Raw genomic sequence first — 135,984 nt, forward strand, 5'->3', positions numbered from 1 at the left:
AGCTGTAAGGTATTCCTGTTTGATTTTTCTCTTTGGGATAAATGTCTCTGACGTTCTCATTTAATTTCCAGGTTCTGCCCTGACAAGGGAGATTTAAAAATAGTGTGAAGTTTCTCAGAGTTAGTCATTACACTTGAGACTAATCCAGTGTACTAAATCATTTGTGCTGAATCTGGATTCTTGATCAGAGAGTCAGTGTGTCTGAACCCATTGCGTATACTAGGCAAGTTTGAAACTGTTAAATGCTCTTGATGCAATTTGGGTTTAACTATCATCACAAGCTCTGGCTCGTTAAAAGTGCACTGAGGGCTGAAAAACTAAACAAATTCACTTATGCCTCCAGCCTTGTGGAACCAGTAAATGATGCTGTCTTGGGTTTGTGACTGCAATCAGACTGTAATCCTCTTTTGTCTTCCATTGCTATATATTTTCCCCTCCTGGTTGATTTTCCCAGGTGTTATGCAGTTGGTGAGAAATACAAGGAAAGAGATCCTTGTTTAGCATTTCCTACAAGTTTTCTTCTCTGGAGGTATCTCTTTGGGAATGTCTGTTTTCCTTGAGTAATTAATTCCTCAGGCTCTTCTCTACTAGTTTATTCTAGGAACACATTCAAACCCCTCAGCAACAGATGCTTTCCAAGTTGCTCTGTTTTTCTGCAAAAGCAACTGGCTGTGCTTAGCCTTGCTCCCAGCACTTCAACAAGGACCAACTCCTGACCAAAGGCTGCAGCTCTGCTAGGCTGCCTGGCTTGTGCAGCCCTAAATGGATTTTGTAGATACTTTTTCCATATAGAACTCTGAGTATCTGGGCTGATCTGGACTAGGAGCCATGCTTTGATGAGTGGCACTGGATGCAGAGGACTGTTGGGTGCCTGTTAGGAGTCAAGGCTGAGCTGTGCTCAGGATGTTGGCACTTCCAGGCTGCAGCTGTGGTAGCACTCTGCCTTGTAGTGCCTGTTGTGTTTGTGTGCTGTGGCAGTCCATGCCTTCAGAAACACAAGCATCTCACCAGCTCCAAGGATTGAGAGATTTGCCATCATATTTTTTTCCCTGGTAAACAATAACAGGGGATGTAAAAGGTGGGAAGGGGAAGCCCATTCAGGAGTCGAGTGTTCCTTCTTGGCAAAGACAGCCATGCTCTGAGCCTTATCAAGGGCTTGGGAAGTGTAACCTGGAATTGGTGCAGAGTCATTAAGCATTTGGCAGCCAAATGCTTTGATACTGGAGGAACTGAAGCTCTAATATCATTGGCAGGTCTCTTGCTGTTTGAGCTCTATGCCATTCTGTTCCTCCACCAGAGTAGCCTCAGTCCATGGAATCCAAACTGGGAAATGTCTGGCATGACAGAAGTCTCCTATCTCAGCTCTTCCTGAACCTTAAAAGAGATCTTTTGCTGGACTCCCTCTCCCTCTGCTCCCGCAGTTTCCGCTGCCCAGTGAAGGACAGTGCCAGAGGAGGGAGTTGGAACCATCCCTAGAAGCATCCCAAGTTCACTGTAACTGGAGATGGCCTGGGTGACCTAATAAATCTGTTTCCTGGCTCGATGGACAATGTGGGATTGTTCAGTGGGGCTCTTTGACCAGTTTAGTTTTCAATAGCTTAAGTGTTTTATTTTGCTACTTGGAAGGTTACTTGGGATCCCATTAGTCTGTGCTGATAAATTTAGCCTGGTATATGGATTGGCCTTTGCCCCCTCTCCTTCTGCATGGTCTTACCCTCTCCAGATTAAATCCCTTCTTTCAAGCTATTGTGATTGCTTTTACTCCATGAGACCTTTGCATTCCATCTGTTGGCTGCTAAAGGAAAGGATTTGGAAAGGAGGATACTGTGCATTGCTGTGTGCACCCTGTGCAAGGCTCTGCAGTTCCCTGCACAGCACTTCAGTGGCTTGTCTCCACTACACAGAGCTATTCTAGGAATGTAAACTCTAGCAGTGAAAATAGGGAGCACTGGCTAGAGGCCTGTGCTGAGTGTTCCGTGTTGTCCTGGTCTCTGCAGGGAGAGCTGCTGGTACCTCCATTGCAGGGCTGCAGGGCTCAGCAGATGTACAGGGTGGATCTGCCTGTGGAGCAGGCAGCCCCTTTGATATGTGAGATGCTTGTTTGTGATTCGGGTGCTTGCCAAGAGAGGGGCCACAGCAGCCAATTGTCAGAGTTGCCTCACCTGAACTAATTACCCACCCTGGAAAGTACAGTTGATACTCATCATGGGTGCTGAGCCAAGCCTGTCCTGGGGAAGCAGGGAGCTGCAGGGAGGCTTTCACAGAAATGAGAGGGTTGGAGCTATGCCACTCTTTGGTGCCAGAGAACTTTTGGGAGGAGAGCCCACAGCCCTCTGGGCCTGCTTCTCTATCTGCTGTCCTGCCAAGGCTGGTGAAAAATGGCAGTGGGAACCATAGGTGAGTGGGGTTTAAAAGACAGGGCAGCAGTGCAGCTCTGTGGTGTCTTCTGTTGCTGGAGCCTTGCTCTGCTCAGACCCCTGGAGCAGGGATTGACTGAGGTGTTGGCATGGCTGTGACCAGGGACTTTTTTCCCCAGCCAGCCCCTATATAATGTGATTTGCTCAGGAAAGGGATGGGTCTCCCTGTGATGAAGTGTCACTCACTGGGGCTGCAGGATTGCCAGGCTGAGGGAGGTACCTGGTGCTTGGTAGTCCTGCCCAGGACTCCTGCACTTCTCTTTGCCCTTCTGTGCACTGCTGAGACTTTGTACCCCAGGAGAGACGAACACTGAGCAGCGGTATCTGGACACATACCCAGCAATCCTGTTTCCTCTTTGGAAAAGGAAATGCCTCGTGTAAAGCTTTAGTGTATTCATTGCGTGGAAAAGCAGTGGACAAAAGGCCCATCCAGGCCTGACTGCCAGCGACAGCCATCCCGGGCTGTGAGGCACGAGGCACGGCAGCAGGAGCTGTCTTTGTCTGCGGTGCTGTGCCTGGAAGGGGTGAGTTGCAGCCCTGAACACCCTCATTAAAAGCTGCTTTACCCCACACGCCATCAAAAGATGTTGGATGGTTCTCACTTTTCTATGCAAGTCTCTGCTTTTTCCTCCTTTCCCCTCCTTGGGGCTGTGAGGTTTTTAGTGGGGCTGCCAGCCTGAGGTTTGGCTTCGTTGCCCATTCAGACTATCACTGGGGATGCCCAGAAAAGCTATTTGTGTGGGGCGTGGAGAAGGATCTGCCCAGGAATGGAAAATGGAGCTGCTGGGATGGCAGCCTGGGGAGGTCCCAGCCCTGATCTGTGACAGCAAGAGGTATTTTTTTCTGTACAAAGAGGTGTCAATAGTACCTGTGCTGGATCACCTGCCAGGTGCCCTGGGGACACTGCTCCTGCTCAGTGTCCCACCATCCATTGCTGAGCCTCTGCCACGATCCGTGGTTATTTAAGGCTCCGTATCCTGCTTTAGTGCAAGAGCTGCCCAGCAGAGACAGCATGAGGACAGTGAAGGAAGCTGGATTAAATGCCTGGAGCAAGGCTTGAGCAAGGTTTAAGATACTGAAACAGGAGCCTGAATATGTGGGTGCTGTTCCTGGTTCCACCAAGAGCCTGCAGTGTGACATCAAGCATTCAGCTTTCCAGGGCACTCTGTCAAGGTGAGTGCTGACACCAGGTGCAATGCACAGAAATAAAGCTGCTCCCTGTGCACTGGCCTCAGCACACAGTGACTTAGGTGTGCAAAGCAGCCCCAGTACTGTGCACTGCTTTCTGCTTTGCATATGACTTTTATTCAGCGTAGGCACTTGGATAATGCTATAAAGGGAACGTGCTGCTTATCTTTGATTTGTTATATTTAGGGAAGAATGAGTTGACTCTTCTGAAGGGGATTTTTTTCTTCCTCATTTAAATGTTTAATCTAGGGAGCTACAGTGATGTTGCTTCAGGATTTAGCAGTGGATGTATTTCAGCTTCAGGAAAGGGCACTCTGAGTTTCTCGGGTGCACTGTAGAGCTCAGCATTGTACAGATTCCTGTATACCAAACCCATGGCCCCGATTCAGGTCATGTCACTCTTGAGCAAAGCTTGTAGTGATCGAGAAACAGGCTCAGTGCTACCCATGGAATGTGGAGGGTGGGATTTGTAGGTAGGGATAACTGCCCATGCCCAGGGATCTCTCACAGGAAACTTGGTGAAGAGTGGCTCTAGGAACCGGAGCAGCGTGTGCCTGTGGCAAGTTCCTGCCTCTGCTCCCCTGGCACGAAGGATGCCCTGGCGTACCACGAGGCTGTCAGGAGGAGAAGATGGCAGGTGAGTGTGCTTGAGTCTTGGGCATCCCAGCTCCACGTGGCAGTTCTGCTTTTTCCATCCCTTCCCCCCACTGGCTGCTGTGAGGCTGGAGGTCCCCGCTGCCCCCGGCTGCTGTCCGCTTTGGTTCTCCGCTTCCCCTGCTTTGTTTACTGCTGTTCCAGATGTGCAGCACTTGGCAGGAGCCCCTGTGGCGTGGGAGCACCAGTATCTCCTGTTCCTGCCTCGCACGCGCAGCAGTGACTCACGGGTGACCTTGTCCCAGCTCTGCTCAGGGGGATAGAGGATGAGGTCCTCATGGTTCAAGGTGAGTCCTGAAGGTGGTGAGGGGCCAGAGACACGATACTGTGCTCTTCCCTTCTTGGTGGCAACACAGAGGGGTGCAGAGGTGCTGGTTTCTGCACGGACCTGGAGCTCTTGAGAGCCCCTAGTCATCACTGCTCTGGGGATGCACTGTGTGGGTGCAGATCGTACCACCATCCCCACTGGGACCCCCACCTGTGCTGCTCAGCCTTCTTCCTGGAGCTCCACAGCATCCTGCCCCACAGCTGTGGGGTTCTTGTGTGGGATGTACGTGTCCACCCACCCCATGCCATCCTGGTGACGCACCCTGCTGCTCCACAGAGATGTGAAATCATCCTGGGGAGGTCTGGGGAGGGAGGAGTTCCCATGGTGACAGACAGCGATTCACCCGACAGGGCAGGGCGGGTACTTCGTCCTTTTTATTCCTTTCTTCTGGAGTCGGGCACACAGCCAAAGAGCTGAAGGAGCAATGGCACAGCCTCGCAGGGGAGAGACACAGGACAAGTCTGGTCTCGTGAACTGCATGAATCCCTCTGGAGCAGTTTCCCCTGCAGCCTGGCTGCTGTCCTGTAGGGCTGAGCCTGACCCTTCCTGCAGCGTTGATTCTCTGGGTGCTGGCTCCCTGCAGTTTCCTCACCATCCAAGCAGACTGATAATCAGACCTTAATCCTCCTTCCCTGGATCATTGGCCATGTGTGAAACATTCAGAGCAGTATTCTGCAGCTGCTGGGGATCCAACACTGTTAGCCAACATACCCTTGGCATGGGCAAGTGTGGGTAAAACAGCTTTGTGCTATCCACATGCCTTTATCAGTGCCCAAGGCCTGCAAAAGCCCCTTGTTCAGAGGCTGCAGCATGGCCCAAACTCTCTAGTGGTAAGAACCCCTTCCTGAGCCCCTGCCACGCCCGGGTGTGAGCTGTGCCTCCCCTCCCTGGCGGAGCACGTGCCTGCAGGTCCTTGCTGGGCTGCACGTCTCCCACCAGCCCTCCAGCTGCAGGGGATGCTCCACTCGGCTCTGCCGGCTCCCCTTGCGCAAGGACCGACCAAGCCCCAGGAAGAGTGGGGTGGGGGCTCTTTCATGAGTCCTGCCAGAAATTTATTTAGAGCTGCAGGTAGTTTCTAGGGGGGGTTGGTGCAGGTTGTGAAACACTTGAAGAGAGGCAGAGAGGAAGCATTGAGCAACCACCCTATCCTCCCAACCATCAGGCCTGCATCCCAGATGCAGAAGTAGGGAAGTGAGAGCAGGATCGTGCAAAAGAGGAGTGAGAGAGGGACAGCTTTTCCCTGGCACAGGGGCTGTGAGAAATCTGGATTTGGAGAGTGTGGATGCTAAATTCAAAAAGAAGGGAACAGAGCCTGTGTGAAACTAAGTAACAGGCTTCTCATTCTGGCCTGAGAAAGCATGAGAAAGAATCCAAACAGTCCTTGGTAAAGGACAACAATCTTTGCAGGTGGTGTTTAGGAAAACAGTCAAGGGGTAATGTTACACTTAACCAGTGATGGTGGATGTGTTGCTTTAATGACCAACCAGAGTTTTACCTCTCGGACTTTCTCGAACATGTCTATAAAAGAAGATCAAGAATAATAAACTTTTCTCTCCTGTTCAACACGCAAGAGAGTCTGTGTCGTTCTTCTCGCCGTTCCCAATAGAGCGACAGGAGAGATGAGGTGGGGAAACTCCTTCTTGTGCAGTTCCAGGGTGTGAGTCTCTTGCTGTCACTTGTGAGCACAAGCTGGTGTGCTGCTCTGCCAGGGCCAGTGGTATCAAAGCCTGTGGGCTGTCAGTGGGAGGGACTGAGCACAAGGCCTTAGTGACTCCTTATTTCCATGTCTTGGGAAGGCAGCATCAGCCCACTGTGAGCTGTGGTCCAGCAGCAGGGTCCTAGAACAGTCATCCAGCGTATCCATCCTTGGGGGCTGGGATAGAGGCCCCTGAGGACTACCTCCTCGACTCACAAGGAACAACCAAGGTATTCCTCTTGGCAACTCTCCTCCCCTGGGAATGCAGCTATCCTGAGCCCCTGCAGCCAGGGAGGCATCTGTCGTTGCCATTGAAAGGAGGAACACATATACCCAGCCCCATCAAGCTGTGCAAAGCCCCTGCAAGGAGTAGCTTCTTGCAGTACAGCTGGCAGCATCCCTGGAACAACTCCAGCTTCCTAGGCCTGCATGCTGCCTCTCTGCCTTTCCTCCCCCCTGCTCGGTAGTTGCTGTGAGTCCCTGTCACAACCCTGATCCCCCCCAGCACCCCATACCACACTGCTGCCTTCTCCTGCCGGTTCTGCAGGGTCCATGTGGGCTCCCATGGCTGGGTTAGCCTGCAGCTGGCCTTGTGTCCTTGGGTGCTGTGCTGGGAGCTGGGCAACTGCCATTTCCCAGAAAAGCTCAACATCAGGCAGCAGAACAGATTCCATGTGCAGGGAAGGTGGTGCTGCCTTGTCTACCTACCCCTGTACCATCTTCTCGCAGCATGGGTTGGGAAGGAGGGATGGGGGCAGCCATGGCTTCATGGTGCTTGTCCCACTCTTATGGGGAGTAGAGGTGGCGCAGGGTTTGGGATCTGCTGGGCAGCTTGTCCCCACGTGTGACAGGGGCTGCTGTGTTGCTTCTGCAAGTGCCCTGGCTCTGCAGGTCTGGGCTCTGTCCTGCAGACACCCCTGCCTGGCTGTTCCTGTGTGCCTCTCCAGTCCCTGAAGCCATGGTTCCCCTGGAAACCAAATTTGGGGCAGAGGACCTTGCAAGGCCAGGAGCAGCCCCTGCTGTGACAGCCCCCCAGCACCCATCAGGGCCGGAGCTGCCACATCTGGCACACACCTTCTTGGAGGGATGCTGGTGAGGGCTAGAGGCAGTCAGTGGCACCTTGGTGTTTGCAGATAAGGTGATTTCCTCACTTTCCCCGGCACTGAGGGGAAGCACCAGTGACCTGGCCGTGCCCCGAGCTGCTCTCCCAGGGGCCGGCTGCAGGAATGCCACCTTTCACCTCTGCATCTCTCAGCTGGCCCGAGGCGCTGCGCTGCCGACAGCCCTGGTCCCTGGGGAGCCCGGCAGAGGCTCGGGGCTGGGCAGGCAGGCTGGGCAGCCCCGGTGGGTGCAGGATGGCACGGGCTGGCTCAGCCTCCCGGCGTGTCGAGTCACGCTCTGCGCACCTCGACCCAGCCCGCACATGCCCCGAGTGTGTGCGACGTGGGCTGGCAGCTCTCCCTCGGCTTTCCTTCATCTTTCCTTCCTGCAGGCATCCGAGAGGAAACCACTCCCTCTGCTCTGCCAGTCCCCGCTCTTGCGTTGCAATGGGTCCCTGGGTCTCCCTTCGTGCACCCCAAACCCCGCTGTGCCCCAGGCACTGCCAGCCACTGCCTGCTGCTGCCTGCAAACCCTGCAGCCACGGCTGGGCTGGGAGAACCTCAATCCTCGTAACCCCAAGGCAGGGAATTTTTATCTGCCCCTAAAAAGAAGCAGGAGTTTCCTTTCCATAGCTGTGTGTGCTGGGCTGGCTGGGGCATCTCTGGGGTGCAAGCAGCCACCATGGGACTGTCAGCTTAAGGAAAAGCAGGACTGGCCCCATGCAGAGGTGCTGGGGGAGCTTTGCTGCACCTGGTCCCTGCATTTCTACCATCTCCTCCTACGTGCCCATTCTCAAGGGCAAGGCAGGTGGATTTTACTGAGCCTGAACCCAGCTGCAAGTGGGGATTGCAGAGCCAGGAGCAAAGGGAAGAAGTTTGTGCCTCTGTCAGTCAAGAAGCTGGATTCCTGCAGAAGAGCCAGGCTCTGTGTGTGGCCACCTGCAGCATGGGGCACTTCAGCCCCTGCCTGCATTCTGCTTATACCTTCCCCCTCCCTCCCCCTGGGTCCCTGACACTCAGGCCCAACCACTCTGCAGCCTGTCTGGGTATCCTCAGCATCACCCAAAGCCCAGCCACAGGATGCAGCTGAGGGCAGATTTTAAACTAGGAACTCTAGAGCCCCATTCAGTGCTGCTGGCTCCTTATCCTGCTTCCATCATCCCATTGTCACCTTCCCTTTCTGCCATGCTGGCCCCATGCCATTGCAAAGCACTGCCAGCCCTTGGCAGAGCCCTGGTGGTGCCTGGCTCTCCTCTCACTTGCTGTGCCTGAGAAGCAGCCTGGCCTCTGCAGTCATGCTGGCCAGGGCTGCCTTCTCCTGCACTACTTGGCCAAGGGGAGGGTCACATCCCAGTGTGTCACCGTACCCTCCTGAGCCCATTTTGCAGGGCCAGTGGGGCCTGGCCATATTCCAGCACAGGTTCGTGTGATGCTGATGTGCAGATGTGCTGGCAGCAGCCTCCAGACACAACAGTTTACAAGCAGGAAAAACTTTCCATCCCTTCACAGCAGTTGTGGGAGAGCCGGGACATGCACCTACCCCATGGGGAGCCCTGGTGTGGGGCACAGCAGGCTCAGCCTGACCCTGAGCTTGGCTGCCTTGGCTACAAGTGGGACCACTTGCCTCCATCATCCATCAGTCACGAGACTGCTGCTGCCTCCACAGCAGCTAAGACCCCCACAACTGGGAGCATCCCCTTCATTTTGGACATCCCTAGAGCTGCTGGGTAGAGAGGGCAGCTCGTTGGTCATTACTTCATCCTGATGTCATGCTTTGATTCCTTTTGCCACAGGGATGTAGCCTTGGGCAGCAGCAGGATGGATGGAGGGTGCTCTAAGCTGTCCCCTCTGGCACAGCTGGGGGGCTGTGCCTATTTCCCTTGTGAAGTGCAGCCTGGAGGGCTGGCATGGCTTTTTCCCACCCCAGACCCATGAGGGTAGGTCAGCAGGTGCTAAGGGCTGACCATTTCCCACCCTGGTCTATTTTGTGGTCTCGGGTAGCTGGGTTGTCCCATGGGGTGACACAAGCATTCCCCCAGGCTGCACAGGGTGTCACCCTGTCCCTCTGGGCTCACCCCGAGCTGACTGGTGATAGCAGCCAGGCGTCATGGGCCCTTTTCCTGGGATGCTGGGCTGGGTGGCTGAGTGCCACATCACGGAGCTGGCGGTGGCTGATGCTGGAAGACATTCCTGGAGCATGTCCCAACTGGCTTCTGTGGCAGATGAGGTTTCCCCCTCCAGGCTCTGGCCAGCTCCTCTGTTCTTCACCCGCCTCAGCACCAGCCCCCTGCTGCTCCCCTCCCCAGTGTAAAAGTGCAGGGAGAGGTGGCTTCTCTCTCCCAGCAGCCCCAGAGCTGTCCCATTCATCCCCACTGGCAGGGGATGCTTATGTTGTGCTGGAGTGAGGAGCACTGCAGGACCACAGTAGGGCCAGAAAACTAAAATCCTGTAAGGGTTGTGCTGAATCCCAGACCATGTCAGATCAGCACCAGAGGCAGTGGCTGCAGTGGGTGGAGAGGGTGGGCAGAGGCTGGGGGTAACAAGCCCCACACCACCACAAGTGCAGCAGGCTCTGTATCTCACCGTGAAGAGTGACTCATCCCATCCCAGAGAGCTGAAACCTCACCTGGGGCTGAAGATTTTCTACTTGTTTCCCACTAAAGCAGCAGTGAGGCCTCATGTCTGGCAAGCATGGGCAGGGAGAAGCTCAGTTCCTGTGCTTCCCCTGTGCACACTCTCAAACCAGAGGCTCCCTTCCGTGGGGCTGGCGTGACCCCTGTGAGGCTCAGGGTTGGTGCTTGCCTCGGCGGTACCCTGCAAAGACCAGGGTTGTTGGGACCCCGTGGAGGTCTCCTGGAATGTCTCCCGATCTGACAGCTGCTGATTGTCATTTGGGAACCAGGTTGGCATGCACGGGCAAGGAGCTGGGGTCAGGGTCAGCCCTACAAATTTTGATCAGTGTCAGTGTAGAGGAATCAGTTTGCTTTGGGGCCGAGCCAGGTGGGAGATGGGGAAGCCCAAGTCTGGGCTGTGGGAATGACTAGTGGCTGGACTGCCAGCCTTCCAGACTTTGAGAAGGGTTTACAGCCTTTCGGGATGTTCCCGGAGGGACTGGCGTGCAGCAGCGCGGGGGTGCCCGTGAGTCACTCACACCTGGTGCTCTCCATCTGCAGAGGCAGGACCGTCCCGCGCCGGGGGCCCCGGATTCTTTCCCTGGTCCTGGTATGCGGAGGGAAGCTGCGAGACACCGCGGAGGCGGAGACACTCCGGTTTTGGGGACCCAGCACCCCTGCGTGCCCCACTCCGGTGCACATGTAAGGGAAAGGCTGCTGGCGAGATGGTCAAGATGCTGCCTGGCTCTCCATGGGGGATTGGCTTTGGGGACCACCCCAAGCCAGTGCCTGCCCCAGTCCTGGGGGCCGGGGTGGTGGGCAGAGCCCCCGGCATGGCTGTGGAATGTCGCTGTCCCGGTGCCGCTGCCTGCGGTGCCCGCTGGGCGATGCTCGCCCCGGCGCTGCCCCCGGTCGCAGGGGTGACCCCCAGCCGCCCGTGCCCTGTCGCCGGCACCGTGCCGTGGGGCTGCTCCTCCAGCTCTGGGCCCGGGGCCAGCCACAGAGCCCTTGGCAGGCCCCTCCGCTCCCTGTTTAACGAAGCCCCTTGTCTAATTGGGACAGGCCGCCCTGTCTTCATTAAACGGGCTCTGGCGGGAGGAGGGTTTAGGGACGGTCCTGACCTGAGGATGCTGGATTCACGGCCGGACCCACAAGGCTGGGGCAGGCAGGGGGAAACCTGTGGCCACGGTGAACTTCGGAACCCGCCCGCCAGGTTTGGGGGCCAGGGCTGGGGTCTAAGGAGAGGAAGGCTAATGAAGAGGAGGGGATGCACTGCTTGCTGTGCCTTTAAGAAGAGAGAGGACATCGCCGCTCCTCCCCTGCCTGGGAACAGCTTGTGCCTGGGAAAGTTGCCTGCAGCCGACCCTGGAGCATCTTTGCTCCGTGGCTGGTGGCCCTGCCCCGGGCCTCCAGCTGTGAGGTGGCTCTGGGCCCCAGAGATCCCCACTCCCCTTGCTGCCCACAAGATGCCCCTGGACCTGTCCATTGCCCTGCCACGAGCCAGAGGGAAGCCCCTGGGCCAGTGGCCAGGGGAGCACAGGTATGTGGGGTGCTGGGGGCAGGGGAATGCGGGCTGACCAAGGGGACAGAGGATAGGTGGCAGGGAGTGCATTGCAGGTTTCTTTAGCCAGGGTCAGCCCCAGGTGAGCACAGGCACCAGTGGGGAGGACGAGGTGCTGTGTGATGTGCCCCAAAGAGCAGCGTGGTCCCACAGGTGCCCTGGGGGTGAGGAGCACCCTGAGAGTCAAGTGTGCACCCTGGGCTGAAGAGGAGCCTCTGGGGACCATTCCACCAGCCACAGGATGGACAGGAAGTGAGTCCAGGGCAGCACAAGGTCCTTGCCTGCCTTGCTGGGCTCGTTCTCTCTTTCTCCTCCTCCCAGCAACTGCAGTCACATCACAGTGGCTTTCCAGCAAGTTTCTCCAGCTCTGGGGTAGGTCTCAGCCACAAGTCTGCTGTGAGATGGTGTTTTGAGAGGGCAGGATGGTGTTCTCACAGCTGACTCCAGTGCAGTCCCCGTACTAGAACCATGGGTGCTAGGGCCCCACATAATGGGTACCCCCAAGCCATGTGTGCAGGAAACATCCTGGGTGAGGCCTGGCTGTCCTGCAGCCTCATGGGATCTGTGCTGGCATGGGGAGCAGCCCTTCACCACCAGTGTCCTTCCCAGGACTACTGCTCAGAGCCAGGCTTAAACCCAGATGGTGCCAGGGGCTCAAGTCCCTGTGGCAGCTCCATCCAGCTTTGCCTGAGGCCAGGCCCCAGGTCTCCAGGACACATTCCCCTGAGATGGATGGATGGATGGATGGATGGATGGATGGATGGATGGATGTGGGTAGAAGTGGGTGGCCAGCTCCTGACTGGAAGGTGCCAGAGCTGCTCACCTTCCTGGAAGATGCAGATGCTGAAGAGAAAACTGCCTTGAGCTTTATTGGAGCCCACCCAGCCCCTCAAGGAGTGCCAAATCCAGCAGCAACCGTTCCCGGGTGTCCTCTCCTGCTTCATCCCCATCCCGGAGCCCCTGCGCGTCGTGCAGCCGCGGGGCAGCCCGGGGTGGCACTCGAGCGGGAAGAGCCCGAGGAGCTGCTTTCTTTCCTTCCTTCCCTGTCAGGGGAGCGGGCTGGAAAAGCCCTTTGGGAGGCCGGGCTGGGCGGGGGCCGTGCCGCTCCGCTCCCCCCGGACGGTGCTCCGGGCCGCCCTCCATAAAGGGGCGGGAGCGCCGGGGGCCGGTGCGCGCCGGCACCGCCTGCGCCCGGCCCGGCTCGGCACGGATCGGCTCGGAGCGCTGCGGGACGGCGCGGCCCCGCGGGGGCGGAGGGTGAGCGCGGAGCTGTGGCGGGGGTCCCGCCGCGGGTGGGGGCACTGCGGGCCAGGAGCGAGCCCCTGCTCGGGCACCCGTGGGCGCTCGCCCACCCTCCCGCGGCGGGGCTCGCACCGCCTGGGCCGGGCTGTGCTTGGGCCGGGACCCGGCGTAGCCAGCGCGGGGGTATCGGGCCAGGTGCCCTCCGCCGCCAGTGCGTGGAAGCGGCGGGACAGGGGGCTGGCAGGCAGGGGGCTGGCAGGCAGGGCTGCCCACGCTGATCCCCGCTGCCCTTGAGCACCTTCCTGGGGCGGGAGGAGCCCCTGCGGGCGGGGGAGCCGGGTACAGCCAGGTACAGCGGCCGGGGTGCGCCGTGGCGTGGGGCAGGCGTGGGGCAGGGGAAGGGGTGGCGGAGGCAGAAGCTGGGCTGTAGCCAGGCCAGGAGCTCCCTGTACCCCCCGCACCGTGGACAGCCCCACCGGCTCTTCACGGGCCAGCTGCTGCCCGCCTGCCCCGGCCCGAAGTGGGGCTCTCCCTGCGCCGTGGAGTGCCTGGGACGGTACTGGCACCCTGCCCTCCCAGCGCTTAGGGCTGGTGTGAGACTGTGGTGGCAGCATCCTATCCTGCAGGCTCCCACGATGAGCAGCCAGCTCCTGCTCCTGGCTGTGCTCCCGGCGCTCCTGGGTCCTCCAGCTGCCATGGCACAGAAGGGGAGCCAAGGTGGGTGCTGAGCACTGGGTGCACACCGTGGGTGGGACAATACGAAGGCTTCAGCACCGATGTGCCACAGTGCCAGTCTGTGTCCTGAGTGCTGTCACTGCTCTGCAGCTGTGTGCGAGGATGTGCTGGAGGCTGACATCGCCTTCCTGGTGGATGGCTCATCCAGCATCGGAAGGAACAACTTCCGTGCTGTCCGCACCTTCATGGACGAGCTGGTGGGGCCCTTTGTGCAGGTGGTGGGTGAGAAGGCAGTGCGCTTTGCCGTGGCACAGTACAGTGATGACCCACGGTGAGCCCAAGGGAGGGGGCACGTGGGGTGTAAGGTGGCAGGGCTGGGAAGTGACAGTGTCCCCCTGCACTCCCCAGAGTGGAGTTCTCATTCTCCCAGCACACTGATGGCACAAGTGTCCGGAGGGCCATCCAGCAGCTGAGCTACAAGGGTGGCAACACGCGGACAGGCGCTGGCTTCCGCTACATTGCTGACAACTTCTTTGGGCCCACGCAGCGCCGGCCTGGGGTCCCCCAGGTATGTTCAGAGCAATGGCCCTGGCAACGTGGGGAGAAGAGTCAGGTCCATGGGCCCCATGCTGGATCTCACAATTCGTTCCTGGCCTTGCAGATCTGCATTCTCATCACGGATGGCAAGTCCCAGGATGATGCTGAGGGGCCGGCAGCGAAGCTGAAGAGCCAGGGCATCAAGGTCTTTGCCGTGGGTGAGTGAGGCTTCAGCAGCACATGAAAGAGTCTTCTGCTTGGTTCAGGTTCCTCCCTCACCTATCATCTCCCTCTGTCCCAGGTATTAAGAATGCTGACCACAAGGAGCTGATCCGTGTGGCCTCAATGCCTACTGATGCCTTCTTCTTCTACGTTGGTGATTTCAAGCTGCTGGACACGCTGGTGCCACTGATGACGCGCAGGGTGTGCACAACTGTTGGGGGCACCCTGCGCCTGCTGGGTATGGGTCCCCAGGCTATCCCATCGCTTTGGGCACACATCTGTGCTGCCCCAGCAAGATCTCCCCTCTGCTTCATGCACTGTGGAGCCAACAGCCCCTGTGCTACCCCACAGATGGGCCAAGCCACACTGGCCCTTCCAACCTGGAGATCCCGGAGCGGGGCCTCAACCATGTGCAGATCCGCTGGAGAGCAGCCAGCGGTCCCATCACCGGCTACCGGGTGCAGTACGTGCCACTGACAGGGCTAGGGCAGCCCATCATGGCAGAGAGGCAGGAGGTGAGTGCCCCCACCTGACTGCTCAGAGTTCCTGGGGCTTCCTGATGCCTCCGTGTGTGACCCGGGGAGGATGAGGGGTGACATTGTTCCTGCCCAGGTGAGCGTGGGGCCACGGGAGACGAGCACTGTGCTACGGGGACTGCGTGTTGGGACAGAGTACCTGGTCACTGTCACTGCCCAGTATGCCAACAGCATCGGCGAGTCGGTGTCTGGCCGAGCACGAACCCGTGAGTGTCCATGTCCATAGGGACAGGGGTGAGTGCAGGCATTGGGTGCCTGCAGCACATGGGGCTGGGGACTCATCCCTGCTTCTGTGTGCCTCCAGAAAGCCGTGCTGGCTCCACGGTGGATTTTCGCGTGGTGGAGACTGGACCAACCTTTCTGCGGCTGGCCTGGCGGGCTGGCCCTGACCCCCCCCAGGGCTACAGCCTCAGCTATGCCGTGCAAGGTGAGGGGATGCTCCCTGCGAGGGTCGGTGCTGCCTGAGCAGCGTGTTTTTGTGCAGCCCCCTGGGCAGAGGGATGTGTGGATGGGAGTTAATGCAGGGATACGTGCCCAGGGTGTGTGGGTGTGTACCCGCCCACCTTCTCCACGGCAGCAGGCAGGCGTGTGCTGGGTGTGGGGCGCGTGTGTGAGCAGAGGCTGGAGGCAGCCTGTGTATTCCTGCACCCCGAGGCTTCGTGCGCAAGGCTCAGGGTGTGTGCTTGGGCGTGTGCAATGGCTGGGGGCCTGGTGTGGGCCCCCATGGCTGCTGCACATGGGAGGCAGGGAGCAGACCCCTGTCCCAGCCAGGGACCAGGCTGGAGCCACACACCTGGCAGCCCCACCCTGGCCTCAGGCGCTCCAAGGGGTGCCCCTGCCCTGGCCCACGTCCCAGCCTCTTCCCGGTGCTCCCCACCCCTGGCACTGACTGGCATCCTCAGGGCAGGGTGCAGGCCCACAGCCACCCCTTCCCTGCTGGGCCTGGTGTGTGCCATGTCCCTGTGCCCCCCCACACCCCTCCAGGACAACCTCAAAGGGAGGAGAAGAGCCTGACAGCCAGCGCACAGTCAGCCACGCTCAGCAACCTGCAGCCCGACACTGAGTACGTGGTGGTGCTCCGGCCCCGCTACGCACAGCAGCCCGCTGTCCCTGTCACCCTCACCGCCCGGACACGTAAGTGCTGTGCCCTGCCCTGGGCCCAGCCGGGGTTAGGAATGGATTCCCAGCACAGGGATGCCCCCCTCCAATCCTTGGGATGCCCCATTGGGATGGGGCTGCCTGGCCCGTTGCTGCCTGTGGGGGTGGGGATGCAGGTGAGCATGTCTACAAAGTGGTGCTCTCAGCCCCAAAAGTTGCTCCCAGGGCAGGATGCAACACTGTGCATTCCTAATTTCCTTTTCAGCCTTCTGGGAGCGTTTCCACCAGAGCTTTCCTCCCGTGACATAAAAAATGTTGACTGAAAATATGCAGGGCTTGAGTACAGTGCTCTGTGGGAGGAAAATGTGGTTTCCACCAGGGCAGAGGCTATTGGAAAGCATCTTCGGGTAGGAGTGGGGGTGAGGCCCCAGGGCAACACCTTTGCAAGCATCAGATTTTGGCAAACCAATTCCTTCAGATGCCTCAGGCAGTCTTAACCCACAGAAAGTATTTAAGGCATTAAGAGGAAGACATTTGAGCTCCATTTTGCATGAGTTTGGTGCTTTGAAGGAGCCGCCTGAGCGTGGGCTGCACTCAGTGACCTCAATGTGGTTAGCATCCATGAGCAGGGGCAGGGGGGCTTCCTGGAGACAGCAGTTTGCAGGTGAAGGTGCTTCCTGCTGGCCCCTGCCCCATGCTCAGGTGGGAGATGGACAGTCACCTCACTTCCACAGGGCACCTGGTGGGCGTGCAGCACTTGAGTGTCCACAACGTCTCAGCACAGAGCATGCTGCTGGCCTGGCAGCCTGTCAGTGGGGCTACTGGCTACCGGCTCTCCTGGGCCACCCACACAGGTAGGTGCCTCTCCCAGAGCTTGTGCCCCTTCTGCTGATGTCCCCTGTGAGGAAGGACAGGAGGGAGCTGGTGGCACCTGCTGCCTGGGCTCTCCAAGGGACTGCTGCACTGGCTCCCACAGGGCAGGACAGGCACAGGGTGGACCTGGATGCTGGGCAGATGTCACATGCATTGGTGGGGCTGCAGCCCAACACTGACTACGTGGTGACGGTGGCCCCACTCTTCAGGCAGCTGGAGGGGCCCACAGCCACTGTGCGGCAGAGGACAGGTAGGTGTTGGGTACAGGTGATGCCATCCTGCTGCTGTGCATGGGAGGAAGCAGGGACCAGCCCTGACAGCCCCTATCCTTGCCATGTGCGGGGACCAGAAACATGGGCTGGGTGGCTGGCTGGCACAAGGTGTGCCAGAGTGGCACAAGGTACCCTGGCCCATGGGATCCTTCTTACAGAGGCAGGTACAGACCAGACGCTGCAGACCAACATCCTGGGCCCCACATCCATCCAGGTGCTCTGGACCAGTGCCCGTGATGCTCGTGGCTACCGTCTAGAGTGGAAGAGAGCCACAGGTAGGCTTGGGGTGCCTGTTGCCCCTGTGGGTCCTCCATGCCAGCAGCTGGCTGTGATCCTTCCCTTCCTGCAGGACCAGAGCCCCCCAGAACGGTGTCTCTCCCCAGCAGCACCAATACTTACCAGCTGACAGGGCTGAAGCCAGGCACCGAGTACCGTATCACCCTCTACACGCTCTACGATGGTGGGGAGGTGGCCACCCCTGTCACCACCTTTCAGACAGGTGAGTGCTTCTAGGGGTCCCCTAAGTTGTCCCCCACCGTCCCAAGCCTTTGGCATGGAGAGATGTCCCGCTGGGCATTGCTCAGCCTGAGGACTGCCTTGGCCATGCGACCCCTCAGCTGTCTGGTCACAGCCCAGGATGCGTATGGGGGTCGCTCTGTCCAGGCTGTGCCAGTCCAGCTGTGCCTTACATGTCCCCTCACAGGCGTAGAGACACCCGTGGGTGCTGTGTCAGACCTGCGGCTCGTTGAGGAATCAGGCAGATGGGTACGGCTGAGCTGGACTGGTGTCCCCAGTGCCACCGAGTACAAAGTGGTGGTGCGCAACAACCAGGGTGAGTCTGTGGGCAGGGGCACAGGTGGCACCTGGGGCATCCTGCCCAGCTGACACCAAGTGACCACACTGCCCTGCTCTTGGCAGATGGCACAGAGAGGACGAGGCGCATCCCGGGCAGCCAGACGGGGCTGGAGCTTGGTGACCTTCGGGAGGGCATTACCTACCTGGTGCGTGTCTCGGCACTAGCAGGTGGTCAGGAGGGCAGTGCTGCCACGCTCACCATCCGCCTCAGTAAGTCCACATCAGGGTTTGGTGCCAGGAGTTCTGGTGCTGCATGTTCCCACTCTGGCATGCATCTGTCCTCTATCTCCCTGCAAACCCCCTTGGGGTGGCAGCTTGGCTGTGGGGTCCCTTTGGACTCCCCAAGGTGACTCTGTGGTGTTGTGGGGTGGTGCAGAGTATCCAGAGGTGGGCAGCATTTCGGACCTGCGGGTGATGGAGGCCGGTCCCAGCCAGCTGCGGGTCACCTGGCGAGGGCTACCAGGTGCTGGGGGCTACCTGCTGACGTGGCAAGGCAGTGACGGTGAGTGTATGGACCATGGGATGCTGTGGCAGCAGTGCTGGAGCCCTTCCTATCCCAGCCATCTCTTAGGTGTGAAGAAATCCCGCTTCCTCCCTGCTGACCCCACCACCTTCACCATCGAGGGGCTGCAAACTAACGTTGTCTACACCATCGGTGTCTCAGCCATTGTGGATGGCCGTGAGGGCAGCCCTGTCACTGCCACGGGACGGATAGGTGAGGTAACCCCTGCCTGACAGTGCTGTCTGATGCCATTTGCTATGAACCTGGGTGACAGTGGTCCTCTTGGTGTGACAGTGCCAGAGCAGGTGGGGAAGGTGACCCAGCTGGAGGTGCAGGCATCCAGGAGCAATGTTGCCCGTGTCACCTGGGTCGGTGTGCCAGGAGCCACTGCCTACCATGTGGTGTGGAGCCGCAGGGACGGTACTGTGGGATGGGGATGGGGGCGGGCTGTGATTGCGGTAGGGTGGGGGGCCTGATGCCACAGTCCTTGGCAGGGAGTTTGGAGAATAGCCGGCGAGTTCCTGGCCATATCAACTCTTTTGACATCCCCAACCTGGAGGGAGGCGTCTCCTACATTGTGAAGGTGACGGCACTCATTGGCAACCGGGAAGGCAACCCCGTCTCCGTTGTCGTCACCACCCGTAAGTGCTGGGGCAGGGGGCATCACCCCAGGGTGGCACTGGGCACTCCTGCCCCTAATGTCTGCCCCTCTGCTCCACAGCGGAAGCAGCGCCCCTACGCCCTGTCAGTGGCTTCCAGGTGACCGAGGCCTCGGAGCACCGCCTGCGCCTGGCCTGGCTGCCAGTGGCTGGCAGCACTGGCTACCGTCTGTTCTGGCGCCTGGCTGAAGGCAAGTGTAGCTGGTTGGCAGCCCTGCATCCCTGCCAGCCCCCACTGCACCCCCTCACCCCTCTCTGCCCCCGCCAGGGGGGCCCCAGCATAGCCAGCAGCTCCCAGCCACCTCCAGCTCTTATGATCTGTCGGGACTGGAACCGGGCCGGCGCTACCATATCAGCATCACCAGCCTGGCTGGCAGCCGAGAGAGCGAGCCAGCCACCATCACTGCCATCACCAGTAAGGGACTGCCTGGGGCCAAGGCAGCATAAGCCCCCATGGCTTGAGCCCAGAGGGACACCCAGGGACTGGACTGTCCCAGCACTGGGCTGGAGAGAGCAAGTTGGGGGCTGCCCCTTGAAGCTGGGACACCCTTTCCTCTCCTTTGGTAGCTGCCGCAAGCCGCATTACCAGCCTGAGGGTGACGGAGGTGCAGAGAGATTCGGTGACTCTCACCTGGACCCCAGTCCCTGGTGCCTCTGGCTATGTCCTCTCCTGGAGCCCTCCTGCAGGTGAGATGAGTGGGTGGCCCCAGGATGGTGGGCAGCATCCCCACAGGGGCTTGCTGATCCCTCTGACTGTCCCCTGGGTGGCAGCTGGTGGGGAGAAGAGGCGGACGCTGCCCAGCACTGCCAGCTCCCAGCAGGTCTCCGGGCTGCGCCTGGGCCAGCGCTACACCTTCACCCTCCGCCCGCTCCTGGGGAGCACGCCAGGTGCCGAGGTGTCTGTCAGCGAGCGCACAGGTACTGGGGTCACAGCAGGGGTGGGCTGGGTTTTTCTCCGCTCTGGTGTTGGCTTCACCCCTTCCCGGCCTGCAGTCTGCAGGGATGCCCTCGGTGACGTGGTCTTCCTGGTACACGGCACCCGCAACAGCTCCTCTGGTGCCGACGCTGTCCGCACGCTCCTCTCCAACACCGTGTCTGCCCTGGGGCGCCTGGGCCCTGAGGGCACACAGGTAGGCTGCTGCCACAGCGCTGGGGGCTCGGGGGCCGTGGGTGGGCCGTGGTGCCCACTGCTCCCCTGCACCCTCGCAGGTGGCCCTGGCCACATACAGCTACCGCAGCCTACCCTGGCTGCTCCTCAACCGCTCCAGTGACCTGCCCGCTGTGCTGGAACAGATCCGCACCATGCGCTATGAGGAGCCCAGCGGCAACGCCATCGGTGAGGGGGGCACTAGGAGCTGGGCAGTGGTTTCTGGGATCCTGCTGACTATCCCTTCTTCCTTCTCCCTCTCTAGGGGCAGCCATCACCTTTGCCAGGACCTACCTGCTGAGTCCTGGCGCAGGGCGCCGTCCCGGGGTGCCAGCAGTGCTGGTGGTTCTGGCTGACAGCCCTTCTGGGGATGATGCCATCACTGTGGCCAGGGATGTCAAGGCTGCGGGTGAGGACAGTGGGGTCTCATCAGGTTGTGCAGGGACTTCTGTGGGGTGCTGAGGGTGCTCTTGGCTCAGGGGTCCAGGTGCTGGCAGTGGGCATGGAGGGGGCAGACCAGGAGCAGCTCCGGCGCATGGTCACCAGTGAGGACCCGCGGTACATCTACCATGGCAGAGACCTGGCAGAGCTGGAGGGAGAGCTCACTGATGACCTCTGCACCATCATCTCCACCAAGGTACAGGCCAGAGAACCTCGGGGGTGTGCAGGGGAAGCAGCCCCATGTAAGCCGGTGGGTCTCCTATCCCTGTGTTCACACAGGCTTGTCTTTTCTTGCCAGCCAGTGCCAAAGCCAAAGCCCTGCACTGTGCAGTGCCCCAAGGTGAGCTTCTCGAGGCTGTGCCATGCTGTGCCGTCCCACAGGAGCTCAGCATGGGTCAGGGACCCCTAGCTGCTGATGCAGGGAGTTAAGTACAAGAGTGTTAACCCCTTCCCTCTGTCCTCTGCAGGGCGAGAAGGGAGACCGCGGTGAGGCAGTGAGTGCTTTGGTGACACCCTGCCACCAGCTGGTGGCTCTGGGGGGTTTGCATCTCCCAAACCATGGCAGCACCAGCTCACAGGGTACGCTCACTACTGGCTTTGTCTCTGCAGGGACTGCAAGGACGTATGGGACCACCAGGTCTCCCTGGACAGCCGGTAATAACCTGATGGAAGGGGGCATAAGAGGGGCAGCTCCCTGGAGAGGGCAGTGTCATTGTCCCCATGTCCTCATGTTCCCTTGTCCCTTTGTCCTGCCAGTGGGTGGGTGTGGGACAAGAACATGCCCAGCTCTTGCTACAGACAGGCAACACCTCTTAACCACCACCTGCCACCCACCCTGTCCTCTCCACTGTGTCTCCAGGGTCGCCACGGGCTTCCTGGCCCCCCAGGACCACCAGGGCCACGGGGTCCACCAGGAGAGAGTGCTGAGAGTCCGGGCAAGAAGGGGGACAGGGTGAGTACCTCTGGCCCCTCACCTAGACATCCCAGGATCCCAGTGACCTGGCTCCATGTGGCCTCTCACTGCCCCTTGTCCCTTGGGTCTCCACACCTACGCTGGAGGGAAAATCCCACTGAAGAATCCAGCCTGCACCCTCACAGCCCTGCTCAGCACATGGGGGAAAGGCACCCTGGAACCCAGCTCTGCATTGGGGCTGCCCTGAGCTCCCAGTGCTGGGACCAGCACTGCCTGGGGCACTGGAGGAGTCTGGCAGTGCTGGGGTACACCAGATGCTGGCATGATGCTCCTCTGTCCTGCAGGGATTTCCTGGAGCTGATGGGACTCCAGGAAGCCCTGGACGCCCTGGGAATCCTGGTTCACCTGGGCAGCCAGTGAGTAAGGGTGTCCCTTGGCTTTACTGCTGCACAATGGACTCTTCCCATTGCCTTGCCTGCTCCCTGAGCCAGCCTGTGCTTCCCTGCTCCCTGTGCTGTCTCTGGCAGGGTCACTGCTGCCTCCTGTGTGGGTATCCCAGGCAAAGTTTATCCTTGCTTTGGCTGGAGATGCCATGCCATCCCACCCCATTCCATCTCATCCTATCCTCACTTCATGTGAACACGTGTTCACCTCCTGAACTATTGCTTTCTAGGGCATCCAGGGCATCCCTGGTCCTCGAGGGGATCCTGTGAGTATGGCTCCAGCTCTCCCTGACCCTTCTCACACCCAACACCCCTTCTCATTCTCATCTTTCCTTCCCAGGGGACACGGGGGCCCGTGGGACTTACTGGCCCAAAGGGGGAGAAAGGTGAACCGGTAGGTGATGAGCAGGGGGCTGCCCCACAGGGGCCCCTGGGGAGCACTGGGGACCCTGGTGGGCACATCTTGGCACCTGGCATTCCCTGGCTCCAGGGTCTCCCCATCTCCCTGCCAGACTCCTGGCACTGTGGCCACAACAGGGCACATGCGGTCACTGATTTTTCCTCCCCCTCCTCGTGCAGGGAGAGCCCAGGGTGATCATGGATGGAGAACAGGGGCTACCAGGCCGGAAAGGGGAGCCAGGTGTGCCGGTAGGTGTGGGAATACAGATGTGAAGGGGTCTCTGCCAGCACCCCCAGCCCACGCCACAGCCTCAGCTGATGGAACACCTCTGTCCTCTAGGGCAGCCCCGGCTCACCTGGGATCCCTGGCCCACGGGGGCCCCTTGGTGATCCAGGCCCCCCTGGTGCACTCGGACCTACGGGGCTACCGGGACCTCCTGGGGAGTTTGTGAAGGTACATCCCTCTGATGCTGCATGAGGATGGCGGGGGGATGTGTGGGCAGATGGATGGGGGAACAGCCAGCTGCTTGGAGCTGCTCCCCCGTGGACTCCTCCTGGCCCTGCTCATGGGCTGTGCCCTCCACCAGCTGTGCCTGCACACATGTGCACGTGCCTGAGCTGCTGCTGGGCAGCGTGGGGAGAGGCACACGGGCATGCACATACCCTAATGCCACTGATGATGGGCTCTGCCCTATTCAAGAGGGGCATGGGAGCAGCCCAAACTGCCCTTATTTGCTTTTTTTACCCTTGCAGGGAGAAAAGGGTGACCGAGGGGAAAGGGTGAGTGGCTGTGCATTTCCCTGACTCCTCTGCCCTACTGGATGGAGGTCCCTTGAATGTCCAAGGGCACTGTAGCTCAGTCCTCAGGGTGCTGAGGAGGACTGAGCCCTCAGGGCAATGACACAGCAGCTGAGCCTTCTCTCTGCAGGGCCCCCCTGGATTCATAGATGGGGCAGTACCTCGAGGGGATCCCGGACCCCCAGTGAGTCGAGCTCCTAGGCCAACAGGGTTGGCAGAGGGGATCAGGGCTGCGGTGCCTATGTGTGCCCAGGGCTGAGCTGCATCCCCAGGAGCTGAGATTTTCTCTCTTGCAGGGCCTGCCTGGGGAACCTGGGCCTCGAGGCCCTGCTGGGCCCCCTGGCCTGAAGGGAGAGAAGGTAGGAAGGTGTCAGGGATGCTCCCCACTGGGGCTGGACCTCACACCACTCTCCAGTGGGGATTCCCATCTAATGGGCATCTCCATGCCATGAGCATGGCTATTGCCTTTCCAAATCCCTAGGGTGATGGCATAGAAGGTTTCCCAGGGTCACCTGGCCGCCCCGGGGACCCAGGAGACAGGGTGAGTTTCCTGAGAGAAGGTAAGGCAGGCAGGAGCTGGCCATGCCAAGAGCCAAGCCCCAAGGGCACACCTGAAGGCTCCTGCTTTGGACAGCCTGGGCATTTGCCTTGTCACACCTTGTCACATCTCCATTCTCCTTCACAGGGTCCTCGGGGACCACCGGGGGAGCAGGGCAGGAAGGTGAGTGCTGCAGGGACTGGAGAGACACTCTTGCCATGCCTTTGGCAGGGAGAAAAGGGTTCTGGGTTCTGTGCCAGGGCCCAGGATGTCCCCCAAATGTACTGCTGCCCCTGACCCTGTGTTTCTCCTATACCAGGGAGACCGTGGGGCACCAGGCGAGCTGGGAGAGACGGGTCAGAAGGTGAGATGATGCCAAAGCAGATCAGCATTGACTGGTCCTGGTGTCCCTGAGACCTGGTGGTGGCTGTGCCTGGGGATTGCCGTCACAGCCCATCGTTCTTGGATGGATTCAGGGCTGAATCGTGAACAGCTGTGGGACAGTGTGTGGGGTGGGGGCAGTGTGATGTAGAGGGAGGAAAGATCCCTGAAACCCTCCTCTGCTTTGCTCTGCAGGGAGACCGTGGTGTGCCGGGCCCACAGGGTGAGAAGGTAGGTGTGCTGGGGCAACTGTGGCATGGTGGAGTGATGCCTGGAGCAGCCACCCTGGCAGGGGATGGCAGGATGTCCACACGCCTTCCTCTTCCTCCTCTCCTGCAGGGTGAGATGGGAGCCCCAGGGCACCCAGGGCCATCAGGCAGAGAGGTGAGTCAGGGTAGCAGGTGTGGTGCTGTGGAGCCAGGAGCTGCCATGCCCTGCCTGCATGTTCCCAGGCACTGCCAGCCCCCTGAGGTCTCTGATCTTGCCATAGGGAGCTCCAGGACCGGCTGGCCCCCGCGGGGAGAAGGTGAGGGCAAAGTGGGGTCCCAGTGGTGTGGCAGGAGTCTGTTGGGGAAGGGGCTGGCAGTGACACCTGTCTCTCTGCAGGGTGATCCAGGACCACCTGGCAAGCCAGTAAGTGATGCTGCCCAGCGGGTCCACCTCTGCCTGCCCTAGCCCCAGGACAGGGAGCCATGGGCAGTGTCCAGCATGGTCCCCTCTGCTTCCCCTCCAGGCTCCCAGTGTGGCTGGTGTTGGAGAGAAGGTAACCCTGGCCCAGCTGTGCCCTCCATCCTCTGGGCATGGCTGTGGGCTGGGGAGGGGCTCATCATTGCAAAGTTGGGCTCATCCTAGTCCCAGGCCTGGTTGTCCACAGCTGTGGTGGGGAAAAAAATGGGTGGTTTGGGGTGCTGATTTTGTCTGCTCCAGGGTGACAGAGGTCTCCCAGGACCGGAAGGACCTCCTGGCCCCAAGGGTGACACAGGAGATAAAGGTGCCCGTGTGAGTACTGCCTTGAGGATAGGAAGCACAGGGCACATGGCACAGCCCTCCCCAGACTCATGGTGCCTGTGCTGTTGCTCCATGCTATGTCCTTCCATGTCTAGGGTCCCCCTGGCCTGAGCATCCCTGGACCAGCAGGCCCCAAAGGCGAGCAGGGCGATCGGGTGAGTCTGGGTGCACCTTGAGGGCACCAGCTCATGGGCCTGGTCCCTCCCCCGTCAAGGGGTCATCAAAGTTCCCAGTGACACGTGCTCTTCCTCTCCAACAAACCAGGGTATCGTTGGCCTCACAGGCAGGAGTGGCCCAAAGGTAATGTCACTGCCCTTCCATTCATCTGTCCATCTGTCTGTCTGTCTGTCTGGCTCTAGAGGGGCTGTTCCTGCAAGCTGTGCCCCTTCTCTCCCCAGCTGCCCAGACTCTGCCCTGACTGTCACCCCTTCCCTTGCCTAGGGTGACCCAGGAGAGCCAGGGGAGAAGGGGGAGCCAGGCCGAGCAGGCACCCCTGGGCAGACTGGGATGCGAGGCAAGGAGGTAGTGTGGGAAAAGGGGCTATGGGGCACTGTGGCCCTGAGGAGAGTGGGGGCTGGCAGGGAGCAGGGGGATGCTGGTGACTTGTACTTTTCTCTCCTGGCCGGTGCCCACTGATTTGTGCCGCAGGGAGAGAGAGGAGAGAAAGGTGACGAAGGCACCCCGGTAAGTGAGGGCCCCCAGGAGCACTGCCCCTCTCTCCACTGCCCCTGTTCCTACTCCCCCCACTCACCCCCTCTTTCCCCACAGGGTGAAACGGGTCTGCCTGGCAAACCTGGAGACAGGGGTCCCCGGGTAAGTGCAGAGCTGCTGGGCACCCTGGGGCAGGAGAAAGACACATGGCCTCGAGGTGGCTCCTGCTAATGCACATCTTCCCTTTGCTCTCCACCCAGGGCCTTCCTGGCTACCGTGGCCCCCCTGGGGAGAAGGGTGACTTGGGGGACCCAGGACCTGAGGGCAGGAATGTGAGTACCCCCTTGTATGTACCCACTGCTCCATGGACCCCCCTACCCCTCACAACTCATTGCCCCACACCCACCCTTACCCCAGGGTACCCCCATCCCACAGGACCCACACCCCACGGGTCCCCAGTTCCCTCCCCCTCTGACTCCTTCCCTCTTTCCTGCAGGGCAGCCCTGGAGCACCAGGGAGCAAGGGTGACCGTGGGGACCCGGTGAGTGATGATGGCAGGGCCACGTGTGGCCCCCCACCCCAGAGCCAGCTGTGCCCTCTCCTGGGCTGCGTCAGCTCCCCTTAATCTGCTTCCCTTGCCCTTCTTTCAGGGGCCTCCTGGACCCCCAGGACGAGCTGTAAGTTCTGCCTCTCTCTTCTCCCTGCCCATGGGCTGGTGTCCAGCCCTGTGTGCTCCAACAATTCCTCTCTGCCCCACAGGTCGATGCTGGACTTGGAGGAGTGGGAGAAAAGGGTGAGAAGGTAATGAATGAGTCCTTGGGATGCTGGTGGTGGGATACTCTCTGCTGTCCCCTGGGCTCTGCCTGGCCACTGGGATCACCGTTCATCAAGCCCTCCCTGCCCAAAACAGCCTCTGCCACGTGCAGCTGATGATGTGCACCATGACTGAGAGGCACATGGAACTTGGGGGACATGGGCTGACACGTGCCCCATGATGGGAGGAGGCCCTGTAGGGCTGAGGTTTCCAAAGGAACTGGTGTGCTCCTGGCTCCCCAGCCCCACAGGGGTCCCATGGCAGCACTCAACACTGCGGGTGTTCTGCTTTTACAACCCAGCTTAGGCTCAGGACAGTTTTGGCCACAGGTTGTGCTCTGTGCTGGGTGGCATTGTGGTCCCCAACTGTGGTCGTGCTGGCTCCTGGCTCAGCAGTGCTGCTCGGTGCCTTTCTTCTGCAATTACACTCTGGCCCCCATTCCCCCAAGTGGGAGCTGCACTGAGCCCAGCCACCTCTTTATCAGCCTGTGCCTCTTACTTTGAGACTTTCCTCTCATCCCACCCCTAAACCACATGGCACCAGCACTGTGTACTCTGGTGCAGGCTTGGTACAGCACAGTACCCTCTGACCACTGTGCTCTTCCCTGGCAGGGGGACCCTGGGGACCCAGGCAAGAATGGCGTGAAGGGTGCCCAGGGTGATGCTGGCTCCCCTGGAGTGCCTGGAGAGAGGGTAAGTGCTGGCTCCCTGGTGTGGGGGGCACTGGAACAGCATGATGGGTGATGTTCTGCAGGGGGACCAGGGTCCTGGTGTGCAGGGACTGCCTGCTGAGCACCCAGGATCCTCTCCTTTCCCCCCATGCCCCACTCCTGAGGATGTCTCTCTCTTGCAGGGTGTGGAGGGCCCCCGTGGCCCCCCTGGCACACGGGTAAGTGTCCCCTTTCCCATGGGGGTCTGAATGGGGGACCTGTGCCCTGTGCAGCTCCTGTTAATGGGACATGATGCTTACTTCTCCTCTGGCCCCATAGGGTGACCCTGGGGACCGAGGCCTGCCAGGAGAGAAGGTAAGGGGATTGGGGGCTGAGGGTTGCCCCACAGAACTCCCATCCCACCCCAAAGCTCCAACTGTCCTGCCCTGCTCTCTTACAGGGGGACCGTGGGCCCCCAGGGCTGGATGGCCGAAACGGGCTGGAAGGCAAACCTGGGCCTCCAGGGCCTGCTGGACTGCGGGTGAGTGTGGTCCAGGGTGGGGGGAATGTCTGTGCTGAGTGCCACGGGTGGGATCTGGGGGATAGAGGGATGATGGGGCAGGAGGAGCTGTCCCCCTGGACACCCTCTGCTCCAGGCTGGGGATGCTCTGGAGTGGGGGCCTTTGGCAGGATGGGAATGTCCCTATCCTCACCTCCTCCTTGCCTGCAGGGGGACCCGGGAAAGCAGGGAGATCCTGGACGGGATGTAAGTATCTCTGGAGAGGGCATGTTTAGGTTGTGTTCCTGCTGGGGCCATCAGACTTGCAAAGGACCAGTGTCCTGTCCCATGCTTCTTGGCCCAGGGCAGTGCAGAAAGACCCTCCCCTGTCCCCAGCAGAGTGCCACTGCCAGTCACACTGCCTGCTCCCAGGGCTGGCTGTGGCAGATGGGTGTCCTGCTGCCTTGTGCTCCCACCATCTCCTTTCCCTACAGGGGCTGCCTGGGCTGCGTGGGGAGCAGGGACCACCTGGCCCCGTGGGTCCCCTTGGACCACCTGGCGTGCCTGTAAGTACCAGCCACCCTGCACCCTAGGGACACATCCTGTCCCCTGCCCTCTGTGGATACCAGCTGGATCACCCCTGTGCCCAGCTCCCCCTTCCATGCAGCTTGAGGCTCCAGTGGGGCCCAGGCACCCCTGGCTGCTGGTGCCCTGGCTGGTGTAGAGCCTGGCGTGCTCCCTCACTGCCTTTTTTTTCCTCCCAGGGCAAACCCGGTGAGGATGGCAAACCTGGCCTGAATGGCAAGAATGTGAGTAAGGGAAACAGGGCTTGACTTTGGGGCTCTCCCAGGATGCTGAGGGATAGTGATCCCAATACAACATAAGGCAAGGGGAGGATGTGGCAAAGAACCCCCATGGCTCTGAGCCATCCTCTGGTTTGTACCCATGTTAAGATGGTTGAGTGGGGTGCTGACAGGCAGCCTTTGTTCCCAGGGAGAAGATGGTACACCAGGAGAGGATGGGAGAAAGGTAAGGAGATGATCCATGGGTGGTTCCTGTGTGTCCCTGCACGGTCCCCATGTGATCCCCCCAAGCCTGGTGGCTCCACCCTGCCCAGACCAGGAGCACCATTTCATTTCACGGTGTGCGGATGGGGCAGCATGCCTCCAACTCCTTTCTCTCCTGGTTAGGGAGACAAAGGCGATACAGGACTACCTGGGAGGGAGGTGAGTACTCCCCAAAGAGGAGTGTGTGATGGGGAATGCTGGGTACATGCCCCCATCAGGGACAGACCTGGGTCCCACATTCTGGGGGTCATACTGCTCTCTCGGCAGGGCCGCAGCGGTGCCAAGGGCGAGCAGGGGGACAGAGGTGTGCCAGGCCCCCTCGGCCCCCCTGGCCTTCCTGGTGTCCCAGGGCAGGTTGGCCCCCCAGGCCAGGTGTGTAGTTCTCGACCCCATGGTGCCACTCAGCACCAGACCCTGGAGTCTGGAGTGCTCTGAGGCAGGCAGGACCCCCATCCATGGCTCCCTCAGGACACTGCTCTGTGTCCATGGGGACAGGGTGCTATTGTGTCACCTCCATGTTTTCTAGGGCTCCCCAGGCCTCCGTGGGGTGGCTGGACCAAAGGTAAGTGTGCTCCTGACCCCCAATCCCCCCCAAGGCAAAGGTCTGGGGGGAACCACATACCAGAGGTAGTTAGTCCCTGGCAGGAGTCCCCACCCCCAAGATGACAAGGCTGGACCCTAGTGCTGCAGTTGGTGCTGAGCAGCCTGACTGCTCCCCTTGATCAGCCTGACTGCTCCCCTTGATCCCTTTGCTGTGTTTCAGGGGGACCCAGGGGAGCCTGGACTGCGTGGGGAGCCGGTGAGTACCCAGCACTGAGCCTGACAAGCTTCAAGCACCTCAGTCACAACCACAGCCCCTGCCCAGGCAGCAGCAAAGTGTTAACTCTGAAGCCTACTAAGATTGCTGCACTCTGTACATCTTCATTCCCTCTTTTCCTGTAAACCCAGGGGCGACCTGGCAACCCTGGAGCACGTGGAGACCCTGGGAGTACCGTGGTGAGTCCCTACCCTGAACTGTCCCTGCTGTGCTGGGACAGCAGCATCAGCCCTGGGCAACAGAGAACTGTCCACAGCCTCTGTGGTGGGAGCTTAGTTGGTTTTTAATGTCTTTTTATTGCAGAACATTGAACGTAGCCTGGAAGCGCTTGGCATCAAGGTATGTATTTCCTGACGGTCAGGCTGAGGCTTCTTCTTGCCACATGGCAGCAGGAAGAGGGCATGGGAGGTGGTGGGAGATCCGAGCAATTTAGGATGTCTTAGCAGGACTGTGGGGTGCTGCTGCAGCTGGGTTCCAGTTACGCCCTGACCGGTGGCTCTCTCCTCCCTCCCAGGTTTCATCCCTGAAGGAGCTCACGGGTGCCTATGATGGGAGCTCAGACTCATTTCTACCGGTGTCCGAGCGGCTGCGGGGCCAGAAGGGCAGTCGGGGGGATCCAGGAGAAAGGGGGCCCCCAGGCCGAGAGGTGAGTGGAGTCAGGCTCGATGCCAAGTCCCAGCACCCTGCCCCACTCCTGCTTTCTGCGCTGGCTGGGGGTTCATGCAGCCGGCTCAGCCCTGGGGTGCTCGGGGGGGGCTCACAGCCCCACCTCAGAGCTGGATCTGGCAGCACAGCTTATGTTTTGCAGGGCTCCTTAGGCTTCCCTGGCGAGCGAGGACCCAAAGGTGACAAGGGGGACCCAGGTACCCCCGGCCCCCAGGGCCCCATGGGCCGGGCCGTGGGTGAGCGGGGTCCCGAGGGCCCGCCTGGGCAGCCAGGGGAGCCTGGCAAGCCAGGCATTCCTGGGGTGCCGGGCCGGGCTGGGGAGCTGGGGGAATCCGGGAGGTCCGGCGAGAAGGTGAGTGTGTGTGGAGGTGCGAGGTGAAGTCTGGGAGACCTGGTCTAGGGGCTTGGGGACAGCCCTGTGACAGCCACCGTGGTGTTTTCACAGGGTGACCGAGGTGAGAAGGGTGACCGAGGTGAGCAGGTGAGCTGGGATAGGGACATGGTGCCCTCCATCCTCTCTTGTGTTGTGCCCCTCTTGAGGGGATGCAGGGTTCTCTGTGGGGCAGGCAGATGCCCTGTGGAGGCCAGGAGTGGCCATACCAGGAAGGCTCTGCTCTCCCATGCCCTTTGACACTCAACCTATTTCTCTACCCTCCTCAGGGAAGGGATGGCTTGCCTGGACCCCCAGGGCCCCCAGGGCCCAAGGTAGGTGATGGCTGCTGCTGTAGACCATCGTCAAGATGCCAGCCTGCCCCTCTGGGGATGGATGGCCACAGCCAGTCCCTTGGCACAGGGGCTTGGAGAGAGCTTTGCCCCTGATGGGGCCTTCCTGAGGTCCCCTGGGTGCTGGCCCTGACTGTGCCCTGCCCACAGGTGGACGTGGTGGAGGGCAGCCTGATGGGCCTCCCAGGCGAACGTGGCCCCACTGGACCCAAAGGAGCCAAGGTGCGTGTCTGCTCTGAGAGGAGAAGGGCAGCTGAGACAACCGAGCTGGGGCGACATCATGAGCTGGGGCTGAGGATGGTGGTGGGGCAGAGGGGCAGCAAGGGCTGATGGCATCTGTCTTCTTCCCAACACAGGGTGAGCCAGGAGCTGAGGGCGAGCGGGGACCCAAAGGAGATAAGGTCTGAGGTTCTAAGTCTCCAGAGTCAAAAGGGAGCAAAGCCCTGGGTGAGGGCACTGCTGGGCACACCCCTCTTTGGGTGTCAGCAGGCCCTGGGAGGTCATGGGAAGGTCCCTGCCTGTCCTGTGACCCTGTGCCTGTCCCCAATCCAGGGTGAAGGTGGCTTGAGGGGTGACCGAGGGGAGCCTGGCGAGAAGGGCAGGGACGGCGCCCCGGTGAGTGCCACTGTTCCCCTGAGTGACACTGACCTGGACCCTGCCTGGCACTGATCCCATCCCTTCTCCATCCTTTGCTCCAGGGTCTCCCGGGTGAGAGAGGTCTGGCAGGCCCTGAGGGGAAGCCGGTGAGTGGGGACAAGATGGAAAGATGCAGGCTGGGATTGGGGGATGTCCTGTGGTCTCACACCAGCCACCACTGGCACCAGCAGGAGCGTTTGTGCCTCATTCACCTCCTTCTCCCCAAATCTCATGCAGGGCCTGCAGAGCTTTAGGGGCCCTCTCCCTATTCCTACCACTTAGGCTAAGTGCCGTGGCTGGCTACCACACACTGGGAATGGGGAACATCCCTGGGGGCAGGCAGGGCTGTGTGGAGCTGCTGGGTTTCTGTTTGTCCACTGACTCTGATGTGGTTCTTTGCAGGGCTTGCCAGGCTTTCCTGGCGTGCTGGGACGCCCGGTAGGTGTCTGTGTGTCACCCATGTCCCTGTGCCCCACCACCTCAGCACACAGCTGGAGGCTCCTGGCTGTGAATGCTTGGTGAAACCATGGGGGTCACCCTGCTGCCAGGCCGGGTCCTTGGCCCCCTGCATCTTAGCAGGACCTGTCCTGGCTTGTCTTACTTGGTGCTTACAAGAGCCGCTGGCACTGTCTGGGTCTGCTCTCCCTGGGGACACCCCCTGTTCCCACTGGGGAAAACCCACTTCTGCAGTGATCCTGTTTCTTCCTCCCTTCAGGGCAATCAGGGAGACCCAGGACCCCCAGGACCTCCGGTAAGGAGCCACCTTGCACCACGTGCAGGGGACTGTCATGCAAGGGCAATGTCAGCCAGGGTGGGCATTCCCCCAGGGAGTGGAGGTGGGGTGGCCGTGCTGGGACTGAGTGGTCTTGCTGCCCCTTCCCTGTCCTGTGCCACCAGTAAGTACCACCACAATAATGTCTCCTTGTCCCCTGCAGGGCAACATTGGCCCACCAGGGACCCAGGGCCCAGCTGGTGCCAAGGTAAGGCAGTGGCATTGGCATCTGCATCAGCATTGCCAAGTCCAGCCTGGCAGAGGGAAAATGGTGCCTTGCCATTGGGGACTGGAGGGAGGACCACATTTCAGGAAGTTTTGGGCTGGAGGGAGGGACATTTGAGCTGGATCCAGGTATGAAGATATACCTGTGACCAAAGTAGCTGGTTGGTTGGGGTGGTTGGGCTGATGCAGCATGTTCTTCCCAGGGTGATCCGGGAGAACCTGGCTCCAGCATCCGTGTGAGTACTCATACCCTCCCTGCCAGTATCCACCTGGCTGCCCAAAACCATCCAGCCTCCCCAAAATCAGCCAGTCCCACCCCAACACACCTTCCCACAGGGGCAGCCAAGGTCCTGGCTGTGCCATCCCCTCTGATGTGGCTGTTTCCATTGCAGGGCTTGCCTGGACCCCAGGGCAACATGGGCCTGCCAGGACCACTTGGCCCCCCTGGCCCAGGGGTAGGTATTTGAACACCCCAGACCTGTCCCTTGGCTGTTCCTGGTGCCTGGCATGCTGCTTGATTTCTGTTCATGTCTCCATTGCAGGGCCCACCAGGTGTCCCTGGGCTGCCGGGACAAGTGGTGAGTGTGTTGTCCCCCACATCTGCCTGCCATCCTCTGGCTGTGTGGGTGCTTGGGGCTGCCTGGGGGGCTGTAGGACCCCCACACCCCACCCCAACTCTTGCTGCCTGCAGGGGGAGAGCGGGAAGCCAGGCGTGCCGGGCAGGGATGGTGTGCCAGGGAAGGATGGTGAGGCAGGAGTGCCTGGGAAGATGGTATGTTGATGCTTACCCTGCCCCATCCCAGGGACACCCCCACTCAGCTCAGCCTGGGTTGTCTGCAGCTGAGGCTGAGGGCTGTGCCGCTTCTGCCAGGGCTTACCAGGACCTGTGGGGCCTGCTGGTCCCAAGGGAGAGCCAGGGGATGCTGGAGCCCCAGGGCAGGTGAGTGCAGAGCTGCCTTGTCCAGTGTTCCTGGCCAGGAGGAGGGGGAGCATCCCCGTGCAGCCCTGCTCACCTGCCCACTGTGTCCTCTGCCCCAGGCCATCGCTGGCCCCCCTGGAGCCAAGGGAGAGAAGGTAAAGAGCTAGGGTGTGAGGGCTGGGTGTCTGCTGGGCACTGGCATCCACAGTGGGCACATCTGAGCACCCCTGTGTCCCCTGCAGGGTGAGCCGGCGCTGCTGGAGGGTGTGCTGCTGGGAGAGCCCGTGAGTCACCCCCATAAACCCAAACTCCCCTTACCCTCATCTCCCCTCATTAGCATTTCCCTACCATTAACCTCATCCTCTCCCACCACTCTTGACTTCTGAGGGGCAAGCCAGCCCTGTGGCTGCCCTCTCCCCTAACACTGCTGTCCCTGGCAGGGCTCCAAGGGTGACCGAGGCTTGCCAGGCCCCAAGGGTGAGAAGGTGAGTGCTGCCCTAGGAGTCGGTGGGGAGGGGATTGTGTGGTCCCCTTGCTGCTTGGCCACAGTGTGGGGATCCAGCTGCAGCTGCTCCCCCAGTTCATAATCCCACACATCTGCTTTTTTCTTGTTTTTCCCTGCCAGGGTGAGCCAGGAAAGCTTGGAGAACCAGGAGATCCTGGGGAAGATGTGAGTAGGAGGCACATGGGGGTGGTGGGTGGTTACTGGGGACAGTGGATGCTGCAGGGGCTGGTATCTGTGCCCCTGCCACCTACTGCCCACATCTTTCTGGGGGCTTGGTGTCTTCACAGGGAGCCAAGGGATCCTCTGGAGCCAAAGGGGAGAAGGTACATGTCCCCTGCCCCCAGGGGGTTCCCCCCACCCTGGGGGATGCTCTGGGTGGCATGGTGGCCCTGGCACCCCTGGCCCCCAGCCAGGTGATGTGACACACTCTTTCTGCCACCTTGCAGGGATCACTGGGTGTCGGTGCACAGGGTCCACCAGGACAGGATGGGCCTCCAGGTTTGAAGGTAACCCCTGTCCCCATGTCACCCTGGCTCTGATCATGTCCCTAATGCCCCAGTGATACTCTAGCTTGGCTGGCTGAGGGAAAAGCACACTCCTGAGGGGCTGTTTTTATGAGCCTCATCTTTTACTTCCCTACTTCAGGGTGACACCGGTTTGCCAGGATTACCAGGACCCCCAGGCCCAGCAGGCATTGCTGGGATGCCAGGACAGCCAGGCCTGAGAGGGGACAATGGGCAGCCTGGCCCTCCAGGTCCCCCAGGAGAGAGGGTAAAGACTGCAACCAGAACGTTGTCCACCACCACTGGTCCTGGTGACCCTGGACCCTTGTGCAGTGTCAGTGAGGTCCCTGCAGGCCCCATTGCTTCCAGCCACAGCCCCTGCCCTTTCCCTGCTTTTTCCCTGCCAGGGTTTGATCGGCTTTCCAGGCAGGGATGGCATCGCTGGACCTCCGGGACCTGTGGGGCCCCCAGGGCCGGCTGTGAGTATGGTGCCACAGCATTCCTGGGGCTGTAGGCTCTGCCCTGGCTTCCCTGCTGCCTCAGACAGGCTGACAGGGACCCAGCCAGCACCCCCCTGGGCCCTGGGGCAGGGTGTTGCTGGACTGTCCAGTACCACAGTGGGACTCTCAGCCATGCTTTGCAGGGTGTCTGGCATTGCTTTCGTCCTGTGGCTTGCTCACCCTTCTCCTTTCTTTTAGGGCATACAAGGCCCCCCTGGCCTGAAAGGTGACAAGGTAGGACCAGGGGCAGCCCTATAGCATGAGAGGTGGGAGGCTGCTTCTCTTGTGGAGTGTCCCTGCAGCCACCTCACCCCCTAAGGGTGCTGAACCCACTCTGGGTGGTGGCACATGGGAGCCTCCTGTGTGCCAGGCACCCAGAGAGGTGGTGGGGACTGTGGGGTGTCCCCTGGAATGGGGGTACCAGGTAGGACTGGGAAGAGCTGTGGGCAGCTCCTGGGCAGGATGGGGATGAGTTCTTGCCTTCCTCTGGCAGGGCGCTCTGGGGGCTGGGCTGCCAGGAGCTAGAGGTGAACGTGGTGACCCGGGACCACGGGTAGGTACTGCCACAGTCCCCACAATGTCCCCACAGCCAGGGACAGGAGGGCTCACGGTGCCAGCTTCCCTGACAGGTCTCTGAGCCAGAGCTGCAGCTGTCCCTGGGGTGGGGTGATGCTGGGTGCCTGCAAACTAAACCCCCCTTCTCACATCCCTTCCTTCTTGCAGGGTGAAGATGGACGCCCAGGGCCAGAAGGGGATCGTGGGCCAGCAGTAAGTACCCCCCTTCCTCAGCTGCACCCTGATCTGGGCCCCTTTCTGACCACACCTCTCTTCTCCCCTGCAGGGCTTGCCTGGGAACCGCGGGGAGCCAGGGGACAAGGTAAGGGGCTCTGCGGGCTGAGGAGCTGGGGGGAGAATGATGCACCTCCAGGTGCTGGGGAACCCAGGGAGGTGCTGCCTGCTCCCTGCTTTGCATCTTTGTAGCATCTCATCTTCTTCACAGGGAGCCCTTGGAGCCCCAGGACCCAAAGGAGACAAGGTGAGTCCTTGGGACAGGGGGCAATGAGAAGGGAGGCAGCAGCCCTAGCTCCCCTCCTCACCCCCATCTCTGCTTTGGATGTACAGGGAGATACTGTGGTGGTGGAGGGGCCACCTGGAGCACGGGGCAGCAAGGGGGAGCCGGTAAGAGCTGTCCTTATCCTCCCTCTCCCCATCCTTCCTGTCCCTCTGGGAAGAGCTGGACCTTGCACAGCATATTGTCCCCTCTCCTTCAGCCACCCTACAGACCCCCATGTTCCTGCCCCCACTGGAGTCTGTCCTCCCACCCTGATGTGTATCTGAGCATACATTCCCTGACCCCTCCCTGTGTTTCCTTTGCAGGGAGAGCATGGCCTGAAGGGCATAGAAGGGGACAAGGGGGACAAGGGGGAGCAAGGCATGCTCGGAGAGAAGGTACAGGGCTGGGGGGAATTCGTGCAGGGCTGGGAGCTGCTGGGTTGGGATCGTGGAGGGGGGCTGACAGGGAAATGGACAGAGGAAGCAGGGCATGACAGCATCCCTGTGCCCTATGTGCTGGTGCTAGTTGGCACCAGGGACCATGGTGCAAGGGGAGCTGCCAGACCTGGCCTCAGAGGTGACCGTGGCTGTGCTGTGGCCATGCAGTGGCTGGAGCTCTCCCTCCAGCTGCAGCTGTGCTGATCTGGGCTTCTGCTTGCAGGGCACAAGGGGTGAACAAGGAGAGAAGGGCTCCATGGGCTTCCCTGGGGCACGTGGCCCTAGTGGGCAGAAGGTATGAAGCTGGGCAGCTCCTCTGCTGGGGGATGCTGGTGGCACCATCCCCCTCACCTGCCCTGACTGATGCCTTTGCCTTTCCCAGGGAGAGGTTGGAGCGCCAGGAGAGCCTGGTGAGCCGGTGAGGAGCTGTGTCTTTGTGCCTCTGCCACCCCACTGCAGGACAGGAGTGGCCCCTCGTCACGCTGTGTGCTCTCTCACAGGGTCAGCCTGGCCGCGATGGGATCCCTGGGGCCCGGGGAGAGAAAGGGGACATGGGACCCCTGGGCATGCGTGGCCTCAAGGTGGGTTGGCTTCTCTGGCTGCCAGTGCTCTCCTGGCCAGGACTAGTGCTGGCTCGGCATGGCTCTGACTTCCCATCCTTGCAGGGTGACCGGGGCATGAAAGGTGCCTGTGGCCTCAATGGGGACAAGGGTGAGAAGGTGAGTGGGTGCCTGTAGGGTGCTGCAGGAGCCTGGATGTTGCCTGGAGGTTGTAGCCCTTTGGATCCCCTCCATCAGCAGGAGCAGGGAGATGGCCCTGAGTCTGAGGCCAGACCTTGGCCCTGTGACAGGGTCACGGGGTCCCCTCCTCTGCTTGTGGCTCTGGGGTGAGCATTGAGGGGTGAAGGACTGACTGCCCTGCCTCTCTCCTGCCTGCTGTAGGGAGAGCCAGGGATCCCGGGGCGCTCGGGACTGACAGGGAGGAAAGGCGAGCCGGTAAGCACCACACTGACACCAGGGTGGGACAGGAACGCATGGCTGGTGGCTGATGGACATCTGCTCTGTCCCCCAGGGAGAACTGGGTCTGTCAGGACCACCAGGCATTCCTGGAAAGGAAGGGCTTATGGGACCCAAGGTAGGTTAAAGCAGTGCAGAGAAAAGCTGTGCTGGCACTTCATCCCTTTGTTGCCTGCCTCCCACTGTCTGTCCCCTGCTGCCTGTCCCTTCCTCTTTGCAGGGTGACCGGGGATTTGACGGGCAGCAGGGAGCCAAAGGAGACCAGGGGGAGAAAGGAGACCGGGTAAGCAGGCTGGAAAAGGATGGGATGCATTGCATTATATTGCTTGTACCAGGATACAGCCTTGGTTGGAAGCATATCAGAGCCTGATGCTCCCAGAAGACTCATTCAGTGCTACTCTAAATGATGTCACTAAACAATGAATGACAACAATTCCCTGCTCTTTATAAGAAGGCACCAGGGCTGGTTCTTCGGGGATGCCCAGCTGTGGGGTCAGAGGATGTCCATGGCATCTGTTCTGAAGTCGGGGGCTCTGACACCCCTGGCCTCAGCCTCTGTTCTCCTCCAGGGTGCGCCAGGTGTTATGGGTGGCCCTGGTCCCCGGGGCAGTGACGGTGCTCCTGGCCCCCCTGGGCCCTCAGGGAACGTTGGCCCACGAGGTCCTGAGGGCATGCAGGGCCAGAAGGTAAGTCCTCACCACAGCTACCTGGCCCTCCTCCGGGGCTGTGAGGATGGGAGGGCCCAGTCCCCTTAGTGGGTGAGGGGTGGGTGGCATCTGGAGTCATGTCCCAGCTCTGTCCTGACCTGCCAGCTCACTTTGGGTTCCTCCCTTGTGTCCCCCTGCCCCGGGGATGGAGTCTGAGGGGAGGCACTGGAACCCTGCTTGTCCTTGAGTTGAGCTGGTCCCGTCCCCATCCCCACCTGCACTGACATCCCTGGGGTGCAGGCATGGGGAAAGCGGCACATCCATGGTGCTAGAGAGAGCAGAGACTCCAGCACCCACCAGCCAGATCCTGAGCACGTGCCCTTTGCAGGGGGAGAGAGGCCCCCCTGGACAGTCAGTGCCGGGTGCACGTGGCATGCCTGGCATCCCTGGCGAGAGAGGAGAGCAGGTAAGTGTGCAGGTGCCTGGCCCTGCCTGGATGAGCTCCAGCCAGGGCCAGCTTCCCACCTCCTTTCTGCTGTCCCCAGGGCAGTCCTGGCGCCCATGGGCTCCGTGGGGAGAAGGGGGAGCCAGGCATGACGGTAAGGAGCCAGAAGGGAGCCAGCTTAGGCTTGTGGCACTCAGGTCACTGGGGTGGGAAGGGGTGCTGGGTCCATCCCATTTCCACTGATGTACAGGCTGCCCTCACCTCTGGGCTCTGCTAGACCCTGGGAAAGGGTTTTTCCTCTTTAATTGCACAATGCCCCATTACTGCCTTTGCCCCTTCATGTGTCCGGCAGGAGGAGGAGATCCGTGGCTTTGTCAGGCAGGAGATGAGCCAGCACTGTGGTGAGCATCCCTGCTGCTGCCCTGGAGCTGGGGGTCTGGACCCGCTGGCCCTGACCCCCACCCTGTCTCTCCCACAGCCTGTGGTGGCCACTTTCCACGGCACCAGGATTCACGTGAGCACTCAGGTTGCAGCTCTTCCTTCCTATCCCCCTGCCCCACAAGAATGCCACCAAAGGGGCCCTGGCACCCAGGTGTGCCACTGGTTTTGGGGAGCTAGAAGTGGCTGACGCCCTCCATGACCCCTTCAGTCAGGGTCAGCGTCAGTGTAGAACCCTGCACAGGGAGAAGGGATGGTGTGTGGCAGAAGTGATGGTACAGAAGGGATCCTCAGGGGCAGCTGGCTTGGGATGGTGCCAGTGGGGTCTGGGTGCTGCCAGGGTCTGCCCAACTGAAGGGGTCACAGGAACTGCACCCCATCTATTCTTGGGTGTCAGAACGGGGGCAGGGGTCTTGCAGGGGTCAACAGTGCTGGAGGGAAGGGTAGGCTGGAGGAGTGGGATTGGAGGGACGGAGACAAGAGGTGGGCTGGGATGAGGTGGGTGCTTTCTTTCCAAGGAGGCTGGGGGGCTCAGGCCAGGAGCAGCCTCCACTCTGCCCAGGGAGTAGGAAGAATCGTCCGCCAGGAGAAAGAGCATGACCAAACAGGTGATGGAGAGTCTGGAAGACCCAAGAGATCTGGCAACGTGGGCATGTGTGCCTCCCTGTGCCCTCCCCTGTCCCTACCCTGTTGGGCTCCAAGTGGGTGCTGTCTCTCTGGGCCTCCCCTGCCTGTCCCTCCTCTACAAGCCCCCATGGCAGCCCTGGTCTGTGGTGAAGAGAAAGGAGGGGGTATCTCCAGGCCACCATCCCTGTCCACGTACCCTGTCAAGCTGCAACAGGGTTGGAGAAATGCTGGACTGCTCCGCACCTGAAAGGAGTGGTTTTCCCTTGGGAAATAAGGGAAAAGCACCCCAGACTCCTTTGCCTCTTCCCTGATGCCTGTGTACCCTTGACAGGGTCCTTCTCCAGTCAGCCGTTCCCTGCTGGCAGCGCTCACATAGTCCCTGTGCTCAAGTTGTCACACACTGAGGAGGATGAGGGTGTGTCATCCCTGTGCTTTTAGTCCTCATCCCCCTTTTTCTGTGCTCCATGTGTGTAGTGAGGACTGCTCATGTGTGGTGCTGTCTCCCAGGGCAGGACAGGCAGATCATGCTCGACAATGACGACCTCGGGTATGACAGCATGGATGCAGAGGAGGAGGAGGAGGAGGACTATGATGAGGTCCCAGAGATGGACAGCTTGGAGCAGCCTGCAGTGGATGGTGAGCTTCCCTGCACTCACCTGGCACTGACAGCTAAGCTACTGGGGGAAGCTATGGAGCTGCCCCAGGTTTTGCTGTGATGGCGTCCTTGCATCCAGCTGGGCAGTGCATTCCTGTGCCATCTGTCTGTGGGGATTTGGGATTTCCTGCCCTCTCGCTAGTACCTGGGAGGGTTGCACCTTCTCTATCACTGTGCTGCCCACACCATACAGACCTTGTGCTCTATCCCCCTCACCAAAGCTGTCACCAGCAGTGATGTGTGGTGTGCTGGGCTGGTGGGACCTGCTGCCCTGGCATGTTTCCTGCGCTCTGGTCATGAGCCACAGGATGGATCCCAAAGGCCCCAGGAGATCAGGGAAGCTGCAGTGGCAGCAGCCTTTGGAGACTCACCCTATAACCCTTCCAAGGGGTGCTGTGGCCATCATGTCCCCATGCCACCTACCTCCCAGCTCTTTCCTAGGAGCTGTCCTGAGAGACAGCTTGCCCAGAGCGCTGTCTCCTGCCCTTAATTCCAGCACTTGGGAAGAGCACAGGGACATCTCCTCCAGCCAAACCCTTCCCATACTCAGCCTTTCCCTTCTGGATTTTCCCCTCCTCTGCCAAGTGGGTCTGGCAGCCTCCAGGTGTGCTGCCAGCCCCTGCCTGCCCTCACCAGCAGCGTTTGCCCCACAGCTGAGCCCTGCAGGCTGCCGCTGGACGAGGGGGACTGCCAGCGCTATACCCTGCGGTGGTACTACAACCAAAGAGTCACCGAGTGCCGGCCCTTTGTCTACAGCGGCTGCCAGGGCAACCTCAACCGCTTCGACAGCAAGGAGGAGTGTGAGCTGCACTGTGGGCAGCGCCCAGGGACAGGTAAGCAGAGCTTGGCACAGCTACCGGCACCAGCAGCATCTCCACCTTGTGCCGTGGGCTCAGTGATGTGGAGCTGGGGGGACAGCGCTGCTCCCCCACCTCAGCTCTGACAGCACCTTGCTTCTCTCCACAGATTCCCACGGCAGTGCCGGTGGCAAGGTGGCAGGGCAGCCAAAGGTGTAGGTGCAGACAGTGTCTCGGCAGGCAGGGCTGCCTGGAAGTGGGGCCCTGCTGCCGCCCCGGCCGGGGCTGGGCTGCCCACAGTGGCAGCAGCCATGTACCCACCAGCCCCAGCAGGAACCTGGTGCTATTTCTAACCTGTCTTTATGCTGCTCATGGGTTTTCCATTTCATATCAGTTTATTGTCATTAAGGTGAAAGTTATATCAAATGGGAAACTGCCTCCCACCAAGGCTCTGAACCCCCTGTTCTACTGGGCTGTTCTCAGTTTGATTTTTAAATTATTTGTTGCCAACAGAATGTTTCTTAGTTCTGTTCCCTCCCTCTGGAAGAAGAGCTGAGACTTGGCACAGTTGGGCTCCCTCCGCTCCCCTCCCATAATGCCCTTGTACACTTTCCTGGCCTCACAGACCCCCAAACTCCCTCTCTGCTCCCCGCTGTCTGCTGGGAGAGCTGCCCACATCCTTGTGCCAGGCAGTGCCTCCCTGCACATCCCTCACCCCCACCCTGCAATGAGCTCCATCTGAATAAATTTCACCTTAACCTCAACTAGGGCCCAGTTCCCCTTTTGTGGCTGCAATGGTTTGGCAATGACCTGTGGTGAGACTGGAGGCTCTTCCCGTGTGCTACCCTGCAGCTCACACGCCTGCCAGCAGCACATCTGCCTTTAATCTGGGGGAATCTCACCTGCACCCCCAGGCCTGTCAGGGAAACCCTGAGGATGGTGCTATGTTAGAAGAGGTTCCTGCTCGCCCACGCTTACTCTCAAAGGCTTTGTGAAAGTGATGTCGGCTGCCAGGGTTGCAGCTCCCCCATCCCCAGGGCTGAGCAGGGACAAGCCCTTCACTGCCCCAGAGCCCCAGGGGCTGTGGGAGGGCTTTGTGGCCCCCACACGTACTGCTGTTCTCTGTATTTCTATATACAGCAAATGTATATGTGTACCAATGCAGGGGGGATTTCTATTAAAGCTGTGCTCACAGGGAGATGTTACACTTCTTGGCACGTTGCTGGAGATGCTTGGGAAGTTTGGGGACAGCTCTTGGCTCAAGCATGCCCCCTGCCCACCCCAGCTGGGCTGCCCTTTTCCAGCTTCCCGCTGCTGTCAGTGCTGGCTGAGTTCCTCACCCCTTCCAGGGAGCCCAGTGCTCCATCCCTGTGCCCAACACGTGCCCAGCTGATGCAAGCCAGGCCATGACCCCCTGTCCAGGCCCTGACGTGTCAGCACGTGAGTCTGTGGTGCTGCATGATGTACTGTGTGAATCAGTGCTGCCAGCTAATTTTGGCTACTGGGTGTGAGTTCCTGGCTGTCCCTGGGAGGAGGAACAGAGCTGGCATTATTTCTGTTCCCTGCTCTCCTGGGGAAAGTGGCATAGGATGGGTCACCCATTGGTTCAGACCACGGGGGTAGGCAGATCCCCAGTGGTCTGAACCCTGGGCACCCTGACTCCTGGCCCTGGCCAGCCCATGGGGCTGAGCACCCACAACTGAGTGACCACCCAGCCTAAGAGACTTGGGATACTCCCACAGTCCCTTTCTATATGCAAAACCCTTGTATATGGGGCTCACCCCACAGCAATGCCTACAGGCTGCTAACCACCTTGGGCAGCTGGCAGAGGGGCTGAGCCAGACTGGACAAAGGTCCCTGCAAACCAGTGGTGTCCCAGTTGAAATGCATTAAGGTGAGCTTCAAGCCACTGGTGTCCTCCAGACCAGTGGCCAAAGCAGTGCTTGGGTTTGGCACAGCAGGGAGGTGACATGCCTCTAGATGTGTCCTCCATGTGGCCAGGGAGTCTGTCAGGGCACAATGCCAGACTGGTACCAGGAGCTGTCCGGGGCCTTGTGAGACACAATGCCCAGAGGGCTGCCCATGATCCCTGGCTGGCAGCAGTATGCATGTTCTCTCCCTTCCTTGAGTGATTACCAAGCCTGACAGGAGCAGGGAGGCCTAATTAGATTGAGAAAAAACACCTTGCCAATCAAACATGAAACAATTACAACTGAGCTGTCCTAGGTTCCCTCTAAGTGCAGCTGGTGGAGCTGCAAGGGGGCACACACCCACCCACATCCTGGAATGACTTCATCTGCTATTAGACAAAATGTATTAAAAACATTTCCACACTTGCCCCCCTCCCCTTCCCCCCATCACCGTCACCCCCTCTGCGGGTCAGAGGTGGAGCTGGGACAGGATAAGAGCCAGGGCTTGGCAGGGAGCAGAGCAAATCCCCAGCTTGTGGTCTCTGCACCCTGGGAGCACTGCCTGAACATCACGGAGACGAGGACCTGCTGCAAATGGTGAGGCTGTGCCCTCAGTGGTGCTTTTCAGGGGCTTTTAGCTGAGAAATAGATTGCAGGGGGTTAGATGCTTTTAATTCTTCACTTTGCAGCAAGTTAACCACTTCTGGCTGCCTGCTTTGGTACTTTCCAAAGGGTTTCACCCAGATACCCTGCTGGGTGACTGATTTGGGGAAGCTATACAGCAGGATTTGTGCAGCATCCCTGCACCTGCTCTGACCCCCACCCTGTAGCACAGATCCTGCAATCCCTGGGGCCCTCCCTGTGACCAGGGTGAGGGATGGGATGGAGAAAGTTGCTGTGGCTTGATACAACTCAGGACGTGGTCAGTCTCCTGCCCTTGTCACCCCACACAATATGCTGTGTATTTTAGTCTGAGTGGCTTGTGTCCCTCCTTGATGGGTGGATTTTGCCCCAAAGAGCCCAGCAACACAGTGGGGAATGGCATCTTCCAGGGAAGGTGTGGGAGGAAGAAAGCCCCACAGCTTGCCCAGCCATGAAACCCCAGGGATTTCCCTGGCCAAAGGGCAGGAATAGGTTGGGGAGCAGGCACAGTACTTTGGCAGTCACCCACCTGTGCAGGATTGTCACCTTCCCTGGGTGACAAAGGGCTGAAGGGTGTGAAGTTGAGGGCACAGCTAGCATCTGGCTGGGGGCTGTGTGAAAGGACAAGGACACCCAGGTGATTTGCTTCCCATGTCCCCTATAGCCTCCCCAAAACTCCCCACCCTGTTCAAGAGGGTTAAAATCAGGTTGTAATAATGAAGGGTTCCTGAAAGGAGGGTGAAGCCCCACCAGCTGCTGCAGGGAGTGGAGGGCGTCTGTGGGTGACACCCAGGTGGGGACGTGTCCTGCCCGGGGGGCTGTGGGGCCAGGACAGGGTGATGGGGGTGATGCTCAGCACCAGCCACGTGCTCCCCACAGGCACTCCCAGCCACGCTGCGAGGCAGGATGCTGCTCACCTTCCTGGTGGTCCTTGGGGCACCAACGAGAGCCCAGAAGAGACCAAGCCGTGAGTGGCTCCCGCCAGCCCCCCGAGCTGTGGATGGAGAGAAGCTGATGAGACAGGAAACCGCCAGCGATAACAAGATGCTGCCAGGTCTCTCCAAAATGAGGAGGGGTGACGATGGCTCTGGGGCAGGGTCTCATCTGGACAAAGCTGCCCTGCCACTGCTAGCGGGATCAGAAAGACAAGCACTGCCCTGGCTGATCAGCCCAGCCACCAAAAGAGCTGCTCCCAGGAAAAAGGGGAGGAAGGTGTCCCTGTCACTCGATGTCCACACTCACTTACTGAAAATCCTGCTCGACCTGGCCAGAGAGAAGGAACTGCAGGCCAAGGCAGCTGCCAATGCCGAGCTGATGGCCCGCCTCGGGCGCAGGAGATAAACTCCTGGCTGGGCTATAGCAGGGCTGGAGAGGGCAGCGGGGCTGCCTGGGGCACAGGCAGAGGGAAGCGTGGAGTGGTATTAGTGTGTCTGCAGGGGACTGTGGCCAGGGCACCTCATCCGCCCAGTCCCAGTGCCCATGACACAAGCAGCAGCCATAGGAGGATTTGGTTTAATAACTATCACCTCTGCACCACTGGAGAAGATACAGCTGGGCTTACCTAGGCCAGTGCTTGAGCACAGCTGGTCCCAGCCCCAGGCACTACAGGGATTTCTGTGCTTGGCTTTGCTCCCTGCTCATCCACCACTGAGATGTCTCCAAAGGGGCTGCATCCATCCAGGCAGCTTTTCCTGGGTGCTTCTTCTCTCTGGCTGACTGAAGCACACAAAATCCTCCACAAAGCTTGGACAAGCCTCAAACCCAGAGTTTTGAGTGAGCATGCACAATAAAATGTGGCGTCAAATACAACCTGTTGTGCTTTATACCTGTTTTGCACCCCTTTACACTCCCATTTTGTGTTCCCTTTTCCCGGAGATGCTGTGAAGGCATGTGCTTGGCCAGGGCCAGCATGGGAGGTCATTAAATTCCAAATGAGGGGTCAGACCTTGTACCAACAGTGGAGCCAACCCCTGGACCAGGGAGCCCACAGCAGTTCTGAGCGTACAGGGAAATCATGTTGTGCCACTGGAGCTGCTGCTTTCAGCACAGCTGGGAGATAAGAGCAGTGAGGAGCAGAGTGCAGCCTCCCTGTGCAAAGTACAGGGTGGTGCAAGCGAGGCAGAGGCCGGGGGACACCTGCAGGAGGGCCACTGGAGCTGGTGGGGGACACAGCCATGCTCTTTGAAGAGTACCTGCTGCAGGGTGAGTGAGCTCTTCCACTGTGGAGTGAGCACTGGCTACGGGAAAGGGGCAGAAGCAACTGGGGTGACCCCACATTCCATGGGAGGGCCAGATTTCAGGAAGGGATCTGCCAGCAGATGGTGGGTTGGGGTGAGGTGGCAAGGTTGGGTAAAAGGTACTTTGCCATCCCTGAGGCTCAGGTGATGCCTGGGAAGTGCCTGGCCCCTTGAAATACCCCCTTGCAGCCACTGGGTGTGTGCTGTGAGGCTGAGCCCGGAGTCTGTGGTCCAGGGTAGAGACAGGGTGCCAGTAGCAGTGGGGGACAGGGGTCAAAGGAAGACCTTCCAGTCTCTGTGCATCCAAGTGGAACACCCCAGGGCTGGCAGCCTAAGGGACAACTGTCCATCCCCCAGAAGAGGGTTCTCCCCTGCCACCCACAATTGTTCCTGGAACCCTGAGCCTGCCAGGATGTCCCTTCCATGCACTGTACCAATGTCTCACCTGTCTTCCCCGAATCCCAGCATGCGCCCACTCTTCAGCCCCTTCTGCCCCTAGTGTCCCCTTATCTCCCCAGTGCCCTTCCTCTGCCCAGTTTAGGGATCCCAGTGCCACACCCACCACCAGTGTTTCCCCCGGTACCAGTGCCTCCTGCCCCATGCCCAGTGCTCTCCGCAGCCCCAGATGTACCGAGCGGCGTCCCGGGGTCCCCGCCAGCCCCAGATGTACCGAGCGGCGTTCCGGGTCCCCGCCAGCCCCAGATGTACCGAGCGGCGTTCCGGGGTCCCCGCCAGCCCCAGATGTACCGAGCGGCGTTCCGGGTCCCCGCCAGCCCCAGATGTACCGAGCGGCGTTCCGGGGTCCCCGCCAGCCCCAGATGTACCGAGCGGCGTTCCGGGGTCCTCTCCAACCCCAGCGGCCCCAGCGCTGACCCCGACCCCAGACCCCCGCCAGCGCCGCCTCCGCCAATCAGAGCGCGCCATTGCCGATTGGCCCCGCCCCCTCCTGTCAGTCACGGCTCCGCGCCACGCCCCGGACACGTCTGGGGGGCGGTTCCGCGCCTGCGCAGTGCGGCGGCCGCAGTAACAGTGACAGGCTGGCAGGAAAGGGCGGGGGCAGGAAGAGGCGGTGCCGGTGCCGGGACCAGGATTGGGATTGAGACCGGGGTCTAGTTCTAGGCTGGAACTGCCACTGCCACGGGACGGGAGGGTTCCAGCGACGGGCCGCTCGGTAGCACCATGCTGAAGAAGTTCGACAAGAAGGACGAGGAGTCGGGTGAGGGGAGGCCGGGGGCGCTGTGAGGGAAGAGACCCCTCTGTGGGTACGGAGGGGATTGGTGAGGGGGGACCCCTTCGTGGCTACGGGGAGGGCTGTGAGGGAAGAGAGCCCTGCTGTGGAAATGAGGGGATCTGTGAAGGGGGCACCCCCAAGGAAGCTGGGAGGGGAGGCTCGGTGCTGGTTTGACAGCGGGGGCTTGTTGGTGTGCATAGAACGCAGTGGGAAGCACTATGAAAGCACCATAGGAACACCAGGGCAGTCTGCTGCCTCCTTCTCACAGCTGCAGCCAGAGGCTAAACTGGTTGCATCGGCACTGCACACCGAGGTTACCTGCCACATCACCAGCTGCAGAACCTGAGACTAAACTGAGCATATTAGCCCTGTTCACGGCTGCCCAGCTCGCGAACCAGGTGCTATAGCCAGGTGGAATCCAATTCATTGTTTCTGACCCCACAATCACTGCTGCTTTCAATGGATCAGAAAATCTGAGAGCACCAAGGAAACATGAAGTGACTGCCTGACTTTTCAAAACTTTAGGCTGGTTAGTAAGGAAGAGGTTGATATCTTACGGGGTGTGTAATTCAGGTGGAAGCAATGCATCATAAGACAGCGTTTCCTTTCATAGTTTAGTTTTGTGGTATCTTACCATCTTGCTATGAAGCTTTCCACACAGCTTGCTCTACATAACAAATCAGTGTGTCCTAAAGCAAATTGATTCAGTTTAGATCTTGATGATTGCTCTGTGTGACAGTGCTTGCTTTTTAGCTTAATGTGCATTAAATGCTTTGCCCTTGTTTCCCTTTACCAGGACCTCCAGTGATGTCTTGGTAAGCAGAGAATTTAGTGAAGCAGCTGTTGGAGGGGAATTGCTCTTGGCTTTAATTTTGGGGGCTGTTCTTCATTTGTACCTGCCACACCCATCAAGCTATTGACATTACCTATGGCTAGGGCTGGCAGGAGATGCAAGTATCCAGTTAATTGGCTTCTATGTCTTTGCTTTCCATGAATGATTTAGCTAGCCCTGGATGACCTGCTCCCACTCCCTTTGATGTGTTATTTTGACCACAAAATTATGTTTCTCTAAAAGTTAAAATAAATTGTTGTTAGCTATGCAACATTAGGAAGTTTATGAACACTCTGCCCTCCCTGCATCTTTCTCCCTCTCTATGGAAGAAAACTGACACGGGGTGCTGTGAGGATTGAGACCCCATGTACAGTGTATTTCAAGATCCTTTGCACTATGAAGGGTAAAGAGGTGGATGCTGTGTTGTTCATGGCTGACTTAAGGATTGTAGACATGCTAGACCATGGAAATACTGGGCTGCTGGGCAGGTTTTTTGGAACGCATTCGCCTACTTATGGTAGAACTGGTTCATACTCATACTAGAGACTTTGTCCTTGTTTTGTTCTACCTCTTCAACCTCACATAAATGTTGTTTTGTTCAGCCACCTGCTGCCTTTGCATACTTCTCTTGCGCTAGAGGAGGGCATTTTATGAACCAGGAAGGAGCCAGAGTGCAGATGTCTTTGCTTTTGTATATAAGCCTTCCTCTAGGAAGCCTAGGATGCTTCAAGCTTGGGTCAGGTCAGGTTTTGGCCCAGGAGGTGTTCTCTCTAATGTACCAGGCTTTGGAGCAAACAGTGGAACAGCCCTGAAAAAGGCTGCATTTTGTCCCAGGGCCAGGCTGAACATAGGTTCTAATTAAAACCTGCATATCAGTAACTAGCAGCTTGTGAAAAGCTGTAGCTCACAAATGCTTGGGAGGCAATCTAATAGAGACCATGCAGAATGATAGTGTTTTTCCCTCTGATTATTTCATCCTTAATTGCTGGGGGTTTTAATTATTAGTATAATTTACTTTGTTAAGCGGAACAATGAACGTTACTTTGTGTCCAGCCTATCTAGTCTGCTGTCTTGTTCTCTTAATTAGTGATAGAGCCAAAAATACTTCGCTGGTGGATTGTTGATTGGTTTATATGGGAGGGATAAAACACTCCTGACTCACCAATCTGGCAAGCGATTTCTCTTTCTGTCTAAGCTTTTGTTTTTAGGCCTGTCCTATTGATGCTCTAACTGCCAGCAAGCTCCCAGCCCAGGAGTGGAAATAGGTCTTTGGGGATACAGTGGAGCATAGTTACTTTACAGCTAATCACTCCACCTCAGCTCACAGTCAGTTGCTTCTGGAGGGCAGGGCAAATTGAAGAATGTCCTGTCTGCTCTGCCTTCCCTGACTGCCATAAAGACATCCAATTAATATTGCTTCAAAGAGGGTGCTCTGATTGCTTGGTGTTCATGAAAAAAATCACCCCAAAATACTCAGACTCTTTTTAAAGTATGGGCATGGTTAAAAAGTTGATTTCCCATGGCACTATCCTTGGGGAGACTTTTACTCTCTTTGTTTTGCAGGTGGGAGTTCCAACCCATTCCAGCACCTGGAGAAGAGTGCAGTCTTGCAAGAGGTAAATCTTCAGACCATCTCCAGTGTGTACTCCACTGGATAGTGTCTCTCCCTCTGTTGAGTAGGTCACTGGAGAACTTCAGCAAGGAAATGAGGGTTTGTTACAGTCCTGCTTCCTCTGAAAGAAATGGGAAACAGTTCTTATTTTATTATTGGACAGGTGAAGGGAGAAGGTTTAAATGGTCTCTGTAACAAATTAAAGACTGTGAACTATAAATACTAATAAAAGGAATAAAATTATCTGGGAAAGCTCACTCCTAACCAATGAGATTGGGTAATTGGCCTTGGACACCCCAAATCTCTTGTGGATGACAAAATTAATGAGGGGTGTGAGTGGTTGCTAAATAGTTTTATGAATTTTCTCTGAAGAAATGCTATTCTTTTCAAGGGCAGGTGAACATCTCAATCCCCAGCCCCTGTTGTTTCAGCATTCTCTGTTTGCTAGTGAGGTTGGGAGTGGTGTTGGCTCCTGTAGCCTCAGTGAGCTTAAGTTTGTTGTCAGAAGAATGGTGTTTTAGATAGCATACAATGCAGACCTGTGTGGGTGAAAGTGCGATGAGAATTTAAACCTTTATTACTCTTAGATTTGTAATCCCAGACTGCAAAGCCAGCTGTTTAAAGGGGTCTGTGTTTAACAGGAATTAAAGGGAAATCGGATCCAGAGTCATTAAATATCTTGCCATACCTCACTCACAGTGTGTTGTTGGGACAGGCAGGACAATGTCTGCAAGGAGGTGTCAGGGTCAGTCCTTGTCTGTGTTTTGTTTCCAGGCTCGAGTGTTTAATGAGACTCCCATAAACCCACGAAAATGTGCTCATATCCTCACCAAGATCCTGTATCTCATAAACCAGGTACGAGAGAGAAAATATACATCTATATAGACTTGTGCATCAGGCCCAAAGCTGGTTGTGATAACTGGGGCTTCCTTTCTTCTTTCCAAATGAGTAGGGGGAGCACCTTGGTGTCATGGAAGCTACCGAAGCCTTCTTTGCTATGACCAAGCTGTTTCAGTCCAATGATGTAAGTCTACCTTTTGTTTTCTGTATTTACCTGGTGGGATAAGTTGTCCCTTGAGATACACATTTTTATACAATCGGCTTTTTTGCCCTGTCTGAAGCTACCTCATCTGAGTGGGAAGAGTAGGGTGAAAGTTTAGAAATGGTGATCAGCTTCCTAGCCCTTCCCAGATCTTGTAGCAGCTTAACTGAAGTATGCACTGCTCTTGAGGCAGAGAATCCTCTCTCTGAATTGCCATTTAACTCTTGAGATTGTGGTAGGCAGGTGGATTTTACTGTGCTTTGTGCCCAGCATTAAAATATTCTGCTGAGAGTCAACAATTGTGTGTTTGGAGGAGGCTGGGAGTTAGTGCCTACCCACTGCAGTTATCATTAGTTGTCCTCCTAACTGCAAGGTATTAAAATCATGAGACCAGTGTAGAAATCCCCAGATTCAGGAATATAAATTGTTTGTTTTCTTGCTTTTGAAGCAACAGAAGTCTTTCAACCAGCAGATAGTTTCAAGGCTTTCTTCTTGTTGATGTGAATAACAAGTGGAAGATGAAACTGTAGATCCAGCTAAATCTAGTATCTCTACGGTCTCACCCTAAGACTGAGGGATTTAGAAGAGGAAGAGGTGTTTTGTTAATCAGTATGGTTTTTGTACGTCTTTCACACTCTGTGAGTGAGGCATTCTGAAGGTATCTTGTGATCTTCACCATAAAATTACGTAAGCAGGGAGAACTGAGATCCCTTCCTATCTGGGATCATCTCAGCTGATGTTGTTCTTGCTTATTTCCTTGCCAGCCAATTCTTCGCAGGATGTGTTACCTCACTATCAAAGAGATGTCTTCTATTGCAGAAGATGTGATCATTGTTACTAGCAGGTCAGCCACTTCACTTTTCTTGCTGTAATATTGACATGCCCTTCAGTAATGTGTGTCCAGCTTCTTGAAGATAGCTGTAGTCCCTAAGCAGGGTGATGATAGGGAATGCCCTTGGTGAGGAAGAAGTTTTCCTTTATAAAGGACCATTAAAATACAGACATTGAACTCACTGTGATATATACACAATGTGCTGTGTCCCCATATCCCATGCCCATGGATGTTTGGAGTGTCTCTTGGTTACGTGATATGGTAGCACTGCTGTTTTTTCAAAGGCTTTTTCATTAACTCCTGTCTAAATGCCTTGAAGTGTTTTGAAGAATTCTGGCATAAATCTCAAGGCCTTCAACAGGTAGACAAGGATTTACTTCTGTAGCAGCACAGAATATGACTTCACCAGAGAACAAAACTCCCACTGTGAGTCATTCCTGAATTGCTGATCATCCCAGTGAAATGCTCTGTTGGGGAGTCAGAAGCCTGACAGTACAAGGCCTGTAAAGGGCTGAGGTGGAAGCCATTCTCAAGTGCTGCAATGTGATGACCTCCTGGCCCTTCACAGATGGTCTCGCACTGACCAGGACCCTGGAAAAAGGGCAGGAATGAGTGTTCAGTAGTGACAAATGCCTCAGGCGTATATATGTATGTGTTCCAGCCTCACTTGGTGAACAGGAGCCCATGCAACTTATTGATGGGCTTGGAACCTGAATACTGATCTTTTCCTCCTGCCTTCCCACCCCAGTGGGATTTGCCTGAGACCTGCAGCTGCCTGCTTGGCATTCAGCCATGATGCTGGCTGCCTGCTGCTCTGTGTGCACTGTGTGTGCACTTGAGAGCTGCTGGCTCAGGAGTGCCATATTGAGAGCTTCCTGTTTCCCCAGCTTAACCAAAGACATGACTGGGAAGGATGACAATTACCGAGGCCCTGCTGTGAGAGCACTCTGTCAGATCACTGATGTAAGTACTGCTTTTCCTGTGGGGCAGCTCTGTGCCCTTCACTTCTTCCTATTTTATCCCATCCCACTTTCCACTCTGCTTTTCTTGCCTTTGCATCCCCTTTCACACTCCAAACAGCTTTCCTGTATCAGCTGTTGTTTCCCTCTCCCTGCAGAGTACCATGTTGCAGGCCATCGAGCGCTATATGAAGCAGGCAATTGTTGACAAAGTGCCAAGTGTGTCCAGCTCTGCTCTCGTGTCTTCCTTGGTATGTACTTTGTGCAGTACAGGCCTGAGGGACAGTCAAACGGGGAAGCAGTCATCTGTGGTGGGACTGGACATCTTGGGAGTTTCAGGATTTTGTTGCTATTTCTGTCTGTGAACTGAGGGACTGGCACTGACTTTGCTAGAGATCATCAACCTCTTGAGGCTGCAGCATATCTATATGGCCAGGTCTCTGCATGCTGATCACTTGTTCTTCTATAAGTTGCTGCTGCCAGCACACTCATGGTGAAGGCTCATTGCTTCTGATTATAAGCTGAAATTCCCAAAGCTTTCTCTATCCTTATCTCATGGGTTGTTTTGGCTTCATCTCCTTGCAGCACTTGCTGAAGACCAGTTATGATGTGGTAAAGCGCTGGGTGAATGAGGCTCAGGAGGCAGCTTCCAGTGACAATATCATGGTGCAGGTAGGATACCCACCTCAACCAGGGGAATAGCCAGCAGCAGCTGGGCATGGAGCAAATTGCTGGAGCTCAGCCAGGCACCTCTGGGTGACAGAGGGGACAAAAGGGGAAAGAACCCACCATGGGTTTGTTACGTTCTCTTTCCCTGCACAGTATCATGCTCTGGGCCTGCTGTACCATGTGCGGAAGAACGACCGCCTCGCAGTCAACAAGATGCTCAGCAAGTTCACACGCCATGGCCTCAAGTCCCCATTTGCCTACTGCATGATGATCCGAATAGCCAGCAAGCTGCTGGAGGAGGAGGCTGGCAGGTGAGCAGGCTCCTTTACCCTGCTGAAAGAATTTCCTGGTCCTGCTTCCATCTCCTCTTGCAGGCTCACTTGCCATCTCATTAATTCTGTCTTTGAAGAGCAGCATGCAGCTTCTACCCTCTTATTGTTGGATAAAAGCAGAGAAAATGTAGGATGTCTTCATGGTTGTTTTGAGATGACTTCTGGGAGTCTTGCTTGCACATCAAATTCTGTCTTGTTTCTCTGGACTGTTTTGCATAGCTGTTCTTTCTCTGTCTTCTGTAATTGTTTTTCCAGCATGTTTGCAGTGTGGCTTCCTGGTGGATAAGAGTGGTGGTGTGTACAATCATTTCTTCCTGTGTGAGAGTTGAGGTGGATTCCCTTTAGCCTGTAAGGCAGAGGGTGTCTTCTCAGAAGGCAGCCTGACTTTCAAGCATGCTGGAAGAACAGTATAATGACCACTGCAAATCTGGGGGTCAGAGTGGGTTTATGGCTGCTTTTACCCTTCCATGGGCTATGGCACCTGCCCATTTCTGCTGCTGAATTCTTAATTTCTGTTAGTACCTTTGCTTTAATTAAATCTTGTGGGGGTTTTTTTTGTCCTTTAGCCGTGATAGCCCTTTGTTTGATTTCATTGAGAGCTGCCTAAGAAACAAGCATGAGATGGTGGTGTATGAAGCTGCATCTGCCATCGTTAACCTGCCCAACTGCACTGCCAAGGAGTTGGCTCCAGCTGTCTCAGGTAAGTGTGGTGCTCATAGCCATGGTGAGGGAATTACGAGCCTCCAGGGGTGACACCTGCTGATTGCCCCAAAAAACAAGGGCCTTGTATAGTTTCAGGCTTGTTATGCTGCTCTGTCCTTTGTTGCTTTATGCTGCTGCTGAGAGCCTGTGGTGTGCGTGAATAGCGTTCTTTTTGTAAAGGTATTTCCTGGTGTGTTCAAATGTGGGTTACTTCATGGGTCAGTTCTGGGAAAGGAGCAGGATTTGCATGAAAAAAACAGCAGTTCAAATTAACTTAATAGGAAAGATGACAAGGTGATGAATTTGGCTTTCACATGGAGCAGAGGATAGAAGCACTGTGGAAGAAGAGGGAGATAGGTAAGATTTAGTTGTCAGGAGGGATGTGACAAAGGCAAAGCAGACAAGAAGAAAGGAGGATCTGTTAAAAGTGCAATTGCTTCTTAAGCATTTTTCTAGTTACCTTATGTTCACAACTGTCTCTTCACTGAAGCTCTTGCTTTAGGTATGAAATGCTTCTCAATAATAGTGCCTAAACCTCTGCCTTTGTTGGTTTTCCCACCTTGCAGTTCTGCAGCTTTTCTGCAGCTCCCCGAAAGCAGCACTAAGATACGCAGCCGTCCGTACCCTCAACAAGGTAGGAGCCAGTCTCTTGGGAGCTCCAATAGTGTCTCATTTGCAGGGAGGTGCAGACTTCAGAAGAAGAAGGTGGTCAGATTATGTGATGATTTTGTGTGAATAACCTCTGTCTTGTGCTACAGCCTTATGTTTCATTGCTTTCTGTCTGAAATAAAACCTCAAAGAACACTCTACAGAAGGAAGAAAAAACCTGATAATTTTCACTGGTCTTTTAGAATGTTACTGGTCTTAGTGTTACTGCTTACCCTTCTGAGCTTCCCATGGGTGAAGAAGCTCCTTATAAAATAGGGATCAAACCTTGATGATGCTTCTTGTCTGCTTTTGTGGCAGTCTTTGCTCCAGCTTTTCCCTTCTCCTTATAAAATCTATAAAAGAAAAAGAGAGAACGGCAGCGTCTGGTAACTGCTGTGCTTCCGCCCACGGAGCTGTTTTGCACAGCTAGTATTCTGGCTGGCTTTTTGTTGGGAGTTCATAGCTTTCTTTTCTTACTATATAGAGGAAAATCAGAGAGTTAAAAATAATAAAAGATTGTTTATTACTGCTGCTTCTCTTCCAGCAAGGGGTGCAATTCTGCAGGAAACAAGAGCTTGTTACCTTAATTCCAGATTAGCTGTCTGTCTGAGATGTCTCTCATGTGCAGTCTATACCACTTATTTCTGTGGGAAGGAATGAGTTTTTCTGGCTTTTGCCAGCTTGTCCTTTTGTGTCTGTTGAGGATTTTCATTCTTCCTTCGCTGCTGCAGGTGGCCATGAAGCACCCATCTGCTGTGACTGCCTGTAACCTGGACCTGGAGAACCTTGTGACAGACTCCAATCGCAGCATAGCCACCCTGGCCATCACCACGCTGCTGAAAACTGGCAGTGAGAGCAGCATTGACCGGCTCATGAAGCAGATCTCCTCTTTCATGTCAGAAATCTCAGATGAGTTCAAGGTAAGGAAATGGGACAAGGAGGGACACCCAGATTCCTGAAGAAACCTCATGGTCTTTCTCAATGTTTCTGTGTGTGCATCTGCATGGAGCTGCTTTCAGATGTAGCAGAATATTTGCAGGGAAGAGAAAGTATTTGAGGCTGTCTGCCTAAGCCATGCCTCAGTCCTACATCTTCAAAGTCACATGCTTTCTTCTGGGGAGATACTTTCTGAGAGTCAAATCTCCTTTCCAGTGGGTGTGGGCTTTCTTTAGGGGCTGGCCAGTGCATAAAGATCTATCTCCCCCAATTCTTAGAATTGTATCTCCTGGAACTGCATTTGTTGAATAAATAAAGACAAAAACATGATTTCCAGGCTAGGGAGGCCAGCACAAAATTGATACAATTCAGCTATTTTTTCCTGCATGGTGCAACAGAATTATTTTTTACTTGCCCCCTTTTCTTGCAGGTGGTAGTGGTGCAGGCTATCAATGCTCTGTGTCAGAAGTACCCTCGCAAACACGCTGTGCTCATGAACTTCCTCTTCACTATGCTTCGGGAGGAGGTAAGTTTGCAGGCAACTATGTCTGCCTTGCTTGTGTGCATGAACACTATGAGTGTCAAGCTTTCACTGATAAGGCTGTGCTCTCTCTGAAAGCCTTGCAGTCTAACTGCAGAAATGCCCAGTAGTGCACAATGGTTATAACCATACTGCCAGGCATATTTTTAGTGTGGTTTTCATTCTGTGATTTATTTTTTTTTCCTGGGGGTTTATTAACTCTCAAAGCAAATGCAAGCAACAGCAGATCTGTTGGCAGTCCATGTGTGTTTCACATTTCAACCAGCTTTCTTTTATACTTTGACAGCAAATTCCAAGAAGTTTTGTCTTGTACACAAAGATTTGATAACAACCTATTTATTGATGACACTGGACCACTTTTGTTCTGATGTCTGTGCTCTTGCAGTGAAGGGATCACGAGTACCTATAACCATTCTCTGCATTCAATCAGACAAAAATTGCAGAAAGACAGCTTTACAGAGGTCTGCTGAGGCTGTTTCTAAATGAGCAAACATGCCTGCAGCACAGCTGGCACCACTGCTTGCTCTGACATCACGTCCTGGCAATTACAGCCTCTCAGCTGGGAACAAACCAGAGCATCTCATTTTGCTCCTGTGAAAAATGGACCATTCTCCTTTCCCAGATTTTCTGTGGGTAGATGGTATAATTTTGAATGTGGTTTTGTACTTCAAACCATTCTGTTTTAAAGCTTTTTTAATTCAAAGTAGCTCCAGAAAGATACAAATGTCCAGCACTGTGCATGTAATTGGCAGAGAGTAGTGTGCAGTTTAATCCCCTGGTGTGTACTGAGGACATTAGTAAATAATGCCTGAAGATAACCAAGCATTACTGGCATGTCAGGTTGTGGCTGTACCTGGGGAGGTATTGATTGCCTATCATCCCACACTAATGGAGCTATTTGCTGCCTCCCGCTGTGGCAGATATGATCCTTCATACATTTCTCTTGTGATTCATCCTCAGATGTCTAGTGCTAAAGGGGAGAGGGTTGGGCTTTTTCTCCTCCCATATGGCTGTTTTTAAGCACTAATTCTAGCAGCAGAGGATTTTGATGGAGATAAAAACCCTTCAGCCAGATGAATCCTTTTACTCTTGGGTTAGGACTTTTTTTTTTTTTTTTTTTTTTCCAGTGCAGTCATTCTGAAGGGAGCTGGCAAGAGAGTTTGAATATTAGCTGGCCATTTGGGTGTAATGAGGGTCAAAAGTGAGGGCAGAATTACTGCCCTCCTCCTTACAAACACACATTAAAAAGTGCTAAGTGTGAGCAATCGTTCAAAGGAATGTTTCTCCTGTCTGGCTAGCTCTGAGTCTCTAAAATACTTTGAGGTTTCCAGCTGAGTAGTTCCGTTTTGCTCCTCAGGGCGGCTTTGAATACAAGAGAGCCATCGTAGACTGCATCATCAGCATTATTGAGGAGAACTCAGAGAGCAAAGAGACAGGCCTGTCTCACCTCTGTGAATTCATTGAGGACTGCGAGTTCACTGTGTTGGCCACTCGTATCCTCCACCTTTTGGGGCAGGAAGGGCCCAAAACCAACAACCCCTCCAAATATATTCGCTTCATCTACAACAGGGTTGTCCTGGAGCATGAAGAAGTCCGGGCAGGTAAATGACAGACCTGGAAAGCTCTTTATTCTTGGCCAGATCTTCATGCAACCATAGTATATGAATGCCTCTGCTTTTGGGAGTTGTGATTTGCTCTAGGCCTGAGCAAATAATTTCATACAGCAAAGATCCTGCAGTAGTATTGGTGGAAGAGGCAGCCTGTGGCTGAGAAGTGGGAAGGAATATGTACTGGTTCTGAAACTAGACAAAGGTTTGCAGACACTTCATGTCTGCTTCTTTCTAGTCACAGTCTTACTAGTGTACACAGTTTACTAGTGTAGCATCTCTGATATGGCGTTTGATCAAGGCCAAGAAATGGAGGAAACTTCAGCTGCCTCCGTTGCTTTCTAATTCTGTTTTCATGACTTTTGCTACAGGTGCTGTAAGTGCCCTGGCCAAATTTGGAGCTCAGAATGAGGAGATGTTACCCAGTATCTTGGTGTTACTGAGAAGGTCAGTTGTGCCTCAGAGTTTATCAACATCCTGGGTGTAGAACCCTGTTTGCTTGAGAGCTTGTCTAGTCTCTTCTACCTGTGGGTCTGAGAAGGTGCAGGGGGTACCTGTGATCCTGTGATAGGATCACCACTGCATTCAGCACCACAAAGTGGACAGAAGCCATGTGTGGCAGATTACTGCTTTTCTAATACAATTACTAAGAGATTGCTGGATCTTCCCTATGGCATGTTTTTTTCTGGCCCTGATGTGTCTTAGCCATGTGGATTCTGAAGAAAGTTTTCCACTCTTCTCTCAGGTGTGTGATGGATGATGACAATGAAGTGAGAGACAGAGCCACTTTCTACCTGAATGTTCTGGAGCAGAAGCAGAAGGCCCTCAATGCTGGCTACATCCTGAATGGTACTGCAGGAAGACCTTAAAACAAATCTGTGCCTCTTTCCTGGTATAACAGCAGTTAAACTAAAGACCTGGCATTGTTGTGGTTTGAGTGATCTGTCCCTTCTGTCCGCAGGGCTGACAGTGTCTATCCCTGGCCTGGAGAGGGCTCTGCATCAGTACACCCTGGAGCCCTCTGAGAAGCCCTTTGACTTGAAATCTGTTCCTTTGGCAACAGCTCCTATCATCGAGCAAAGAGCAGGTGAGGAATCAGGTCCTCTGAATGCTAGTGATTCCCTGCATTGTGCTTGCTGGGAATTGCTGAGCTCTATCCTATTTGAATTTTGTGGGATTGCATCTCCTGGAAAGACTAAGGCCTGCAAATCTGTTTGCTCCCACATTAATGTTTCAGTTTAGTCCAACTGCTAATAGTAGTAGTTGGCAATCCTCACTAGAGCTGCTGCAGTTCTAAAGCTGCTTAGGAAGCCAAATATGGGTGTCTAGTCTATTTCAAATGATAAATGAGCTCCCTTGCTTTCCTTAGTCAAATCCCTCTCCAGACACTGATCTGTTTTCTCATTCAGTCATTGCTTACTCTTCACCTTCAAATATTTTTGGTTTGTTTTAGTTTGATTGTTTTCTTTTTCATTTGCAGAAAATACCCCTGTTGCTGTAGTGAAACAGCCAGAGAAAGTGGCAGCAACACGGCAAGAAATATTCCAAGGTATATTGATGCAAGGCCTCTCCTCTGTTCATGTGTCAGAACTCTGTAGCCGCCTCTTGCTGAGCCTGCCTTAGCCCCTCTGGCTTCTTCTCATCTTCTTGCAGGGAGTGACATGGGCTCCCAACTTAAGGTCAACTGTTTATTTCTGGAGGGTGGGGGTACCTGCAGTCCTCTTTTTTTCTGTCTTGCAGTAGATGTAGAGCAAAGGATGACTCTTTTTCATTTTAAAAGTCTCTAGGGATTGTTTGTGAGTATTTGATGGATTCCTTCCTGTTGTAGCTTCTGGCAGCTGAAACAAGGGGTTTGAAAGTGCTAATACCTCCTTGTGTCTTGAGGAAGGCAGTAATTTGTGTCCTCTATTTCAGAGCAACTGGGGGCCATCCCAGAGTTTCGGGGGCTGGGCCCACTCTTCAAGTCTTCCCCAGAGCCTGTGGCCCTGACAGAGCTGGAGACAGAATATGTGGTTCGTTGCACCAAGCATACCTTTGTCAACCACATGGTGTTCCAGGTGGGTAGTTATGGTGCTGTAAACTCTTAGAAGATAAGCTCCTGACTGGCTAAAAGCTTAATTGTGAAAACATCTATCAGGGATATAGAATGGCCTGAGTTGGAAGTGACTTTAAAGATAGTCTATTTTCAACCCCCCTGTCATGGACAGGGACACCTTTCACTAGACCAGGTTTCTCAGAACTCCATCCAACCTGGCCTTGAACACTTCCAGAGATGCAGCACCCACAGTCTGTCTATGTTCTATGCATGACACTGCAATGAGTAGTCCTTACTTTCTTATCCATGATAGCAGAACCCCAAAGAAAATTAATAAAGGTGGGAGGTGTCTGAGCAATGTTTACAGGTACAGTCAAAGCCAGCAAGCACTAGATGGGGCTGTTCTCACTGAGGAGTTGGCGAGAGGATCTGTGTTCCTTCTTCAGAGTCCCCAAGTGCATGGTTTGGGCATGAAAGAGTGAAGGTTACTACATCTGAGAAGCTGAAAAGGATACCCAAGAAAGGGATCCTGTGGGGGGAGAGCCCTTCATATGCTGTTTTGTTTCAGCCTGTAGCACAGGTGCTTTCTTCTGTCCATCCTGGCTTTGTACTACTCTGTACATGTGAGATGTTAGGATTGATGTGCCAGTCCCGTTGCCTGGGCTTCAGGGAGTCCAAGGCACAGCAAGTCCTTTGCTAGCTTGTGAGCAGCAGCATTTTGTCCTTAGCCAGCTCCTTCCTCAAAGCTCAGAACTACTTACATGGCCCTCACAAGGGTTGACCTTTGTTTCTGTTGTCCATCCACCAGATGTAATTGTATGAGCTTAAGAGATTTGGCATTGCAGCTGGAATGAAGTCTAATCAACAAGTTTAGACTTGCTGAAAATATCAAGCTTGCTGAAACTTGTTCAAGCTGTACCTTGTTTGAACCATGTAAAGGATCTTCTTTCCATCTGCTGTGAAGGCACTGTGTCCCTGTAGCTTCAAGTAAGATGATGTAGGCAACACAGTACCTGCATTTCTGTAGAGCAAAGAATTAACCCAGGAATGACTGGAAATTGGAGGAAAAAGTTCCATGCTAACTGGTGGAACTGAAACAGGCAAAATCTGAGATGTCCCTGCCCTCACTGAATTTTTGATCCTGCCTGAATTGCAAAGGGCAGGCCTTGGATTGGTGTGTACTGGTTAATTTTAATTCTTGTTTCCTTAAAAAAAAAAAAAAAAAAAAGTTTGCTGGGGTACTGGACTCCCCAGCAGGGTTTTAGTTTCTCCCCTAAAGCATTTAAATGACCACTCTTTAGTCAAGTTGCTCTGTAATGAGCCAGCGGATACTGAGGTGCACCATGGAAACGCAGAGAGAGCTGGAGGTTCACAGGCTGAAACCAGGTTCCCACTGTGCCTAAGCTAAGTCTGCTCTTCAGTGAGTAGTGAGCAGCTTCAAGCTGTGTCTGCTTTCCCCTTTCGTGTTTAGTTTGACTGCACAAACACCCTGAATGATCAGATCCTGGAGAATGTCACAGTGCAGATGGAGCCAACAGAGGGGTATGAGGTCATTGGCTATGTACCTGCCAAAACCCTGGTGTACAACCAGCCAGGTACCTGCTACACGCTGGTGGCACTGTCTGAAGAGGATCCCACAGCAGGTAAACAGTCTGCACTCTTTTTTCCTCTATTGCTTATCCCCACACATTCTACCTTACATCCCAGCCTGATATTTATAGCCTGTGTGTGGGTGCAGCCCTGAGTGATGCTAAGCATGACTTGTCTTTGCAGTTTTGGGGGCTGTCAAGCCTTTCTTCTCTTCTGCTGGTTCCCTTGTGCTGTAGTACTGCCAAGTTGGGCTGTGAGAGCTGGCAGATGAGTTGTCTTTTGTGCACCCTGGCATATCCTTCAGCCTTTCTTTGTGTTAGACATGGGGAGGCTGATGATTGTAAAGTGCTAAGACTGCCCAGATGCTCTGAGTAGCAAAGGGGTATTTCAGACAAAGCGCTAGAATTTATGGGATTTCTGTTTGAATCGAACATCCCACTGCCCGTTTGCTGCTATACAGAACATGAATCAGGCTTTACCTGTGCTTTGGTCTCACTGGTTTATGCTCTGGAACTGCTCTCCTGTCATGTTGCTACTGTTCACTCAGCAGTACCCATCTTCTAGGAATGAGTCATCGCTTCCTCTCCCAGCTGAGTGGTATTAATGAGCTGCAGCATTGCAGTGCAAGGGGCTTTCATTTCAGAGGCACATGAACCGATCCCTGTATGCGGATCTTGCCTCTTCACAAGGTGCTGGTGGGACGTGTTCAGTTAGTATTCACAACACAATTTGAGGTTCATTAGTAATAGCGCTTGATGTGAGGATTATGGTCTTGTACAACTATCATGAGCCTGTCTTTATCACTGTTTGTTTAATATTATAAATAAATAGCTTGTCCTTGAGAGACAGAAACTGTTGGAGAGCTCTCTCTAGGTCAGTGGGTAAGCCTGTGCTGCTGACAGTGACAGGGAGAGCCTGACTGCCCCAAACCTCCAGGCCCCATTCTACCTCAGGGGAGTGTGGATGTGGTGGAAATGTGAGCTTTGCTTTTGCTTTGTTGTCTCCAGTGGCCTGCACATTCAGCTGCATGATGAAGTTCACTGTCAAAGACTGTGATCCCAACACGGGTGAGACGGACGACGAGGGCTATGAGGATGAGTATGTGGTAAGAAGCTGGGCATGTACCTGATCATGGAAACTGCTGTCATTTTGTGCGGTTCTGTGATCTGAGCTCAGATCCCTGCAAGCAATGATTTGACCACCAACACTGAAGTGGGCAGCATCATGTAGAGGAAGCTCTTGCTGTCTCTGATGCAGATGGGAATTTGCAGAGCTTGCTTTGCCTCATTTGGAGTATTCTCCTGTTGCACTGTAGATGGACACCTGACTGTGCAAGATATGTGTGTTTTGGGAGCATCCTCCAGGTTTGGCTGACTGTGCCCTATGGGCTCCAGCAATGGCACACTCAGGGTTGTGGAGACAAAGGGTTGTTGGGCATCTTTTGTTCTCCACAAGTTGCTCCTGTGGTGGCACAGTTAATTGTCTAGAGGTTTGCCTGGCATAGGAAAGTTGCAATCCTTGTTCTCATTCTGGGAAAGATGGAGCTCTTCCCTTGCCAGCACTGACACTGCTGAAAGCAGTGGTACTGCAGAAGCACCTCTCTTCCTTGGAGAGAAAGGGATGTTGTTCACAGCCTCAGCTTGGCCTGCTAGCTCCAGAGACTGTTTTCTGTGCGTTGCCTGTCACTGCTGTGAATCTGATTAGAAGCACTGCTGTGCAGTGAGTCACTGTCTTCCCAGAAGAAGTGGGGAGAGTTTTTCACAATAGAACATACAAGGTTAATGCTTCTTTCAGCTTCCTGCCAGTCAGCAAGGCAATGGAGTGATTCCTAAACACACTCTTCCATGTGTTTCATCTAGAATCAGGAGGAGATTTTTTTTTTCTGCAGCAATTGTTGGAATTAATGCAGGCTGGTGTCCTGCAGGGCACTGCCTGCCCTTCATTACACACTCTGGAGGGACAAGCCTTGTTCTGCCTTGCACAGGTGCAGTCACAGCAGCTGCTCAGCTACCCTGGTGCCAGTGTTAGGTGATCACACACATCTCGCTTTACCAGCTTACAAAATGATAAGCTGGAGAGGCAAAACACAAGCTTACATGCATTTCAGGGAAGCAAATGCTCAAGAACCTATTTTTAAGCTTTTGCTTTTCCCTCTGTTTTGGCCATTTGTCCAGTGCTTAGATCTCTGTCAGGCCAAGGGCTGTGCTCAGATCAGGAACCTGGTTTGTAAGCCCTGCAAATGGCATCACTGTGCCTTTCTCAGGCCTACCAGTTGCTCAGTAGCAAACCAGAAGTGGAAGTGGAGTCAGTCTCCTGCAATCACCTGATCTCAGGAAATCCAGTCTGAAGTTCACTCTGAGGATAACAGGGTTAAGAACAATGATGTTTCACTTGAACCTCTTCTACCACTAGCTTGAAGACCTGGAGGTCACAGTGGCTGATCACATCCAGCGAGTTCTGAAGCCAAACTTTGGAGCAGCCTGGGATGAAGTGGGTGATGAGTTTGAAAAGGAAGAAACCTTTACTTTATCTGCTATTAAAACCCTTGAAGGTATGGAGGGGGTGTGTGAGCACAGCAGAGCTCTTATTTTCCCTCTAGCAGGCAGAGTCCAGAGGCCCAATCTGGCTCACTTTAGATCTGTCACAGAAAGGGTAATGGGGCAAAACCCTTCACAGACTTTACAGCACAGCTGTTGAATAGGGAGCTGCAGTTACTGTGATAATACGTTAGTTCAGATTTCAAGAAAACTAATGAGTGTTTTGTGACCAGTGGAGACCGGGCTGGTGGAGGCAAGAGAAGATCTTGCTTTGCTCTTTTACTTAACCCTTCCAAGCAAACAGACTATAGTTTAGTTATGAACTCCCACCATTCTTCTTGAGACCAGTAAGAAAAAATGAAAACAGCAGAAGACATGAGGTTGGTGAGCAGGCTGGTGGGGTAAACCCTCTTCTCTTTCATCATGTATTAAAGAGTCCTCCTCACAAGCCTGTGAAAACTCGGTTCTTTTGATGCCTTACAGGGTGTCCTTGTCCTGTAGCCATTTCTGTGCTCCCTTGAACAGCCCCTTGGGGTTTGAAATACTCTCCCTGAGGCCTTTTCATATTTCCCCTGAAGACCTGTGTCTCCTGCAAGACATTTCCTGCCTTTGCAAGTGTCCAGAGAAGCAAGCAGGCTGACAGGGCTGTGCAGTAAGTGCAGCCAGCTGCATTCTCCTTCTGCCCTTGTCTGACTCATTCCCCCTCTTCTTTCTGTTGCACGTTTGCTACATCAGATAACAGAACTCTCCCTCGGTGGTGGGAGTTTTTCTGTGTTGTCTTTGCGGTCCTTGAGGCCTCCAAAACTATGATTTTGACAAGTCGTGTGTCTCCCTCAGGACAAGGAGCATGAACTCTAATATGTAGGGAGAGGTTGAGTCACTTTTAGGCGCTGTTTATGTGTCCCTGTTAAGATATCTGTCACACAGAGCCCATTTTATTTGTTTTTTCTAACAGAGGCAGTGAGCAATATTGTGAAGTTCCTGGGGATGCAGCCCTGTGAGCGGTCAGATAAAGTGCCAGATAACAAGAACTCTCACACACTGTACCTGGCAGGTGAGCTGTGGGGTGAGGTTCTGCTTGAGGAGCAGCTCTGGGAGGTTGCACAGAGCTGCCTGTTGAAAATCAGGGCAGAAATTTCTGATGGAGCCCACTGTGCTCTGGGTTAGATTTTGAGGTTTACTCCTGCCATGATTTCTGTCTCTGCAGTGCAGAGCAACTGGTCTTGGGATCAGGGAGGGTGCTGTGGTGGAGGGGATCTTGGGATCAGCCCCAGACTCAGCTGGGTGGAATTTACTGTCTTTATGATCTGTGGCACCCTGCTTTGGAGCAAGCCTGGTGTGGGAAAGACAGCAGCCTCACCCGGCAGAACAGATGGGTACTGGAGCTCTGGATCTCTTCTCACCTGGAATTTACTTTACACTTTGGTTTCATGGGTTTTACAGTAGTAGGAGTCCCAGATATGTTATAATGAATGGGAACTGAGCTGCTTTAGGGTCTCTCCTTGCTCAGTACTAGGATTTGCCAGACGGCCTGTGGGAAACATGCCTATGCCAAGCAGTAGTGTTCATCTTCAGGCTTGCAGGGGAGAGCAGCCTGCAACATGCTCACCCCTTCCTCCCCTTCTTCTCTCCAGGTGTGTTCCGGGGTGGCCATGACCTCCTGGTGCGGTCTCGTCTTGTCCTCACTGACACGGTGACCATGCAGGTCACGGCCCGCAGCGCAGAGGAGCTCCCCGTGGATGTCATCATGGCTTCCGTCGGATAAACTCCCCCTTCCAGGACTGCCCTAACGCCGAGCTCCCACTGGCAGCAGAATAAGGATCACGGCCACTACAGCAGCTTTTGTGTTCTTTCCAGTACAGCTGTACTTGGGGCTTTGTCTATAAAATTACCATGTTTTTAATCTCTGGCTACGCCGCGCTCTATCCCCGCACCGGAGCATCGTAGCCGCCGCTCCGTGTCCTCCTCCCGCTGTGGTTGCAATAAAGCAGTGTTGTGGCTCTTCCTGGCTGTGTCGGGGGCGGGACCGGCGTTTCGGCGGCGCGGCCCGGCCCTGTCCCCGGCCGCAGCCCCTCCCCGCGGGCGGGCGGGGCCGAGCGCGGCGCCGCTGCCCCTCAGAGCCGGCGGGATGTGCGGCCGCACCGCCTGCTCCCTGGCCGCCGACAACCTCCGCCGGGCCTGCGCCTACCGCGACCGCCGGGGCCAGCAGCGGCAGCCCGAGTGGGTGCGGCAGGAGCGGTACCAGCCCTCCTACAACAAGGGCCCGCAGTCCAGCGGCCCCGTGCTGCTCTCTCGCCGCCACCTCCACCAGGTACCTCCGCCCTCGCTTCGCGGACCGGCCGCATCCCGGCTCCGGCGGGGGCCATTCGCGGTGGGGGGCGGGTGCTGGGCATCATCTTGGGGCTCAGTGGGAGCGGAGGGAAGGAGGCAGTGCTTCCCGGGGGGTGAGGGACTCGCTCTGAACCGTGGTTCGTTTCGCTTCGCTGTACGTGGCAGGTATTGAATTTTCTGATTGCTAAAACGTCGCTTCATGTTAATATTTACATGTTCAGAAGGAGGAGGGGAATCGCTACCGTGCTTTCACCACAGTGTTTATGTTTTCTGAAAAAATGTGTATAAGTGCTTAACCTTGGTAGAGATTTTTTGGTAAATGCCTGTAATTGCTTTGCTGGTTTAAACTTGTTTTCCTCAGGCACTTTTTAATTTCATAACTCTGTGGCGTGTGTCCAGGTCACATTAGTAATAGGAGGAAGCAGAGAGAAAAAAAAAAAATCTCAACTGCGGAGCGGGGCAGTAGCTGTACACCTGTGGTGGCTGTTGTCCCTCATAATGTAAGCCTCATGCAACCCCTCCCCAGACATCCTGGGCAGCCTCTGTGGCTGGTGCTGCTCGTTTGGTTTCACACAGAAGGGGTGTCTGGCTAACTGCTGCTCTTTGGCGTTCAGCGGGGTGAAACGGGGTGTGCTCAATCGGAACACCCCGATCTGGAGCCGCTCTGCTCTCCCTCCCCAGCTGGTGGGGCAGCTGCACTTTGCAGCCGTTACTGGCACAGGTGATCAGCCCCTCAGTGGGACCACTCAGGAGTGCTGTGGGCAATGCCATCAGGCATCCCTCATGCCGTCCTTTCCTGCCTTAGGGGTCCCACATCCCCCTGAGACTAGGCAATGGAGCTGGTGAGCAGAGGAATACGGGGCAGGGGGTGTGATATGGGTCACAGGCAGACACCTGCTTAGTTGTCCATCACTGTTCAAGTTGCTGGGATGCTGGTGCGGTCTAGAGTGTCCCTTTTTGTTACTCCTGCCCTGAGGGAGGCTCTGAAAGACTTCACAAAACTGAAAACGTACCCACGCTACCTCTAGTAGGTGTTTGTGTTTGTCTATCTACTGCAGTCCTTTGGGAGCAAACAGCCCAGCAGGCGCTGCCAGGCCGGCAGCTGTGGGCAGAAAGTGAGAGCAAGCTGGGGGAGAATCGAAACCCACAAACTGTTTCCATTGTCCAAAGGCAGGTAATATGCAAAGCACAAGTAGTGAAAGTGCACCAGGTCAGCAGAAATCACATTATTAAAATGAAAGTAAGGCTTTTGCCCCTTTGGGATGTTCAGTGTCACCAGGGGAGGTTTTGAGGACTTTGATACCAGCCTGACATGTCTGTTTACTCAAGAGCTCATGAATTCATGTCCATTTCCACTAAAAAACCCCTGTGTTAATTCAACAAGAGAGCTGGGTGAGTCTCATGGAGACAGTTCTTTGTTCCTGCAAAATATTCATGTGCTTTCTGCTGAAGATTAATTCTTACAGGAAGGCTGTTAAGAATATGTAAAGGGCTATTAATAGTGGTTATTTCTGCATGGCTTGTGAGGGAGGAGCAGTGAGCCCCAGCTTGTCTCTTGGAAGAAATGCTGGCCAGATCCCTTCTTTTATGGGGCAAAGCTGTAGGACTTCCCAAAACACCTCTCTCAAGCTGTGGGGATGCTTGTGGTCTTTGTGACGTTGCTCTGACCTGAGGTGTTTCTCTGTTCATTGGAAAGGATGCAGACTCCTCCGAGCGGGTCCTCATGGACATGCGCTGGGGCCTGGTGCCCTCGTGGTTCAAGCAGGACAACCCCTCCAAGCTGCAGTTCAACACCTCCAATTGCCGCAGCGATACCATGCTGAGCAAGTCCTCCTACAAGGTGAGCTGCTGCCACCTCTGTGTCCTGCTTGAAGAAATCTTGTAGTCAGCAAAACCAGGGCTGAAACATCTGCTGGGCAAGTATTGCTCACCACTTGCCATTGCACAGGGGAGCAAGTCCCTGTACTGCAAAGCTGGGGGTTTTACTGAAATGGAAGAACTGAAAAGGCAGTTACTGGAACAGCTCAATATAGCATTAGTGGTGGCATTTGTGCATCCCAGGGGCAATTTAGGAAAGTCCTGGGAGGGAGCCAGAGGGCCGAGTAGTGCAGGAGCCCTTCTGCCATTGCAGACTACCTGAGGCTGCTGTTCACCGCTCACTTGTGCTGTCTCTCCCCAGGGTGCTCTCCTCAAGGGCAAACGCTGCGTGGTCCTGGCAGATGGCTTCTATGAGTGGCAGCAGCAGAGTGGGGGGAAGCAACCGTATTTCATTTACTTTCCCCAGACCAAAGACACCATGGTATGGAGTTCCTTGCTGTGTCTGAACCTTTGCACTCAGCTCTGGGCCCCTGCTCCAAGCAGCTGCCTGGGGAAAAGCCCACTTCTCTCCTACTCTGCCCATCTCTGGGACTCTGTTTCCAGCAGGGCTGTGTTCTGTGCTGGGCTTGGCACGCTGCCATGCCTCTGCGGCTGGCGGTCCCCATCGCGGCGCTCTCCAGGCTGTAAAAGGTGACGCAGCGTCTCTGCCGTCACGGTCACTGCTCCCCACGTGCCGGATATTTGTATGGGTGGGCAATGTGGCTCACAGGGGACTGGCCTGGGAGTTTCACTACCTCTTTCATTTGGCTGAACCAGTGGCTAGGATGTTCAGAAGGAGAGGAGAGCACTGGCTTGCCTTTGGGAAGATTAGGGTCCTGATATCTCTCTTGGAGTTACCTCAGATCAGTAGAAAGACTCCTGGAGAGCCTCAGCTCAGTTGTGTTCACAACTCAGATCTGAGTCACTGACCTGCCTCAGCTCTGGCAAATTTGTGCTGCTTTGGCTGTCCATGGGCCAGCACTGACCAAGACAATGGGACCTCTCTCCTACAGGACAAGGAGACACAGGGAGATGAAGAATGGAAAGGGTGGAGGTTGCTCACTATGGCTGGGATTTTCGATTGCTGGGAGCCACCAGGGGGAGGAGAAATGCTGTACACTTACACCATCATCACTGTGGATGCTTCCAAGGATGTGAGCTTCATCCATCACAGGCAAGTGAGAGCAGGCAAGGAGGTTGCAGGGTGGAGGGGGATGAAGTAGAACTGCACCTTTTGACACCAGTCTGGCAGCACGCAGTCACGGAGTGCAGCCTGTTCCTCCTGCACTCGGAGAGAAGTGCCACAACATTACTGATTCCTTTCAGGTCACCAGCTCATGCCCTTCCTGTAAATCACCATCTTTGTGCTCTGTGGGTAGCAGTTGGAATTGGATCACTTTTTGGATTTGGTCTCCTTGCCTGACCAGGGCCTGGCAGGCAACCTCTCTGCCTCTTCCAGCAAACCAGCTACCTGTGTGAATGTGCACTCTGCCCTGCAGAAGAGCATCCTGCTGCTTCAGTTTTCCCTGTTTTCCCCAAGATGCCAGCTCCTTGCTGGCTTACAAGTCTAGTTTTTGCCACCACACTGACATACTGCTGCTGAGCTTTGGCTCCAACTGTCTTATCCCTTAGGATGCCAGCTATCCTGGATGGGGATGAAGCCATCAGGAAATGGCTGGACTTTGCTGAAGTGCCAACCCAAGAAGCTGTTAAACTCATCCAGCCCACAGAGAACATTGTTTTCCACCCAGTGTCCACCTTTGTCAACAACATCCGCAACAACGCACCTGAGTGTGTTGCGCCCATTGAGCTGGGAGTGAAGAAGGTGGGTACTGCTGGGGGCTTAGCAGGGGGGAGCTCAGCCATGGTGATGTCTCTGAGCCAGGTCAGAGCTGCCAGGCTGCAGGAGGAGTGGCAGTAGGCAATGTCTGCAGAGCATGCCTGTGCTTGATGCTGGAGTGCTGAGCCCTGGACAGATTCCCTTCCCTCTGCTTCCAGAAATAAAACTGTCAGCCCATGCCAGGATTTTGCTGCCAAATGAGGCAAATTCCATGTGAAATGTGTCTTGGAACAAGCCTGTTCGCAGCAGTCTGGGGAACCTCCCACAGATGTGCCTGATTGCAGGCAGGGCCATTGCTCCAGCCTCCACATCCCGCTCTGGACCAGCTCTTGCAGCTGGCTGGCTGCCCTGCTCACTGTGCTTCTGACTTCTCTCACACTGTCTTTTGTCTGTCCAGGAGATCAAAGCTACCCCAAGCAACAAAGTGATGCTGGGCTGGTTAAAAAGCTCCCAGGAGGGCTCTCCCCAGAAGAAAGAAAATGATTTGCCCAAGTGGACAAGTCAGTTCATCCACAGCCCTTCACCCAAGAAAACCAGCGCAGATGTCCTGCAGCAGTGGCTGGGGAAGCAGGGACAGCCAGCTGCGAAGAAGCACAAGGCTTAGGCACCAGATGAGATGGCTGGCCATCCCTTTTACCTCTGATTTTCCTAAGTAGAGTGAGAAATGGTATTTTTGGAAGGCTTTGCAGATTGGTGTTGAAATCGTCCAAGCCTCTCAGGTGTTGATCTGCTGCTCTAGGTTGTTGTCTCACTACTTTGTGTTTTGTTGAAGGTTGATGTCTGTAAAGATTTTGGCTTTGTCTTGTGCTGATGGGAGTGAATATAACTTGTTGGCCTCCCTCCTTGCCAGTCATGCCAAGCAAAAATAAAGCCCTGAGAGGCATCTCAGCCTGCTAGGGAGGAATAACTTCTGTCTCCTGACAATGTTGATAGTTCATGTCTCTGGTTTTCTCTTCCCTTTTTTTTGGTGTTAAACTGATACTTTTGCACTTAATTCCACACTGATTCTGTATGAATTCCTTTCCAATATTCTTGCCCTGAAAAGATGGCTGCAGTGCAGTACTGAGGAACAAGCAGTAAATATTATGAGGAAACCCCAGGCTGGGAAGATCTGCCAGATCCACCCTGCTCTTCACCAGCATTGCGATGTGCATTCATGGCTCCTAAACAGGGAGATGTTCAAGTGGTGCCTGGAGGAACTGGACTTTGCTTAGGTTTTCCTTCTGGCAGCAGGGTGGAACAGTGTGTCTGTCACGTTGTTTGTACCATCATTTTGTTAATGGGATTTGAAGACTTAGAGAGGATTTCCTTGATCTGGGGAGGGATGCACTCTGTCTTATTTGAAAAGGCCAGTCATTAAAGCCCAGATAACCTAAGTGCCATTACAGAACAGCACAGGGCTGTTGTTTATGAGGTCAGGGATTTTGTAAACAGAGCCAGATGTTATAGACCAAAAGCCTTACATGGTGAAATCCTTGCTAGAAATCAGTACTTCTTTGTGTTGGAAACAATAAAATGGTCTTCACTGGCTGGCTGGGCCATGCCCTTGTCCATGTGCGTGTCTGTGTCCCTCTTGCCTGCTGCAGCCCCAGTGCTCCTGTTTTGCAGGCAGAGCTTGTACCTCCTCTCCATCTGCTGAGGAGCAAACCACCTACCCAATGCAGAGCTCTCAGGGTTGGAGCTCTGCAAGGCCATGTTGGTGGAACATTTCCATTTGTCAGTGGTAAATATTCCCTGGGGCTTGATTCTGGGGCTCCTCTAGAGTCATCTGTCACTGGGGAGCTGCAAGGGTGGCTGTAGCTGAGGCTTGTCCCTGGGGAGGGGTGGAGAGGGCCCACAGCAGGCTGGGGGTCAGACAGAAGAGCTGACAGAAAGAAGAAGCCAGTAGGATTCCTGTGTGTCCTTGAGAAGAAGAGAAAGAAGATAAGGGTAGAAGAAAACAGAACATGTGTGCTGCAAAAAACACCATGGAAAAACAGGATTTATCTGTATTTTGGATTTTTGGGGATGCTTTCTCAAAATAGTGCCTCCATCAATGGACTTGAGGGGTGGTGTGATGATGGCCAATGAGATGGGTGCACTTACTGGGTCAGAAAGGTATAAAAACGCTACGTATGAGCACAGTAAAAAAGCTTGGAAGAAGTTTCTTAAGGATCTGCTTTGTGTTGTGTCTGCTCCGAGGATGACAGGGAGGGACAGCAGACCCAGGGCAGGAGCCACAGGATGGAGACCTGGGGAGACCCAAGTGCTATTGAATGAAATCCACCTCTGAATCCCTCACATGCTACAGAAGCCGCTGAGCGCAGGTTTCATGACTTACGGGAAGCTGGGGTGGGATTAGGATTTCTATCCAGAAAGCCTGTTGCTAGCTGGCTCCTTATTGCTGTCACCATGACTTGAGGCAAGGGAATCACTGTATTAGCAGCTCCTGGCAGAATAGATTTTTGGCTGCTGGCACTGTCACCTTGATGCCTGTCCTTGCAGAAGGCGTAACGGGAGGTTTCTCTCCCTGCCTGCCCATCGCTGTTCCAGGATAAGCTGCTCAGCTGCCCCAGCCTAGTGAGTGCTAACTGCAGATGAGGCTTTTCTAAAGGTCATCAGCTCATCCAGAATTCATTTCAGGTCTCCAGTTGCTGTGGAGCGAGTGAAGATGCTGAGCATGAGTGGGGGGATGCTCAACTTTCCCAGCTCTGAGAACATAATCCTTCCCCTGGGGACACAGGGACGATGCAAAGGCACAGGGGACAGGTTATCTCCCTCCAGACTGTGAGCACCAGCAGCAGCATCGCCATAAAAATAAAATAACAAAAAAACCGCCCAAGAACCCTACGCTGTGTGCTTAATGAGGAGGTGTTACATCACCTTTAAACTGGAGTCTGGCTGCTCACCCAAGGCTGTTTGAGGCAGCTTCTCTAAACTGGTGCGGAGATGACCACAATCAAGCTGGCCTCTCCACAGAAACTGATTTGGGTGAAACTTTCCCCTGTGATACGTGAGGAGACAAGGGAGGGTAGTACTCGCTGCGGGTTGCCCTCCCTGTCACGGGCTTTTTTTCTCCATAGCATCGCCCTCGCCGGCAGACTTTGGCATCCTTCCGGGAGAGACATCCCGCTGGCCGAGGAAGGGGCCATGGGTTTGAGCAAGGCAAACGGGCACAGAGCTGCCGGGACACCCACGGGCGCTCGAGCCAATCCCCCTCCCCACATCCTCGGTCACGGAGCGGCTGCCGGGGTGCGGGGAGCGCCGGCGATCCGGGACCGGCCGGAGCGCAGGCGGAGCCGCGTCGCTGCCCGCCCTGGGCGCCGGCCCGTGGCGGAGCCGGGGCGCTGGGAGCCCTATGCAAATCAGGGATTGGCACGATGACCAATCAGCGCCGTGGCGGCAGCGGCGGTAGCCAATGGGACGAGGCGTGCGGCGGGCGGGCAGCGATATCCGCGGCGCGGCGGCGGCGGCACGGGCAGTGCGGCGGCGGGCGGCGCGCAGGGCAGAGCGGCGGGAGCTCTTTGCGGGTAAGGGCGGCGCGGCGCGGGCGGGGCGGCGCGGGCCCCGCGCGGTGTAACGGCGTTTATCTCCCCGCAGGCGCCGGGACCCTCTGTGCGCGGCGCTGCTTGAGAGGCGGGGGCGAGGGGCCGCTGCCTGCCGGCCATGTCGGGCCGGGGAAAGTCCGGCGGAAAGGCGCGGGCCAAGGCCAAGTCGCGCTCGTCGCGGGCCGGGCTGCAGTTCCCCGTGGGGCGGGTGCACCGGCTGCTGCGGAAGGGTAACTACGCGGAGCGGGTGGGCGCCGGGGCGCCGGTGTACCTGGCGGCCGTGCTGGAGTACCTGTCGGCTGAGATCCTGGAGCTGGCGGGCAACGCGGCTCGCGACAACAAGAAGACGCGCATCATCCCGCGGCACCTGCAGCTCGCCATCCGCAACGACGAGGAGCTCAACAAGCTGCTGGGCGGCGTGACCATCGCCCAGGGCGGCGTCCTGCCCAACATCCAGGCCGTGCTGCTGCCCAAGAAGACGCAGAGCTCCAAGAAGTGAGCGCTGCCCCCCGTCCCCCTGCCCCCAGTTCCCGTCTCACCACTGCCTCACCTCCCCTCCCAGTGGGGCTGGGGTTCCCCGTCCTGCCCCTCAGCCCGGGCTGGGTGGTGAGCCCTGGCAGCACCCCACCAGCCCTTCACTAGCTCCCCTGGCCTGGGCTGTGTCAGGGTGCTGGGCGAGCATGATTGAGGTCAGGCCCTGCTTGTGCCCCTACTCTGCCTCTCTTCCCTCTGGAAGAAATGGTTTTGGAGGAGGCAGCTGGATCACAGCTGCAGGGCTGCTGGTAGCTGCTGAGGATTGTTGTAGCTGGCAAGGGGATGGACACAGGCACCCCTGACTGCCTCTCCCCTCCACCAGCCCTGGGACTGTGCAGGGCCCCCCCCAGCTGGCCCTGCTCGCCCTGGTGTGTACTCGCTGCTGCCGTGCCCCCGCCTCCATCCTCAGCAATGCCATCCTGGCCGCACTGCAGCTGCGAGGGCAAGGGGCTGGAAAACATGAAGAGGAGAAAAAGTTTCTCCATTGGCAAGAAGTGGCTGTTAGTCTTAGTTTTGTTCATGGTAAAACCTAGTGCATTGCCTACTGTAAAGAAGCTTTGGTCCTGTTTATTTTAAGGTCTCTATTTTTGGGTACATCCCTGTAAAGTCACCTCCTTGCAGCTCCCTGGCTCGGTGGGTGCTGGGGTACTCGGTGTTCCCACATGCTGTGGGTCTCGGTAGCGGGGTGGGGTGGAGGCTGTGGTGACAAATCCCCTCGGAGAGCGTCGCAAGGTCAGGCGCCCGCCGGGAGCGGGAGCTGCCATCTTCTGCCATGGCTCCCCTCCTCTCCCAGCTGCAGAAGCCCTTCGTCTCGCTGAGAGCTACCCTGTACCCTGGTTGCACTTCTGGAAATGACATCCTCTGTCTCTTTTTTGTTGTTGTTTGTTTGTTCAGCTCTATTTCTGGCTCTGAGAAATAAAGTGATGATGATATCTGTTAACTGTAACCCTTTATGGATTAATATTTCTTTTGAAAACCATTAGAGTTTGTATTAAAGCCCACTCCTGGCTAGTGCCGTATTTATTTCCTGGCTGTGTGGCTAATGCCGAGCATGGGGGCAGGATAGCTGTCCCGTGACCCCTGGAATAGGTGATGCAGAGACAGCTTTCCTGCTGCCCAGCGCAGCTGCTTCTGTGAGGCCAGTAGTTGTGTGCATGCAGCAGTGTCGAGGCAATCAGACCTAGACCTTCATCACACATTTTTTAAGTAAAAAAGAGTATCTTCTATTTATGTGCTGTAAGTAGCATGTGTTCAACCTATTGAATCAGCTGTTAATCTTGTGGATGAAGTAACTTACCCTGGATCTGAGTTTAATGTTATCTAGAGTAGATGAACCTGGATGCTTGTCAGCTGGCTTTATGCAGGGGGTTTTCATTCTGGTATGTGGGAGCGGTGTGTTCATTGGTGTCGTGCTGATGGGGGTGTGGAGGTGTCCTAGGATTCCACTGGGATATCCTGACCTCGGTGGGTGGGGACAGCAGGGCACAGCCCCACTGCAGTAGTACAGACCCCCTGGGATTTCTCTGCCTCCTGCAAAGGGGCTGTTATCATCAGCGAGGTGGGGATGAGCAGTTTCCTTTCTGCTGCCCAGTGTGGTGGTCAGTGTGTCTGTATCCTGGTGTCTTGTTCTCTCCCTCTTGTTTTCCCCAGGACCAGCATTCTGTAAACCTGAGAGTGCTTTGTATTTCTTAGAAAAATGCAGAACTTGTGATTCTGAAAAGAATGGTGCAAACCTGATATCTGATTAAACTGGTTCCCTGTTGAATGCTCTTAAATGTGCTGTGTCTTGTCACCTCACCAAACTCACAGAATCTGGCAGGCTCTCTGGTGTCTGGGCTCTGTGTTCTCGGAGGGGAAGGACTAGTAAAACACCAGGACCACTGCTAGACTGTGTGTTTGCCCTTCACTCAGACAGTCTTTTCCTATCCTGGGAGCAGATAATACTGTTGTCTGGCTCTTTTCCCTGCTATGAGAATGCCACACTGCCTGCTTGCTCTGTCATGAGTGCCAGGAAGCTTCAGCTGCTCCTGGCTGGGTGCAGTGGAGGAGTGAGGCTGGACCCAGGACCCTCCCCCAGCGTTGAAGGTGCCCCGTGGGCTGCTCCAGGAGCCTCTGGGTGACCTTGTAGGCAAGTAGGCAGAGATAAGCTGATCCAGAAGGGAGGAACTTAGAGATACAAGGCTGTTTGTTACTCTCACACCCCCTCCTTTGTTGGACATTCCCAGATGGCTGTCCTGGAGGCTACTCTACAAACCAGTATTGCACCCTGTTTGGGTTTTAGGGAGGAAGGGCTATGGGAAGCTTGGATGACTCCCAGTGGTGTTTGGGTTGGGTGCTGGTTGGTCTGTACAGGGCTGTAGGATGTGGGGATGCTGGGCTGGTCCCTGCAGGGCAGTGTCACCTGCTGCCCTGCCAGCACGGGGGGCTGCTGCCTGGCAGCTTGCAGCCACCCTGGATGTTGTGTGGCTCTGCTGAGGCTGGTGCAGTGCTGAGGGAGCTATGACTGACTGCTGGTGGCACACGTAGTGCCCTGAGCTCCAGCTGGGCTCTGAACTTGCTCTGCTGGCATGTGACAGACCAGCTGGGAAAGCTGGGATGTTGTTGCAAGCCAGACCAAAGGAAATCCTGTCTGTCACAGCAAGCATTGCTGAAGTGCTTGGCCTTTATCACCTCATAAACTTCTCGACTGAACATTGTTGTGACCAGGAGATTTGGAAGTCTTGCTCTTTATAATAAAGCTGGAATAAATGTGGTCACTGGCAAGCCTGCAGCTTCAGGGACAGCACGTCTTGTGCTTTCTGGAGGGGTTTTACTGGTCCTGGCTCTTCTGAATGCTTCATAGCACCTGAGCAGCTCACAAAATGTGAATGACTTGGCTGAGAAGAGCCTTCCCCAGAGATCAAGTGAGCCTGGAAGGGGTGGCTCTTGGTCTGTGCTTCGCTTAAGGAGAAGGCTGGGAGGCTGCAGGATTCTTCTCTTGCCTCTTGGGTACCTGAAGATGAGCACAGAGCGGGAGCTGAAAGCTGCCTGCTGTGGGAGGCTGCTGTGCATGTCACCACGTGCAGCAGAGTCTGCCAGCTGTGTCCCTCAGCTCTGGAAGTTTGATGAGATGAGTCACTGGCTCTTGAAAGTCCCTAGGGCTTGGGTTTCTCTGCAGAGCCTGGTCCTCATGGTTGGCAGCACCCAAGGGAGCTCACTCAGGGATGCCCCAGCATCATGGCTCCTGGCAGGCTCAGCCTGAGGTAAGACAGCTCCAGCTGGATTGTCACCATGTGTTACCCTGCTGCCTTCCCTGTGCTGGGCAGCTGGAGGGTCACTGCCCTCCCTCTGCTTTTATCTGCCCACAGGAATGTGCCTGTTGGTCTGCCTGGAGAGGTGGTTACAGTTTGCCGCGCAGATGAGTGCCCAGGAGAGCAGAGTCCTGAGATGGGGTTGATTTAACCTCCCCTCCTGGGGCGCAGGGTTGACCTCTCTGCCCCCTGTGTCCCAGCCCTTGGTGAGGGTATCCCCTCTGATCCTCCCAAACCTGCAGTGTCAGCTATTGACTAAGGACACAAGTGCAGGTCAGTGCCAGAATGCAGCAGATCTCTCCCAGGCTTGCTGTGGGGCAGCAGGATCGTGACTGCTGCTTCTAAATACAAACCTGGAGGGAGGCTGCAGCCTCCTGTAGCAGACCAGTGCTCTCTGGCTGGTTTCTCTTGTAACAAAAGAACGTTTCTTCAAGGAGAAAAACTTGCTTTCCCTCTCCCTGCTTGTTCTCCAGGGGACAAAGGAATAAAGCAGCTGCCCCAGGCCTGACTGGCACCCTGGAGGAAGGGGCTGTTCCTTTCCCAGGATTGCTGAAAGGCCCTGCCATCAGCCCTGCCTGGTGTGACAGCCCTAGGCCCCAGTGGCTGCTGTCTCTGTCACCTCGGGCCTGATCCATGCTGTGTCCCCTAGGCACAGGGATCATGTTGATGCTCCAGCACAGCTCTCGGGCAGTGCTACTGCCTGAAGCTCTCCCTGGATGCTGGAGGCAGTGGGACAGGGCTCTGGCGTGGGGCTGAGAGTTGGGGTGATGGCAGCGCTGCCAGGGGCTCACCCACAGCCTGTCTGGGAGGCACGGCGCGCCTCCACCTCGTGCTGCCCTCTTCCCGTGCCCGCTTCCCATGCCCGCTTCCCGTGCCTGGCTGCCGCTTCTGTCCCCTCTCCTCTCCTGCGGCGCCGGTGCACGCTGCGGGTCCCCGCGGCACGGAGGGCTCGCCCCGCGCTCCCTCCCGCAGCAGGCAGAACAAGATGGCCCAGATCCCTGTCGGGATTTACGCAACCTCGCCGGGTGCGCTATAAATAGAGAGCGCCGGGGGGGCTCCGGCTGTCCCCCCGCTGCCGCTCCTGCCTGCGGGGACTCGGCTCGGGGCGTGCCCCGGGAGCTGCCCCTGTCCAGCCCAGCTGCTGCAGGGAATCGGCACCGACTGGGGCGGGGGTCTGTGCTGCGGTGTCCGCCGGGGGAACCCCCGCCCCGCTGCTCAAGGAGCTCAGCCGAGCGCAGCTGCGCCAAGGATCGCGTTCCTCCCTTGCCTCCATGGCGAGGGACCCTCCTTCCTCTGCTGTCCTCCACTCGGAGGAGGATGCGGGCTCTGGGCATCAGCACCCGGACGGATCCCGGCCACCAGGAAGCCCCGCTAGGACCAGCCCCCCCTTCCTGCCCGCTCCCCGACTCCTGCAGGGAGAGCACGGGAGACGCGTTTTGTACCAATTTATTTGAAACGACGATAAATGAAAAAGAAAAACCAACCAACCAACCAAAAACCCACAATAAAAACCAACCAAACAAAAAAGACCCCACTAACCCGAACCCTCCCCAGCCCACCCACCCCCAGACCCATAAAAAAACATTGAAGGCCATTGCAGGTGCGGTCGGCGGCCGCCGAGGGGCGGCCACTCCCGCGCGCCGGGCCGTTGCCATGGCGGCGGGGCCGCGGGCCGCCAGGGGGCGCCCTGGCCCTTCGGTGCGGCCGCGAGCAGGCACGGCGCGCGGCGGGAGGGGCGGAGCCGGGCGGGGCGCGCGCGGGCGGCGGGAGCGGGACCGGCCCACGTGGCGCGGGGGGGGAGCCCGTGCAAAATGGCTGCTATGGAAACCGGGCGGGAAATATCCCTGGGAAGAACCGGGGGGACTCGGGAGGGGGTGGGGGCCGGGAACCGTCTACAGGCGGGGAGGGGCACGGCCGAAAACAAAAGGGCGCGATCGGGGAAAAGCCGCGGAGTGGGATGGGGGGAAAAGGGATGGAAAAAATAAAGCGGCAGAGAAGGGGAAGGGGGGCTGGGGCAGCCGCAGCCCCGCTCACCGCGCACGGCGGTGGCTGCGGAGGCGAGTCAGCAACACAAAGACAAAGCGGGTCCCCTGGGGTCTGTCCTCAGAGCAGTCTGTGCCGCGGGGCTCTCAGTCCGGGGGGCGGCGGGAGGCTCCCTGCGCCTCGATCTCATGCTTTCCGGCTCTTGAGCGCCTTGGGCTTTGCCGACTTCTTCACCTTCTTGCCCCCGGGGGACGCGGCTCCCTTCTTGGTGGTCTTCTTGGCTTTGCCCTTGTCCTTCTTCGCCGCCGCGCCGCCGGCTCCCTTCTTGTGCGATTTCTTCTCGGGCTTCTTGCTCTTGGCCGCCGGCTTCTCCGCCCGCCGGGTCGAGGAGACCGTCGCCTTCTTGAGGGACTTGTGGGCGCTGTTGCCCGCGCCCCCCTCTCCGCCGCCTTCCAGCTTCTTCCTGTTGAGCTTGAAGGAGCCGTTGGCGCCGGTGCCCTTCACCTGGAGCAGCGTGTCGTTCTGTACCAGTGCCTTGATTGAGTACTTCAGGTAAGTCCTGCCGTTCTGCTGGTCGAACCAGGCCACCTTCTTGGCCTCGTTATAGATCTTGGCAAGCGAGGAGCCATTGCGCTCGCCCAGCTTGCGGATCGTCTCCACCACTAGCTGGCTGTATTTGCCCGGCTGGTTCTTCTTCTTGTTGTTCTTCCTTTTCTTCGATGGCGACAACGAGGCGCCACCGCCTCCTTTCGCCTTCTTAGCAGCCGCTTTCTTCTCCGGGGAGAGCGGCGCCTCCTCTGCCTCGGTCAAGGGCAGATCGTTTTCTTCTAGCTCTACGGACATGGTGCGGGGGGTCGCGGGCCGGAGCGGGGCCGGGCGGGGGCAGCGGCGGCGTGGCGGGGCCCTACGAGCGCGCTGTGCCTGCTCCGCTCGGTGCGCGTTCTGCCGGGGCGGGCGCCGCCGCCGCCCTTTATATCAGCACGGGGCGGACCACGTTGAGAACAACAACAGCCTGGTCCGTCGCCAGCCCCAACTTGTGCTTCTTGGGGCTCCTTCGCGGTGCTCCCGCGCCGCCGCCGGGCCCCCCCGCGCCGCCGCTCCCCGCGCCCCTCCGGCCCGGGCCCGCCGCCGCCCCCGCGGCCCCCGCCGAGCGCCGCCCGACGACCCCCGCCCAGATTCTGGGGGCGCGGCCGGCACGGCGGCGACAGCGAGGAGGAGGGCACCCGGCGCGGCGGCGACTGGGGCCTCAGCTCGGCCCCTCCGCCCGTCACCGTCGCCGTCGCCCGCCGCCCAAGAGGGGCCGCCGCGGGCGGGGGGAGGCGGCGGGGGGCGGGGGGCGGCGGCGGCGGCGCTGGCCCTGCGTTCTCCGGAGGGAAGTAACACAGGCGACGCCCTCCCGCGGCCGCCGGCAGCAGCGCAGAGATGCCCCGCCGAGGCCGGGGTCCCCGCCCCGGCGACTGGGGCCACCCCCCACCGACCCTCACCCCCGTGGTCGACGAGGGCAGGCCTCCGGGGGAGCCCTGCGTGTCCGCTGCGCCCCCACGTCCCCCGGCGGCCACCGCCCCGCAGCGGAGGATGCGAAAAGCGTGCCGGGGCCCGGGCAGGGCTGGGGAGGGGCCAGGAAGCCTCTCGACCGCGCTGGGTGCCGTGGGGTGTTCGGTGTGTGAATCGTGACCGTCCTTGCAGCCTCTGCGTGCCGTGGTAGCGGGGCGGGGGGCCCGAGCCCCGCTGCAGGCACAACTCTGTATGGGCTGGGGGAGGGCGTGGGAGGGGGCAGCAGCGATGCTCTGAATCTCTCCCACCCACCCCCAATTCACCCCATCTTCCCGAATTCCACCGGGGAAACGGGGCTTCAGGGGCAAAGGGAAAGGGAGCGCACGATACCCCGGAGCTGTGCCAGGAGGGGCCCGTATCCCCCCGCTCCTGGGAGTGCGATCCGTGTGCCCCCGCCGCGAGTGGGCCGGGGGTGAGTGTGCGGGGGCACCCCCGCAGCCGCCACACGCGTGTGCTGGGGCGCGGGGCACAGGCACGGGGTGCGCTGGGTGCACATACACACAAATGCACTCACACAAATGCACTCACACAAATGCACTCACACAAATGCACTCACACGTACGTACACACGCACATACATGCACACACACATGGTCACGCCCGCACACACTGTCGCACCCCGCCCCCTGCCCACGCACGCCGAGCCCGCACAACCCCGACGCCTTCTCTTTCTTCCTCCTCCTCCCCCTCTCCTCATCCCCCGACGCTCTCCGCCATTTCCCTCGCCCAGCCCCCGCCGCCGGAGGGGACGAGCCCCGACTGCCCGCGGTGTCGGGGGTCCGTGGGCTAGCAGGATCCTGCCAGCCGCTTGCGTGACCCCATCCCGAAGCGAAGCGGGGTGCCCTGTGGCACCCCCTGCTCCCCCACCCCGCGGAGAGAGCCCCCAGAGCAGCGGGGCTCTCCCCCCGTGCAGCTGTGCCCAGGCTCCGCTGCCATGAGTTCTGCCCGGCCCCTGCGGCCCGAGAGAGCCGCTCGGGCACGGAGAGAGAGGGCGCAGCCCCAGCAGCGGGGGCGGCCCCGGGATCCCCCATCCGGAGCCCCTCGGAGCATCGGTAGCACGGAGCAGCCACCCCTGGGACACGGCAGCCACCGCCTGCGCGGGGGGGATGATGTGTGCGGGTGTCTAATGTGCAAACACACACCTGGACACGCGTAAATGTAACGCTGTAGCCTGGTGGAAGCTTACAGCTGAGCCGGTTATAGAGTGTGGTTGGTACGTGTGTTGTGGCTATTACAGATGTGTGATATCTAATAGTTGTTATTTAATGCAATAGCTACATGTAAATTTAAAAAATATGTAAGTACATGCACACACATAAAGACCTAGCTATATATTTAAAATATTGACATAAGCATATGAAGATTTAAGAACAATACATGTGTTTAGGTGTGTGGGTGTGCGAGCAGGGCTAGGCAGTGAGGGCACTGACCTCGCCCCGGCTGTGTGGCTGGGAGCAGCACAGGGATCCAGCACCAATCCTCAGCCACAGAGAGCCAGGGCTGCCAGTGAGGGCTCCTCTCCCTCCCCTCCAAAGACAGGGTAGGGAATGGAACACACACGTGGAAATACATGCAGGTATATTTATGTGAATAGATTATGTGGGGGAGGCTGCCTGTGTGTGTGAGAGAAACACAGAGAATGGGAGAAAATGGCCCCAAAACACAAACACACACACATACACACACTGTCCCCATATGAACACACACACTTTATATGGACACAGACAGTGAGCCTTGCTCACACACAGGTCTGTCATATACATACACACACACATAACACACACACATATGCAGAGTGAGGTTCACAGGCAGCTCTCTCTTGCTATATATACACACACTGGCATGTACAGAAATGGGGGATGAGAGAGTAAGTGTGCTGTTCAAACATTCTCACTGTGCCCATGCAGATATATATGCATAATGTATGCAATATATATTGATGTGGGATAAGCTCTCGCTCTTTTCTCCCAATCTCTCTGTATGCACACAAATACATGCACACTATTCTCACTATATATATCCATATAAGAATGGAGACACAGACACAGTGAGAGCTGTTCACACACATTATTTTCTCTTGCTGTCTATAGATACATGTGCATATATACTTGAGGAAAAGAGCAAGATCTATTGTCTTACACACACACATTTTCTATCGATCTCTCTCTCCCTGCCCTATATAATTGTATAATCTCTGTATAATTCTTTCTCTGTATGTGATACATTATAGAGAGCAAGTGAGAGTTTTTCTCACACACACAGTACTGGCTCTGTATAGATGCATGTGTGTACATGTGTACAGAGAGTGTTCACTCATAATAATCTATACATGAATTTATACAAATATAACTAGAGGGAGCATTGCTTATACATATTTTTCTTTGTTCATATATATGCATATATATATATACACCTATATACTGAGCTGTTTTCACATGACAGTCCTTTCTGTTCCTATGTAGATACGTGTATATGCACATATAGATGCATACTCTTATCTACACCGTTGTTCACACATGATTCTAACAGAACATACAGAGTTAGGAGAGAGCTGTTCACACACACAGTTCTCTTCCTATTACACGTATGTGTATACATGGGGAGGAGAGCTGTTCACACACGTAATTTGCTCACTGTATGGGTATACATACATTTATTTAGGGAGATAGCTGTGACATATACATATATATACTTCTATATGTAGAGAGAGCCTGTTTTCTCACATAATTCTATACGTATTTATACATACATCTATAATTAAGGAAACAGCTGTTTGCACGCACACAATTCTCTCTTGTTATATATAAATAAATGCACACATACACACACAAAGATCTTCACACAGCAATAGTCTGTGTGAATAGCTCACACTAACCACAGTCTCTGTTCACACATATCCTCTCTCTTGCTCTATCTATATATTTAGACATATATAAATAACAAAATGAGTGAGAGCAATTCATACACACAAACACAGTTTCCATGACTCTCTCTCTTCGACCCTCCCCTCCATATATACTCTCTGGGATGCATAAATACATGCATATCTATGCATATATGTTGTTATATTCTCTCTTGATATGTACACACATGAGTAGAGATAGTAAGAGCCATTCTCACACACAGTACTCTCTCTTGCCTTATATGTGAGTATATAGATGCATATGTACATAAGTATACATACATGCACAGTGAGCTTGTGAGCTGCTGTCTTTCTCTTGCTACACACATTTGTGCATGTATACAAACATGAAGCACACCTGCACCATTCACACACAGACAGAGCTTTCCCCATATCACCAGCCACACATTTATTTAAGCATTTACTTACATATGTAAGTAATTGTGTGTGCGTCTATTTTCTACTGTTTTCCTTTTTCCCTGAAGACGGAAAGACCTACACAGAGCATGGTAAATACACCCTCACGACATCCCTCCCGCTGTAAAAATGCATGTGGGGTATTAATGTGTGTGTGGTGCTGTTGTTTCTCCCACCCTCTCTTCTGCCCCCATATATATCTGGGATGCATCTACAAGGTGTGTGTGTGCATGTATTGATCTGGACATATATTCTCTGTCTGCATGGATGTGTATATGGAGAGCAAGCACAAGGGAGCCAGCCATTCCCCCTCCCAACTCACACACAAATGTTCCCATATCCACCTCTACATCCAGTTTATTTAGATATATATTTATGTGTCTGTATTTTCTTTGTGTCCCTCCCCCTCCTCTCTTTCTCAAAGAAATATAAAAATAGCTAAGCTACACACACAGAGCTGCATGTAAATGACCCTTTTATATAAAAACCAGTCAGAAATAATGAAATAATATACAACTATATAAAAATATTTAAATATATATAAAATAGACACAGAAAAGTGTATAAATAGTAAGAAAATTCTCTGTGTGTAGACAAAGAAAAAACACACACCCATAAAAATACAATCATATATGTATAAAATAATTTAAAATTAGTCTGAATGTGTGTGATCATCTCTGTCCATGTATGGGGGCAGTAACTAATACATAGACATACACACCTTTGTATATTTGTATATCCATGTAATTAATATTTAAATTTTCTTACATAAATAAAGAATATATGGGTGTAGCCCTATCTATGTGTGAGATAATTTTTTCTCCTTCTGTGAGTATATATATGTTTGAATATGAAGAAAGAAATACTTTATGCTATATGTGTGTACATAGTTAAGGCTGCAGCCACATGTTTCATAAATAGGAACCTGTAACTGACTTGTGCTCTGTCTCTGAGCCTTGGGAGATTTGCCTGTGTAACACAGCAATTCACACACACACACAACATCGTGCCTGCGCTTCTTTGTGCTCTCGTGCTTGCCCTGCTGATTTGTTCTCCAAAAGATGTGTTCTGGTAAATAAATACAGACACATGTTCCTGCTGGTGTAAATGGTTTGAGTATGTAAACACCAAACACACCCGTGTTTGCCTAAAAACATTTGTTGTACCTATAGAAACCCGAGCGTGTTTTTGTGTTTGTATCGCGTATTTCCCTGCGGGGCCCCGGGCTGTGTGCGGGGCGGGGGTCCCTGCACACCTGGGGCTGGTGGCAGTGGCAGTTGTTTGGGGCCCCAGGTGTGCAGGGATGGGGCTGGCACCGAGCCCACCGCAGTGGCTGCAGGTGCTGGGCTGGCAGGAGGGTTCCTGCCGGGGTTCAGGGCAGGCTGCAGTGCTGGACAGGTCCAGCCACAAAGCCCAGCCAGGCGCCACCACCAAGGCTTGCTGGAGTATTCCCACCCTGGCCTTCGCAGCTCGGCCTCTCCGTGCCACCTTCCACGTGCCAGCGCCAGCAGGCTGCCTGGAATTCCGTTGACACTGCTCCCCACACACAGCCCCTGCAGCACAGATGTGGTTGTGTGATTCCCCAGCTTTCATATTTGCACATAGCACACACAACACAGCTGCCTTCTGAGCAGCTCCAGCACTGGTGGGAGCAGCGGCTGCCAGGCCCCACACCTGCCTGCCCCGCCACAACCTCGCTTGGCTTCACCCACTTCACCGAGCCAAGCTTTTCCTGTTACACTTAGGAACGATGGATTCAGGAACTGACCTCCTCCCCTCATCCAGCCAGGCTCCTTCTTCTTTGGGCCTCTTCCTCCTGCCCTGCCAGGACCTGGGCAAAGAACAAAACCATGCCTGAGCTCAGCTGCCTCCATGAACCAGCTGAATGCCTCAAGCCTCTTCCAGGGCTGGGTTTCCTCTGGGCTTCATCCAGCAACAAGTCACCCTTGCACCCACTGTCAGTACACCAGCAAGAGAGTCATCACTAAAGTGAAAGCCATGAGACTCCAATGGTGCAGGGAGTGGTTTTAAGTGTGTGTTCCCTGCAAGAGTCAGGCCAGCTGGCTTCTCCAGTCCCAGACCACAGCGATGACAGTGATTCTTGTAGAATATCAGTCCCCATCTGCGACACCACTGCCCCTGAGTGTAACAGCAGGGCACTAATTCCCATGCTGCTTGCCTCCTGCACTGGGTTTTGTACACTTGTATGTATTCCCACCTGTAAAAACACTGACATGGAGGTGGCAAATGGAATCCTCCCTTCCCCTTTAATATCCATAACATCCTGTGGCAAAAAGCCCCACAGCTGTCCTACCCCCTCTGGAGCACTCTGCCTTGGGTTATTGCCAGTTTATTGGACTGGAAAGACATGAAACACAGGGTCATTTGAGGGCTCAGCCACAGCCCTCACAGCCTCAGCTCCACTGCTCAAGACCAAAGCAGGCAGAGGGCTGCAAAATTGACATCTTTTCCCAAAAAATTCAGGGTTATTGGTTCCCCCCCCACCCCAGTTTGGCTTTCTCACACACATTCCAGCTGTGTCCACAGAAAACAAGTGCAGAGCAACACTTTAAATGGAGATGAGCAGAAGGTCCAAGTCTTTCAAAAAGGATGCAGATAGAAAAGTGGTCCCAGCAAGACACATTGCAAGTGCAGTTATTTGAGATTGATGTGGACAGCAAAAGCCCAGTCAAGTGAGAAAAGTGTGATAGGACAGCACCATAAAATAGGATATGGAGCACAAAAACTGTTAGAAAGCTCTTGAAATAACTGCCCTCATTTCACAAAACTCTGTTTTCCATCTTCCTCTGGGTACAGTTGTCAGCTCAGCCTTGGTGAGTGCAAGCAGAGGGTTGTCAACAGCATCATCAGAAATTAAAGGCTTAACTTTGACTAGGCTGGACCATGGCAAGGTCCTCAACTCACTCCAAGGAGCCCCAGGCCAGCCTTGCTAGTGAGCAGGAAGGGCTGAACCTGCTCTGCTCGCACAACCTCTCTAAGAGGGGGGTGGCAAGAGCCTGTCCCAAAACACAAGGGCTGTCCAGGACCCACACTCAGAACAGGGCTGAAGGTCTGTGCTCACTGAGGAATCTGATCCAGCAGCATTCCTGCCCCTGCAAGCAGCTTCCAGAGAAGCAGATGGGTAACTCTAGCACTGCCCCAGCCAAGCAAGCAGGGCTGGCTCACCCCACTTTCAAAAACCAAGCTGTAAGGCACAAACTTTATAGTAAGGAAGAAGCACAAATGTCCTTGTTAGCAGGCATTGGCTTGTTGGAATGGTGACTAGATAGAGGAAAGAAAGCATGTTAGTGGAGGAAAAAAAAGAGACAGAAACAGGAGTAAACAAGAAGGTTTGTTCTTGTTAAGTTTATTGGCATCATGTTTGTTTCTTTACATAAGAGCTCAGCCTACGTACTAGAATGTAGACCTCTGGAAAACAGGTAGAAGGGCTCCATTTAAGCAAGCTACAAACGCAAGAACAAATACCAGGAAGAAAGGAAGAGAGGAAAGGGACTAGATTGCCAAGTTTTTCCATACCAAAAATCCAGATTAGCAGTCAGTAAGAAGAAAGGGAAGATTCATAGTCCAGGTCATTCATCAAGAAACAGCTACCATACCCCAAGTAGGAGAGGAGCTCCTTCCACAGCACAAAGAGCCACTGGGACACCTCAGCCCTGGCTCCTCATGCTCGCTCATGTCAGGAGTTAAGCAGTAGGGGAGGTGAACAAATGAGGTCATTTCATAGCTGTATTTAATTTTAAATCCAATAATCCAGTGTGCATATCAATGCTGTTATGCAAATCTGAGAATTTAGATACAAGGAAGCCAGACAGATTTTTCCAGAAGATGAAGCCTTTTTGGCCTCAAAACAAGAAGGCTTACATAGTTCATCTCTACTGTACAGAATACTGCCTCTATCTGGACTCTGTGTTGCTAGCACGCCGCAGGTCACAAGTGTCCTCCTCACTTTCTACACAACCTGTGTTTCAGTACTTAAACATGTAATTCAGGAATTTTACACTAATTTATACATTTTTAATTGGTTGCATATATTAACATGTACTATAAGATTTTTCCTAAAGAAGCATTACATAATACATGGATACTGTAAAAAGATCTGATTAGTTAAAAGTAACAAGCATTAACAGAGATACATACAAAACTCAACCTAGTTGGACTGAGTGCTGAGCTTGCAATGAACTATGGGTAATCAGCCTTTCCAGTTGCAGCCTTCACAGGGGAAAACACGAGACAGTTAAAAATGTATGTAACTTGTTACACAGATTACCTGTAAACAGTTTCTCTCCATTGGACACCTGGAATTAGATTCAGTTCCAAACATACATAAGAGTTTCCATTTTAAACTAAGAGAAAGGTCTGTTACCAAGAAGTGTGATGTGGATGGTGCGGGGACTTGAGCTCTGAAGTGCAGGACTCAGATACTCATGAGAGAAGGGTGGATTTTGGCAGCTGGAGATGCAATTTTTTTTTTTTTTTTGTAATTTCATTTTAAACACAGAAGAGGGGCTGTGTGTTTGAAGGCCTAAGTGTGATATTCGTTTGTGAAGGACTGTGCTCAACCCCTCCCTCTCCCCTCAGCAGCTGCAGCTCTCCGCAGAAGCCTTCGCTCGGTCAGTCTTGTCTAGTTTGATGGGTTCGGGGAATTCATTGTAAAGTTCCACTTCGGTTTCCTAGTGGGAGAGAGGAGGAGTTAATGCCACTGCTCTGCAGACAGCTCCCAGCATACAAGGAGGTAGAGAAGGCTGGGGGTGAGCCCCAGGCAGCCTACAGCACTGGCTCAGGGCTGCACACCGGCACCCTCCCTACCTGTTTAAGTGCATTTCGTGCAATCGTTTGGAAAGCTTGTTCCACATTAATGGCCTCCTTGGCACTGGTTTCAAAGTAGGGGATGTTGTTTTTACTGTAGCACCAGGCTTGTGCCCGTTTTGTGGTGACCTGGGTGGAAAGAGAGCAGCATCACTACCTTCTGCTACGCAGGGAGGGGTTTTATTTTCAGGGCAAGGCCAGAGATCCCTTGTATCCAGCCTGAGCAGCTCTGACCTCATCAAAGCTGTAGCCTTGAAACACAACACAGGAGACCACTTCCCATCACCTGACAGACCCAGCCCCAGGGCAAGGAGGACCATGCCTAAGGGTAAGAAGACCTCAGAACACTGGCTTGCTCCCACAGGAACTGCTCAGCACATCTAGGGAAGGAGAAGCAGCTCCTCTCCTTGCACCTCCCCAGGAAGCTGCTGCAATCCTTCCACCAGTGGGCAGGAGCATGCTGTGCACAGGGGTCTGACCTCTCCAGGCAGGATAAACCCTTCTCAGGTGGCAGACAACATCTGATCCACTCTCAGGCACCTCCCAGTCCCATTTCTCAGGTAACCCTCCTGTGTTTCTAAAAGGTCTCCCACTCCAGCAATTTCTTAAGAAGAGGTTAGTAAGTCCCAATACTCACTTGTCTGTTTTCTAGGTCAATCTTGTTTCCCAGCACAACAAAAGGAAAATTCTCAGGATCCCTTGGACTGGCCTGAATGAGGAATTCGTCCCTCCAGCTGTCTAGGGTTTTGAATGTGTTGGGAGCCGTGACATCAAATACCAGCACACAGCAGTCTGCTCCCCTGTAGAAGGCAACTCCCAGAGACTGAAATCGCTCTTGGCCTGCTGTATCCCATATCTGGAGCAAAAGACAGGGCAGATAAGCCAGCTCTACTCTGACACAGTCAGTCTGCAATTAGGGCATTAATTCCAACTCCCCACCAGGCATATATAGTCCCCAGCTAGGCAGACAGCAGCACCTGAAGGCTTGGGGATTTCTGTAGGCACTAAGCATCAAGAGCCAGAAACACCTTCTAAAGATAGTTGACCCTTTTCGTGTTCAGCCTCAGCCAGGGACATATCCTTGTTCTGGGCACGCAGGACTTGGGTATTAGGGTCAGCAAGTGGCCTGTCTGCAGTGCTTGGATGCACCTGGATACCAGCAGAGTCCAAACACTACTCTGATGGCTGCAGCTTTTGCTGCCTTGCAGTCAGTTTCACCATGGAGATATAAAAGCTTCAGACACCAGAAACATAAGCAAGCTGGCAGGTTAACACTACACCCACAGGACTTGGGATGACACAAATGGTTGACCTAGGGAGTCCTTTCCCAGCCCTTTCCAGTTCTTGAACACTAGAGAAGTGAATCTTTCTAACAAGATCTAGTTTACTGAACAGAACCAAATAATCCATTTTTTTAAACAAGGCCTAGCAATACTGCTGTTAGTTGAACCCAGATTAATCTTTGAATTCCCTTGTTCAGCCCATGCAAAAACTTGTAGAGAAGTCCAGAAACACTTATGTCTAAAAGATGGCCAGTGCAAACAACATTCACACCCCTACACTGACCCCCACACCAGTCTGGGTTACACCAGAGCAGATGCTTCCACAGAAGTGGGGTGATGGCACCCCCTGCAGCAGGGAGCAGAGTCCCTCCTTACCTGCATTGTCACTAGCCTGTCATCCACCATCACCTCTTTTGTCAGGAAATCTGCGCCTATCGTAGCCTTGTACTGGTTACTGAATTTCTTGTTCACATACTGGTTCATGAGCGATGTCTTTCCCACCCTGCACAGGAACACAAAAAAGAAAGACTTGGTAGGCTGCTTCTACAGTGTTTGAGTTAATCACCCCCAAAGAGAACATTCCAGTGCCCTTCACTGCCCATAACCTCCTGGCTTTTCAACCAGGGAAAAAGCACCCACCTCTACAAGAAGGGGCTTGCACACCAAGAGATGCTGAGGCAACAGCTGAGTAAGATCATTACCTACTCAAGGATACAAAGGCTTACATCCTGAAACCTCACTTCCCCATCACTAATCTATCTGATCATTGGTAAGGAACAGATACCACATTATGACCATGAAGGCAATTTTGGAAGATGAAGTGCTTCAGAGAACTATCACAAACAGTAATCTTCAGCCTCTGCAGAAGAAAGAGGTGAAAAACCAGACAATCTCAGATGGCAACAGCTCACAAATACATCTGCTAGGCACCCAAAGGTGGAGATCCTCCCCAGAGAGCAAGCTTAGAGTCTCCCAAGCCCTCTGTACAGCTGAGAAACACTCTCTGAACAACAGCTTGCTGGGGACAGCAGTATAAATAAGCCTTATGTCATTGGAATCAGGTTACAGTCTGCACAGCAAGTAACCTGTGACAGCAGAGCAGACTCCTGCTGAGAGCACAGAGCAAAGCCTTTCACTCCAAGGGGCATGCTCCAGCTAGCCCAGAGAAGCAAAGCAGATGGCTCAGTACAGACTAGGTCTCTGACAAAGACAGAATTTTAGGAAGACACCTGAGATTGCTTACTAGTGGTTTTGGTTTTTTTTTTTTTTAATTTTTTTTTAAGAGAAACACTCATTCCAGCAACATGTGTCCTCCTTGCAGAAGACTATTCCATTCTGCTACTCCAGTGGTCTGCCCACCACATTTTCCCCATTTAATTTTGTGGCAGGACCTCAAGATACTAAACTGCAGGGACACATTCAAGACAGAGGGCAGTGAAGAGTTCTTAGACCTGTGAGGTAACACAGCTATCACAGGCTGTAAAACCTCTCCTCCCAACACTGCTGATTTCTTACAGTGCATCCAGACTCCCACTAGTCAAGAGCACTGCTCTAGCCAGATACAGATTAGCAGCTTAAAGGCTCTTCCACTTACCCTGAGTCTCCAAGGATGATGACTTTCAGTAACACTTTCTTCCTAGAAGTCATCTTTCACACTAGAAAGGAAAAACAATCCCGTCACAAACCATTAGTATGTCATTCCCTCCAAGAAAGCAAACAGCAAGTTTGGAGTCTGAGAAACCTGACTCCCAGTAAGGAGCCAGTGACAGGCAGGCCCCAGGACTCCTGAAACCAGACTGCAATTCAAGGCTCCACTCAGCACTGACCAGGTGTCTGCCCACTGCACAGGCTGGGCCAAGTCAGACAGTAGCAGCAATTTAATACCAAGAGGTAGATGAGCCGAACACTTGTAATTTACTGTGCCAAGACCCTTCTGGATGCTATTTCCAGGCCATTTGGTAGATATACTAGCCAAGGCCATCTCCTTTGACTTGAGACAGTGCTGTAAATCATACCAGCTCCCAACACAGGCTAATAATTCTTACACATGCCACAAAGAAAGGGGTATGCAGGCATGTGTCTAATACCACACTCAAGCTTTTTTGCACTGTTCAGTAGTTTCCCAGCAAAAAAAATAAGAAAAAAAACGTTTCCTCCATCATGAGCTTGGAGAAGTGGTAGCTTTCTCTAGCAGCTGTGCTTTGTGAAAAAAACAAATCCCAAGGACATGCTGTGGCTGAAGCAGCTGCAACAGCTACACAGGGCACCTGAATTACAAAGCAAACTGCTACCAGACTCTGTGGCTTCTCTGAGGGCACAGGAAGCTGACTACTGCCACCTCAGCTTTGGTGTAATAAAGTTACGGTGACAAACCTCAACATTCAGCCTATTGATGGTCATCTACTCCATTAGATGATGACTTGTTTGTTTAGTTAAAACTGAAAGAGTTGGTAGGCAGGAGACTCTAAACTGGCCACTTAATGGTCCATGCAATTAGCAAGAGAGCTGAGCTTCAGAGTTCCACACTTATTTGCTCCCATGTCTCCTTCAGACCAATGAGGCAGCTACAAGTTCATCAGCTGCAGCAGGCCTGAATACACTTCTGCATATACTTCAGCATGGTGAGAACAGGTACAAGGTCTTGCCAGTGTCTGAGCATGTCCTGCCTACCATGAGGCCCTTCTCCACACCTCTGGGAAGGGGGTGGGCCAGCCACTCATGAGCTGGATCAGATCACAGACCCTGTTTTGGTACTGACCTGCTCCACAACACAAGGACTTGGCTCTCCTGAAGAAGCCCTGCAGGTTCAGTACAGCACCTCAGTTACAGGGTTGTTTAGGTTGGGAAAGGCCTCTAGGATCATCCAATGCATTAGCCCAGCACTACCAAGCCACCGCTAACTCCTGTCCCTCAGTGCCACAACTACACGGCTTTTAAACACCTCCAGGGATGGTGAATCCACCACTGCACTGGGCAGCCCATTTCGGCGCTTGAAGGTGCTTTTAGTGAAGAAATTTTCCTTAATATCCAATCTAAACCTCCCTGGCATAACTTGGGGCTGTTTCCTCATCTTGTCACTTGTTACAGCTGGGAGAAGAGCCAACCCCACCTGGCTACAATCTCCTTTCAGGTGTTGAAGAGCCATAAGGTCCCCCCTGAGCCTCCTTTTCTCCAGGCTAAACACTCCCAGCTACTGCCAAGGAGACTTGTGCTCCAGCCCCTTCCCCAGCTCCATTGCCCTTCTCTGGGCACACTCCAGCACCTCAATGTCTTTTGTGTACTGAGGGGCCCAAATCTGAACCCAGGATTTGAGCTGTGGCCCCAACAGTGCCCAGTGCAGGGGGACAATCACTGCCCTGGTCCTGCTGGCCACACATTGCTGATACAGCCAGGATGCCACTGGCCTTCTTGGCCATCTGGGCTCATGGTCAGCTGCTGTCAAGCAGCACCCCCAGAGCTTTTCCTGCCAGGCAGCTTTCCAGCCACTCTGCCCCCAGTCTGGAGATGCAGAGGGTTGTGACCCAAAGGCAGGATCCACCTTTACCTTATTGAACCTCACACCACTGGTCTTGGCCCATTGACCCAGCCTATCCAGACCTCTCTGCAGAGCCCTTCTATCCCCCAGCAGCTCAACACTCTCACCCAGCTTGGAGTCATCTTCAAATTTACTGAGGGTGCCCTCGATCCCCTCACAATATCACTGATAAAGACATTAAACAAGGAACAGCACTGATGACCAGCTGCCAGATGGATGTAACCCCATTACCACTCTCTGGGCCCAGTCATCCAGCCAGTTTTTCACCCAGCAAACAGTGCACTTATCCAAGCCATGAGCAGCCTACTTCTCCAGGAGAATGCTGTGGGAAACAGCATCAAAGACTGTACTAAAATCCAGATAGACCACATCCACAACCTTTCACTGATACACTAAGAAGGATACTTTGTCATAAGAGACAAGGTTGGTCAAGCCGGACCTGCCTTTCCTAAACCCATGCTCAGTGGGCCTAATCCCCAGCTGTGCTGTACATGTTACATGATGGCATTCAAGATACCTGCTCCATAACCTTCTCAGGCACCAAGATCAGACTAACAGGCCTTCTGCAGACCCTCCTTCTGACCCTTCTTGTAGATGGACATTTCATTTGCTAACTTCCAGTCCACTGGGACCTCTCCAGGGAGCCACGATTGCTGGATTGAAAGGGGCTCAGGGAGCACTTCCACCAGATCCCTCAGTACCCACCCCCACAGCCACAGAGTCTTGTGTGTGTCTAAGTTATGTAGCAGGCCTTTTCCTCATCCTTTATCACTCTGTTTCCCTCCACATCCAATAATGGATGGGGATTCCCCTTAGCTCTCCTTCTGTTGCTAATGTATAAAAACACTTTTTATTGTCTTTTACAGCGGTAGCCAGATTAAGTTCTAGTTGGGCTTTGGTGCTTCTGGGTTTTTTTTCCTGCATAACCTCATGAGAAACTTGAGATACATCTAAACAGGACGCAGTGCTGAGGAGATAACAGCCAGGGGCTGTGGAGTGAGCAGCAGTAACAGGTCACCCACAGGGCTCATGACATGCTTCGATGGGTGTTAGCAAATGCCAGAGAGCATGTGGAGGACAGTTTCTCCAAGTGCCAACACCTCTCTTTTCCAGTGGACTGCACTGTTCACTGATCCAGCTGACAGCCCAGCTATGCTCACCAAGCTAGAGCCAGCTGAAAGTAGTCAACAACACCAACATTTAGCTCTGCTTCTGCTCTTGCCAAGATCCACACACCATAGCTTGTCTCCCCTACAGCCATGGGGAGAACAGACCACAGAAGCTCCTTCAAGCCCCCACCTCCTGTGTTCACAAAGCACGTAGGTGACACTTTTGCCAGCCAAGCCAAAGACTTGTGCAGCACAAGTAGCCCAGATGGAGCAAGAAGCAAGTGAACAAAGCTTTAAAACAGTCTAAAAGACAGCTGTGTACACTGAACTGTCATGAAAAACATCTGCATAGGTTCAGGTCCAGTGCAAGTCACCTGATTTCCTCAGGACAGAGGAAAACAACTCACCCAGAGGTGATTGTGCCAAAACTCAGCATGCTTCTGGGAACTGCTTCTATTTTCTTCAGTGTTTCCAGTATCACTTGTTGCTGCAGCTCACTGCCTCCTGGTATTTGAAGCAGCTTTGGACAAGCTGGTATTAGTTCTCATGCTTAGGGACGGATTTGCAGAGCCCTAAATTGCAACACTAAATCACACTGGATGCCTATCTCCCCAGTTCAACATAGCCTGAAGTCCTACTATGAGGGGAGGGAAAACTGCTCTGTCAGGATTTATTACCTGAGAAGTAACTCAGCTGAGCAGCCACCTGCAGACATAGGAAGTCAGGCTGAGTCAGAGCTGACACTGCCTTCTTGTCATAGCTGACAGGCTACCCAGCAGTGCAAAGGGCTGTCACTGCCCCACCAACACCTGGCAGGTGAGACACTCAGCTTCCACCCCAGGTGACACAACGGATGTGAGCCATAGCACAGGAGGAGCTGCCACAGTTTCATATCTGGTGTGAGCCATGAGACAGTGAGGAACTCCAGCCCTGCCAGGGACCAGCAGTGGACACTGCCCAGTCTCACACCCTTGTTCTACCAGGCTTGACTGATGCTGCCTTGGCCCATCAACTGACTGGGCTTCAAGCCCTCTTTAATAATCTTCTCATTGCAGGTATACAGACCAACACTTCAGAGTTATTCCTTGCCCAGTACAACAAGGAAACATCTTCAGGCCCCATAGAAAATGGCTGAGATAGGCTGGGGTCCCACTGACTCAGCACTAAGACTATTTTGTGCTATATAATGCAGCTTGTCTTGCCTTATGGTATTTGACACAATTACTCCACAACAGCACCCTGTTGAGGCACACACCCTTCAGATGGCAGTGTGAGAGCTCACATGGGGCTTGTGTCCAGTCCTGGGAGCACTTCTGAAAATACACTTCCTTTTTCAGAGGTATCACAAAGAAAAACTTGTTAGTTAAGATTTGATCCAAGACTCAGCTCTGTTTCACACTGCATGAAATCTTTTCATGTGAGGTCATCTGCATGACTGCTCAGAACACAGCCTACAGCAGCACACCCAGCCAGTCCTGCTCAGGAGCCACCAGCCAAGAGACCAGTCAGCATCATTCCTCCTCCTGGCTTAACTGCTGCCAAAGAAATGACACAGCTGTCTCTAATACAGGAGATGAGAACTTCCACTCCATTTTTAATGCCTATTCTCTAAGCAAACAAGCCATTAATGATATGCTGACCCTCAGGAAATTAAGCTGGTATAGCGTACACTCTGCCACAATACTGTTATTACCTTTAACGCTCACCTGCTGGAGTAGCAAGGGAAAATCCCTAACACCTAACCTGCAAGTGTCACTGGCTTTGCTGATCTGAAAGGAGTCGTCAAAATCCATCCTATGAAGCTTCATGGCACTACAGCTCACATGCAAGAGCAAATAAAGACTATGCCAAGTCTAATTAGGTTCCCCTTAGTTGCTTCAGAGTACATTACAACTGTCCTTTCCCTTGCTATATTAAGACAGCTGCTTTAACTCAAAGCAGAAATGGAGGGTTACAAATTCCTTAGAGATGTTCACATGTCAAGTCACAATGCAGTCATTTTAATATTAACTGGGTTGGTACAAGCAAGGAGCAGCAGTAGCTTGCATTGATGGCTCACCAGACCTCAGATTAACTATGCTTTAGCAGAAGCAGGCCTTGCAAAAGGAATATTCTAAATTGCTCATGGACAGTTTTAGTGTGAAAGCATCCAGCCCTAGGGGAATCTCACCTCCATGGAAGACAAGACTCCCTAAGCAGCAGCATACCCATACCAGTTTTGAAGCTGCTGAGCAGTCATTACTGTTTCAGCTTTGCTACTGAACAGTTGGAGTCACAATCCTAACATGTCTATAGAGGCTGGAATGTGTGACCAGGAGTTCACTATTACTACACCTATCAGCCTGCCACCTCCACCTTCCACTAGAAACCAGCTCAGTGCTGAAGTGAGGATGTTGGATAGCACATCTTGCCTTGTGTCCTCTGCCAGGAATATCTACCACCACACCAACAAGGCACAAAGTGGTAGGGCAGCAGGCATCAAGCAGAACTAAACTCAGAGTTATGGATGCCTAGTTTTGCTTCCTGTCCCAGCAGGCAGCACAAGAGTAAGCAGGTATCCCACAAAAAGATATATTTGAACCTGAAGCACTGCAGCTCTGTTCTGGGTGCTGCAGCTGATAAGAAGAGCTTCCACTTTCCCACACAACCTTTACCAAAAACACCCACCATGAACAACCTGATGTGGACAGATCACATCTCTATTAGGGGCTACCACACACAGCGGCATTGCTCACCACAGTAACCAGACAAGAGCTACCCTTGTGCTCTGGAAGAACCTTCTGTCCTGAAATGCAGGAAAAAGTGTCCCAAAATGCAGGTAAGTGCACTTTTGACACAGAAACAGCACCTCTACTCACTGTTCTCTTGCATGATATCTCTGTACTACAGAGAGCTATTTTTATTCTCTCCCTCCTCCCTCACCAGGTTTGGCATTTCTTCAAGGAAACTGAAGCTAGAAATATGATTCAGGATCAGCTCAGTCAGACTGAACCAGTTCCCTCTCAAAAGTAGCAAGTTCCCTAGTACGTTTGGCATCTCAAGGGCTTATGTCTGCTTAGATCTTCAGCCACTGAAATGAGATGGTCACTGAACGTTTATCCTGCTTTTAGAGGACCAAGCACACCAAACAGCCTGGCACATACTGCTTGCCCCATAGTCACACTGTATCTTGCCATGCTCTAGCTAAGCCTTTGAGTAGATACATGAATTTGCTCCAGTTTTTCAGCTACTCTGAAAAAGGCAGGCCTCATCCTGAGGAAAGGCATAGCCTGTTATTGCCACTAGTTAACCAGTCACAGTTCCTGGTTGCAGAGTGTCAGAGCGGTCCAGACACCCTTTGCATGGAAGCCTTCAACTGCAGCAGAGCCCCAGAGGGGCTGAACAAGCTTTACCAGTTACAATTTAACAACAGCTTGGTTCCCACTAGCGGGTCAGACAGACATTGCTAATACAGTGTCAACCAACACAAAGCTGCAAGTGACTGCCTGACCAGTTCAACACACACCTGAGACCCACAGATACCAACATTTAACATGTCACTTGCATTCTCCTAAGAGTGACACACCAGCCCATAAGGAGGACAGAAGTCCCATCTTCTCAGCTGGGCAAAAGCACAGTGGTAGCCAGACTATCAGCAGGGACTGTTAATTTCTTATCAACATGACTTAAGAGATGCCAAGCTGCCTTCAAGGAATAAACTAGAAATAAGTCTGCCCTTGATGTTTTTGACTGCTACAGAGCCTACATATTTTCCTTACCAAACCTGGGTGCTCTACGGGTGGAACATGTATCCAGCATCCTCACACTGAAGACTACTACAGAAGCATAGGAAGTTATAATAGCAGGTTGAGTCTTGCACTGACAAAGGCTGCAGAAGCAGGACAACATTCTCTTCCACTCCCATGACAGGACCATCAGGAGCTCAGCTTCCCCAGCCCACTGGAAAAGACCATCAAGAAAAACCTCACATTTAGTGGGGACACATGCTGCATCTAAAAAGGAAATCAGGAATATTTTGTTATTTGGGCTGACAACTTGCAAGAACTGCTCCCTGTAAATAGGCTGCTTTTGAGGGCAATGGACTCCTACAGTCCACACAATCAGAGGTGCCTTCAGGCCTCGCAGATGCACCACAGATCAGCAGTCAGTTCCAGTAGAGCCCACACCAAAAGCAGCTGGCAAAATATTGCTGTGACAGCTTCACTGAAGGGTACACTCTAGCTGTTCTATCAGTAGTATCTCAACACCAATTTCCACCTTCTTCCCAACGCATTTATGTTGGTGTTCTAACCAATATATTCCCTCCTGCTGGTACCCAGCCAGAAGCTCAAGCATGGGTCCTCATTCCCTCCTCAAGAGAAGCAGCTCAGCTGCCTGCTGCTTACTGCTCCACTAAGAGCAGGCTTCTGTCCAGTTGGTACCTTTCCCAGACAGCCCTGTGAGGCAGAAATTACCTCTGTTCATGGAGCTGGAAGCCTCAGCTACAACTTATTTTTTGATACCTTGTGTCAAACATTATATTGCAAGGTGTCAGGTGTAAATACACTGTCCAGCATATCCTGCCCCCATCTGAGAGTACTATGCCAAAAGCTTCACCTTCCTGAAGAACAGCCTAGAGCTTTAGATGCCTGCTAGCACACTGACATAGCTCAGATCAAAATCAAATCTCAGAACATGTTCTAAGTTCAGTATCCCAGAGGAATTAGCTCTTTAGACTACAGCTGTCAGCAGTAAGTTTCCACCTCCTTTTGAGGGTGGAGTTGCAGCCTCCAGTGCTGGAGCAGCTACTCTAGAACTGAGGGAAGCTTAGGAACCAGCAACAGCAGTTCAGCCACATGGCTCCAAGTTCTGTTCATTGTCTGCCTTCAACACGTGCACCAAACCAGTGTGATATGGTGCTAAAAGCCAAATGACCAATGGTCTGAAGTAGCTCCCAGATGGAGCTGACACCAGGCCTACACAAATATTCTGCTGCATCCTGTTCATGGGTAACATGCTCTTAAGATAGTTCAGTGCTAACAGAAGAGAATAATGGGACAACATGCAGCTCGGAGAAACAGGCAGGAAACCCAGCTGGGAAACAGAAGCTTTGGAACAGTTTTGAGCATAACAGATTCTTGGTGTGATCAAGGAAGCTCCAGAGCCTGTGCTGGGTGAAACACTCTTATCAGTGGTAGTAAGGTTTTAGGTTGCCTCGACATCCCCTCAATCCTCAGCTGAAGGCTCTATCACACATCCCTGATGCGGGCAAGGACTCAGAGCTCACTGGAAGGAGACATGCCAACATCCACCTTGCCAGAGTCCAGACAACACAGGGAAGGCAGAGCAATGCCACTGGTAGGAGCCATGTCTGCAATGAAATCACAGCACTTGGACACGAGAAGGGATCTGTGCTGCATGAGGTCTCAGCTCAGCTATGGCTCCTTTAGGGCTGAGATTCGGAAAGCGCTGCATTCCTGAGAGGCACTGATGCATATGATCAGTTAGGCTCAAAGCCCAAGTTCTCAAAGCCAAGCTCTTCAGTCCAAGCCTCACTGATTCACAGGCCTGTTACACCTCCTGGCATTTCTCCAGATGAGAGTTGTTCTATGCTGCACAAGGTTTAAATACTAGCTGTGGAACAGAAGAAGTTTTTGGCTGTAAAGCTGCCATAGTGAATTGTGACTCTACCCTAGAAAAGTCCAAACCACATAGGACTAGACCACACCCCTAATGCCAAAAACTGATCTCTGATTTCTGCTGGTTTAGATATCACAACGGCCACCTTCTGGTGAGAAGGCACCATGTTGATCTGACTACATGGTTTGCAAGTAGGAGCAAAACAAGCATGAAAATGCATTTGCTTACAATACCACAGCAGATGTTTCTCCATGTTCAGTCAGACCAACAGTGTGCTTAGGAGCAGTGGGAAAGGTCTAGGAGACATTTCTTGCTGCCTATGGCAACAGTACTTTTCCCAGACTGCTGCTAAGCCTAAGACCACAGGAACACATGCAGGATCTTCCAGGCGATAATCACACTAAGCCAAAACAATGGAAGGGAGTGAAGAAAATGTCCCCAGGAATGCAGCCAGCTGTGCAGGGCAGCCACCTTGGGTGGATCACTTTGCTCCTTGACAACCTGAGGATGATTCCCATCATCTCCACAGTGGGTAGCAGGTATGGGAAACTGCAGCTGTGGCAGTAGAGGAGTCCAGGAAGATCCTTTTGAAGCTAATGCTGCACACTAATAAGACCAGGATTGCCAGAAAGAAAGACAGGGCTGTAGAAGTAGAAGCCTTCAGCTTATAGGAAGACATCTTTACAAGAAAGCCAAATTCAGAAGTTTCACTGAAAGCTAGATGCTTCCAGTCATGAAGTCTCAGTCCACTGATTCCTCCAGCAGCTAAATGGCCCTTATACCACAAAATACCCTCTCAGGATTGGGCAGACATACCCTAACAGACTGATATAAAGTGTCTCATGATCTTCTGCTACTCTTCTCTTGGAGGCTCAAATCATATCAAGGATGTCATGTCATTCAAGAAGCACTATTGCTGTGTCCCTACCTTCCAGGAAGAAGCAGTTCCCCTGTTGAATCCTACAGGATTTCTGGTAGTTCCCAGCAGATTTCCACCAAGGATGAAGCTGTTACAAGAACAGGCATGCTTGCTTTAACACCCCTCCCCCCTTATGAGAGCAAGCTTAACTTCCCCTATTCTGCCCTGGGGGAGACAATCTCAGGATGTGGGAGGAGAGTTGAGCACATAGCTGGCTGCTGGGAGACACTAGGCAACAAGCCATGTGTCTTGACTAAGGGCCTTGCCTACGCAAAGCACTGCAGCTACACCAGCACAGCTTCCATGATGCCTCTCCATGATGGCCTCCTTGGTGGACCAGCTTCCAATCAGTAAAATAAATCTAAACTAACTGGAACACAGCATTAGTGCTCATACAGCCCAGTTTATACAGTGGTGTCTGTCAGCCTTTTGGCACACAGCCACCCAGCTAGTGGAGCCACCCAACAGTTTTAGTAACCCTGACATGAATATCAAGAGCCCAGCACAGTTCTCACATCAGGCCATACCCTGAGTGACAATTCCCTTACTGCGTTCTATGAAACAAACAGTGCCAGAGGCAGCTGGGGTTTAATCTATGTATCCAGAAGATAAGGGTGTCCAATCCAAAATATTCTAAGTTAGCCAGACCACTGACAAACAGTTGAGTTGCTAGATTTTTACCATATCTAATAGTATTTTTTTTTTAAGTGCTCAGATTAATTTCTGGTTTTTACTACAGTTTTTTAAGTTTTCACACATTCCTGTCATGCTTTCTGTTTCAGAAACACAAAGAGAACTTTCGCAGTGGTAAGCAAAGCCCAGATCTTAAACCTTGTCAGTGGTAAACAAGCATTGTTTATCCACTCCTGACTGCCAGAGTTCCTAGAGGCTGGGCAGGAAACAAGAGACTAAAAGGAGACTTTGACCAAGTCAAATGACAGCCCTTCGGAGGTCTGCCAGAGGCTGTAACTTACACCTGATATTCAGATCGGAGAGTGAATATTCTATCTCCTGCAGCAAAAGAAGCTTGATAGAGGAGAAAGGACAAATACTGATGGGAGATCCTACCAGCAGACTAGCAGATGTAGAGAAGCACCAGATCAACACTAATGAGAAAAGCATTACTCCTCCTTCCAGGAGGTCCTGTTCTCAGTAATGAGTCTTCTAGAGAGGAAGCTTTCTCTAGGGACAGGTTGTAATCTAAGAACTACACCTTGATCTCCAAACAGAACTCTTGATCCTACACACACTCAATACCTCTTACTATGCTAATGTGGTTTGCAGAGCAGGAAGGACAAGTATTTCAGTACCAGGATGGGAGTGCAACAGGTAGCTTGCCATGACAGCTGAGTCAGTGACAAACAAGGAATTTGTATTGTGGATACTCACTTTCACACTCATACTTCATAATATCATACCTTTTGCATAGCTCCTGTATCAATACTTTACCACTTCACCTATTCTCTTGATGGAGCTCCACAAAGGTCCAATAAAAACCTCACTCACATGGTGAGGTTAAGAGAACTCTGTGGGCAAATGGCATCTTGTTAGGTGGGGGGAAAAGTTCAGGCCTAGGCATGTCTCAGCTAAAACCCTCTCACTGCTCATGCTCTAGACGATGTCACCCCTGTGCCAGTTTGGACTCCAGATATGATTATCCATGTCTGGGAGCTGAGTGACTCAGCCCACTTGAGGGAGACAAGCACCAGACAGGTTACTTTGAAGAGGATTCTGCTTCCAGCTTGAAAGAGTTCAAGGGCTCAGCACAGGCTTGTTAGATAAACTGGTAGCCCCAGTAACCACGGTCCAGGTACTCCAGGCAGGTTGGCTCTGAAGGCAGGTCCAGTTGCTGGTCTCCACTTTTGTCCACCACTTCACTTGTCCACCTTGTCTCTCAATTGACCAAAGTTACAGGATATAGGACAGATGCAAGAAAAACACTGGGTTTTTAAATTGATATTAAGAGGATCTACTAAATTTCATTTAACAATTTCTGCTTGAAACTCATGCAAGTACAGTTAGACACAATTAGTCACCTTAAATTGGCATTTTAAGTGGTTATGAAGAAGAAAGAATAAATCACTCACTGTATCAAGTGTCTTTAAATCATACAGATAGAAATCTGTGCCACAGGTTTACACTTCAAGCTCATCTAAAAGGTGTGCACCCCATCCTGAAGCTTCACTGCCCTATGAAGACAGCCATGGCCCCAATAACAGGTTTCCTGACAAGAGAAGTCAAGGCCATTTGAGATAAGCTGCAAATCAACACACTTCAGTGGCCTTGATGAGCCCGCTTCCCTTCCCAGGGTCACTGACCATGAGGTAGCAACAGCAGTGTTGACAAAGCTTCCCCCACAGACAAGAGCGCTGGTTGCCGGCACCAGAGAGGAGGAGCAGCCTCGCAGGAACAGCGCTCACAGCAGCGATGACATCACCAGGGCAGATCTCTGCCAGCACAAAATGCAGCAGCACGCTGGGCTCGAGAGCTGCATCCCTACCAAGAGAGAGCAAAAGCAACAAGCACACCAGGAGCCAGAGTGACACAGGGGTATCCCTTCATCGCCCGCTATTACTGAGCAGCACACGTGCAGCTCCTGACCTTGGACGCTCATTTGCAAGCTTTATTCAAGGTATATTTAAAGAGAAATGGGACCTTCAATCAAGCCCCTCACTGCAGAAATAAGCACGGTATATTAACTATTGTCATTCAATTAATTATCCATAGCTAATTCAGTTTTGAGATGCACAGCTCGTGTTTAGATTGATGCTGCAGCGTGACACTTTTATCCTCACAATCTCCGGTCACAGCTATATCTGAAGGCAGACTGTTACACAGCAACTACAAAAGATCATTTTAGGAAGCTGCAGAGGGAAGCCAACTCAACTCTAACTCATCAGACAATTAAACTGCAATTAGCAAGACAATGCTGTGCAATAATGAAGTACTTCAGCATGTGAAGGATGTAAGATTGCTGTCAGACAAGCAGCACATGCTACTGCCCAACCAACTTTTGCATTTAGATACGGTTTTAGCTGGACTCCCTTCTGTGGAGGCAACAATCTTTAATTTCCTCTACAGCTCTGCAAGGGAATCTCAGGTCCATCAGACCCTAGTAACAGGGACTTCAGAGCAGGTGAGGTCACAGCCAAGGAGAAGCCCAGAAGACATAAGGAAACACTGGCAACATGCAAGGTGAGGGTTCTGTACTTCTTTCACAAAGGTTCAATTTACTTCAGTTATTAATAAAATCACCACTCTAAAGGCAGGGACATGCAACAATAAGTACCTGTGAGCACACATCATCCACCAGTTTCAGAGAATGCAAAGATCCAAGTGCCCTATTTCATAGCCCTTATTCTTGAGCCAGGTACCTGCAAACCCTTTCTCACAATGCAGCACTCAAAAACACACCCTAACCAAGCACAGGCAATTTTGTTTACAGCCAAATGTTAAGTTCTGCATAAAGTAGTCTCATTTTAACACAGAAGTCAGACCAAAATCCCATACATGTTAGAGACAGAGCTATTTATAGTTTTGCACAGATGGTTTGATGGTAATTGTCATGTTTCCTCAAGGACAAGCTTTGCCAGAGATTTGCTCCAACAGGTAATTCTCACAACCTTCCAATACAAGTAACTTAAAACACAAGCTTTAAGAAGGTGCTTCAGAAAATAAATCTGGTAACCCTCTTGCTCACAAGCCCTCATTTTGATTAGCAAACTAAGCAAAGTCCTATCTTCCCCAGGTCACTTCAGAGCTTATGCATTTTACACTTTCAGTCAAGGATTTATCAATGCTGTAACATGCTACTCAAAGAGTTTGATTCCCTGGCTTCAGCAGGGGGCCCAGGATGCCTGTAGTGCAGACCCTGCAACACAGTTATTTAAATTCTTAACTTGTCACCCTAAAGGTACAACTCAGGGTGTCCTGTTCCCCACCTCCTCACTCTGGTGACCAGTGACAGGATCAAGAGAACAGCGTGAAGCTTTGTCAAAGCAAGTTTAAGCCAGATACAGGGAAAAAGTTCTTCACCCAAAGGGTGGCTGGGCACTGGAACAGGCTCCCCAGGGAAGTGGCCATGGCCCCAAGCCTGCCAGAGCTCAAGAGCACTTGAACGCTCCCAGGCACATGTGGGGCCATCCTGTACAGGGCCAGGAATTCAACTTCTATGATCCTTGTGTGTCACTTCCAACTCAGAATATTCTGTGATTCTATGCTGAGCTATTCTCAGGATATTTGAGTCTGAGGACAGGGACCACTGCATGACACTACAGGGAAGAAGAACATTTAACACAGCTACTCCCTTCCATCTTCTCAGTTATACTTCACACTACAGGTTAGGAGAGAAAGAAACTGCTATCAGATTTCAGAAGTCTTCCATATTGAGGGGTCAGATTAGCCCCATCTAACAGCTCTTCTACACCAGATGTAAAGTATTAACATAACAGCACAAAGAATAAAGAAAAAAAAATACCCAAAAAAAGGCAGTGCTTGAAAGTTAACAGTATTAGAGCTGCTTTAATTCTGAGGACTAAGGCCAGGCAGGCATGGTGGGTCCACTCAGTGCATGGAGGGCAAGTCATGTGTTCAGTCAGCTGTTGGGAGTCACAAGGGAGAGGGGGAAAGACAAGTATACTTGTTCGTCCTGAGTAAGTACAGCAACGAAGCCTTGATTATTTAACAAGGAATATTCAAATGACTCCACCCACTTTAGCCTCAAATTCAGCTCCTGAGAAAGCAGGGTACACTGACTCCAGCAGCCTGGTTCTACTGGAACCACAGCCAGGCTGCAGCTACTATTCACACACCACTGGTACCACCACAGCCTTCAAGTCACAGCCAGCCAAACACTGTGGCACAGCTACTTACATACCATTCCTCTAAAAAGGGAATTCTCCACTTCCCCAGGCCCAATTCCCACATGGATACACAGACTGTTAGGTACAGGCCAGAGGTGGCCAGGCAGTGATAAGTACTGAAAGCTTTAAAGGTTCCATGCCAGCAAATGTCAAACAAAGAACAGCTTGCTTACAGTTGGGAGGACTTCATTCTGTCATATGTTCTCAGTTTACATATAAAAAACCCATACACACAGATCATAACAACTCTGCTTATCAGTAAACATTTGTAGTTTTCCAGGAGATAATGCTGAAATTTCTAGCTTTGAGAACAAAAGGCCTAGAGTTACTCATAAACATACTCATTTTAATGCTGAGGTTACCTACCCTACTTCAGATTTAGACAGCCTTTTTACTACTACAATAATCCCTCTATTTACATCGAATGTAATTGTCTTAAGTACAATCATCAGGCATTTTGATACTTATTAGTCTCTCTCTATATATACGGAAACTAATAATGCATCTATCACTCAATTTATCTAATTATACACTCACAGACAAAAGCACTTCTAACATCCATTCTAATAGTTCTTAGAACTGACCCAGGCTTTACACACACCGACAGCTACTTTCGCAATAACTGCCGGGCTCCTCGGCCGCCTCTTAGGTCAGATTAATTGCTCCCGTGGCTGCCGGTTCACATTAAAAGCGATCCCCACCGACCCCCAGAGCAGCGTTCCACCGTCCTGACCCAGCGCCTCCCCACAGCCCCGGCCTCCTTCGGCCACCGGCTGCCCCGGAGCCTCTTCAGGCTTGGCGAGGAGCTACAGCAGCTCCACACGCCACAGACAATGCGCTGCCCCCCCGGAGGCACTGCTCGGGCCGCTACGAGCCCCTCAGCAGAGGAGCTCCACAAAGGCCTGCCAAAGGCGCATCCCAGGAAAGGCCCTCGGGGAGGAGCCCCTTCCTGGGGAGACCCCCCTGTATTGTCCCGAGGGCAGCGCCGGGCCCGGCTCCAGGGAGCTCGGCGCCGGCAGCGCGGCCGCCTGGGCCCGCCTCGGGGCGGGCAAACGAGCCGGGCCCCGGTGCAAGGCCGGCCGGGAGCACCGAGACAGCGCCGCCTCCGCCACCTTCCCGACGCGGGCCCCCCGGTGCCGGGGAGGGGCCGCGAGCGGCTCCCCCCGCCCGGGGCGAGGCCGCCCTCCCCCCATCCCCGCCGGCAGCGCGCGGGGGCCGCGGTGCCGCCGGGCTCACCTGGTGCTGCCGCCGCGGCCCAACCCCGATCGCTACGCCCCCCGCCCGCCTCGTCGGCTTTAATGGCCCCGCCGCCTCCCGCGCTCGCTTCCGCCTCCCCGACAACTTCCGCTCACGGGACCCTGACGTCACCGCGCACGGCCCCACGTGACCGCGGGGGCCCGCCCGCCATGTTAGGTGGCCGAGGCTGGGCCCGTGTCCGTTTGTGGAAAATAAATGTTTGTGGAAAATAAATGTTTGTGGAAAATAAATGTTTGTGGTAGCACCGGAGCCCGCACGGAGGGGAGCGACGGGAACGGACCTGCCTCTCCCGCGGCCTTCCATCGCAGCGGGGCACTGAACACCTCCGCCTTTCCTGAGGGGAGGAGGAAAGGGCCACAGAAACCTTCGTGCTTTCAGAAATAAAGGATGGGGACGCACAGGGACAAATCTGTTCTTTGGTGTCTTCTAAAATGTATTGAAGAACTAGCACGAAGTCCTCTACAGTTAAATTCGTATGTGAACACCTTAGTTATTGCTATTATAAATAGGCTGCATTTTAGATTATATATATTTAATACTTATAAATAGGGTAGTAGCAACAGCACTTGTCAGAAAAGAAGATAAAAGATGCCAGTTGTATATGCATTCGGATGGATTAACTAGGCAATTTTCAGCACCAAGACCAATAGTGCAGGCAAATAAATTGGGAGCCTCTGAAGTCTCTGGATCTTAATTCATGGGATAACAACAATGCTGGTGGTACAAGTGAAACCCATATTTTCTACCCTATGTTGACAGCAAGTTCATTTTGTTACTCAGCAATTACTTCATATTATTATTCATCCAAGTCATTTGACTGCTGTGGGTTTAGTTAGCTTGTGAACTCAGGAAAGCAACCATGGGGAAAAAGTATTTTTAAAGCTAATGAAAGATAATAAAGCACCAAGGCTATTTCCAGCAATATTGAAAAGAAAATCACACAATCACAGACTTGTTGGGGCTGGAAGAGATCATCCATCTCAGCCCCCTACCAAGGCAGGTCACCCAGGGCAGGTGACACAAGAACACATCCAGGCAATGCTTGAATGTCTCTGGAGACTCCATGCCCTTCCTGGGCAGTTGTTCTCATGCTCTGCCACCCTCAATGTGAAGAAATTATTTCTCATGTTGAGATGGAAGTTCTTGAATTTTCATTGATGGCCTTTGCTCTTAGTCCTGTCACTGGGCACCACCAAAAAGAGCCTAGCACTATACTGCTGGTACCTATCTTTGAGATATTTGGATTAGAGATCCCCTCTCAGTCTTCTCCAGACTACACAGGCCCAGCTGCCCAGTCTCTCCTCATAAGACAAATGCTCCAGACTCCTCTAGAGAAGGGAACTTTTAGCAACAGTTTATTGGTGCTTTTAGGGTGCCCCATTAGATGCAAAGAGCTGCAGAAAAACACGGTACCCATTAAAATACAGACTGGACAAAAGAGGAAAAGGCCTCAGCACATCAGCAGCTGGTGGAGTAGAGCACTGGCTTGTCCCAGTCCTTGCCTTTAACAGGAGACCCACATGCTGGGTTACGAGCAGATATTAATGGCAAATTACTGAGTGTTCCTCAGCTCTCTTTTCCTAAAAGTTTCCTTTTCTAAATTTTCTTTTAAACAATATGAATAGCAAACAAAATCTGTGAGTGAAATTTCTTCCTGTACTGCAGAGCAATCCTGGCAGCACCTATTTACAGACCTTTATGCAGAACTCCAAAAAAGGTTCCTCTGCCACTTGCTCTTGACACGACCAACAGATGCTGCCCGATCCTTGGTGGGAAAACAGCATTTTCTTAAGCTGATGAGGCAAGATCCTGCTTGCCTCAAAGAACATACAGATCCTGGCACTCTGGAGGACCAGGTCCCTGCTATCTAGGATGGGAGCTACATTCATAGTGGCAGAGTGAAAGCAGGAGGATGGTGGAAACGAGGTGGCAAATGGAAGTATACCCCCCCTCCCCATCAAAATAAACACGTGCCCTGGGGAACACCAGAGTGTGCTGCAGTGAGCAGCCCAGCACACTGAGTTTCAGCAGCCTTTGAAGGAAGCTAGAAAATGTCCAACCCCAGTGAAAACCCATAAAAACTGATCAGTTTGAAACCAAATGCCAGTTGTTCCAAATCACTTACACTGCTCTGAAGAAATCCATTCTCTATCCTTGAGGGGCATTCACACAGCTGAGGGGATTTCTGAGGTTACAGTAACAGGTCTTTAGACATTTACTGGTGCAGAAACCTCAACCTATTTCATGCACTCATTCCTCTAAACCAGGAAGTGAGAATGTCTCCTGCTTTGATTTTCTTCCTTTTGTGTCACCTAATCTCTATTTACTAATCTTCCTGATCCAATTAGAGACAATAAAACATTATATGTCTGACACCACCTCTTTGGTTTTGTCCTTGGACCAAAAGAGCCCCTCCCTTTCCCTTCTCATCCATAAGATGACGTAGTGAACAACGGTACAAAAACACCTGCAGAGAGGCCCAGGGAGGTCATCAGCACCTACAGATCCCTGACATGAGCTGAGAGCATCTGAGATTCCCCACAGTGCTTAATGTATTCAGCCTCTTCTGTGGACACACAGCTGCCCCACCCCTGGCCACCTGTGACATTAAAAGCTCAGGGAGAGTCCCCTTATTCCCCTGATATTTGGTCAGCATATTTCAACTCTTCAGAGTCCTGCAGTCCCTCCTCACCATAGCTGGGAACAGCCTTGGGACACTTCTTTGCCTCTGTGCACAGAAAGATGTAGCTCCAGCCTGTGGTGGCTGTGCCTCAGTAAAAACTGACTGTCCAGAGCTTCCTTTGTGTAGCTGTCCTCTCTCAGTTGGCTGTGCAATGCTTTCCCTTGTCACCTTTGGCCTTCCAGACCAGCTTCCTCAAATTCTCATTACAGTGATCTAACATATGAAAATTTAAAAAGGGAACTAAAATGCAGTAAACACACAAAATGTTGCTTTGGTACTCCAAGCTTTGTCATACTTTTGATTTATCTTGTCTACAGCAGATTCCCTCTGCTTCTGATGGAATTTTGTTCATTAGAAATCTGCTATTGCATGACCACCTATGCATTTCCATTGGCAAGAGCACAGCCCCAGTCTTTTCCCTGCCCTGTCCCCTAATCCCTGCCTGCAGTACAAATACTGCTCTGGTAATCTACTAATCCTTTCCCCTCTGCAATCCTCTGATAGTTTCCAAGTCATAGAGCAGCATCACATGAAAACAAAAAGGTAGCTCTGGACAAGACTTGATTACCAGATACCAACTGGGGGAAGCAACTGCAGTCATTTTATTTCATGGCAGATCTCCAGTCTGTGATGCAGAGGACATTGAACACAGTGCAGGGATTATGTTTGTGCTCAGAAAATGCATCTGCTGGAGGGTGAACATCTTAAAGACAGAGCACTGGTACAGGGTCTAAATGCAGCCATTGAAGCCTGAGTCCCACAGGAATGGTGGGGCCATCCTGCAGTGATGCAGAGCCTGATTGTGCCAAATCCCCTCACACCAGACCCGAGAGACACATAAAAGAAATGGTTTTGGACTCTTTTGACAGCTTCTCTCTGTTCAATAGCAACAGCCACAAAACCACTGCATCTCTTTGATACTGGGAGGTGGCAATGCTGGCACCTTCCCTTAAGATGCCAGCTCACTCCCTGAGATGAGAAGGTCCAAACACCTGCTCTGCCTTTGAGTCAGCCTCCTGCAGAGGCTGTGGACAACATGCTGAGCACAGGAGATATCTGTAGACAAAAATCTATGTTGGCCTTGGCAAGACAGGCATGGAGAAACAACTGCATGCTGCTGGTCATGATGTAAGGTGGGCAATCACACGGCTTTGTGTTTACTGTTGCTACCTGGGCCTAGACTGGTGGAAACCAAAGCCCATGGAAAAGTTAAGTGTCACAGGGGAAGGGTTGTTTCTGGGGCCCAGATTTTGTGCTCAGGGCCAGAGAGGCATCCACATCTTATTTTTAACCATAAACCCATGAGGCTTATTATTGTCACACAAATAGTGACAATCACCTCAGCCTCCTGCAGGTCTCCCAGCTGCCCTGCCTCCCCAGCTACAGAGGTTCTCCAACACCACCATCACCTTCCTACTTTTAAAGCCAGTCCTAAATACCAGATAATTATTTTTTTACAGCTGCATTGGGAGGTATGCCAGGTAATTTCATATGATTGTTCTCATACTCAATTGGAGAAGATGATCCAGAGAGTGAAGTAATTTCCCTGAGGCCAGAGTGAGTCAGATCCGTGTCCCTCTAAACACAGACATTTCTGAGAGGCTTTTTAAACCATAGGAATGGTTAAAAATAGATACAGAGAGAGGTGAACAGCCAGCACAAAACTGCGCAGGCCTTTGCAGAACTGGCCTTCTTTCAGGGATCAAGGTTTTGTATGAGTGTGTTACCAAAGCAGCAGGTTCTATGAGCTGTTACTTACCAAGCACTGAAGCCTTCACAGTGAAGATCTAGGGAGCCTGAGAGCTCTCAGCTCATGCCATTAGTGGCTTTTAAGCTGTGAGGGCAGACAGGACAGGCTGATGGCTGGCAGGGCCTGGAACACTTTGTAAGACCCACAGCTGGTGCCACTGCTCTTCTCTGCATGGGGTGCCGTGCAATGGGGTGGACCAGCTCTGCATCCAGGCTTTTGGTGGCAAAGGTAGCCATGTCATGCTGTTGTTGCACCCAGAATGTGTCATAGGACAGGAGCCTGGTGCCACATGACCACTGTGAGTGGGACACTTTGTGGGACAGGTGACTTGCATGTTACTTCTTCCTTAACAGTGAGTCAGCGCCAAAACATGTCCCAAAGACAGCTCTGTGGGTAGGAACCAAACTGGCTGCATTGTAGCACACTCTCTAGGGTCTGCAGGTCCATCCTGGATCCTAAGAGACAGGGGTTGTCTGCAGAGGCCTAGGAAGTTCCTCTGGGACCTTCCATGGGAAGGACACAGACATGTCCCACAGCAGGATTCCCACCTCAAACACCAGGCACCCCTCTGCAAGCACGAGGTGCTGTATATTAGCTTCAGATTAGCTATCTGCTTCAGCTCTTTTCAAGTGACAGATTTTCACAATACCCTCTTGTCTGCTCTAAAAGGAGAAGCAAATCCTGTATCAATGGTAACCACAAGAAGCCGGTATAATTTTGAGTGCATGTTTTCAAAAACTGTGACAAAGATACTCAGCCTTGAAGGATAAGGGTGTGTGGGCAGTGAGGTTTGCTTTGCTTTTATCTTGGACAACACTTTTCAATGCCTGGTACCTCAGCAGCTGCATTTCTGACCCCAAGGAGTTATGACTCACTGTTTGCAAATCTCTGAGCCACCAAATTGAAGGTATGCCTTGCAAAGCATGATCCTAAACTGAAATGCTTCTAAGTGGGTGTTACAGTTCCAGTTATTCTATTCCAGCACTCAGGGCTGGCTCCCTATCACTGCCTAAATTTCTGGAAAATAGAAATCAGCACTTCTTACTTTGTTTAGATAAACAGGATCTCTCTAGGTTTGTCTTCCTCAGTGAAGCTCTCAACCAACCTATGAGCAATGAGGCTACAGAAGATGCATTATCCCACCTGCAACAGCCCAGTGCCAGCCTGAGGAATATCTGTTCTGCCCAGTTGCTTCAGACACCAACATCAGAGCTGGGGCTGGCCTTCTGGGGGCTAAGGCTGTCTTTTGGGGTGACCTGTGTGGGGTTAAGTGAGCCACTGGCTGCCATCCTTGCTATTGGAGTGGATCAGTTCTGCAGTACAAATACTGCTCTGGTAATCTACTAATTAGTAGATCAGTAGATCAGTTCACTGGACAAACAACACAAATATCTTATCAAATATTTCTTAGCAGGCAGGAGAGCTATGTGTGAGGGAGCCCAAGGCCTTCAGAGAAATTAATAAGAACAAATGACCAAAAGACCCTCGTGTTTCTTTTTTACTTGATAATTGATGTTTTTCTTACCAGGAAAGTGACTGCATTCACTACTGCAGATCAATGCTGTTCAGAAGGGGTTAATGCTCCCTCTTTGGGAGACCTGTGACGGGATGGAATCATCACCATTCATCTGGAAGGGCATGATGAGGTTATCTCTTGAGAAGGGGCTACTGCTGACCACCACATCCACACATGCCAAGGTCCATGAACAGCTGGGCTTGGGTCAGAGGTTTTGATTCAGCCAGGCAGGGGCTCAGGGGTGCCTTTGCTGGAGAAATGTAGATCCCAGCTGGCACTTGACAAAGCGTGATCCAGGAAAGTCTCTGCTATTGCATTCAAAAATTTAGTAACCTGGTAAGAAATCTGCATTATCTCCCTGCTTGAACTCAGGGCTCTTGGAGGGAGCAAAAGAGCTGCCAATCTATAAATGACCCCCTCTTGTTTGCTGTCAGCGGGATCCTCAGCTTCCTGCTGTGTGTGGCAGATCCTGCAAAACTGAAGCTTTAAAATCCAAGTTTAAACTCTACATGAACAACAGGCTCCTAAGTAGATACACCAGCATGTGCTTCCCTTTCCAAAACCCAGCTGAGAAAAAGAAGTTGCTCCACGTGAAGATAGCAACTCCCTTATTGTGCGGAGTGGCCAGTGACAATTACTTGCCAGACTTCATTGCCACTGAGGACAGTATCATGGACCACAGGACTGTGCCGTTCTCAGCTGAGTCCTGGCACCACATTTGCCAGCCGTAAAGGGTCAGAAGGAAAAATGCAACAGCACTTATCAGAGAGATGGACACTAAATCCCACGGTGGTGCCGTGGCACCGGGGCGCTGCACCACTGCATAGCCTTTCCTTCACCTTCCGTCCTTTATTCCGGGGACAAACCACCTCCTGAAGTGACCCCAACAGAGGCACTGCACGCCCCCGAGCCTGGCAGGCAGCGGGAAGGCACAATGAAACCTGCAGATCCCTGCAGCCCGCTGGGATGGAGGTGCCCGCTCCCCTCGCAGGTCCGGGCGGCTCTTGCCTATCACAGCAGCCTCACCGGGACTGTTGTCGGGATCCTGCGGGAGGGAGCTGGGTCCTGCCGGGCATTAATTGTTGTCATTGCCACGGTGAGGCTGCGGCGATCGGGGCGGGGCCGGGGCCGGGAAGAGGCTCCGCCCCGCCGCGCCCCCGCCCGGCCGGCGCGCCACCGGCGCCCCCTGGCGGCGACACGCGGACATGGCGGGGGGCTGGGGGGACATGGCCGAGGGGACATGGCGTGTCGAGGGGCAGGGGAGGCTTTTTGTCACCCCTCACAGTGGGAACCGGCTCCATCGCCCAGTCTGAGCGAGGCAGAAGTGTCACCGCTGCCTGCAGCTGCCGGTCAGGACCCCAGCACGCCCAGCCCACATCAGGCATCCCAGCACCAACCTCTCAGGTGCTCCTACCTTGATTCCGCTGTGGGCTCTCTCAATGTATTTATCTCTGTGATTTCAGTCAAACGCGGGTGCTGTTGCCTCCATCACTGGCCTTGGGAGGTTGCGGCCCTGGGGCAAACAAGCAGATGGAGGGGGGTGTAATTCTGTGTCGAGCCGTGCAAGGGTTTGCTCATCTGCAGCACAAGGGTGAGATTAAGCTGCTGCCCCACGAGCCAGCAGGTCTCCGCTCTACCCATCGCTGGGACTCCAAGCTTCCTCCTCTGGAGCCTGGAAGGACAGCAGGTTCCCTGCCTCCTTGGTTCTCAGTGACAGGCAGCATCTGTCTTTTCTGAGATATGCACTTTTGCGCTCCTCTCTGCCCCTCTGGCTTTGCAGATGCCAGTCCACCGAAGTCATTTTCAAGCAGTGGGTGTACCTAGGTCCTGTGTGAACTGAAGTACTTGAGTGGCAGCCCTGATCACACCTTCATTTTTTATTTTTTATTTTTATTTTTATATAGTTAAAACAGCACTGTTCCCTCTATCCAAAACATGCTCTGGTCCTGTGATAAAATCCAGACCCACCCAGCCCAAAGCAGCTCTCCTTGTGTGGACCACATCCCTTGCTCAGGTTTTGCAATTTAATTGTACACGTGTAGCAGATTTTTTTCATTCACAGCCTGACAGTGCCTGCCTATGGCTATTTCAGTTACATTTTTAATAAGCTGTAAGAAGAGTTGAAAGTACTTTTTAAAGTGATGAAGTGTCCTCTTTTCCATAATTTTTTTCTCCTTATTCAACAGCACTTATGACACAGTGATCTCAGCCCTAGCAGGACTCACAGATGCTCTCCCACATTCTTCTAGGAGGTTTTCCTTGTGTGTTTCCCAATGCTTTATACAACTGCTGTGCGCAGGCACTTTTTTCATTATTTTTTCCTGAGTTTTGTGGTCTGACAAGGAGAGAAAAAGAGATTTTTTTTTAAAAACAGGAAAATTTATTTTAAAGAAAGGTGAATACTATAAGGAGTAGAGAGGGAGGAGCTACTGCAGATAATTAACTTGAAAAAATTCCAGAGGAGCAGTCCCTCGACAGACAGTGCCCCATCACCACTCCTTCTCTGCCAAGGCAGGATGTGTTTTCAAAGTAGCTGAACAAAGATTAAGAGCCAAGCTCCAACCAGCCTCCTAAGTCCACCATTCCATAGAAATCACAGGCAAACCCCAAATAAGAATAACAGTTTGTTTTCCTCGGCTCAGTGTGAGTTGTGCTGAGAGCTAAAAAATCAGTCTGTAAAAATAATGAAACTGGAAGACTGTTGTTCTTCTTTTTCTTCAGTTGCTTTTTGAGGGCATTAGCAAGGCTAAACAAACTCTGCCATCACTCAGCCTCTCCATACCTGTGCTCTCATGGCTGGCAACTGCAACACCTTGCTCAGGACTGAATAAAGAGAGAGAAATATTCTCTGCCTCCCATTAGCAGCCAACAGGCTGATATTACCTACACAAGGTTAAGTGGTGAAACATCAATAAAATCTGAAGGAGGGAGGTTTTTTCAGATTTGTATTAAAATCTTCAAGGCCTTGCCAGGATGACTTCTGCTATACATGCACAGCCCTGTTTACTCTCTCCTGTCCCTGACCTGGGCTCCTCAAAGAGCAATACATTGTATCATGATTGCTGCATATTTCTGGTGCAAGATCCCCACTGGTAGGAGAACCACACCAGAACAAATCTTGGTCCCTGCTGCTACAGGCTTCAGAGTGCTTCTGTGGTCACAGCCAGCCCACTCCTTTAGAAAACAACTTCTCCTTCCCTCTTTGAGAACAAATTGCTCCAACAGATGACACAGCTCTGAGTTTGGCATCAGTCCTGTAAAAACAGAGGAATGCAGAGCTTTTCCTGGGGTGCGGTTCTGTTCATGGCCTACCCTGCCAGAGGCGTTTATTAGACCATGTTGGTCCCTCAGCCCTGGCAGATGGCTGGGCTGGCAGTGGCTCCATCGTGGTTGTTCCCCTCCCACTGCTCTGAGGTCCTGAGGGTGACATGCTCTCCTCACAGCACATGGGGAACTGGGACGCTCTGCAGTGCTTGGATGGCAGCAGGGTCTGGTAACCTCTCATGCTGCTTCCTGACCTGCAGCTCTCTGGGACAGTACTGCTGGAGGGGGAGAGAACAAAAAAAAAACATATAAAGAGAGAAAAAGCAGTTCTGAACTCCTGTCTCTCTATGTTACTTGGCACCAGGCCTCGGTAGCCAGATTTGCACGCAGGCACTGCACCCTGTCCCTGCTGAACACAGCCTGCAAGCTGTCCCCGAGCTGTCCCTGGAGCTATCCCTGGAGCTGTCCCAGCCACCATCACACCCAGCCAGGGGCCACGAGCAGCTGTGACTGACCCCCTGCATGAAGAACAGCCTGGCACTGCTCACAGGGTAGTGGCAAGAGGGGCCTGCAGAGCCAAACGCAGCCTTGAACAATCCCAAAGAGCCAAACTCAGCCTTGAACAAGCCCAAAGGCAGCACCTTTTCAACCAAAGACAAATTTAGTCTATGTGGTAGGGCTGAAGTCTTGAAAGAGATGATGCACAAGCTCAGGATGACTTAATTATCACAATTTGGAATGGATCCAAACACAGGGTTAGTGTAGGTTTAGAACTCGCCAGGATCTGGGATGGGTCACATACTGAAACTGGCATTCGCCAGCAAGGTCAAATCCAGACTCTGGGATGAACCCATTGGAGAGCAACTTTTGGCCTGGGATGTAACAACTGAAGTCAAATTATTTCCAGGCATAAGGGACATATGCATTTATTTCTTTCCCTCCCTTTATCAAGAGAAGTTGCCCTAAGGGAGGGGGAAATAAGAGCTGGAGCCGTGTGTGTTATTAAAGAGGCCGACTGGAGTTCATTTATTCCGTGTGACACATGGAAAGACAGTGACAGCCATTCCTAGCAGAGGAACTTGTAAACCCAACCTAGACAAGTGAAGGGAGTTCCCAGATGCAGCACCACTGGCCACCCTTTAATTAGAGGTGGCTGTTTTGCTCAGCCCCTCATGTTTCATGCCAGTTCCAGGCCCCAAAGCCCAGGTCTTTGGAGACGGCCAAGATAAACAGGCTTTTCCTGGAGAGCAGAGGGACCCAGAACATTTTCCTGGCTAGAAACATGAAGCTGAGGAGGTGGAACCCGCCCCTGCAGGCATCTCCTGCTGTGCTGGTGTAAGAGAACACCACTGTCACCCGAAACACAGTGACAGAACTACCTGCTTGTGCTGGGATATGCTTACAGGGCAAGTTGCCAAATTCACAGGCCTGGTGTCTGCATAAATCAAAGGGAAATGGAAGTAGTTTGCCAAGAAAATTTCCATGACAGGAATTTGGGGGGCGGTGGGGTGGTAAGGGAAGAAAAGGAAGGCTAGCTGAGAAATTATGCTGTTTTGAACATAGCACACCAGGAGACATCCCATTCTATTTAGCCTTTGCCAAGGGGCTATTTGATTCCGTATCCAAACAAATAATATAGGAAATCCTCTTCCGATACTTGGCAATCTCAGGCCAAATCAAAGAATTATCTCTGTGACTTGTATTAGGATCTTAAAGAAAGATTGAGTCCTGGATCTCATTATGCAAACATGAAAGGTCTGTTGTCCCACAGGGCTCACAGGCAAAACCCTGCTCCAGCAATCACAGCAGACAACATCCGTTCCTTGCTTTTATCTTCCTTAGATGTTTGGGAATACGGTGTCAATCACCTCTTCCCCAGTCATGTGTTAAACCACTAACATTTTCCTTTCCCCAGCTGCCTGAAGTCAGGGCTGGTTACCGTACCTTGGCTACCCGCAGCACTTCTACTCTAGCATCGCCTAGCTGTCAAGTTTCTGTGGTTTTTTTTTTTTAACTGAAAATTTGGGTTCACCTTAAACTCTCTTTGTGTTAAACCTCACCTTCCAGAACAACAACGCCAGCAAGATGAACTGTCCCAATTTGAGGCTCATTAATTAACAGCATAATCAAAAGCACCAAAGTCCATCCCTTTGCAGTGCCAGGTGCTATATCCCAGTATATCCACACCGACAGCTCCAGCGGGCTGTGCTATATGCCCAACACTTCCACCAGGATTGACACCTCTGGCCCCTGGAAGCCCAGGCAGGAACCGGCCACTGCTAAAAACATGGAGAAACAGCTGCTTTGTGCCGTGGCAGGAGAGGAGGCTGAGGAGCACCTGAGAGCCCAGAGCATCGCGTAATATTCCTTATAGTTGTTTTTTCGCTCTTTTTTCGGGCAGAAAAAGAAGTGGGAAACTCCAGTAAGGCCAAAAAAGCAGCGCTTGACCGCCCCGAGGCCTGCCCAGGCCTGGGAGCTCAGCAAGGGCTCGGCCTAGCGCCCCGCGGGAACACCCAAGCTCGCCGACAGAGCCGGGGCGCCGGGAACCGCCAGAACTGCGCGAAGCCGAAACCATCCCCGGGACTCTGGAATAGCCCGCCCAGCTTCCCTCCTCAGGCACCGCGGAACGGGGGTAGGAGGCGGGGGCGGGCCTCCAGCGCCGCTGGGCGCCGCCATAGCGAGCCTCCTTCCCTATTGGACGCCGCCATAGCGAGCCTCCTCCCCTACTGGGCGCCGCCATCTTGTACCGTGCCCGTACAGCGCGGGCGCCGCCATCTTGTGCCCTCCCCGCGCGGTGTGCCGGCCATGGCGGGACTGCTGTGCCGCCTCCTGCTCTTCTGCCTGGCGGCCGCCGGGACCAGCGCTAATTTAGTGCTGGAAGAGGTGCGGCGCTCGCTGGACCTCAGCACGCACCTGGCCAAGATCTCGGCCGAGCTCAGCCTCGCCAATGCACCGGGTGGCGCGGCCGCCTCTGCCTTCCTGCTGGCGCTGGAGCCCGGGCTGGAGCCCCGCCTGGCCCACCTGGGCGTGCAGGTGAGTGTGAGGAGAAGGCACCGGGCGCCGCGCCCGGGGGACCGCGGGAGCTGCCCGGCCCTGCGCCCGAAGGGACACGTCGGCACTGGCGGCCCTGAGTGGCGCTCCCGGATCCCGGCAGCCGGACGGCAGTGGTGGGGGTGTGTCGCGGCGGGAGGGCGGAGGTGGGAGGCGATGAGAGGGGAGATTCACGGCTGGGTGGGGGGCCCGGCCCTTACCCACAGCAGGGTCGGAGGAGCAGTAGGACGGTGCTTCCTTCTGTCCTAGTCCCAGAAGTATTGTCACTTTAGATATACTCTACATACAGCAGAGAGAGGTACAGACGGTGCTGTATAGTATATCTGTATACAGAGTTCTGTAGTATACCTCAACTCAAGCCATATTCCCGGAGGCTTGCTCACTTCCCAGTCACAAGGGAAATCACAAAAGCATTCGATCAGTATTTTCATTTGTGCAAGTTAGTGTGATTGTGCTGGCTTGGGAACCAGGATGATGGAACATGGAAATATAAGAGTTACCAGAAACTTCCAGTATATGTTTTTTCCACTCTGACCACACTGCAATTGGTATTCATGAACAACATTATAAAAGGGCCTTTAAATTTTTTTTTCTTACTACATTAGTTATATATAAGCTTTCTGGGGGACATCCTCCTAAAAACTCCTTAGAAACTTTGCCCTGGATGTGTTGAGTCTTTCAAATAGCAGCATACTGATCCCATTTGTTGTTTGGGTACAGGTGAAAGGTGAGGAAGAGGAGGAGAACACCTTGGAAGTGAAAGAGACTAAAGTTAAGGGCAAAAGGTGAGTGTCACTCTCTAAGGTCAATACCCAGAGTTGTGCATAGAGGGGGTTCATAATTGTCCTCACAGTGAAGCAGAGTTCCCCCAGTTCCATGTACTTAGAGATCACGAATGTTTTCCTCCTCAGCTGTGCTCAGTCTCTTGTACTCAGTGCCTTGAGTAATGCCCTGGCCCCCTGGGACACCAGGTGAGAGAAGCATTTGGTCATGCTCTTACCCACTACTCCATTTTGAGCTCTCAGATGGTTGGCAGTGGTGACTACAGAGAGTTTAGTGCCCTGTGGCTGTGCCCTGTAGAGCACCACAGAGCACTGCCTGCTGTGACCCAGTGCAGGCTCTTCCTGCTGCTGTGAGAGAGGATGTTTGCATCAGGCTCTGTACTGCCAAGCTTGGAATATTATGTAGGTGCTGCAGGCAGGTGTTTTCTGAGCCACGAGAGGTGAGAGTTGCCTGTAAAGTGACTTTACCACTTTACCCAGTGCAGCTGGGTTTCGAGAGTGCAATAGCTGTGGAGTTAAGTTGCCAGGGTAGACCGTGGCTTCTGACATGGCTGGATGTCTCATGTGATTCTGCCCTTGGGCCACCAGGCATGACATGAAGTATGTTTGCTTCTGGCATCACCTCAGTCTGTCCAGTGCATCCTTACAGATTTGGTGGAGTCCCGATGCATTCTCTAGAACCGCAGTCCAAAACCTTGCTCCCATTCTGGCCATTCCTTAATTTCAGATTCTGTGGGCAAAAGTCTGAGAGTGAACAGGTTTTGTGGGAGCAGGTGCTTAAGATGTTTGTGATTTGTCTTCTGGACTTGTGCTTGTGCTTCCTTTGATGCAGATCATTCCTGTAATCTGGAGAAGAATGGAAGAAACTCTTGCTGAAGCTTTATAAGTGCAGGATTAGGGAGGAGTCAAAAATGGAGCTAGGTGTTTTTTTGTGAACCAGAGACTGTAACTGTGCCTGGACACTGTTCAGGCTGTGCTGCTTCCCCAGCACAGCAATCACACTTGCTGGGACAAGACATATCTATGTCTTGGAGAGGCAAGTAAAATACCTGCCCAAATCACACAGTACACATGTGATACATGGTTGCCTGTCCACAAGGGATGTTGCAGTGAGTGGATCTGAATGCTCTTTCAAAGGAGATCCCACATGACTTACTGGTTCTTGTCCTTTCCAGTGGGAAATTCTTCTCAGTGAAGCTGCCATCTCCTTTGGCCCCAGGAGCCAAGATCCGTGTCTCTGTTGAAATGGTTTTCACGCACGTCTTGCAGCCCTATCCCACCCACATCACCCAAAGCGAAAAGCAGTTTGTGGTCTTTGAAGGAAATCACTATTTTTACTCACCGTATGTCACCAAGACCCAAACAACCCGTGTCAAACTGGCCTCCAGGAATGTGGAGAGTTACACCAAGCTGGGAAATCCTTCTCGCACTGAGGACATGATTGAATATGGCCCCTTCAAGGACATCCCTCCATACAGCCAGGTAAATTTCTGTGCAAAGGTGTTGTGGCTCTGCAGAGAGCATTTTCCAGACACAGAAGATATGTCTCAGAGGCTGGAGAGTGGGAAGCAGAGGCTTTCACATAGAAATCACAGGTCAACCATGAGTTAGACTGTGTGCAGGCCAGGAACATGTGCATCTGCGAAGAGGGTTCTCTGTGGCACAAGGAATGGATTACTGTGAGGGGAGCTTGCTTCTTACTTTAGGTCTGACAGTTTATCTTTTTTCCCCTCACTAGGACACTCTGAAGGTGCACTATGAAAATAACAGTCCATTCCTGACCATCACCAGCATGACACGAGTCATTGAGGTGTCTCACTGGGGTAACATTGCGGTTGAAGAGACGGTTGATTTAAAGCACACAGGAGCAGTGCTGAAAGGGCCTTTCTCCAGATACGACTACCAGAGACAGCCAGACAGTGGGATCTCTTCTGTCAAGTCTTTTAAGGTTGACATTTTGCACATGTATTTTTTATAACTGTGGCTTCCCCGTTTCTTAGATCCCCAGAGGGGAAAAAAATGCAGATGCCTTTTGTAAGATACTAAGATACCCCAGTAATAAGGGAATATTAAAACTGGTCTATTTTCAGAGGAAGCTTGTGCAGGATAGGAATAGCTTTTGGAAGCAGCATGAGGAGGTTATACCCTTTGTTGCATTTGCTGGTCCAACAGACCACTTACAAGGACATGCAGTGTTTCTCCACACTCCCACTCCTTCAATCTCATGGACCTTCTAAATCCCTTACTCGTGTATTGAGATCTCTGCTTTAGGTTTTCCACCATGCAAGGAGCACTCATTCTGTCCCAAGCCCTTTATTTTCAGAGTTGCCTCTCTGTCATATCCTCTTCATGTTGAACTGTATTAATAAGTGGAAAGTCACCCATTCATTCCTTGCTCACGAGGCACTCAACAAGAATTAAAGCTGTGGCTCTGCTAGCCAGATGTAAAAGGTATTATGTGTTCTCATCTGAACCAAAACCACCTCACTGCATGTAGCCTCCAGGATTGTGTAATTCTCTAGGGTGCTGCAGCCAAACAGAAATCTCATTTTGCTGAGTGTAAAGCCAGCAAGCCCAGTCAGGTAGGGCCAAAAGTTGGAGTGAAAAGGGAATTGCTGTCCTGATGGGCATGATGAGTTCCCTTGCTGTCTGGGGAGTTTGAAACTTGGCTGGAGAAAGCACGTTCATTTGGAGACCCAAGTGATTTTAGTGCTGGCAGCCACTTGTGGGATTGCTTATAATAGCACAATTTAACCACTCAGTGCAACTGAATGGCCATTTTGTCATGTCTTATGGGGGAGCACAGTTTCTCAATGCTTACCAGCCTTTATTGGTTTTGTCAGTTTCACTGGAAGTAGCTCCCCTCTGATGCACTCACTGCTGCTTCTCTCCTTACAGACCATTCTCCCAGCTGCTGCTCAGGATGTCTATTACAGAGATGAAATTGGGAACATCTCCACCAGCCACCTTCTTGTCCTGGATGACTCTGTGGAGATGGAGATCCGTCCCCGATTCCCACTTTTTGGGGGATGGAAAACCCATTACATCATTGGCTATAACCTGCCAAGCTACGAATACCTCTACAGTCTTGGTGGGTGGCTGAGGGGAAGGGAATAAAAAATGTCCTCTTGTGTGTTTAAAGGTAGTTGCTGTACAGAAAAGAACTGAAAGCTGTGGTACATAGGACCTTAGCAACAGCAGTTGCCAGCTGTTTTTTCTAGAATATGCAAATCCATCTTTTTTGTGCTTCCTTCAGTTTTTTTGTAGACATCTGGTTAAAATATATCTGAGTGAGCTAGTGCCCCCTGCTGCACAATTATCCATGCAAATTCTGCTCCTGCCTGGGTGGGAGCTGAGCTTCAAGGCTGTCTCTTATTCTCTGAGGAACTGTAACCACTCTTTGTTCTGCACTCTTAGGTGATCAGTATGCCCTGAAGATGAGGTTTGTTGACCACGTGTTTGATGAGCAAGTTACAGACTCTCTGACTGTCAAGATTGTCCTGCCAGAAGGAGCCAAGTAAGTGTGATTCCTCCTGGCTTGTTACTGCAGACAGTGCTGTGTTGATGGCAATTCTCCAGTCTGCTCTAATGGCCTGGGGACAGTGAATCAAAACCATGACTGTGCATATGGAGGAGATCTTGGAACACATCTTTGCTTCCTTGTAGAGCATTGTTTAAACTGCAAGATTGACCTTGTGCTAGAGGCTACAATTGCTTAGACAAGTCCTGGGTTCATCATCTCAAACACCATAGAGTCATATGGGAATGTCTGATTTTATCCACAGGAATATCCATGTGGACAGTCCCTATGAAATCAATCGTGCCTCAGATGAGCTTCACTACACGTATCTGGACACTTTTGGACGTCCCGTTATTGTGGCACACAAGAGCAACCTGGTGGAGCAGCACATCCAGGACATCGTGGTGAGTGTAGCCTCTGAGCAGTTGTGCCTCTTCTGAATTCAGCACCTTGGTTAAAACACCTAAGAAATAAACACTTGCTGGACTGCTTGCGTAGTTCTGCTGCCTGAGGATAGGAGTTAACCCTGCAGTAACACGGGGCACTGCTCAGGGTTTGGAATTTCTCTTGTAGGTTCATTACACTTTCAACAAAATCCTGATGCTGCAAGAGCCTCTCTTGGTGGTTGGAGCCTTTTACATCTTGTTCTTCACTGTGATCGTCTATGTCAGGCTGGATTTCTCCATCACCAAGGTCTGTATGATTCCCTGTGGGAATATAGGCAGATTTCTCAGCTGTTGAATGGTGATTTTTCATACCAGTAATTCTCGCTGAATGTTCTTCCCATTCCAGTGTTTTACTGGTTGTTTAAAATCTTGAGCATTGCTGCTCCTGTAGGGCTGATCTGGTGTCATAAAGCTAACTAGAGTTTTGCTTGCTGCATAAAAAGGAATCCTGAGAAGAAGGGATGTCTGCAGTTCTCCCTCTGTAGTGTTTTCACTGTTAAACTATTTGTTGGACTTGACTGAGTGCTGAAAGGTGCTTCCCCTAATCAGTACTTGCACCATGCATCTAATTACTCAGTTAACTTAATTGCAAAGGGAAAAGTTTCTGTAACAGTCCTGTGGCAGATTGCAGGCCTGGCTTGGTGCAGGTCAAAGATATGACTGCTTTGATCTTCCCTTCTGTCCTCTTGCAGGATCCAGCTGCTGAAGCCAGGATGAAGGTTGCCTGCATCACAGAGCAGGTGCTTACTCTGGTGAACAAGAGGCTTGGGCTGTACCGTCACTTCGATGAAGCAGTGAATAAATACAAGCAGTCACGGGACATCTCCACCCTGAACAGTGGCAAAAAGTCTTTGGAGATGGAGCACAAGGCCCTGACAAATGAAATAGCTTCTCTGCAGTCTAAACTAAAGACAGAAGGCTCTGACTTATGTGATAAAGTAAGAAATTCAAATTTGTTTTATAAGCTCTCCTGTTCTCGGCTCTGTCAAATATTCTGCATGAGTTTTAATTGGGGGTTTAGTTTCTGCAGCTAGTCTGGGTTGGGTTTTTTCATCTGAAAATGGCTTAATCTCTGCAAGGGCATGTGAATAGTGTTATTTTTGCAGTAATCTAACTTATGCAGCCATGTAAGTGTTGTTGGTAAACAGATGCTTGTGCTCTTTCTTAAGCAGCCCTTGAAACAGCTGCATTTGTACAGATTAATGCTTTTGTAACACAATCCTGATGCTTCTGATTGTGCTCATGGCAGTGACACTTAAGCAAAAATGGAAACTATCAACACATTAACAGTTCTAACTCTACTACTCACACCACTCAACCTCCCTCATCTCTTATTTTCTTGCACATTTGCATTTGGTGCTGACAGAATTTTGGTAACATGATGCTCCTCTGGGGATGTTTTGCTTTTCCATGTTGAAAACCATGGCACAATGAAAACACACCCACTATCCTTCCCTTTAATATATTTTACCTGAAACAGCCACTTAACCCCAAGTGAGGGACACTTCAGTCTCTAAGGTCCATTTAAGCAACAGCCACCTTGATTAAATCGTTGCAGACCTACCACTCACTATGAACATTAACTGTAGGGACACAGCTTCCAGCTGTCAGAGCTGTGATTTAGCTTGAAACCTTTAAAATCCATCATTAAATACACTTTAACAGTCTCTTGCCAGTATGGCTCCTGGCTCCTTGAAGTCCCTTTTATCTGCACTCCTTAGTTACCCATTCATGGAATATTCCTCATAATGTCATGGCTCAGGAGGCGACTTTCAGGGATCGGAGATGTTTCTACTAAGCACTGACTTCATCTTTTGCTATCATCTGCCATCTCTTCTATTCCAGTTTCACTGTAAGGACTTTTTTTGTTCTGTTTTGTCTCCTCTAATACTTCCTTGGTTTGTCACCCTGCCAGGTAAGTGAGATTCAGAAGCTGGATGGCCAAGTAAAGGAGCTGGTTCTGAAGTCGTCAGTAGAGGCGGAGCGGCTGGTGGCAGGCAAGCTCAAGAAGGACACGTACATCGAGAACGAGAAGATGCATTCCAACAAGCGTCAGGACCTGGTCTCCAAAATTGACAACATCCTTGATGCGCTGTAACTCTGCTTTAGCAGCTGTGCAGAGGGCAAAGGTATGAAGGGAGATGAGAGTGATACACTTTGAGCCAAAACTCATTCCCAGCAAAATTAGGGGGAAAGTTGATGTGGAATGTCTGAAAGTACATTTTGTTTTTAGATTTTTCTATAGACCCTGTCTGCTCAGCAGCACATGCTGTGCAAGGGACCACACCTTTGTGTTTGGCTGGATAATTGGATTTCTTTCCCAGAGGTGAGACTCAGCCAGGTTATGAAACAGTCTCCCACTTCTGGTTTGCCCTGTATAGATGTGCTCCAAGTAAACCACACAAGGAGCCAGTCTGAGCACAGACACATTCATGGCAAAGCTGAATGTCTCAGCTCTGGAAAGAATAAAAGATACCTTTGTTCTACTTTGAAATAAAACAGTCACTGCCTTGTGTCTATGTGTTGTGCTGGGGGGAGGTGGAGGGGCTGTATGGCCCCATCCTGCCTATGGCTAGGCGGTGCAGTTCTCTGTGGAACAGAGGTCAGCCCTGACCACTCCTGCCCCGTCAGCTATGTGCCCTGACCTGTGTCAGAGATCTTCCACCTCACAAAGCCCTGACCCAGTTAGGGGAGAAGGCCAAGCCCTTGTTTCCCAAGGATGGGCACGCACCTACACCCTTACAGGGAGATAAACAACAGAACCCCTCCTGCTATCCTCTTACTGTGTGACAGAAGTCCCTGCATCCTTTGTGCAGTCCATGTAAGTTTTCACTCAGATACCTTGGGGGGTGTACACAATCCCCTGTTAGTATCAGTCTCCTAAGTTTTTCCTGTGTATCTTTGCCTCAGTTCACTGTCGACTATCCCAGATGTGGCTGCTGGGACAGCAATGCAGTTCTCCCCTACTGCCTTTGCCTGGCATAGTTGTTTGGATCAAAGTGGTTAGAGACCCTCATACAGAAAAAACCAGAAGGGCCGAAGGGGCTGTATGTCCCTCTGTTTGCCCTGACCTGCAGGTGGTGGCAGCTGCCTGTGGGTGGGTGCATGTACAGGGCAGGGCTGGTAAGTGGTGTGCAGCCTTCTCCACTGGGCACCTGCAGCTTCCTGTGGGAAGCAGACTCTGGCGCGTTTGGAGGTTGCCTGCAGACCTGGCAAAGCACATGGCTGCCCCACAGAGCAGTGGCTCACAAGGAGACTAGTGCCAAATGTGGCTGTGCTGGGGAGTGAAGGTTTGCCACAGTACCTGCACTAGCACCCTGTGAGGCTTGAGACAAACATAGCCGCTATGGCTCAGTGCTGCCTGCAAGTCCTGTGCTTGGAAATGCACAAGCAGCAGGACACTTTTCCAGCCCTTTGGCAGGCTACCTGCGCTGCTGTCCCTCTCTCCTGGACTTACATAGCCCAGGTCTGTCACAGACACATTTGTCTCTGCTCCTTACTGGCCCCTTTTATCTAAGATAAAAAGTTGTCTTTATCCTCTTCTGGGCTATTTTTCTCCTTCTACAGGATGCAGTTAGTTGGAAAGCCCTCTGCCTCAGACCACACAGCTTCCAAAGTGTGGTTTGTTCTGAATGTTTTGTAGCGTGCCTGAGCCCAGGTACCCACCACATTGTCACCAGGTACCAGCTCTGTCCCATGCCCACAAACCTCACCTGGCAGCAGAGTGAGCAAGCCTAAATTCCTGTCGGTCTGCTCCCTGTGCAGGTGCTATGGGGAGCCCTGAGACAATGAGTCCAGCTGCAAATAGCTAAAATCAAATAAATTAATCTATCGAGCCAGAACACACACCATACTCAAGGAATACCAGGTGCATCCAAGGCCAGACAAGGGCTGCCTGTTGCACCCAGCCAATGCAGGTAGGTCCAGAGGATAAGAAGAAGGATCAAACTGGTAATCCCAAAGATACCTTTAACTTTCCATTCCCTTAGCAGAAGAAAAGCAGTGCCACCCTTCCTTTCCAGATACCAAATCTGCCTGGCTGGACCCACAGTTCAGACCCCTGAGGGTACATGGAGCTTGTGGTGCCTGTTACAAATCCCTGTGGGGTTGATTGTGCCTGTGTCTTTCTATCCCAAGAGGATCTGAACAATCAGCATGCACTTCAGCCCACGCAGCTACTGGGCAGCTTCACACTTCTTGTTAATGGAAACCACATCTGCAAAGACGGCAACTATAAATAGGATGAATGCAGGCAGCCCCAGATAGAAAGGCCTCTGGTCCCCAAGGAGAGCTGCCCCAGTTCCTGAGGCTGAGAATAAAGCAGCTGGTGCTGAAGTGGTGCCTCACTCCTCTCCACATAGCTCCTTTCTACTGCTCTCCCTGGGGGGACATGCCTGTGCTCCCTGAATCCCTTCTGCCCCAGTGCTGCTCCTGCAGCAGCACATAAATCAGGGAACATTTTAACAAGCACTCAGCAGCAGAGTGACCTAGAAACATCAGCCATTTCTGGATTCCTGCAAATTTACTACTGTGAATAAATGATAAAAAAAGGAAAAGCCACAACACCCACCAGGAGCTTAGGACCTGCAGGAGCCAGGGGAGGAGCAGAGCAGCACACCTGATGGCAGGAAATGGACAAATTAGGGCTGTAGTTGTTTGTCTATGCCAAATTTAAAAGGGAGCAGCTTCCAGTCCATAGGGTGGGGGAAGGGATGAGGGGCATTGGGTCAGGAGGGTGGTTGTTTATCTGCTGTCTTCCCCATCAGCTCTGAGGGCTCTAGGGGATCTGGCTTCAAAATCTCTCTCCCATGGTTGGGTTTTGCAAACTGTAAATACATCCAGGGACCTTTTCAAATGATTTCCTTGCTTAGACTCCATGACATGCCCAGGTAATTTTTGCCAGATATGTGACCCAAGGTACCCTCTGAGGACAGGAAGGAGCTGCTGCAGGGCAGCCCAGGCGGAGCTGTGAAGGGAGCTCAGTCTCTCACCCATGTGGTGAGGGGCAGGGGGGATTTGCTTTATTCCTTCAGCCACTGTCACCATACTGGCTTCTGCCACCAGGGCCACTCCAGCAGGTCCCTGCCAGGGCTGGCCCTGATGGCCATTTTTTGGCTGGCTTTGGGATCTTCCTGAACTCCAGCCGCTGCTTTGCAAGGATATCCCTTATTTGTTCCAGGGTTGGCAGGTCATCAAGTGAGGAACTGCAGCCAGCAGGTTCCCAAAGTGTCACAGCCAACGTTGGGCAGGGCTGTAGGCACTGCCACCAGGGAATCCAGGCACAAGGGCTCCTCTTCCTTTCAGCCATGCTTGTGGCCATCTAACCTGAGACCTGTGGTCAAGGGGAATCCCATGCTGATGGAGAGAACCATTTCCATTTTCCTGCCGCCTTCAAAAATAGCCAGGCCTTCAAGAGTCAGGTGGGAGCTACTTAAGGACTGTCTCTGCTGCTCTTCACAGAAGCTTTTCTGAGCTTGAAAGTTCACTTGTGATCTTCCTCAGAGAAAATAGCCTGGGGAGGTTGTTAGAATTTGGGAGGTATCTGCCAGGGGAACTGTAGAACAGCAGAAGGAAAAGAAAGGCTCAAATACAGGAGCACTTGAGACCCTCTAGCAGATTAATATCTCACATGTAATTAAAGCTGAGCCCTTCTGGGAGTTCGTGTTTAGTTTTATTCTTGTGCAGAGTTTGGAACCAAAAGGTTAGAAGGGCAACACAGCAAAAGGAACAAAATGCAGAGAGAAGAAAAAAAAATTGTACGGAGCAGAAGGAAAAGGAAACCACACAAATGCAAGATTTGTCAGTGAAAGCGAGCAGCCATGATTTTAGATCCCAGCCACCACAGCCACCTGCCTTGAACAGGCATCTCACTGTTCCCAGCACCTTCCCACACCTCCCCTGCTCACCAGGGTGATACCCACACCCACAGCTTCTCCTGGTGGTCCTGGGCAGCCAGAGAACAGCTTCTCCATCTTTGACTTCTTGTTTACAGTCTTCCAAGGGAAAATCTAGAACTGAATACCAGCCCAGGAGGTCCAACCCATCCTCCAGTGGGTGCTTGAACTCAAGGGCTGGAAAGAAAATCAGGTTTTATATTAGGTGCATAGTAACTCCCACCCACAGCCTCTGGCCCTAGCCAGCCCCTCATCCATCCTCTGTGGGTGGGGATAGCACAGTACTATTTCCATACCATTGACCCTTTCTCCCCTCCCCATGCTGACACCTCCCCTCTGCTCTGCAAGGACCAATCATCTTTTTATTTATTTTCATCCAACAAAAGAAAATCACTGGGCTTAACTAGGAGCAAATTCTGTAGGTCTTTGGTTGGCTCTGGGGCTGCCACATCTCTGTACACCTTGGGGGGGCACATACAAAAGCATGCCTGGCTTAGCAACATCTCCTCTAGCGGACCTGACCCTACCACTTACAGCAGGAAGCAGAGCTGGAGCACATGCTAAGCATCATGCAAGCAGTCATGCTTTAATGCTGCCTGCTGCATTGCAGCCTCAGGAATCACACCCTCATCACACCTGTGCACACTCAGCACTAGCACAGGGAGTTTTGGCAAGTTCTCAGGGTCAACAGCAACCATGGTTTGTCCCCTTCATTTGTCCATGGACCATTCCTGCAGTGGAGCCCACAACCTTGGGTACCCCATCCCCATGGCAGACTTGCTGAACATTCCCTGCCAGGCTCTACAGATGGAAAGACAGATTTCCTACCTGCTGTTTCACCATTTCCCTCCCTCCATCCCCAGTGATGCTGCCTGGTTCCCAGTCTACCCAGTCTGTCAGCTGCTCAGCACCATCTGGTGGCTTTGGACTAGAGGCCCAGAGACTGGTTTGGACAGTTTGAGCTGCTTCTGGCCAAAGGGTAAGGGATATCTCATACCATCTTTCCCAGCACCCACTCCACCAGTGCAAGGTGGTCTGCGTCCCAGAGGGGGACCAGGCAGCAGCACTGGGATGAGGACTATGTCCTAGTGGGCAGCAGTGCCCAGAGGGATGGGAGAAGATCCCCAAGGTGCTGGTGGGGTCTGTGAGGCCCAGGGTGCTGCAAAGGCACCTCACTACCTCCACTGCCACTAGAGGCCGACAGTGCCAGGGGAGTGCCACTGCCATGCTGGATACCCCCGCCTGCCCTGTCCCTGGCCACTGCTGGCCACACCACTTGGGGGACCCATTGCCACGCTGGCACATGGGTCAGCTCTGGCCTAGGATGGCAGTGAGCATCATTTTTTCTTTCTTTTTTTTTTTGCTTAAATTTATTATTTTTTCTTTCCCCCTTTCTTGCTCCTCCTCATCCAATTTGTCTTCAAAGCTGACATGAGAGTAAACCCCAAATGACAGCGCCTGCCCGGCACAGTTTTACCACAGTATCCTGAAAAAGGCATCTGGTGAGCTGATAATGCAGGGGGGCTCCGGGCGGGAGCCCCTGCCGGAAGCAGAGGACTGGTGGCGGTTGAAGGGCCGATGCTTCAGCACGGGCAGCAAACAGGAAACATCCTCTGGGCACAGGGAGCTCCTCTGGAGCTGCTCCAGGGTCTTGAAGCACAGCCAAGGCAGCCCACCCCACTGGGGCCATGGTGGGCTCTCTGGGATCCCCATCCCCCCTGCCCAGCCCCACTGCCATCTTGTGCAGGGCTCCAACTTGCACTGTTGAGCTTCCTCCTCCTCCCAAAGACAGCAGCCATGCACACTTGAAGAAGGAGGAGCACCACAGGGTCAGTGTGGGCCTTGCGTGCCATGGCAGACCCAGCTTTGATGGCTCTGGTGTCAGGGGATGTCCTCCGTTTGTGTCACTTGTGTAGCTCTCTGTAGTGCCCATCCTGAAGCCTCTGCTGTGCCAGGGGCTCCAAAGATGATGGAGAGCCTCTTTCTCCCATGGGGTCACAAGGGCTGAGCATGGCAGTGGCTCACGAGGCACAGCTGTGAGGTGCAGAGCACTGCTTGGCCAGCAGGGATGCAGCTACCTCAGCTCGACAGCACAGGCTGGAGAAAGCCGACCCCAGCTCAGAGTGACCCGAGAGTATCCCTCATCTCTGAGTTCAGCACACCATGGGACACTCAAAAGAGAGGAGCTGCCCCCAACACCTCGGAGAGCACAGAGGTAGAGAGCAGAGAAGCTGTGAGCTCACAGCTAAAGCAGAAGCCACACTGCACATTGTGTTGTGTCCCTCCAAACCAAGTGGAGATGTTGGCTCAGGCATGCAGGCTCTGCTGGCTGCCTCCATGTCATTGTGCCTCTGACCACCACACCCTGCCACATCCACCTGCCGGAGACACAACCTGGAGGTCTCCTCTGTCCTTCACAGTTCCTGACTGTACAAGGCTACTGGGTGGCTGTGCAAGGCTCTGCCTGGAGCTTCTCATTAGGACAAGATTTTGCTCTCAGCCAGGTACACAAGCAAAAAGACCATGGGTACTTCTTGCCCTCTGACTCTTGAACTGGTCCAGACTGGAGTGGTCCAGGGATTGCTGGGTTAGGACCAAAGTCTAGAGATGCTGGCTTACCAAGTACCCTTCCATGGTTAAATTTTCATGCTCATCATCCACAGAGCAGCATCACAGTGGCAGTGGTTCTGAAAAGGGATGGGGAAGGTGATGGTGATACTTGGCACCTCTCTGGTAAATCTGCTGTGCAAAGAGAAAAAGGGACTGGTGAAGGAAATGACAATGAGGAGCTCAGGGCCAGCCCCCAGGGCTACTGCCACTAAAAGGCAGGATGGTGTCCTCGGCCAGATCCAGCTGCTCAGGCTCCCAGGCAGTCAAAACCACACTTCTCTGCTGCTCAATGTACACAGCAACATACTACTTGTGTGGTGTCTCATGTGCCTCTTTGGCATTCAGGGAGATCATACAAACTCAAGGCATTCAGAGAGTGAAGTTGAGGAGGATTTAGAGAAGCCGATGGTGAAAGAGCACATCCACATGATGTGGGTTAGCAGGGTCAAGGTGTGAGCTGAGGAATGGAGGATCAAGTGACTACCAGCTCTGGAGAGGTAAATTACTGAGATGATAAGGATAAAAAGAAATAATACAATCAGAGCATCAGAGTGAGCAGCCTAGCTGAGTGTCCTTGCTAGACTGATCCTTCATATCAGGGGTGCTGTTTGGGATACGTAACACCTGGCTTCTTTGAAAGGGAGCTAGTGGGACAAAACTACAGGGGTTGAAGGATTCCGCATCATCCAGATAGATGAATGACACACACTTCTGAAGGAGGCTGCAGCTCTCCAGCAGGTGGGTGGATGAAAAACCTCCTGGCTTTATCCCAGCCAACAGAGTAGCCTGTGAACAGCACCACCTCTGTGAGTGACGGGTGCAGAGCATGGGCAGCAGCCGCAGGAGCCAGGAACACAGGAGGATGCTCATCCCAGAGTCAATGAGCTGGGCTTGCACCCTGTCTGCCCTCCCTCCTCACCCCATCCCTGCTGGTTCCTGTGCCCGCAGTGCCCCCTGCCTTTGCTTGCACAGCCCATGTGGGGTCGTAAGTCAGCTCTGCCCACAGGATTGAGTGTAACCTCCACCTTGGGACATTCCCGTGACAGAGAATTAGAACAGGCAGCAGCTTTTGCTACCTTTGGGACACCAGTTACTGTGCTACAGGGCGCCTTCGCATGGCAGCTTTATGTACTGGCAACAGTTCTACTGGAGGACAGTGCCAAATTTGTTATCCTTACACTTTACTGATGGCTTGCAAGTGAACTTCAATTTTCATCACGTGTATTCAGCATCCCTGGATACCCAACGCATGTAGCAAGGGAACAAGGCAGCCCAGACAGGCACTGCACCCCTTGCTCCTACATGATTTACCTTTGACTGGTCATGGAAGATTTTGTCACCCACCCCTCCTGTCTGTGCCCAGGACTGTCAGCTCCCACTCTGGCACTGTCCATCTCCAGCCTCACAGCCAGGAGCAAGCATGACCTTTGCAATAGTTCGGCTGGCACAGGAGCATGGGCTTGCAGCCAGCCCCTCCACCCACTCCCCTGCAGACCTGCGAGGAGGGAAGAAGGAAACCTGACTAGAAAGGGACTGAGATTGAAAATACCTCTCCCTGACTCTTCATCCAGCCCAGGGGAGAAAAAAGTCCTTGGTTCCCCTTCTTCTTGCGGCAGAAGAGGAGGAGCTGCGGCTACTGGGGGGATGCTGTAGGTAGGAGCCCCCTCCTTGCTGTAAGATTCCAGCGTGGCAGCTCCCAGGATGCAGGCACTCTCCTGCTCCGCGGGATGCAGGGCTGACCCCGAAGGTCCCCCGGCTCCCGGCCGCCACCAGGGGTCCCTGCAGGCCCGCGCTTCGCCCGCCGCGGGGACAGAGGGACAACCTGGCTGCCCTGCCTCGGCCCACCCTGGGCTGGCATTTCGAGGGGTGTTCCTGCCTCAGCCGGGCCTGCACGGAGCTGAACCCCAGACTCGGCACGCAGAGAGGGGTGTAGGGAAGAAATAGGAAGGATGAGGGAGGGAGATAGGGAAAAGCTGTGAACAGGGTGGACATAGCCCCAGTGGACCCAGCTCCTGTAACTACTTATTTAAGCCTTGCTTTGGGGCTGTTTTTTCTCTGATTTATCCCAGTGAGACTTTTGTTTGGCGTGATGCCAAGGGGCAAGTGTTAAGGGGCTTGGATACTTTTTTGGGAGACACAAAGTGCCTAGGGCACAGATGGGGATAGGGAGGGAAGGTGAGCAGGGGGCTGGGTAAGGACATGGAGTGCCTCATTCAGTAGGAAAGAGCATGCCATTAGACAGAGCAGCAAGGAGGGCAGAGAGAAAACCAGTGCAGGAAAGGAGGAAAGGCAATGGAGCAAAGGAGGCCTCTGGGAGACTCTTGTACCTGCATGGGTAGAAGCTGTGGGGTCCTGAAGAAGCTGTGGTGATACCAGAGACCAGGCAGTGGGGGAGCTACTGAACAACCAGTCCTCCTCTGGCAACGTGGGCAAGGCCAGAGCAGCTGATATCAGTGATGAGGGGAGCTTTGCTCTTCACACAGCCCCAGAGATGCACCATCTTGCAGCAGAGAGTGCTCCCATCACAGTCAAAGCTTTGCTGATAGGCAGCAGAGCAACCCCGGCCTGGGGAGGGACCCTCAAGAGATGTACATCTCAGGCAGTGAGCAGTGCTGACGTTCCTGTTCAGGCTGGTACAGAGGGGCAGGTCCCCTACCTGCAGAGCTTGGAGGATTTACAGGACAGGGCTGACAAGGGTGATAGACACACAGGTAAACCCTTTGTCCCTTCTTCTCTCTTCAAAGGCTGTAGGGAGGGATGCAGATCTGCAG

At 53.3% G+C, this 135,984-nt stretch overlaps 8 protein-coding genes and 1 long non-coding RNA gene across 20 annotated transcripts; 6 read left to right on the forward strand and 3 right to left on the reverse strand.

Moving 5' to 3' along the window:
* Positions 1–12,711: 12,711 nt before the first annotated feature.
* Positions 12,712–42,687, forward strand: COL7A1 (collagen type VII alpha 1 chain). Of its 8 annotated transcripts, none has more exons than XM_058845265.1 (120): positions 12,712–12,813; positions 13,425–13,515; positions 13,624–13,804; positions 13,882–14,041; positions 14,135–14,228; positions 14,312–14,470; positions 14,584–14,747; positions 14,845–14,974; positions 15,073–15,195; positions 15,753–15,902; positions 16,601–16,720; positions 16,843–16,989; positions 17,170–17,286; positions 17,361–17,510; positions 17,715–17,843; positions 17,930–18,076; positions 18,243–18,368; positions 18,438–18,581; positions 18,663–18,788; positions 18,863–19,009; positions 19,090–19,218; positions 19,296–19,442; positions 19,595–19,714; positions 19,799–19,945; positions 20,021–20,157; positions 20,237–20,363; positions 20,440–20,583; positions 20,654–20,811; positions 20,914–20,955; positions 21,083–21,109; positions 21,225–21,269; positions 21,475–21,567; positions 21,873–21,944; positions 22,202–22,237; positions 22,312–22,365; positions 22,551–22,619; positions 22,711–22,824; positions 23,124–23,150; positions 23,299–23,352; positions 23,465–23,527; positions 23,650–23,709; positions 23,854–23,889; positions 24,026–24,070; positions 24,283–24,318; positions 24,427–24,471; positions 24,578–24,613; positions 24,694–24,720; positions 24,821–24,850; positions 25,015–25,086; positions 25,191–25,250; positions 25,360–25,395; positions 25,537–25,617; positions 25,744–25,779; positions 25,864–25,908; positions 26,007–26,078; positions 26,243–26,287; positions 26,397–26,423; positions 26,506–26,547; positions 27,172–27,252; positions 27,413–27,448; positions 27,549–27,584; positions 27,670–27,750; positions 27,940–27,975; positions 28,203–28,274; positions 28,473–28,517; positions 28,702–28,737; positions 28,899–28,934; positions 29,043–29,147; positions 29,302–29,337; positions 29,539–29,574; positions 29,724–29,771; positions 29,896–29,931; positions 30,107–30,238; positions 30,401–30,610; positions 30,704–30,739; positions 30,919–30,963; positions 31,132–31,203; positions 31,338–31,382; positions 31,534–31,596; positions 31,680–31,724; positions 32,020–32,055; positions 32,333–32,368; positions 32,553–32,597; positions 32,818–32,850; positions 33,007–33,069; positions 33,157–33,192; positions 33,306–33,386; positions 33,486–33,554; positions 33,653–33,688; positions 33,776–33,817; positions 33,974–34,018; positions 34,159–34,203; positions 34,326–34,361; positions 34,485–34,544; positions 34,684–34,809; positions 34,949–35,020; positions 35,240–35,275; positions 35,535–35,594; positions 35,765–35,809; positions 35,883–35,918; positions 36,042–36,077; positions 36,164–36,220; positions 36,419–36,490; positions 36,756–36,827; positions 36,915–36,950; positions 37,033–37,113; positions 37,198–37,251; positions 37,474–37,527; positions 37,604–37,666; positions 37,769–37,831; positions 38,118–38,234; positions 38,584–38,661; positions 38,741–38,794; positions 38,993–39,041; positions 39,119–39,154; positions 39,600–39,686; positions 40,037–40,120; positions 40,213–40,341; positions 41,014–41,193; positions 41,327–42,686. In XM_058845265.1, exons 2-120 carry the CDS (start codon positions 13,434–13,436, stop codon positions 41,374–41,376), a joined length of 9,090 nt encoding a protein of 3,029 aa, XP_058701248.1. In that variant the 5' UTR covers positions 12,712–12,813; positions 13,425–13,433; the 3' UTR covers positions 41,377–42,686. The 8 variants fall into 8 exon arrangements, with proteins under 8 accessions (XP_058701248.1, XP_058701242.1, XP_058701243.1 ...); XM_058845259.1 differs by having other exon boundaries at positions 39,119–39,232; positions 39,597–39,686; positions 41,327–42,685; XM_058845260.1 differs by having other exon boundaries at positions 39,119–39,232; positions 41,327–42,685.
* An 884-nt stretch (positions 42,688–43,571) lies between these two features.
* On the reverse strand, positions 43,572–46,726 carry LOC131582049 (uncharacterized). 3 transcript variants are annotated; one of them, XR_009278259.1, is made up of 5 exons: positions 46,530–46,726; positions 45,271–45,425; positions 44,627–44,703; positions 44,239–44,320; positions 43,572–43,705 (listed from the first exon to the last, which is right to left on the reverse strand). It is a non-coding gene; the product is annotated as an uncharacterized LOC131582049 (long non-coding RNA). The 3 variants fall into 3 exon arrangements; XR_009278258.1 differs by having other exon boundaries at positions 45,271–45,463; XR_009278257.1 differs by lacking the exon at positions 46,530–46,726 and having other exon boundaries at positions 45,271–45,685.
* On the forward strand, positions 43,605–45,252 carry LOC131582048 (urocortin-3-like). The gene is made up of 2 exons (XM_058844846.1): positions 43,605–43,664; positions 44,589–45,252. Exons 1-2 carry the CDS (start codon positions 43,662–43,664, stop codon positions 45,048–45,050), a joined length of 465 nt encoding a protein of 154 aa, XP_058700829.1. The 5' UTR covers positions 43,605–43,661; the 3' UTR covers positions 45,051–45,252.
* COPG1 (COPI coat complex subunit gamma 1) lies at positions 45,812–66,053 on the forward strand. 2 transcript variants are annotated; one of them, XM_058844843.1, is made up of 24 exons: positions 45,812–45,911; positions 49,573–49,625; positions 50,396–50,476; positions 50,574–50,645; positions 51,428–51,507; positions 52,383–52,458; positions 52,613–52,705; positions 53,040–53,126; positions 53,277–53,434; positions 54,022–54,155; positions 54,724–54,791; positions 55,537–55,725; positions 56,172–56,267; positions 57,640–57,883; positions 58,261–58,336; positions 58,635–58,738; positions 58,851–58,976; positions 59,370–59,438; positions 59,804–59,946; positions 61,396–61,567; positions 62,522–62,619; positions 63,927–64,065; positions 65,007–65,105; positions 65,686–66,053. In XM_058844843.1, the coding sequence occupies exons 1-24, from the start codon at positions 45,884–45,886 to the stop codon at positions 65,814–65,816; spliced, it is 2,616 nt and encodes an 871-aa protein (XP_058700826.1). In that variant the 5' UTR covers positions 45,812–45,883; the 3' UTR covers positions 65,817–66,053. The 2 variants fall into 2 exon arrangements, with proteins under 2 accessions (XP_058700826.1, XP_058700825.1); XM_058844842.1 differs by lacking the exon at positions 45,812–45,911 and adding an exon at positions 46,965–47,162.
* Positions 66,054–66,167: 114 nt separating this feature from the next.
* On the forward strand, positions 66,168–71,630 carry HMCES (5-hydroxymethylcytosine binding, ES cell specific). The gene is made up of 6 exons (XM_058844845.1): positions 66,168–66,362; positions 68,079–68,222; positions 68,562–68,681; positions 69,253–69,413; positions 69,872–70,064; positions 70,477–71,630. The coding sequence occupies exons 1-6, from the start codon at positions 66,180–66,182 to the stop codon at positions 70,681–70,683; spliced, it is 1,008 nt and encodes a 335-aa protein (XP_058700828.1). The 5' UTR covers positions 66,168–66,179; the 3' UTR covers positions 70,684–71,630.
* Positions 71,631–73,465: 1,835 nt separating this feature from the next.
* On the forward strand, positions 73,466–75,905 carry LOC131582230 (histone H2A type 2-B). Its single transcript, XM_058845187.1, has 2 exons — positions 73,466–73,588; positions 73,659–75,905. Exon 2 carries the CDS (start codon positions 73,725–73,727, stop codon positions 74,103–74,105), a length of 381 nt encoding a protein of 126 aa, XP_058701170.1. The 5' UTR covers positions 73,466–73,588; positions 73,659–73,724; the 3' UTR covers positions 74,106–75,905.
* A 3,036-nt stretch (positions 75,906–78,941) lies between these two features.
* Positions 78,942–80,509, reverse strand: LOC131582078 (histone H1.10). The gene has a single exon (XM_058844902.1). It carries the CDS (start codon positions 80,254–80,256, stop codon positions 79,600–79,602), a length of 657 nt encoding a protein of 218 aa, XP_058700885.1. The 5' UTR covers positions 80,257–80,509; the 3' UTR covers positions 78,942–79,599.
* Positions 80,510–87,637: 7,128 nt separating this feature from the next.
* RAB7A (RAB7A, member RAS oncogene family) lies at positions 87,638–107,784 on the reverse strand. The gene is made up of 6 exons (XM_058844757.1): positions 107,677–107,784; positions 91,991–92,051; positions 90,772–90,898; positions 89,751–89,969; positions 89,114–89,242; positions 87,638–88,977 (listed from the first exon to the last, which is right to left on the reverse strand). The coding sequence occupies exons 2-6, from the start codon at positions 92,041–92,043 to the stop codon at positions 88,882–88,884; spliced, it is 624 nt and encodes a 207-aa protein (XP_058700740.1). The 5' UTR covers positions 92,044–92,051; positions 107,677–107,784; the 3' UTR covers positions 87,638–88,881.
* Positions 107,785–119,652: 11,868 nt separating this feature from the next.
* On the forward strand, positions 119,653–127,210 carry RPN1 (ribophorin I). 2 transcript variants are annotated; one of them, XM_058844997.1, is made up of 11 exons: positions 119,653–119,943; positions 120,682–120,746; positions 121,919–122,225; positions 122,482–122,691; positions 123,642–123,834; positions 124,161–124,260; positions 124,529–124,667; positions 124,837–124,956; positions 125,402–125,647; positions 126,625–126,838; positions 126,943–127,210. In XM_058844997.1, exons 1-10 carry the CDS (start codon positions 119,716–119,718, stop codon positions 126,805–126,807), a joined length of 1,791 nt encoding a protein of 596 aa, XP_058700980.1. In that variant the 5' UTR covers positions 119,653–119,715; the 3' UTR covers positions 126,808–126,838; positions 126,943–127,210. The 2 variants fall into 2 exon arrangements, with proteins under 2 accessions (XP_058700980.1, XP_058700979.1); XM_058844996.1 differs by having other exon boundaries at positions 126,625–127,210.
* The last annotated feature ends 8,774 nt before the right edge of the window (positions 127,211–135,984 follow it).

Source organism: Poecile atricapillus, chromosome 9 (genome assembly GCF_030490865.1).
Source record: "Poecile atricapillus isolate bPoeAtr1 chromosome 9, bPoeAtr1.hap1, whole genome shotgun sequence".
NCBI lineage: Eukaryota > Metazoa > Chordata > Aves > Passeriformes > Paridae > Poecile > Poecile atricapillus.

What these genes read in the sequence shown, in the direction of transcription:
- HMCES (XM_058844845.1), top strand. Translation starts at nt 66,180, where the DNA reads ATGTGCGGCCGCACCGCCTGCTCCCTGGCCGCCGACAACCTCCGCCGG. An exon ending in CCCAGACCAAAGACACCATG is followed by an intron (nt 68,682 to 69,252) that starts GTATGGAGTTCC and finishes TCTCTCCTACAG; the next exon opens with GACAAGGAGACACAGGGAGA. An exon ending in GTGAGCTTCATCCATCACAG is followed by an intron (nt 69,414 to 69,871) that starts GCAAGTGAGAGC and finishes CTTATCCCTTAG; the next exon opens with GATGCCAGCTATCCTGGATG.
- LOC131582078 (XM_058844902.1), bottom strand. Translation starts at nt 80,256, where the DNA reads ATGTCCGTAGAGCTAGAAGAAAACGATCTGCCCTTGACCGAGGCAGAG.
- COPG1 (XM_058844842.1), top strand. Translation starts at nt 47,126, where the DNA reads ATGCTGAAGAAGTTCGACAAGAAGGACGAGGAGTCGG. An exon ending in TCCTGTATCTCATAAACCAG is followed by an intron (nt 50,477 to 50,573) that starts GTACGAGAGAGA and finishes CCAAATGAGTAG; the next exon opens with GGGGAGCACCTTGGTGTCAT. An exon ending in TGCTATTAAAACCCTTGAAG is followed by an intron (nt 64,066 to 65,006) that starts GTATGGAGGGGG and finishes TTTTTCTAACAG; the next exon opens with AGGCAGTGAGCAATATTGTG.
- COL7A1 (XM_058845259.1), top strand. Translation starts at nt 13,434, where the DNA reads ATGAGCAGCCAGCTCCTGCTCCTGGCTGTGCTCCCGGCGCTCCTGGGT. An exon ending in GCCGGCCTGGGGTCCCCCAG is followed by an intron (nt 14,042 to 14,134) that starts GTATGTTCAGAG and finishes CTGGCCTTGCAG; the next exon opens with ATCTGCATTCTCATCACGGA. An exon ending in CAGGGATGTCAAGGCTGCGG is followed by an intron (nt 20,584 to 20,653) that starts GTGAGGACAGTG and finishes CTCTTGGCTCAG; the next exon opens with GGGTCCAGGTGCTGGCAGTG.
- RPN1 (XM_058844996.1), top strand. Translation starts at nt 119,716, where the DNA reads ATGGCGGGACTGCTGTGCCGCCTCCTGCTCTTCTGCCTGGCGGCCGCC. An exon ending in GTCCTGCCAGAAGGAGCCAA is followed by an intron (nt 124,261 to 124,528) that starts GTAAGTGTGATT and finishes TTTTATCCACAG; the next exon opens with GAATATCCATGTGGACAGTC. An exon ending in GCTCTGACTTATGTGATAAA is followed by an intron (nt 125,648 to 126,624) that starts GTAAGAAATTCA and finishes TCACCCTGCCAG; the next exon opens with GTAAGTGAGATTCAGAAGCT.
- LOC131582230 (XM_058845187.1), top strand. Translation starts at nt 73,725, where the DNA reads ATGTCGGGCCGGGGAAAGTCCGGCGGAAAGGCGCGGGCCAAGGCCAAG.
- RAB7A (XM_058844757.1), bottom strand. Translation starts at nt 92,043, where the DNA reads ATGACTTCTAGGAAGAAAGTGTTACTGAAAGTCATCATCCTTGGAGAC. An exon ending in ATCATCCTTGGAGACTCAGG is followed by an intron (nt 90,899 to 91,990) that starts GTAAGTGGAAGA and finishes GTTCCTGTGCAG; the next exon opens with GGTGGGAAAGACATCGCTCA. An exon ending in CACGAAATGCACTTAAACAG is followed by an intron (nt 88,978 to 89,113) that starts GTAGGGAGGGTG and finishes CTCTCCCACTAG; the next exon opens with GAAACCGAAGTGGAACTTTA.